The sequence below is a fragment of the Astatotilapia calliptera genome, chromosome 4, assembly GCF_964374335.1.
Source record: "Astatotilapia calliptera chromosome 4, fAstCal68.1, whole genome shotgun sequence".
Classification (NCBI taxonomy): domain Eukaryota; kingdom Metazoa; phylum Chordata; class Actinopteri; order Cichliformes; family Cichlidae; genus Astatotilapia; species Astatotilapia calliptera.
The window spans coordinates 10977316-11085000 of NC_137425.1; the positions used below are offsets into that span (position 1 = coordinate 10977316).

At 39.8% G+C, this 107685-nt stretch overlaps 7 protein-coding genes across 9 annotated transcripts; 4 read left to right on the plus strand and 3 right to left on the minus strand.

Annotated features, from left to right (window-relative positions):
• The first annotated feature begins 9692 nt into the window (after positions 1-9692).
• notch3 (notch receptor 3) lies at positions 9693-37257 on the plus strand. The gene is made up of 33 exons (XM_026164627.2): positions 9693-9950; positions 10910-10982; positions 20393-20535; positions 20632-20967; positions 21554-21676; positions 21766-21999; positions 22080-22235; positions 22375-22560; positions 23678-23791; positions 25267-25380; positions 26321-26554; positions 26822-26932; positions 27022-27214; positions 27400-27545; positions 27771-28004; positions 28099-28251; positions 28379-28607; positions 28736-28937; positions 29045-29201; positions 29296-29480; positions 29586-29718; positions 30230-30487; positions 30595-30707; positions 30816-31342; positions 31437-31751; positions 31842-31981; positions 32066-32288; positions 32435-32525; positions 32665-32833; positions 32968-33272; positions 33394-33541; positions 33646-33743; positions 33846-37257. Exons 1-33 carry the CDS (start codon positions 9890-9892, stop codon positions 35334-35336), a joined length of 7395 nt encoding a protein of 2464 aa, XP_026020412.1. The 5' UTR covers positions 9693-9889; the 3' UTR covers positions 35337-37257.
• Positions 37258-37520: 263 nt separating this feature from the next.
• Positions 37521-41431, minus strand: LOC113020591 (retinol dehydrogenase 8). The gene is made up of 7 exons (XM_026164680.2): positions 41291-41431; positions 40252-40387; positions 39997-40158; positions 39718-39897; positions 39532-39625; positions 39183-39366; positions 37521-38215 (listed from the first exon to the last, which is right to left on the minus strand). Exons 2-7 carry the CDS (start codon positions 40346-40348, stop codon positions 38006-38008), a joined length of 927 nt encoding a protein of 308 aa, XP_026020465.1. The 5' UTR covers positions 40349-40387; positions 41291-41431; the 3' UTR covers positions 37521-38005.
• A 2407-nt stretch (positions 41432-43838) lies between these two features.
• Positions 43839-45615, plus strand: soul5 (heme-binding protein soul5). Its single transcript, XM_026164682.2, has 7 exons — positions 43839-43937; positions 44044-44103; positions 44227-44308; positions 44388-44508; positions 44864-45000; positions 45084-45247; positions 45404-45615. Coding segments are annotated over exons 1-7 (660 nt in total). The 5' UTR covers positions 43839-43935; the 3' UTR covers positions 45498-45615.
• Positions 45616-48383: 2768 nt separating this feature from the next.
• On the plus strand, positions 48384-52154 carry nr5a5 (nuclear receptor subfamily 5, group A, member 5). Its single transcript, XM_026164662.2, has 7 exons — positions 48384-48604; positions 49368-49483; positions 49759-49900; positions 50164-50921; positions 51102-51221; positions 51316-51463; positions 51554-52154. The coding sequence occupies exons 1-7, from the start codon at positions 48505-48507 to the stop codon at positions 51799-51801; spliced, it is 1632 nt and encodes a 543-aa protein (XP_026020447.2). The 5' UTR covers positions 48384-48504; the 3' UTR covers positions 51802-52154.
• A 2170-nt stretch (positions 52155-54324) lies between these two features.
• On the minus strand, positions 54325-77674 carry camsap3 (calmodulin regulated spectrin-associated protein family, member 3). Of its 3 annotated transcripts, none has more exons than XM_026164643.2 (18): positions 77213-77668; positions 69720-69982; positions 63222-63362; positions 62908-62994; positions 61910-61942; positions 60962-61100; positions 60726-60865; positions 60548-60632; positions 60386-60428; positions 60228-60283; positions 59898-59934; positions 57668-59765; positions 57456-57580; positions 56967-57253; positions 56785-56878; positions 55470-55594; positions 55256-55374; positions 54325-54667 (listed from the first exon to the last, which is right to left on the minus strand). In XM_026164643.2, exons 1-18 carry the CDS (start codon positions 77343-77345, stop codon positions 54368-54370), a joined length of 4305 nt encoding a protein of 1434 aa, XP_026020428.2. In that variant the 5' UTR covers positions 77346-77668; the 3' UTR covers positions 54325-54367. The 3 variants fall into 3 exon arrangements, with proteins under 3 accessions (XP_026020428.2, XP_026020426.2, XP_026020427.2); XM_026164641.2 differs by having other exon boundaries at positions 59898-59970; XM_026164642.2 differs by lacking the exon at positions 61910-61942 and having other exon boundaries at positions 59898-59970; positions 77213-77674.
• A 1449-nt stretch (positions 77675-79123) lies between these two features.
• xab2 (XPA binding protein 2) lies at positions 79124-86375 on the minus strand. Its single transcript, XM_026164650.2, has 19 exons — positions 86235-86375; positions 85834-85982; positions 85552-85675; positions 85247-85444; positions 84797-84931; positions 84531-84695; positions 84227-84371; positions 83966-84117; positions 83728-83847; positions 83486-83617; positions 83024-83155; positions 82796-82909; positions 82526-82688; positions 82238-82428; positions 81095-81217; positions 80834-81005; positions 80423-80549; positions 80185-80294; positions 79124-80085 (listed from the first exon to the last, which is right to left on the minus strand). Exons 1-19 carry the CDS (start codon positions 86268-86270, stop codon positions 80024-80026), a joined length of 2550 nt encoding a protein of 849 aa, XP_026020435.1. The 5' UTR covers positions 86271-86375; the 3' UTR covers positions 79124-80023.
• Positions 86376-89060: 2685 nt separating this feature from the next.
• LOC113020602 (myosin heavy chain, fast skeletal muscle-like) lies at positions 89061-100102 on the plus strand. Its single transcript, XM_080300791.1, has 40 exons — positions 89061-89201; positions 89336-89558; positions 89695-89838; positions 89971-90127; positions 90324-90351; positions 90429-90540; positions 90618-90710; positions 90792-90855; positions 90972-91070; positions 91152-91255; positions 91437-91575; positions 91690-91808; positions 91923-92072; positions 92155-92325; positions 92448-92754; positions 92907-92980; positions 93069-93156; positions 93246-93363; positions 93482-93605; positions 93697-93833; positions 93937-94192; positions 94377-94619; positions 94734-94910; positions 95003-95148; positions 95444-95534; positions 95622-96011; positions 96232-96358; positions 96498-96616; positions 96812-97008; positions 97089-97272; positions 97353-97518; positions 97743-97867; positions 97970-98278; positions 98339-98542; positions 98624-98749; positions 98837-99007; positions 99118-99222; positions 99313-99408; positions 99657-99788; positions 99979-100102. The coding sequence occupies exons 2-40, from the start codon at positions 89355-89357 to the stop codon at positions 99994-99996; spliced, it is 5814 nt and encodes a 1937-aa protein (XP_080156917.1). The 5' UTR covers positions 89061-89201; positions 89336-89354; the 3' UTR covers positions 99997-100102.
• Positions 100103-107685: the final 7583 nt, after the last annotated feature.

Consider the following 107685-nt stretch of genomic DNA (forward strand, 5'->3'; position numbering starts at 1 on the left):
AATAAATAAATTATTGTTGTTTCTGGAACAAATATGAAGAGTCGAATAGGTGACTTCTGTTTTCACTGGTGAGGCCTGTAGTTATCACTCTCTGTCCTGTAATCTGCTGTCCACCCTCCCTTCTACAATTGCTTTGATGACAGTCAGAACCACAGCCCAGGAAAGTGTGACAGTCGCCATTAGTTCTCCATATTCACGCTAACTCCCACCTCCCAACCCAGCTTTGGTGGTGGAGGGCTTGCAGAGCCTAACAGCTGCTTCTAAATTAGAGAGTAGAAGAGAACACAACAAGACTCTGGAATGTCTGGATTGTCTAGATTGCCTTTCTCCTCCAAAGAGTCCTGGGAAGATGACTAAAAGTTTGTGCCAGGATGCTGGATAATCCAGCACAAGAAAGTTATGCATAATATCTTCTTGACCTCATAGCATGCCTTTAGAAATGCCAGATGGCTTAGAAAAATTGGGGGGCCGCATACCATAAGCAGGCAATGAATACTGGAAGATAACTAAATGGCATGAACAGAGGAATTGAACATGTCCGTTATTTGTGACAGGCTGATGGTGTCTGCCCCAGGCCCAGTAATCAGGTCAGCCTGAGGTGAAACCTCCTCTGTCATGCATTATCACACTGCCTTCATTTGTTGCTGGGGAGACAGTGACCAGGTCATTGGGGTTAGTGTGGCCAGAAGCATAGTTGTAAAATTGCCAGCCTCAGTAATGATGTAGTTGTGAGTTAGGATAAATTTGCTCTACACAGCCTGGTATCCAACTAGTAACACTAGTAAAGAAAAAAAATGTTTTAGAAGATGGCTCCAGACAGCAAAACATTTGTCATGGAATTGATAGAAAGGCCACAAGAGAGGAAATAGAGTTGGCGGAACGAACTTGACTGAGTGGGTGGAGGATGAGTGGGTTAAAACAAAATGAAGGGAGAGAGTGGGTTGATCAGTAGTGTCTGGACAGCTATTTGAAGAACAGTGGATGGAGTTGAAGAAGATGAGTGGGAAGGAAGAAAAGAGGGATCACAGCACTGAGAGCAAAAAGATGAAACATTCATAAAAGCTTACGAGCACAAGCTTCTAGATAGCGAGACGGATGTTTGATCCAGCTGTCATGCTTATTTTCTCCTCCCCCTGCCACAGACTGGCATGCTGTTTTTCTTCAATATGTTTTTCTTCAATATGTTTTAATAAAAGTGGAATTACTGCAAGCCCTCTTTCCTCTTTCCTCTGGCCCTACATGTTGTGGTGTGGAATGTCTACTGCCATCACCACTCCTTTCACTGAACCACAACCAAGCTTTTCTGAAATGGCCTACTTGTTCTTTCAAACTTGAAAGCAAAAGAATAAAGGTAACATGATACCAATAACTTGAATTGAAATCCCAATATTATTAAAAAGATAACATGGTTTTAATTCACAGGTATATTTCAGGAGTCTATCTCAATAACCCACACTTAAAGAGGCTGTGACAACAATGGTTTTAACAGATTATTATGATGATTCTATCTCAGCAATTATTTATGGTGTGTTTGAAAGAAACCAGAGAGTACACAACAGTTCTCTGCAAGTTATCTTCCTATAGCGGGATAGCTATCCTTCACCCTCACAGCACTTAAGCTGTATTGACCCCAGACACTTCACTGCCCTGTCTTATTTTTGTACTACCTTTCTTATCATTCAAGTGTGTCCCTAAACCAGACACAGAGTGCGAAAGGAATGTCCATGCACCTTTAAATCCATTTCCAGACTTCATCCCCTATCTTGACTCGATGCTTGCTTTCTACTCCCTATGAATACCCAAGAGCTTAGGCAGCCACTTTTAATAAAGTTCAGCAGCTGTTGCAGCGTGCAAGTGTGAAATCTTTCATTTGGTCTAGTTTTGCTCCCCAGTCAACACAATGTGACAAAGATGAAGATGATGGGAGTTATGATCTCATATGTAATCTCACACCACTTCAGTAGACTTGGACAAAAGGGCCAGGGGCTTCCATCATGGTCTGGCGATCAGAGACTGCTTGGCCAACAAAGCAAATAGCCCTGTTGATATTGGCAGCAAGTCAGTTGCTGGTGCATCAGCATCATGCTGTAGAAGCAACCATGATAAACTAGGTCTCATAAAACTCATAAAACCAAAACTGTAAAGTTCAGTTTCAAGACCTTGGACAACAACATAGGAATGGAAGTAATGCCAGTAGGTTTTCTGATTAAGACTGTTGGATTCTGATTTGGGGGGTTTTAGCAAAAACTACTTGTTTAAGGCTATATTGTGCATTTGTGTCTGCAGCATGTGATAGATGATATATGGGGTTGGGGGGAACAGGGGGCAGGAGGGTAAGAAGCTACAGGCTAATTATCTCATTCTAGTTCTATCTGGTTGTAATTATACGTTAGTGGCAAACTAGAAATGTTACTCACTGGCTGCTGTTTTCATTGCGCACTAGGCAGGTTTAGTGTTTTCTCCCTGTTCTTTTCTTAAGGAAGATCCTGGCTCAGGAAGGCTCTGCTGGAACATGAAAAGGCACAGGTAGGGCTGTGGGTGCAGCCTCTTTCACCTCAGTGTGTAAGTGTGGGAACCACTCGGCTGCCAGTAGTGCATGAGTAACAAGCATCCTGAGGGAGTGTGGCGTAATCTCTTCTAACGCTCTAGTCTCTTCTCTTTCTCTCACTCCTGGAACACACACGTTAATTCAGAAGACTGAATGCACTCACCCATTTAGCGCAATCAGCACACATTTGCAAACAGCAATCTTCAAATGAAAGCTCTTTCCGAAATCACATATACAGAGACATATTTGTAGTATAAACAAAGTCTCAACCTGGTAAATATTACCTTGTAGTGATTCCATTGTTGGAAAAAAGGATTGAGCTTTGATGATGAAGCCTGCATGATGAACTGGCTGGACAAATATGTTTAATAAATTTGGTGCTTGGCTTGGTTTTAGTATCTTCAAAGGAGAAAATTATACCACACAGAATTTAAGTGCATTCTATCAAGAAGCAGTTGATAATACAGCACACGTCAGTAATATCGCTGCCTACTGCCAGCTTGGGCAGGCTCCAGCTCCAAACACCAGTGTCCCATATCCCTGCAAATGACAAAAATGCATCAAAAATGGATGGAATCAAACATATGCATGATAAATGTATAATAAATAGGCAATTGACCACAAAATGTTCTGATATTAACTGTTGCATTCCCCATTCTCTTTAAATTTCCAAAGGGCAGAAATGTTTGCACTACTAATGAATATGTTTCCTTAAACGAATAGAATTAGCAAAATCATGTACCCAGGAAAATTACCAACATTTTGTTTTTTCTTTTTTTTTCTGAAATTGATCAAGTTATATTGATTATGACATATGGCGTCACCATTTTGTGAAAGGATGCAAAGGCATGAATATATATTGGTCTTCTAATACAGATTTTATAGAGCTGTGTTGGTAGGGTGATTGGGGGCAGTGGGCTGGCAGCTGTTGCTGCTGTGCGGGGGCCCTCAGGTCTCGGCCTACTCCTAATGGCCAAACCAGCTGTCGGAGTTCTGTCTGTAGGGGCGCAGGGCTTCAGGAGGCGGGGAGGGCATGAGAACTTCCACCCCCCTGTCCTGGGGGGCGGGTCCCCGCCTTGTCTGCCCTCCTCTGAAAGGAGGTGATTGATGGCGCAGGGTTGACACCATGCTTCCCCAACAATTGACTCAGGAGGGATAGAGGATGAACAGAGACCAGGGGACCCCTCCACGTCTTTCTCTTCTGGTTTTCAGAGGCTAATGTGGGATCAGTTGCAGTTATAATTCAGTCATTTTTCTCAATATGTCTTTTATTTGACATATTTGTCGCAGCATATGCCGCACGAAACACTTTTCAAGGCTGTCACCACATCGATTCTGCATAAAAACTCAGGTTATTTTCTGCTTTACTTGTCAGATTACATGGATTTGAACATGGTTTTGTAAAATGGCTGAAATGACCCTCAGCCTTTCGTTAAGATAATCCCACTTGTTGCAGCAGGCCTTCAGTGCCCTCTTCCTTGCACCAGATCAATAAATCCTGACAACAGAGTGAAGATTCATGGTGGACAGTGCTCTGGTCGTGTGTGTCAGGTCATCAGTGGATATCAGCCCAAAGTCTCGACACCAGGGCTCACTAATACAGACCTGACCTTTTGCACTAAACCCCACGATCATCCCTGGAACCCTTTCAGCAAGTCCCCAACACCTCCGTTCTTCTTTAAGATTTACAGCCTCATGGAGGGAGAAAGGATCTGGAAGAGGGGGTTAAGAGAGGGGGGAAGAAGGAAGGGGAAGGGGGACACTGTCCAGCAGCTGCTCACAGTGGTCTTAAGTAGCTATTTCACACGGAAGCGCAGTCATAGTGCTCCGAATTCCTCCAGCTGGTCAGTCTCCAGCTACGTCTGAAACACATTCCTCCACATCAGTATCTATTGCAGACTGCTGTGTGGATGTAAATGCCTACAGAGACAGGAAAGGGACAAAAACTCTCTTATTATGATTAGTGACAAAGAATCCTGATCTTGGAAGATATTATTCAGACAAATCCTATAAGTTCTCTGTGTTTTGTCCTACTGGAGAACAATTTTACAAAGAAACATGTGTTTCAGAGAACAAAAGACTACCATAAGTAAAAATTCTCCTTCGTTCTTTCTGTCTGTCCTGTTCTCTGCAGAAACAAAACATGTGTACACATACGGGATTTAATAGCCGTTTAGAGAGCTTGTGTGAAAGTCAAACACTTTTTCCCACAATCCAGTGAAAGATCCATCATTGACGTATGTTTACTTTAGGCAAAAAGCTCCAACCTTTAAGCCACTCTGTGTGCATATGTCAGAGAGTGGGTGGAAGGAATAAGAAGAATAGAATCAGGGTGAAAGAGGACACAGGGAATAACCTCTTTTTTTATGAGTGGTTGTTGGAAAATTATTAAATCGTGGACTAGAGGCGTGTAATGTAAGCAAGCAAGATGTCTTGTATATGGAGAGAGCCAAAAAACACAACCAAGTGGTTGTAAAAATGTTTGAAATACATTAGATTAAGGGAGGGAGCTAAACATTTTGACATGAGAACACAATGGCAATCAATATAAAAAAGAAGAAAAAATATAAATGACTGTTATTATGTAACTAGATTACAAGTCATATAGAAGTCAGAATAACTCCCGGGATATTAGCACAGAATGGGAGTACTTGGCTGATTTCTTCCTGTGCTAAAAATCTGATACAACAAATTAAAAATGGCAGAGCTATAAAGCAGCGCAGAATCCTGGAAAACTAAAGGAAATCCAGAGTTTTATTACTGTCTTCATAAACACTGCCTGTCTCAAGTGTCTCTTTAATCTTCAGAAGCCAGCTCAAGTTTAAGATGAAGTAACCCTTACAGATAAAGATATCATGCAATTATCAAGCAATAATAAAATCAAGATTCAGATCAAAAGCCTGAATCCTGTACTACAATTGGCCCCGACGTCTGTCTGTAGGGGGTCTCAGCTGCTGATTGGCCGTGACCAGTTTTGTAGAGGGGTTTCTAATCCTCCCCACACTCTTTGTGGGTGCTCTTTGGGCTTTTCCCACATAAATCAGTCTGGTCTGGGTGGTAAAGTCATCACGTCCCCTGTGTCCACACACACTGCCTGTTAGCACTCCTATCACATGGAGTGTGCTTGTCATGAATGGCCACCGAGTATGAAAGGATGATGGTAGCTGACCACGTTAAAAACTGTCGAAAGGCAAAGCAGAAATATAGACAAACATTTGATCATTTAAACCTTCACTGAATACACCCACTGACCAAAAGTGACCCTTGCTTTTGATGACTGATGAAAACTTTTTTGTTTGTTTAGTTGGTGGAGGGGGAAGAGCAAAAGAAGAACTTCATTACCAATTTAATTTAATTTTGTATATATAATGAGTATCTCACATAAAATTCTCCACTTCCTGCCCTCGTGCTTTATCTATCATTACCTGCCCCGCCCCAGTGTGTCACCTATGTCTATTGTAATTGTTTTTATGCCATGTCTCAAACGTTCCTGCATTGCACTTCTTGTGTTACCATCTTCGTGTGTGTGACTTCACCTACCTTTGTCTATCTAATTTTTAGGCTCAATCTTTACTACTGGATTCGATTGCCTAAACTGACTGATCACTCAAATTTGGGGTTGTTTTTTTTTTTGGCTGAAAGTATAGTATGTCTTTTTAACTTTGCTTCTATGTCATGTATTTTTCATCTTTGAGTCACTTGTCAGCTTTTAGCATGTCTTCCTGTTAGTATGCATTTGTCTTTTAATGCCTTATGTAGTGCTAACTGATCTTTTAAAACTGTTCATCCTAACAATGTTGCGGAAGGTTTTTTGGTCAACGCCAGCACAGGAATATTTTTGTTGTCTGTGCAACCATCCACAGAGATGTTAAAGGAGTGTGGCAAATATGCAAAATCATCTGATCGTATCATTTGTAGCTCAGGTTGCTTTCCAACTTTGTGCAGCGCGGTGGTTCTTGAGCGTAAGTCTTCCAAGACCTCTTTTCTTCACTGACTGCTGTTAACTTCTATTGATGTCATTACTGTAGCTGTCCATAGACATTATGTATCAGCTTACATGTCCAAATTAGTTTCTTACTGGAGAACAAAGAAATACAATGAAAGATACTGTTTTGTGTGTTTGCTTTTTTTAAAAAAAAAAAATCATTTCAATAAATATTCATTTTGCACGTCAAACTAATAGATAACGTGAGCATATCTTTTTGCTTTTTGCAAAAAGATATAGTGAAGTGGTCTTCACTTAGCTACATTTGGTCAGCTGACACTGCAAACGAACAGTATTATTCATATGTAATTGTGAATAAAGGCTTCTCTGTTGGCAGTGTGTGTCACAATAGTTCCAGGTATCCAAGGTTCTTAAATGCTCAAAGGGAGGAATTACTCAATACTTTGTACAGCTGAGTATACAAAAGCAGAAATATGCCACTAAAGATTGGTTTTAAAATAAATGTGTATATTAATTTCTCCTAATTAAGTGTATTACTGCTGATTCTTCAGATTTAGCTTTATTAACTATAAGCAGTGCTAACACAGTTCAAAGAGAAATCTCGCTCTTTCGCCAACAGAGAACAAAGTTATAAATCTTGACCTGTCACATCTTTGTTTGTGTGATTGGAGATTCCCCCTGAGTCCTGTGCGAGAACTTTGTCACCAGGGTTTCCACTCTCACAATTTCTACCGAATACAAACAAAAACACTGAGTTGTTTGTTCTGTTTATGAGTGCCTTTGTGCATGTGTGTGCTTGAGTAGAGAGGCGGAGTGTGACACCGACACGACAAGAAAAGGGTCTAGGATGAGCTAGAATTCATTAAAATTGTTGTTCAAATAAAAGTTCCATTTTCTCTTTCATCTTTAAAACAATAAAGGGTCGTTCATATTTCCAGAAGGAAGAACTGGGACATCCATTTCTCCATTAATGGGATCAGTGAGAGAGTGTCTTTGTTTTCGGAACTCAAGTGGTGTTTATTGTAATCTTCTCAAACAAACCATTTTAACACAACTCTCCTTCAAAGTTGGCTAAGGCAGGTCTAAACTCCATATCAATTAATTTTCAATGAAAGACGAAATACTTGAAAATCATTAGAATAATAAAAGCAATTGTTGCACATTTTTCTATTAAATTAAGTGTTTGTGTTGTTAAGAGTTATTATAACTAGTTGTGTGTTCTTCAAGGAAACAAAAAAGATTATGATCTTCAACTTAGATCACGTTAAAATATTTAGTAATTATTCATTGTTTTATTTTATTCAAGTATTATTTTGATAGGTAACCAACTCACCACATTATGTTTTGTAGTGAAAGTATTATTAGGTATTAAGAAGCCAACAGCTAATTTCATGGGAAAGAAGTCCCTCAGTTTTTCAGCATAGTGAAGTACATGAGGCATTTGTAGACTCTGAGTTCACAGATAGCAGCAAACTGTAAATACAACTGCCTGACCCTGAGCACAATGAAAAATCTCTCCCTGGGATTTCTTCCAACTGGAAGCCAGTCAAAATACTGTCAACACCTGGCATAGTAAGTTGGGAGTCTGTCTACTACAACTGTAGAGTTGAAAGAAACATTTCACAGCCAGATGAAAACATAAAAACACAGGTTATTACACCCACTTGAAAAATATATGAACTCCGTTACACTTTCCTCTGTTTTTCTATCTAGTTTGCTCTTGTTGCTGGAGGCTCAGCCAGAAATATAAATTACCAGTTGTAATACTGGATAATTGGGGGAGTTTCAAAAGGGGAATTTCAGCCGGTTAAAACAATGTCTATGTGCTAATTAAGAATATAAGACTAAGCCATTGTGTACAAAACGCTGAATCCAGCTATTGAAAACTTTGAACTGCCAAACTTTCATCCCACGGTCGTTGCCTAATGAAGCAGGTGTCTGTGAGGCTTAACAAGGTCTTTTGACTGACCCCCTATAGATTACGTCACACTGCAGCTCACAAATTTCACTCCAAACCACTATGCTACACTCATGGCTCTACCAATTCCTGTAATTTATTCAAGATCAGAAGCAGGAGTAGGGTGATGACGAGGGGGAGATGGTGGTGTAGGGCAGTGTGCTTGAATATTAGTGTGGTACCCTCCCCTGCAGAGAGAAACTGTGTCATAATGCTGGACTGCTTTTATGATTCAAATCAAGGCTATTGTCTCTGCAAGCAACCAGCTCCACTCTGTGCAAAAGAACAACTGAGGTACTATACACTGGCTGCAGAAAATGAGTGCACTGCCATAGACTGAAGAGATGCTGGCTAAATTGAGAGAGCTGCAATGAGAGTGAGAGCTCAGTTCATTACGCTGGCCAAAGGCATAACAGGAATGCCTACTGTCTATCGGTGTGCTACCATGTAAACACTATTCACTGTCTTATCTACAGTTCATCAACTCTAAACACAAAAACAAACAAGTAAGTTTGCACATGATTAGACACATTATGGTCTGCTGCCATATTACAGAGACTCCATCTTAATGCACGTAATGTGGGAGTTTTACATTTTGTTGTTTACGATTTGGATGTGGAACAAATATTTGATTTGGAGTGCATGCATTTATGCATTTATATATAGTACCAGAGCACTATACTTAATCCCAAAGTGCATCAGCCTGTTTTATGGAATACTATCAGGATGCAAAAAAGGAAAAAAAGAAAGAAAAGAAAAAGAAAACATATAGACTGTGTAAAGTCCACCAGCCTCCTTATGTCTGTAAAAATACAGTCCCGTGTTTGTCTAGGACCTTTAGGAGAAACAAAATCATAGATTAACACTTTTCAGAAGATAGTGTTGATTTCAAAATTGAAGGGGTTATTCGCACAGTTGCAGTTGTGTAAGGTCTGTCAGTACAAAATGTCAAACATGCCAGGAAAGTTCTCTACTGTTTATAGTTTTAGTCCAGACCTCATTGAACTGCTGCAAGAAGTCCTGATCATCGTTGTACTGCCTCCAATAGCTTAGTATGTAAAAAAAAAAAAAAAAAAAAGACAATACTACAGTTGGTGTGTGTGTGTGTGTGCGCGCGCGGGGTGGGGGGGGCTGGGATCGAAAGATAGACAGAAGGGGAGAGAGAGAGAGAGAGCGAGAGCGGAGAGGCGGAGTAATCCCAAACGCTGGGACAGATCGGGAAGCAAAACTTTTTTCAAAAGTTTTAGGAGGTGAGAGGAGAATCACAGCAGCCGTGGCCGAGCTGCGGAGGATATTACGGGATTAGGATCTAACGCTACGTTTTCCGGCTGACTTTATGAAAAAGAACCCATCGATTTTGGAGCTTTTCATGTGAACTTAACAAAGGATGTATTTCTACTAAAAAAATACTTCAAACGCTGGAAACTTTTCCACCGAAATGGAAGGGAATATTCCATGGATTCTTTTGTCATTTTTATTGTTTATGCATGTCTGTGAAGGTAAGTCATCTTGCACTTTTAATACCTGAGTTCACAGTTTAGATTTATACCCACCGGTAGGCTAGACTGGACTTGTCTGGACAGCCGAGCCACCGTCCAGTTCCAAATAATGAGGTTATCCTTGATTATCTAGGCTACCAGTGAGTACTAATATGTACTAATAAGTTTCTCTTTTTATCCTTTTTGTTCGTCTATTTATTTGGTAGTTATTTGGAATTTTAGTTGTTTTCTCGTCTTTCACAAAAAAATGTCGTTGTTTTTACGTGGTATTTATGTCTATTATCGTTGTTTATAAATAGTTGTACTCACTTTGTGTTCTGCATTATAATCAAACAGAAATACACACTACCTCAAAATGATTCAATATTATTCAGGAAAGACGTGTTTGATAGATTATAGGTCAATAAGTCAAGTCAGCGGTTTAAATACCGACAATCACATTTTGGCACGACAGCGGCAACAGGTCGTTGTAGCAGATTCGGGTTAGCGCATCATGTGTAAAATAGCTGGTGTTCGTGTGATTAAACCACTCATTGCTGTATAGATAAACATAGAAATTCGGAACCTGCAGGAAAGTTAGTTTAACTGTGTGGGAAAGGTCTGATGGCAAGGTGACAAAACCCAGAGTGCGCAGAAGGAATTTAGAATATTTGATTAACTTTTTTTGTATGTGTGGTTTAAACTTTAACTGAATACCAAAACATGTTCTCTCCTAAACAAATAATTTTTTAAGCACAAGCAACTCGGTACTTTAGCATGCATATCTATCAAGGAAACGCAGAAATGTATCTTCTTTTAGTGGACATGTGCGGGTGTGTCTACAAGATGTAACAAGTGGCAAAGGACTGTTGTCTAGAAATCACTATCAGCGAGTTTTGATTAGTTATGTAAATTAGGTTATGATGATTTGTAGACAACTACTAAAGTTGTTTTTTAACATCTTTCTTTGATTTCCACAGGAATCCGTTGCGTGGATCAACACAGGCCATGTGAAAATGGAGGGACATGCCTAGATTCACCTTCTCGATGCATGTAAGTGCAACATTTTTTTTTAAAAAACCTACCAGCGCAAAGGGCGATAGCTACCATTTGCCAATGCTCGAAACCAACAGTTTTGTGTATAACCTGGCAGATTTCCGGTGTTTTTTCTCTGTCTTAAACAAGGAGCGAGAAATGCCCCTGTTATTACCTATTGTCTAGATAATAACGCCCACATAACAGTGGTGAAAGATAGAACAAATTGATTAGACCTGCACAGATGAGCATCAACAAGTCTGGAAATGCATGGACGACACACTCATCTCTTGCACCTGTTAAGGAGCTCATTCAGTCATAAATCACAACATCTTGCTGCACATTGCCAAAGGAGCGTTTCTTTGTGTGTTTGGCTCAATTTTTTTTTTATTCAATGTAGCCTCAGCTTTAAAGCAATTTCTATTTATTTAAATTCCTTAAATAGCTTTAGAAAATTTTAAATTGTTTTTTTTTAACTAATTGTCTTAATGTCCTGCCTATTCCTGCAGTTTAGAGGTTTTGCATCTTTTGTCAAAGCTTTTGTTTTTCAAATGAGGAGGCTATTACAATAGTCAAGTTAAATAGTCTACAGTGTCCTGCCCTGGGGTCATTTTAAAGGAAAGAAAAAAACCCTATACTTCAGGAAAAATGCCTGAGGGGGTCAGATGGAGGAGATACTTTTAAAACGAAACTCCTTGTTTGCCAGCTGTATCCTTCCAAAACAGTAAATTTACTCTTTTATGGGAGATGGTAGCACTTTACCGTACTGCATGGACCTAAGTTAATCCAATACCCTGAATAGACTTGTTCAAGGCAAAAGCACATCCCCACACATGTATATACTGTGTGTATGTTTGTGCATTACATTGCACTTGTATAAAGTTCCTGTACTCCCAGTAGAAGTAATTACACATTAGTCAATGTGTAACTTAACTGCAAGTGAAACTAGTAACCACTACCCACATTTTTTCAATCATTAACTATAGCCAGGATTGTTTTTATTGGGTAAATGTATAATTTTATTTGGACCGATTTTTTTAAACTTCATTTCACGATCACATAATTTACTTTGAACTACTATGAGTGAAAATCAACACAACACTCCCAGTGTTTGGTCTAAGTGTATTAATCTCCAGATTAAGTGTAATTACATCACAGGGATTGTGTTTGCCTTTTTTGTTCCTCTGATCCTTTGTGTTGTGTATATGAGTGTGTTCATATGTTAGTGATGTGGGAGCGGTGAATGTGTAATTACTAAGTTGGTAGAGTACCAAAAATCATTAAGAATGACAAGGTTGAGATATTTGTTTTTTGTTTTGTTTTTTCCAATGGAAGGGGACATCAAATGTAGAAAAAGGCCCATAATATGGGAGAGCAGTGGAGTGGAGCATGGCCACATGAGAGTGGTCAGACCAGTCCTATGAGTAGTGGAGCCACCCCACCCCTTCCCCTGGGAGCCTACAGAAACAGGAGATTCAAAATAGGAGAAAAGATCCTTTCTTCCACCAGATACCTGGCTGTAACCTGGCACCAGAACTAGAACAGGGTTTAGGAAGGCAGAGAAGAAAGGCCACAGCAATGTGAGGCCAGTGTAGAATGGAAAGAAACAAAATGCAGAGGCAGATATGTGCTTTGGCATTTGAAAGGAATTTAGAAAAACAGCAGAAAGCACTTTCATAGAAAGCAAAGCTGTTCCATAGAACAGGACACATCACTTCATGTAGAGAAGTTCACTTGCCCTTCCTTGTTGTCCAGCTACTGTGCTATTTGTTGTTCTTACAGGAAAACAGATTCTCAAGTGACTGTATTACAGTGTCTGTGACAGTTGCCATTGTTACTGTTCCAGACACTGTTCCAAAACTAATGTATCCTCTGTCTTGTTTTTCACAGCATAACTTCAAAGTGCATGAAATCTTGTTTGTTTCTTTATATGTCTCTGATTATAGTGGTTTCCTTCTCAGGTAACCAACTTTGTAATGCCAGTTTTAGTTGTTTCTGTCACTCAGTAAAAATCAGTCACTGTTATTAGTTTTAATAGGTTGATTGTCTGTGTGGAGCTCGAGATCTTGGCACCGACTGCCATTTTCCATTATTTCTAACTATTTGATATAATACAGTAAAATTTAATGTTATTAAAAGTTATATTTAAAAGCATATCTACAAATGGTTTAGTACAAATTTTTGGAAGGCTTTTCTCTTTGATACACAATAAATATTCTTCACAATCTTACAATGCCACAGAGTTTTGAACTTGACAATGAAGAGTTCATAGTGTCACTGAAAGTGTAATTTCTAGGTGAGCAGTCAGGAAGTGTAGTTGAACAGCCTTTGGCCCCTCAGCTCCACCCTGCCTGAAGAGTGCTACAGCAGTATGGACAGAGGAAAGATAATTAGGCAGATTGAGGGGGTGTCATTCAGAGGAGATCCAGCTGGGGGAATTGGACTGGGGGTAGGGAATGGGTTGAGAGAAGCTGGCTAGGAGGGAGTGAGGGTGTGGGCGGGGGGTCTGCATATAGGACAGCTGGTGGATGTTGTGATGGTAATCCAGTGAAGTCAGATCTTGACAAAGGGAAAGCATAGGGCCAGGTGCTGCCATTGAGCAGTCAGTCGCCCCCATACTGTGAGAGACAAGCTTGTGGAGGAATGAATCCGGTAGCCCACAGTCCCTCTAGCACATGTTGCCTCTCTCACAGTAACACAGTAACAGCAACTGTGTCTGCTCTTTCTCTCACTGCATGCTGTCCTAGCTCTAGCTACTCATCCTCTGTCTATCAGGGCAGAGGCAGATCACAGATTACAACCAACTCTTTCCCCTCTGATCTGCCAAGCTGAATGAAAATAAATATGGAAGTTCTCTGCTATCTGAGACCCGTGTTATAAATGGATTGCCCTTGGCTTCAGTAGCAGAGTTATCATATAAATTGGGAGTGTTTTGTTATGACCCTGTAGCAACTCCCAGACTCTTAAAGCATGATAAAGAGGGCACCTTTGACTTGCCCTCTTTGTCATGTCAAGATACTGTGGAGTTTGTCTGCCTACATTGTTTCACTTTTGGCAAAATAGAAGGCAAAAATAAGGAAGTTTTTGATTTTCTCTGGATGGGTTAAACATACATAGTACATACAAGCAGATAAGAAATACACTTTCAAAGGAACCCAATTCAATAATAAGTGGTTGCATTCTCTCATGCCAAAGCACATATTAAGTGACAGACCATAGCAAAGAAACAGATTATATTATTGTCTTAGTACACGGCACCTTGGGGCTAGTGTTTTCTTTGGTATCTTTATAGTGGATTAGAAAGGAATGCTTAGCAAGATTCCTCCTCTCCCCCTGGTGCTTTCAGGTTATTGTCTCTACCTCCCATCCATTCATCCTTCTACCCCCTTTTGGAATGCCTTAAACAGTACTGTCTGAGACTGTGCAGAGAGTATTCCAGCAGTCTCATTGAAGAATTCATAGTGATTTGGCTGATTATTAAATTCTTATGGTGCCATTTTGAAGGCAAATACTGTCTTAACTCTCATGCTGTCATGCCAGGCAGATGGAGCCATTGTCTTGCCATTTTACAGACGAATTGAAAGCACAGAAAAGTATAATGACTCAAGAGGATAGTGTTCATATCTATGAGGATATGAGTGCTATCTGACAAAGAGGTTACACCATTAGGGGGAACATATTGGTTTGCTGTCCCTTCTCTTCTGTGGTTCATGACTGGAGACTGGGAGCTGTGGTTCCCAGGCTCCCTCAAAGGAAGTGGTGCCTTCTGACCTCCCAGCTACACACATCCTGTCTTATCAGAGAAGCTTAAGCAGCTTGATTACTTCATAATTCTCCATTTTCTGATCTTTTTCTTTATTGTGTTTAATTCCACCACTTCTCATTACTTGGATACATTGCGCTACATTGCCTTATACTCTGCAACCTGGAACTTTTATCTGAGAATGTGGAAATTAAATTCATATGCACTTTCTTACGCATTGCATATAAGTAATATTTATGTCGGTTTTACCCCTGAAACAACCTGTTGGAATTTGCAAATTATTCTCTTTGATGTCTATGTATGTCTGAACTGCAAGCTTATTTAAGGATAAGCCTGGATGTGAAGTTTCATTGCCTGGTTGTTTGCTCTTATCCAGGAGACAATGACTTCTGAAGAGACACTCAGGCAGGTCTGATTAGAATAACTTAGGTCTGCCAGTGAAAAATTCCCCAGTGTCTCCCTCCCTGTCAGCAGAGGAAGGGATGGGTCCATCATTAAAGGATTCAGGAAAAGGCATTCACTTTTCCACTAAGCATAATTTCCACAAACACTTTGCTTCCAGCAAGGCAGCATTTTACTAAGCCATAACCTTTTCTTAATTAAAAATACTGAGGTGTTGTGGGCTTAAACACTTTGCCACTTCATAAGAGCACTTGATTGCTGCATTTTTTGCCATGTGTTGGTTTTATTGAATATTTTATTACTCTACACTTCTTTAACATCTTTAGTGCTTTTTGGGGCAACATAAACATTTTCCTTGTAAGAACTTTTGACAGTTCCTCACATCAATAAGCACGCGAGAGGTTGTGCTGACCTCAGTCAATCCATTTGATATTTTGTGTGAACAATTTTAAGTGATGCTGGCGTAGTTCTATTTAATCCAAAATTAAAACAAAACACTGGATAAGTCATTGTAGTTTATCTTTGACTTTAACATTGGGATGGGGCCCTTTCAATTTCAAAGTTTTCCAAAAAATCTGGTTCAGTTTAGGTGGTTGGGTGGGGTTTTGTGGTGGAGTTCAATAGAGAATGCTTTGAAAGACCTCAACCCTAGGATTCATGCATTGTGGTTTTGGGCAAATGCATTGCTATTTGAAAAATGTGAGGGTGTATTCTTTCAGACTGACACTAGAAGCTGTTTCGATAGTGTGTGAGGTAGCAAGAATTGCGCGTGAGATCTCCCCCCCCCCACACACACACACACACTTTTTTGGAAAGTGTATTAGTGAGCACTTAGCAACAGGACCTATTTATTCTCTCAGTACAGTGGATATGTGCTTTCCTCGCTGCCAAGGAAATGTCTGGTATTTCCTTGGAATTCTGGATTTATATTAATATTATTATAATACACGATAGTCTCTCACTGATAAAGTATGAACTGTGATAGGACTATCAGAGTTAAGAAGGATTCACTTAGTCCTCCCAGCTTTTTAGTTAGATTAATTAACACTTTTCCTCGAGTAAGTTAAATGTCTTTCTAGTCACATGTTTAATATGCATGTTTGGGGGGGGGGGGGGGGGCTGTGGAAAGCTTCTAGACTGTTCAATGCTTTCATTGTGTCTCTAGGAACAATTGTTGAAACAAACCTTGGCCTTTAGACTGTGAAACAGTCATCCTTTTAGACATGATTGTACTTAATTATGAGTCTGAATTGGTTTAGCACAGCGCTCAGAGCTACCTGCATATGTAGGAGGATCAGTCTTCTGAAGTGCCCCAACTGTCCTTATGAAACCCTGTCTCCCATCACCCCCCTTTTTTCCCACTCTAGCTCTGTCTCACTATGGGTTACTGTTGCCAGGCTACAGCCCAGGCCTGAAAGACTAGCTGTTTGGGTCACTGCCCCCCACTCCCTCCTACCCCTACCATCTTCCCCCACCCCCCAACACTTTCATTCAAAGAAGTTCTGACTACTTTAGCTCTTTTATTTGGACCACAAAACATTCCCCAACCCCCAATCTGGCTCTCTGCTGAAAAGGAGAGCCAAGCTGGAGAGAGCAGAGCAGAGGAGGTTGCTGGAAGGAGGGGGTGTGGAGATGGGCTCCTGTTGGCAGTGTGGTGTCAGTGTGGACTCTTCATAAAAGAGAAGAGCTGGTCCTGCTTGCTTGTGGAAAGAGGGGGAAGGGTATGAGGTAGTTGTATTAGGAAATGTTTTAAGACTTTTCCAATAGATTCATTATATGATGTCATACCAACTTCAAGCGTTAAAAAACGTAAGACTAGCTTTTTTCAGGCAACAGAGAATTTGAAAAGTTGTCCCAAGTCAAAACATGATAGTTCAGTTGTTTCTCTTCCTTTCCATTTGTCTTAGAAAATGCCCCCTAAGATAAGAAGAATCCTTTATAGTTGTTGTTTTGTGGAGCATGACTGTGTGTACGAACCGTGTCAGAGATTACAGCCTCTTTGTTCACAGGTGAGCCGCCCTTTGACCTCTGGCTGAGTTGCCGCTATTGTGTAGAAGAGGATGAGCTCAGGTTACCCTGCTTCAGTGACCCAGAAACCAGGAAAACTGGCATTGTGTTACACAAGTAACAAGTGACAGAACTTACATAAATCCGATGGTTTTAGTCTTGATATCACGTTACTTGATACAGAACAACTCTGCAATCAAAGCACACTGACTGAATCCCATTTTGTTTTTGGATGTTTAATAATCATTTGTATTTGAAGCTCTCAATTAAACCTTTGACAAGGTTGCTATTTCTCTTTTCCTTCTTATATAATTTCCTCAGTGGATCTTCTCTTTTATGCATTCATGATACAACCGCTCCTCAGAGCCTGAGGCTGTTTGTAAGTTGTTTTTTCTTTGTGTTTGGGTGTGTAGTGATTGTTGCATGTGTTTGCTTTGTTGCAGTGGTGCCTCCACATAACAGTGTTTGTTAGGCAGAACTGTTAATGCATGTATTTGTTAAGGTTGAGCATACCTTCTGAGATATTTAAAATGCCTTGTGTTTGTGACTGTGTGTGTGATGGTTACAAAGTTTTTCCCATGGGCAAAGAAGCTCAATGGTTTTGGCTTAAAGTCTGGCACCGGAGCTAAATGCTAGACAACTAGAGGTACTCTGACAGATGTGGACAGATGCATGGTGTCAGTACTGCAGCTGGCAAAAACCTTCATATGTGCTGACAAGGAGAGATTACTCATTCTGCCCGTCTCTCTGTTGCACCCAGAGACCTCTTCCTCATCTGCTGTACGCTCTTCCTCCAAGGTCAGATGTTGACACTCACTAAGTATGACTCAGGGGCCCATTGCACAACAGCAAACTGCACCTGCCTTTCACATCCGCCACAATTAAAGTTGGGCTCACGCAAAGGCACAGATCCTGCCCTTCTGTTCCCATGGGCAGTGAAATCCATAAGGTTATAAAGAGCCTGATAAGCAGACTTTTCACAGTGGTATGAAGTGTGAACCAGGACAAAAGTTGCATGTCTCTCACAGTCTCTACGCTGATAGCATTCTGATTTGTGTGTTATGGGAGTAGCATGTTGGCAAGGAGTCAGGTCTAGACAAAAGAATGTGTGTTTTGGCTGCTTACTTCATTGCACATTTGAAAGGGAGGACAAATAATTTATCAGGCGTTATTACTATCGTCACTTTTATAAGCCCACCCACAGATACACTTGTATACCTGTATGTTAATAGATGAAAACACATTAATTCCAAATAAATATTTTAATCTGTATATCAACATACACTTGGGGACACATTACTTCCTGGAGTGAGTTGTTGATTTCTTTCCACATAGAGTCATGATGGTCTTTGGAGAACAACGCCTGCTAAGTTTCTAGCTTTTTGGTTTTCATCAGCAGTCAAATATGGCTCCAGAAGAATTTGACTGTCAGTCTGCGTTGTATCTTTCAGCTCTTAAAGCAATTTTGTTCATCAGTCCTTTCAAAGACCGCTTTGTTCCACATTTGTGTTTCATTTTTAGTGACACCCTAGATTCCAGACATAGTTAATTTGCCTCTAAATAAACCCAGCCAAGCCATGACAAATAGCCATGGGAACCATGGTTGGGGGGTAGGGGTGATTGGTTGGGTGTCAAGCTTGCTTGTTCATCTGTGAGGTTACTATGGCAACAAGAATAGTGCATTACGAGTGAGTACTGTGTTTTCAGAGCAAAGGACCAGGGATTACAGGAAATATGACATGACATTCTTGATGGACCAGACTACTCTTGTTTCCTTTTGATCTCCCTCTCTACCAATTGCACCTTCAAAAGACAGTCTCTCCTGTGGAGCATCCCCTCCTCACACTCTGTAGCCTGAGTGACATTATCATCACAATCAAACAGGGAACCCTCTAACATCTGACCTCTCAGCCTCATGAGAGGAGGAGGGGTTTAGGAGAAGGAAAAGTAGCTGTAGTAAATGCGCAAAATCTGTCTCTCAACATAGGCATTCAAATGGCTTCAGTTTAACTTTCCAATGAAGTCTCATGTTCTGTTGGAAGATGTCAGTTCCCTATATTCTCTTTCTAACAATTAAATTCAACATAGCACCAAACTATCACTTTAAAAATATATTTTTACACTCTTGTGTACTTTCATGCATAGTTCACAATTTAAATTGCTTTTGAAAGCTGGAGAAAAAAAAATTAAACAAAACCGAGAAACCTTAAGTTTTCTATTGTTCCACCAATCTAGACCAGCCAGAAACAAAGCATCCTTTTTCATAGAAAATCAAGATCTGGATCGGTTTCCCTGCCGCCTAATTTAAAGCAGCCTCAGCCTCCTAGCCAGGAGTGAGAGCATTTTATGCTTTTTTGTCTTTTTTCTTAGAGTGGGACTGCACATACAAAAGTAAGAATGAAAAAATGCATTATCCTGTAAGTGAGAACAGATGAAAACCCATTTTTGATCCTGCCCAGGGTTTCTCTCCATTGAAAGAGATGACAGTGCCCAAGGGTGGGCCAGAACCCAGCTGTCACCTCACAGCCATAAGCATCAGCCTCTTTGAAGAGGGTTCCTGTCCTCAGTCAAGGGCTTCACTGTGGGTGTAGTGTTACCAGCACTCCAAACCTTGCCTGAACTCCCATAGGAGCTTCATAGAGAGCAACTGGAAACCCTGTTTTTATATTTATCTCAGCTTCTTTGTACTGCATGTTTGGGTCAAGCTCAAACAATGTCTACACAGCTTGAATAGAGACAAGGCAATTATAGGTCACCCCTCAGACTCCAGTCTTCAGGGTAGTTGCAGAATGAAAAGTAATGGAACCCAAAAAATAAATGAATGTTTTGAATAAACTGATATCACCACATGTTTTAGAATACAGCCATCAAGAGGACAGTTAGTTGTTTAATTTAAACACCACAGCTGTTTCTCCTATCCTGTTAAAGAGCACTGTGTGCAACCCTTGTTTTTCCTCATGTTAGTATTTGTTGGCAATTGTTAAATTTCCAAACTGTTTCTGGGTGTGTTCTTTTTCATATATGGGAACAGAAATAAGAACTGGGGTGTGGAAAAACTGGAGAATGTTAGCTGACACTGAGAAAATTAGGTTTTCCAACTGAAAATAGTAGTGTGCGACTAATAAAGTCAATAACACACATGGCCTAACTCTGTCTTTTCATTGTATTTCTTTTCTTTTTTGTGGCTCTACTAATATGTGTGCTATATATTATGAGAAAAAATATCCTAAAACAATCCTTATATGTGTGTTTTTAGATGTCGTCCCGGATTCATTGGTCCTCTCTGTCAACACCTGGATCCATGTCTTCGATCACAATGTCAGAATGGAGCAGCATGCAAGAGCGAGGTGCTCAATGGTGTCACACAGTACACTTGTGTGTGCCAGAGAGGGTTCAGAGGTATGTCTAAAAGAATGCATATGTACTGGAAACGTCAGATCTTATCAAGTAAATTCAAAGTATCAAATTGATTTCTGTTCACTATTTGATTCCCAGGCCAAGACTGCTCCCTCATTGATGCTTGTGCGACAAGTCCCTGTGCCAACGGAGCCCGATGTGTCAATTGGAATAACCATTATAACTGTTCCTGTCCGCCTGGCTTCCAAGGAAAGAACTGCCGCAATGACATTGACGAGTGCCGCAAGCCTGGTGTTTGCCTCAATGGTGGAACCTGCATAAACATCCATGGGTCCTTCCGCTGTCAGTGCCAGCCAGGCTACAGCGGGCGCACATGTGAGGTGTCCACCTTGCCCTGTGCACCATCTCAGTGCCTTAATGGGGGCACATGTCGACAGACCAGCGATCATTCCTATGAGTGTGCTTGCCTACCAGGTACAATTTCTCTTTAGCAGAGCAGTAGAACACACACAAACACACGGTCGCTCCACTGCTACGGGCATCAGATTTTCCCAGCCTGATGACGTAGCTGTTAATGCTGCTGCTGGTGTTTTATATCCTCTGTCTTATGTCAGCTTCCTGTCTGCTCTTAATAGCTTCTAAGGGTGGATGGATTGGTGGGAGAGTTGGAGGCAGGCGGCCTGCAACCTTCTCTGCTCTTGTCACAACAGAAGGAATTTATTTTATGGGGCTTCTGGTTTCCCACTGGGAGCTGACAGGAAATGTCTTTTGCCAGAGAGGAAGTCATTGAAACTGTGAGAGATTATAAAACAAGCAAACACAGAGGGGGGTGTTGACCTCTGAAGCAGGCAAGAGTCAGTGCTGTTGCTGACATTATGTGGGAACATGTAAACAATTAAACACCCATTGAACCCTTTTACTGTTCATCTTGCTTCTCACCTTGGGTTGTTATACAAAACATGATTTAAGATTATGAGCAGAAATGTTAGTGTCTGCAAAATGGATGTGTTTGCCACTGTATCTGCGTGCTATAAGGCTTTTGTCTTTAAATTTGTCTCAGGTTTTGAAGGACACAACTGTGAGAACAATGTGGATGACTGCCCAGGTCACAAGTGCATGAATGGAGGAATATGTGTAGATGGAGTTAATACATACAACTGCCAGTGTCCACCAGAATGGACAGGTATAGCTCTTCAAATTAACTTTAAATACAGGTATACATGTCATGTACATAGAAAATATGTTCAAACCCATATTTCACCTACCCACTAGGACAATACTGCGCTGAGGATGTAAATGAGTGTCAAATGCAACCCAATGCATGCCATAATGGGGGTACTTGCTTCAACACCATTGGTGGCCATACTTGTGTCTGCGTCAATGGCTGGACTGGAGATGACTGCAGTGAGAACATTGATGACTGTGCAATAGCTGTTTGCTTCAATGGCGCCACCTGTCATGACCGTGTAGCATCCTTTTTCTGCGAGTGCCCAGTTGGAAAGACAGGTAAGTGGGCTTTTCTATCTGCCTATTTGGCCCTTTTAATCCTGTATGATAAATTGTTGATATATGTGTTTTATCCACAGGTTTGCTATGCCACCTTGATGATGCATGTGTAAGCAACCCTTGCAATGAGGGAGCAGTGTGTGACACCAACCCTCTTAATGGCCGTGCCATTTGTACCTGTCCTGCTGGCTTTGTAGGGGGTGCCTGCAACCAGGACATGGATGAATGCTCAATTGGCAAGTCTGCTTTTTTTTGGCTTGTTTTTTTTCTTGCCAAATCCAGGTCCTGTTGTTATATGCTGTGTATGCTGTGTTGTTGTATCTATTTTTCTTCTGAATGTGTTCCATATTCTAATCCTTTGCCTTCTACCAACAGGTGCAAACCCATGTGAGCATTTTGGAAAATGTGTGAACACAGAGGGGTCTTTCCAGTGTCAATGTGGCCGGGGATATGCCGGCCCACGTTGTGAGATTGACATCAATGAATGCTTGTCCATGCCCTGCCAGAATGATGCCACTTGTCTTGACCGGATTGGAGAGTTCACCTGCATCTGCATGCCAGGTACAAAGACATTTTGTATGGCCACTCCATTATGATAAAGAGAAAAATCACTTCTTTTTTTATTTTTAATAAACTAACTATGCTTACATAAATTATTGTTGCAATTTTACATCCTGCACTCAGGTTTTAGGTGAGCTTAATTTTTTTTAAATATACTTTAAAAACAGCTTTTTAAAACTCAAACTCTGGCACAACACAGATTTATCATCCAAGAGAATCACTTTTGACCAAAAGATACTTTTGAAAACTTGTACTTCGAAAGAAACACAATATATAATGCCACCATACTGCCAGTGTAGAAGGTTATGTAATGTATTTCCCTAAACACTGGCTATATGGAGGCACCTCTCCATCCTCAGTGCACTGTACCACCAGATGGAGTATTGGTTTGGACTGAGTGATAGTTTTGACACTCTGGGACAAAAAACACAGTGAAACTCTCATGCACAGTTCTACATGCATGCTGGGGTTTTGGGAGCTATACAAATTAGAGCCGGGAGTTGGGTCTATAGGACTGGATGTGAGAGAGGGCGAGCAGTTAGGGGGAGGAGTGTGCTGTGAATACTAATGAGTGGTAGAGTGGTGGGAATGGAGTGGAACAATAGGGCCCCTCTGTGCTCCACTTTGCACCCCTCATATACACAGAGAGGGAAAGAGGCTCTTTCCCAGAGCCTGTCCCCCTCCCCCCTCCAGAGACAGGGCCTTCCTCCTCACCCTCCTCATCATCAGTCAGCCTGGCAAAGCTCATGTGGTGCTACTGATTATTTCTGATTCCACGCTAGCCTCACCACAGGAGCAAGACTCTGACTCACATTCTGTTTCACCTCAATGAAGGACCTAAAGTAAAAAGCATAACATGCATCTGCTGAATGGGACACTGAGCCAAGGAGGAGCAAAGCTCTATGGACAGTAGTGCGTGGCGATTTCAGTTCAGTGGAATTGGATGCCGTGGTTTAGCAAAAGCAAGTGTAAAACGATCACAAGTAAAAAAGTTCCTACACAATACACAGAATTATGTACACACCATGTTGGCTTGAACTGACCCGTACTCCAAAGTGAGAAACAGGTTTAAAAGCAATAAAAAAGTTCTAAAAAGAGGAACACTTCTGTCTTCCAGGCTACGTGGGCACATACTGCGAGACTGATGTGGATGACTGCGAGAGTAACCCATGTGTGAATGATGGGATATGTCGGGATATGGTCAATGGCTTCACGTGCACATGCCAGCCAGGTAAAATTGTTTTGAATTGCTTTTTTTCAGACACAATGGCAACTAACAAACTGGAGGACAGATTTGAAAATATTAAATACCTTTAACAAGTAATAATCTTTTACCATGTGATTAATTTTTTTGACCTATTATCATATGCAAAAACAACTCAAGTAGTTAAGCCAAAAAGCATTTGGATACTAAAAAATTAAAAGTCTGATTGCAAACTATTGTATTTTGGGTCAAAGTCCTATGAATTACACCACTGACTCATTTCCAGCTTTCTAATGCTAAAATTGTATTTTTGATATCTATATTTTTTACTTTAATTTACTTCTTATTTGGCAAGCTGATTTTTCTGGAGCACTACCGTGCTTTGCAGAGAACAGTGATAAAGGCTTGGGAGTGAGAATATGTTGGTTAACACCTGCAATACACTGACAGCATTAGTAAAAGCAGAAAGCCAAAGTTTAAATGTCCCCAGGACTAGTGGAGGGAGGGTCAGCCTCACTACTTTTGCCTGCTGGTATTTAGAGCCAGCACTCATATAAAAAGCCAGGCCCAAAAGTCTGCCTATCCCCTTGCCTGAACAAAGGCACCATTGTGACCCTTCCCTCCTCTATGGAATGTAGAAGGGACAGCAGCCTCCCTCATCTTGCCCTCATGGTGGTGGTGGGGGGGCGGGGGACAGCAGTCCCACTAATGAGATTCTTTTCCAGGTTCGCAATTTACATCTGGGACAGACGTCCCCCCTCCGCCCCCCATCTAGCTATTGAGCTGGCGGAGCTGATGCAGGCAGTGAAGGGCGGAGGGGGCTGGGGGGGGGGGCTCCCCTAAAAGAAAAAACAATCCCACCGCCTCCTCCAGCACCCCCTTTACCAGGCTAAGCATCAACACACAGACCGTCCTGACACTGTTAATCAACTGAGCAGTGTGTTACCAATGCACCAATTCACCCCTGTCTGGGCACTGTGCCCAGTGATTTCAAGCTTGCCCAGTTTCTCAGACTATTCAAGCTAGTTGTTGTTATTATTATTATTATTATTATTATTATTGTTGTTCTTGTTGTTTTTGAACCTCTGTCAACTGTTAATATTAATTATATGCGCTGCAGTTCATAATCTTTCAGTGTATATATAAGCATTTTCATGCACAAAATGTGTCAAAATTTAGTTGAGCTGAAGATGGATACGTTGCTTGTCCATGTCCTGATATTCCATACCATTTGATAATAATATATTGATGTATCATTTGATTATGAGTCTCTCCTCTGAAAAATCTTCAAGGTCACAGGCTTTCTATTGCATTCTGTCAGCTCTAACCTGGTCCAAGTGCATAGATAGTTTGTCTTTAACAAGTCGAGGTCTCAGACCCTACCTTAGCCAGTCAAAGACCTCCGCCCTTCTTCGGAGAGAAGATCTGCCCTCTGACCTTAGCATGGACCCTTTCGCTGGACCTTCTCTCTGACCTTTAACCTCTGTGTTTGCATGTCCCAGGGTTTACGGGTACCATGTGTCAAATAGACATAGACGAGTGCGCCAGCACGCCTTGTCAGAATGGAGCAAAATGCTACGATCGGCCCAATGGGTTTGAGTGCCGCTGTGCTGAAGGTAAGCGCTTCATTACTTAACAATTGTTAAGCAGAAGAGCCAAAGACAAAATAGCAGATGAGCCTTAACCAGTTGTTCAGGCCTTTGTTAAGCATTCTGTGTTATGGGGAGTTTCTCTGGGTGTCTGCTGATGAAACAGACTGACTTGAGGCCCCTAATCCCCCTCTTTCCCTCGTCGGCTCTCAGGACCATGGGGTCACTGAGGACCAGCAGTTGCCAAGAAAAGAGGCTTGGTCATTACCCTGACATCTGTTCATCTTTAAACCCCCTTACAACACCTTATGCTGCATTTTTAACTTTAATTCTTTAACATTTAGTTATGTTTGTGTTACAAAAGCATTCAACGTGTAAAGCTTCTCTCAAAGTCTGTATGTAAAGCTTGACTGTAGCTATATGTTGATATTTAATATGTTTGTTTGGACCTGTGCTTACTGAGGAGCACGGTCATTGTTTCAGTGGCCAGCTGCTTGGTGTTCCTTGTGTTTTTGGGCCCCTTCTGTTGAGTGAAGTGGCCCTGTTTGACGTGGTGCAGTCTATTGTTCCCTCCAACTCTGAGAACAATAGCAAGACTGGGAGGCCTGTGTAGGGCCCTTCTTTAGTCCTTTGCCCATCTCAGCATTGCTCTAAACACATACCACACACACCAAGTTTCTTGTCTGTTACACAGACACCGTTGATATGGAAACCACAGTGGTCAAAAGCCCAACTGTAGAAGCTTTTATGAAAAAGCAAGCATACAAAACATGGAAAAAAGAGAGAGAAAGTTAAACAAAAAACTGTTATGCTAAAGAGAAAGAGGAACATTTAACATTCGCACACAGACACACACACACACATATATATGTATATATATATAAAAGCACTTCTTATTCTTAATTCTTAATGTACTTTTTAATTCAGAATATTAATTTATTCTTAATGAATTTTTTCCCCTCTATAGGTTATGAGGGCATACTTTGTGAAAGTAACATCAACAACTGTCAGCCCGACCCATGTCACCATGGTACCTGCATTGATGGCATTGCCAGCTACACCTGTAACTGTGAACCTGGTTACACAGGATATCGCTGTGAGAATCAATTAAATGAGTGCCACAGCAACCCTTGTCAGAATGGGGGCAAGTGTATGGACCAGGTCAACAAGTACATCTGCCAGTGCCAACATGGAACCTCGGGTAAGAGAAAAATCCCACAACGTATCATGTACTTGTACTTTGTTAACTCAAGCCATTGATTTATTCCCTTTATTAATGCCGTTGCTCTTCAACATAACAATAATGCTGTGACAATATATAAAATGCTATAGAATTAGACTCTTTAGTATACTTTATTATAAAGAATGTATATAGAATTTTGTTCTGAAATGTAATGAAAGATTTTCTGCATTGTTAAAATTGTTAAAATGTCTACAGTCTTAATATAAAAGTTCTTTTTGCACCCAGGTACAAACTGCGAGATAAACTTTGATGACTGTGCCAGCAACCCATGTGACTATGGCATCTGCAAAGATGGCATTAATCGCTATGACTGTGTTTGCAAACCTGGCTTCACTGGTAAGGTCTTATGAAAATAACAGTGTGAATAAATCCTCACTGAAAATGTTGACAAAGAACTCTAATTATGTATAACATTTCTCTTGCAGGTCCCAAATGTAATGTGGAAATAGATGAGTGTGCATCTAGCCCCTGCAGGAATGGAGGAAAATGTATAGATGAAGAGAATGGATTTCACTGCCTGTGTCCTGATGGCTTTAAGCCTCCTTACTGCTACTCTCAGGTGGATGAGTGTGGCAGTGGCCCATGCGTCCATGGCTCATGCAGGGACGACATTAATGGGTATATACATTTAACAGCTTTTTTAAACTTTAAAGTGATTCAGATGGGCACATAGGAAACATAATCTTGAAATGGGCTCCATCCAAGACTGTGGTTAATCCTATAACTTATACATCAGGTCAATGTTATTTCATTCTTACAAACTGAACATTTTTGGCTTATTAACTGTTCTCTGGTATTTCCAGTTACCGCTGTGACTGTGAGCCGGGATGGGTGGGAAAGAACTGTGACCTGGACAGGAACGACTGTCTGCCAAGTCCCTGCCAGAATGCTGGCACATGCATTGATCAACTCAATGGTTTCACCTGCAAGTGTCGCCAAGGCTTCAGAGGTAAGAGGGCATCAAAGTAGCCAAACACACCATCAACCTTAAAATGTTCAGTAGAAAGAGCAGAATACACACGTATAGCACATGCAGCAGAGAAGAAATAGCTAAACATATCTGATGTCCTCCATGAATTTTTATCTTAGGCTATGGCAATTGTCTACCTCCCCCTAGTGGTACATAAAAATATGCTAATCCATACATATATTCGTCTCCTTTGTCCTTTGACAGGTAACCTCTGCCAGGTGAACATCAATGAATGTGAGTCCAGTCCCTGTCTGAACAAGGGCACTTGTGTAGATGGCGTGGCAAGTTTCACTTGCCTGTGTGAGCTTCCTTACAGTGGACCCACTTGTGCTGAAGTCCTTACTCCTTGCTCTCCTAATCCCTGTGCCAATCATGCTGCCTGCATCCACACACCAGATTACATGGGTTATCAATGCAAATGCCCACCAGGGTGGCAAGGTTCGCAAATTTTGTATTCAGTCATCTCAGTGCTTAGCATAGATAGTCTAACTGGAAGCTTACAGCTATATCTTGTGAAACGCTTCCTTTACAGGTCAGCTGTGTAACAGAGATGTGAATGAATGTATCTCAAACCCCTGCAAAAACCGTGGGACTTGCGCTAACACGCTCGGAGGGTTTGTGTGCTCTTGCAGAGCAGGATATACTGGGCTAACCTGCGAAACAGACATCAATGACTGTTCACCTAGTGAGTTGCTGTTTACACTTACAGTTATCATATAATTATTAAATGACTGTTACTAATAAATAAAATGCCAAATTCATGTGCAGGTACTGTATTTGCCCAAAGCTGTTTTCTTCTCTTTTGCTTTTAGATCCCTGCCTAAGTGGAGGTTCCTGTACAGATGGTGTGAACTTCTTCCACTGTAGCTGTCTGCCAGGCTTTACAGGGTCTCATTGTTCTGTAGAGATCAATGAATGCCAAAGTTCCCCTTGCAAAAATGGAGGCACTTGCACAGATTATGTTAACTCCTACACCTGTACCTGTATGCCTGGGTTTACTGGCATCCACTGCGAAACAAACATCCCTGATTGTACTGAAAGGTGTGTATCTGGAGCTATATCATGTACTCAAAAAAATAATCTAGCTATACAATACAACATAAAGTGAATATAAAATTAATTTTTAGGTAAAATGAAGTACAAGCTTACATTTTCACACATGTCCACAGCTCTTGCTTCAATGGGGGGACATGCACAGATAAAATCAATGGATATTCCTGTACTTGTCGCTCTGGCTTCACCGGGTCCCACTGCCAGTATGAAGTCAATGAGTGTGACTCCCAGCCCTGCCTCAATGGAGGCATTTGTCAGGATGCCCTGGAGTCATTCCGTTGCTCTTGCCCCAAGGGCTATACTGGCAACCGTTGTCAGGTACAAATATTTAAATGCACCCCTGAAATTTCACGTTTAGGACTTTAATTGTCATACACAAATAAAACAAATAAATTCTAAATTCAGTCGCTCTCTTCCTTACATAGACGCCAGTTGATTGGTGCAGGCGCGCATCTCCATGTCATAATGGAGGACGCTGCCGTCAAAAGGATGCCTCATTCATCTGTGAATGTACTGATGGCTGGTCTGGCCGTTACTGTGACATCCCTAGAGTCTCCTGTGAAGCTGCTGCCCGCCAAAGAGGTATTTTAATGTTGGGTACAATTTGATGTAACCTCTGTCTGCGTTTGTGACTAAGTTACTGATGTAAACTTTGCTCACAAATCTATGTTATTAGGGCTCCAGACGGATGAACTATGCCACCATGGTGGTCACTGTGTTAATACCGGGAATACTCACTATTGCAAATGTCCTAATGACTACACTGGAAGCTATTGCGAAAATCAAGTGGATCATTGTGAAGACAAACCTTGCCGCAATGGCGCCACCTGCAGGGGATATGTGGGAGGATACCAGTGTGATGTAAGTTTCTTTGTTTTAACATGTTCTTTTCCTTTTAATTGTCAGATTTCAAAACAGTCTGGGTTTCTTTTTTGCTTTCAAACATTAATTGTTGTGTCATTACAGTGTATGCCAGGTTATACCGGAAAGGACTGCGAGATAGAAATCAACGAGTGCCAGTCTCATCCCTGCCAGAATGGAGGCACTTGCATTGATTTGGTGGGACACTATATCTGCTCCTGTCCCCCTGGCACCCTGGGTATGTAAGCACATGTAAAACAAAACCCTATGCTTACTAGTGAATACTTTGGTGGCAGATTTCTTTTCTTATGTATGGATCACTTTGGTAATAGCAATATCACTTTCTCACTTAGTTGTATGCATGTAGAATGTTATCACAAGTGGGCCTCATGTTTATTGCACCTTCACAGAGGGCCTATTGTAGAGTAGAAGGCATCCAGGCGCTGCATGTAAAGTCGTAGTTTCCATGTTAGGGGGAAGGTTTTCAAGGATGAGCTGAGCTGAAGGTATAGACTCACATGATGTGTGGAGGAATTTTCTTTGTCTGTGAGTTTGGTCAAGTCATATAAGACATGAGCGAACCACGCCCATCTGCTTAGGTGTTTGACTGGAACGTGTTTCTCCATATTGCAATATGTTATTAAACCCACTTCAAATAATGCTCGCCGGTGTTTGCAGTTTATTTTAAAAACAACAAAATAAATATCTCGTGTATACGAAGAGTTTATAATTACCCTGTCCTTTTAAAGGTGTTCTCTGTGAGATCAACGAAGATGACTGTGCTCCACACCCAAGGCTACGCAATGCGCCTCCTAAGTGCCTAAACAATGGCACCTGTGTGGACAGAGTAGGTGGATATCGCTGCAACTGTCCCCCTGGTTTCACAGGAGAAAGATGTGAAGGAGACATAAATGAGTGTCTCTCTCAGCCCTGCATTCCTTCCAACAGTCTTGATTGCATACAGTTGCCCAATGACTACCAATGTGTCTGCAAGCCCGGCTTCACAGGTTAGACACCTATGAACAATTCCCATTCTCCATGAACCTTCATCGTGCTTTTTTGTTGTTGTTGTTGACCAAATGTATAACTTTACTAACTATACCTTGTTTTTTAGGTCGGAGGTGTCAGAGTAGGTTCAGTGTGTGTGAGTCTCAGCCTTGTCAGAATGGAGGAGTCTGTTCAATAACTAGCAGCTCTTCTCAGGGATACACCTGCACATGCCAACTTGTAAGTGTAAATATGAAAAGCTTGTAATTTGGCCTCCTAGTTTTTAAATTACAGCATTCTTGATTTAAAGGTTCATATATCAACCTCCAAAAATTATGTCTCTCTTAGGGTTATGCAGGGCCTAACTGTGAAAGAAGCATGTCCTGTCGGGAGCTATCCTGCTACAACGGAGGTAGCTGTTCACTTACCCTAAGAGGGGCTCGTTGCACATGTCTACCAGGTTATGGTGGACCCCAGTGTCAGCATCGCAGCAATGATGGGTGCTCAGCCATGCCCTGCCGCAATGGAGGACTATGCACTGAAGAGACCAGCTTCCCATTTTTCAACTGTCAGTGTCTCAGTGGATGGAAGGGCAGACGATGTGAGCACAGCAGAACCACTGTCCCTCCAGTCCCCTCATGCCCTCTGGCAGACTGTGATGCCAAAGCTGCAGATGGTTTTTGTGACAAACAATGTAATTCATTGCCTTGTCACTGGGACGGCGGTGACTGCTCTCTAGCGATGAAGCCCTGGGATAAATGTGGAGACCCACACTGCTGGCGTGTCTTCAACAATAGCCAGTGTGACAAGTCCTGTAACAACGCTGACTGTCTGTATGACAACTTTGACTGCAAAACTAAGGAGAAAGTTTGCAAGTGAGTTTAAATTCTCAGTTTAAAGGATACTCGCCAGTATTTACAGAACTGAGAAAATTTCACGTGCTTAACCTTCTGTTTATATCATCTCCAGTCCAATATATGAAGCCTATTGCATCGACCACTATGCTGATGGAAAATGTGACCAGGGCTGCAACACAGAAGAGTGTGGTTGGGATGGCCTGGACTGTGCAACGAAAGTTGCAGAAAAACTTGCTGAGAACGTCTTGGTTTTGGTTGTTCTAATGCCTCCAGAGGAGCTTCTTCGCACCGGGACAGTTTTTCTGCAGAAATTAAGTGCTATCCTACGCACTTCAGTCCGTTTCAGGCTAGACAGCAATGGAAAAGCTATGATCCAACCCTACACCCGCGAAAGCGCACGCATGAAGCGGGAACTGGAAGTCATTGGGTCAGTCAGGCATACAGTAAAATAAAAGCCTAAGCCTTTCCTGTAGATTGTACATTACACTAAACTCTTGCTTCTCTGCTGTTTCTGTAGCTCGATAGTCTATGTAGAAATAGACAACCGCTTATGCACGGAGGACTGCTTCTTAACAGCTGACAGTGCTGCAGAGTACCTTGGAGCTCTGTCAGCAGTAGAAGGGCTCCAGTTCCCCTACCCCCTCAAAGAAGTCCGTGGTGAGTAGGGATACTTATTATGCACAAATGAACTACAACTAATAAGTTACAAATGTGTAATTATGTCTTTCCTTCTCCCCACAGGTGAAAAAATCAATGGCACCATTGTTGAATTACCCTTCTATCTGATGGTGGTGGGGATAGCTTCTGTTTTTCTTTTAGTCATCCTTATCATAGGCATGCTAATTGCTCGCAGAAAAAGAGAGCACAGCACCCTGTGGTTCCCTGAAGGCTTCTTCCTCAAGAAGGAGCCCAGCAGCAACAAAAACCGCAGAGAACCTGTGGGCCAGGATGCTCTGGGAATGAAGTAAGTTATGATAAGTGCCTTGAGGCAAGTATTGTTGTATTTTGGGAGTATATAATAAAAATTGAATTGAATTGAATTGAAGTGCTTTCATTTTTTAATTAAATATTACCCCTCTTGGATTTACATTGTTATTCATCTGCCAACAGGCACATGCCAAAAACTGTGGAAGAATCTCTCCTCGGAGATCATAGTGACCAGTGGATAGATACAGACTGCCCAGAACCAAAAAGGCTCAAGGTCGGTTTTGCAAGTGTTTTGCAGTTTACATAAACAGAAGCACAAGAGTGTGTATGTGTGTCTGTGTGTGTATGTTTTTAAGCCACTTGCATTTAAAATGTTTTCTGTCTCTTTTTTTAATCTTTTCCTGTAATTTCAGGTTGAGGAGCCAAGTATGCTTTCAGACGCTGAAGATACAGTGGACTGCAGACAGTGGACACAGCATCACCTTGCAGCTGCAGATATCCGTGTGCCTCCCACCATGCCCCTCACTCCACCCCAAGGAGAATTTGAAAGTGACTGCATGGATGTTAATGTCCGAGGCCCAGGTTGGTAGTGATATCAAGTAAAGTTTTCAAATTGAAACTGTCATTTGCAAATAACTTTATACTTTCCTCTTACAGTATAATTCAGCAACCAAATAGACATTAACTCACGCACGCCTGTTTTCATCTCCTAACAGATGGTTTTACACCTCTGATGCTGGCATCATTCTGTGGAGGTGGCTTAGAGTCTGAGGTAGCAGACGAGGAGGAGAATGAAGAGTGTTCTGCCAACATCATCTCTGACCTAATCTACCAGGGTGCATCCCTTGCAGCCCAAACAGACCGCACTGGTGAGACAGCCCTTCACCTGGCTGCTCGCTACGCACGTGCTGATGCTGCCAAGAGGCTGCTGGATGCTGGAGCAGATGCCAATGCTCAGGACAACACGGGACGCACCCCATTACATGCTGCTGTAGCTGCAGATGCACAGGGTGTCTTCCAGGTAATCAACACATACTGGTTATTTGATATGCTACATCGGAATGTGATTGGAATACTGTAGCACATTTCTTGCACATTTCAATTGTTTATAAATTAAAATTTAATCTGTCACACACTTCTAGATTCTGATCAGAAACCGAGCCACGGATCTTGACTCACGTATGTACGACGGATCAACAGCACTAATCTTGGCTGCACGGCTGGCAGTAGAGGGCATGGTAGAGGAGCTCATCACGTGCCATGCAGATGTTAATGCAGTTGATGAGTTGGGTAAGTATGTGCCATTTATCACACATGTCCTAATGCATGCATTCCCAATGCATTCATTATACTGAAATCATTTCTCTTAATTTGAATTGTTTGTTGTGTCTTAGGTAAATCTGCCTTGCACTGGGCTGCTGCCGTCAACAATGTGGATGCCACTATTGCCTTGCTCAAGAATGGTGCAAACAAAGATATGCAAGATCTTAAGGTATGTCATTCTTCTATATTGTTTTTAAGACACTTTTTCACAACTGCACCTTTATACGTGTTTGTATCTAACAATCTCTGTTAATTTTATTTCTTTTTTCAGGAGGAAACCCCACTGTTTCTTGCAGCCCGTGAGGGCAGCTGTCATGCTGTGAAGGTGTTGCTGGCTCACTTTGCAAACAGAGAAATCACAGACCATATGGACAGGCTGCCAAGAGACATTGCTCAAGAGCGTATGCATCATGACATTGTACAGCTTCTTGATGAATATAACACAGTGAGGAGCCCCCAGGGCCATGGCGGAGCAGGTCACCACCTCACTGGGGGACACACCTTGTCTCCTCTTATGTGTCCTCCCAGCGCTTTTCTACCTAATCTGAAGAACACCCCACAGGGTAAGAAAAACCGTCGGCCTGGGGCCAAAGGTTCTAGCCTGGGAGGCCAGCATGCCGCTAGCCTGAAGGAGTCAGTGAAGGCCCGCAATAAGAAGCTAACCCTGGACATGCAGAGTGCCTTACTGGAGAGCTCAGTTACTCTGTCCCCAGTTGACTCACTGGACTCACCTCATGGGGGAGCTAGCAATGCTGGCTACATCACCAACCCCACGTCTCCAGTCGCCATGCAGTCACCAGGGCTTTTCCACCCATCAGTGTCTGTCCCAAACACCCCGATGGTACATGGCAGCATGTTAGAGGGAGGTGGCCCCTTTGCAGTGTCTCTAGCCCAACTCAATGATCTAGGAAGTGGAGGAATGTCCTTGCAGGGACGCGTCTCTATGACATCAGATATCAACCATGGCTATGTGCTGAATTCAAGCCAGATGGGGCTAAATATGGGCATGGTCAGTCCTGTCAGCGTGCCCTTTGATTGGCACAATCGCATGCCCCCTTCATCCCAATGTGGTCAACAGGTAGTGAATATTGTGCAGAGCAGCCAGGCAGGCATGCACCCCCAGAGTCCAGCCATGCAGCAACAGGGCATGCTGATGCACCAACAGCAGATCTACCGTAATCCCATGCTGCAGCCAACACCTGTTACCTCCACACCCACTATAAGCCCCGTAAAGCTGCCTTTGATTGCTGAGCAACAGCAGCAGCAACAGCAGCAACCACAGCAACAGCTCATGAATCACAACATTACCAACCAGCAAAGCATGGCTTCCGCCCCACCAACACCCCAGACATCACAGGCCCCACCAGCCTTCTTCCAGCAGCAGCAGATGCCTCAGCAGTCCTCCCAGCCACAGCCTCCTGCTCAGGTCCCCCAGGCAGCCACATCAGCAGCTCAGCCAGCTCAGGCGCTCCCCTCCCAGCCTAGTGGTAGCATGGCAGGAAAGGAGGATTACCCTACCCCTCCCTCCCAGCACAGCTATTCATCCACAATGGATGCCACACCCAAGCATTACCCTCATTTGCCCAGTGAGCACCCTTACCTGACACCGTCTCCAGAGTCTCCTGAGCACTGGTCCAGTCCTTCTCCTCACTGCGTCTCCGATTGGTCGGATTCCACACCCAGCCCAGCAGTTGCTGTCCCTGCCCAGACCCAAATTACTCAAATTCCAGAGGCCAATGGCAAGATGCAAGTTTTTGCATGAAGATCATATAGCCTCTGCTTGAAAATGGACCAAGGGTGAAAGAATTTGAGGACTGGCTCTTGGGGTCTGTCTGTGTTTTTATGTGTCAGCCTGTTTCCAAGATTTTCATTGGATTTGGATTGACTGCTTATCACGAGGATTGTCTGCTGGTCGATTTTGCAGAGAAAAAAAGTAAAGGGATATGTGTGTTGTCTGAAAAAACAGCAGACAATTTAATGAAGTAATTCTGTCACAGATGGACTTGTTTTTTATTATAAAAAAAAGTATATGAAGAAAACCAAGTCTTTCATTTCAAAGACTTGGGACATTCCTAAAAACTAACAAACATTTAAAAGTAGATAAGAGGAAAAGTGAAATGCTGAAGGGAATTCATTTATTTTTATTTATTGTCTTTATCTATCTAAACTACTTTTTAGTTATTTTTCTCTGTCCTAGCTTCTCATATAAAGTGTCACCCCAAGATTAAAAACAGATTGAAATGAAAAACAAAAACATTTCAAAAATTGCCCTGCAATTGTGATATCTTCAGCTGATTTGTGGTTTTCCATATTAGTATTATGAACAAGAATGTAGATAAGTGTCTCTAAAGCACTTCAAACGACCAGCCCAATAGAGCAAGTGTGGGTCTGGTACAAAATGATTAAAATGGATATTTATAATATATGGGTGGCATTTAATCCATGGTAATTTTCTTTATCGCCTTTCAAAATGAGGTCAACAGAGTAAAGTTTTAGTTAATGCTTCCATTTGTAGCTTCTTACTGACACTGAAGTATATGTACTGCCAACCTTGATAGCTTCAGTTTTAAGGCATGTTTATATTCACGTTAAAAGAAATATGTTTCAAACAGAACTGTTTTGCCTATAAAATCAGCCGCTCACTGCCGTTATGTTTTACTTTGCTTTATATTCTGTATATTTTTTTTAAACACCATTTCAGATATGCTAAGCTTTGCTTGTATCAGCTGCTATTTTCTTTAGTCTTCCCTGCAAAACATTCCTCCATGTTGCTGGTCTTATTGAGTCTGGATTCTGCACCACTCAGTGGGATCCAGCACAGAACAGAACACAGACTAGCAGAATTTGTTAAGCTTGTGATGTCCCTGAGCAGACTAAATGGACTATTTGCAGCAGTTAAGATCTCGGTGGCACTCTCGCCTTGTCTACGGTGATGTAGTGGTCAGCATGAAGGCGTGGCTACTGGGTTGTAACTGCTTATGCCCTGTCACTCCTCAGGGAGGTGTTTTATGGCATGCAGTGGGATAGTGCCCCTGCATCTACAGTAGTATCAGTCCAGGGGCTATGTGGTTGCATCTTAAGATGAATGTTAAAATAGACCCAAGGAAAAAAACACTACCATGTAGTGTTGTTCCCTATAACTTTTTTGCTAAATTCTGAGATGACACTGTCATTTAGCTAACCGAGAGTTGACCAAGTCTTTTATTTCATTGTGACATCCTTAACATTTTGTGGGCATTTCAACATAAAGTCAGATAATAATAGTAGAATTTTACAAAAGTACGTTTCGCATGTTTATTTTGTGACAACATGAACAGAAATAAGTTGGCCACCACTTTAGTGTGTCATAGACTTATTATATCTTTCATTTATTGTTTATTCTGTTCATTATAGAATCAGATACTGTTATGCCAGACCTGAGAAACATGTTCACAGTCCAGTTCACATCTTACTTAAAATGAAAACAGTTTTTTGGCTGTTTATTTGTTTATTTTTATATATAACTTGTTTTACAATTTCTCTACCAGGCCGCACTAAGTGTTTTGTACATTTCAATCTCTCAAGTTCTGTTTGTAAATATGTTTGTTCTGGGTAGATCATTGCTTGAGAAATATTGTTTCTAAAATGATTGTTGTGTACTAAAAGGACAAAAATAAAATGTACTTCATTTAGCATTATTTCAAGCTGAGGCTGTGACTGATTTTTTTTACACGTTAGTTAACAGTTAACATAAATTTAATGTTAATGTACAAATGTCCACTCTTTTTACATCAAAGTTTTGGATACCTCCTGTTCGAGTTGCTATGCTAGACAAACTATGTGATGGCACTGTTACTGAATTATCCAAACATATTTTCCACCTTATGTTTACCTCTAGGATTGCTCAAAATACAATTAGGACTATTCACAGGAACTTATTGCAGTGGAGGTGAGACCCAAACATTAATTTCAAATGTTAAATCATTGCTCTTTTATTATTTGCATTCACAACATTTATTTTAAGATCGACTCAACTCTTGTATTATATCTGCAAAAAGGTTAAATCAAAGGCATGTAATTTATATAATCAAGTACATCGTTTTAATAGTTTTGCGTTTAGATTTTGTTAGCATCATTACAGTGTAGTAGTTCTTGTTTTATCTAAAATTAAGAGTATGACAGAAATCTTAGTAGACAGTTAAGTACATAAATATTACACAAATTAGTAATAAACACAACTTTTTCAGTTACTACTGTACTGATAAAATGATAAACACTTTTGCTCAGAAAGAAACTATATATCACCTTACAGTTGGGTGTTACAAATAAAATAATATAGTATAATATAATAAAATATAATATAATAAAGTCATAGCTATCGCTCTCGAGAATTATCTTCACGTGAATAATACTTCTAATCTGTGCAACAATAGAATCCTCATATTCACAGAATCATTTCTTTCCTGCCCTCCTCTGCAGAAGGCGCAGAACCCCCAGCGTAGCACTAAACACGCGGTCATGTTTAAAGATCATCTTGTAGAATGTGTGCAGAGGCAGTTGGCCAGTTGGATCTGCATGCTTGAGGGCAGTCATGGGCATGTACACTTTGTTGGTCTGGTGACGCAGAGGAGGGTCCTTGGCTGTGATCACGTTAACTGTTTGCTGAAAAATAAAAGCAAAAAAATTAAAACATTCATAAGTTTTCTTTTTTTTTGTTTCCCGTTTGGATCTTTAGCCATCAGAATTGTTGTCTTAAGGCCAAGAAAGATGCCAAGCGGATTTATTTTACCAAGTGGATCATCATGGCCTTGCCATATTGGTCCATTTGATTGACCTTTATTATAATTATGTATTTATTTTACAAACGGGACAGACATAACTGGGGGATAGGACAGGGAGAAAGAATGAAAGAAAGAGAGGGAGAGAAAGAAAACCAGAGGGGAGAAGAGACGGTGAGAAAGGGGGGTAGAAAGAAAGAAAAACAAACAAAACACCTGGATCACCTGTATGGAGAAAAAAAAACAGAAGAGAAAGCAAACAAAAAAAAGAGCAACATAATAAATACAGCACCATCACCATAAACTAGCTAGCAGTAGATAACAGTAGATACTAAACATTAAACGATATTGTGCAGCACGCAAGATAGACAGCGCACAATGTGCTTTGAGGCAGCAGCCAAGAAAGGTGTAGTCCGCGTCTGTGAACACCCGTGTGTACACCTGTGTGCACACCTGTGTGGATCAGCATGCTTGTATTCCAAAGGTTTCTCCATGTAACGATCTGCTGGGGAGTGTGGGGAGGCACAGCCCCGTCCCCCAGGGCATGAAGCAGGTATGGAGGAGATCCAGGCCCCAGATATCCAGAGGCCCCAGAGTACGAGGACCCGAGGAGGACCACCAAAAGGGGGGAACCGTGCCACCCTCCTGGGAAGAGCTGAGTAGAGCCCCAAACGAGAGGTCACCCTGCAGCTACGGAGCAGAGGCCAGAGGGGGTTGTAGTGGCGTGCCCGCGGGCTCTCCCGGCAGCCTCTCTGTGCCAGAGAGGACCGAGCTTCAGGCCCATTCATAAATTTTCACTAAAAAACATGTTATTTTACCGTACCTTTAAAAACACAATTTTAACCACTTGCCTCAGCCACTTCCTCTGGTGTCTGACTTAAAGAAGTAAAGATTTCTTTAGAGTATGGAAGGTAAAGTTCCCTGAATATCCTGGCAGTCTCTTCATCCGTCCCTGATAGATCCATCTTCTCAGCACTTTCGTACATTTTCCTTTCAAACTCCGTCACCACAGGGCCAGGTTCTACTAGAGTTGTCCTTTGAACAAGGATATAAAAAAAACATAACATTAAGACCACTGTCCCTTTACACTCATTAAGTTTTTAATATTTTGCCAATGTGGGCTTACTGATAACTCAAGTTTTAGTTGTGGGCTGGCTGCATTTTTTTAATGCTGTAGTATGTTTCAGGACATGTAATCACTTGATGTTAAACTTCATTGCTTGCACTGCCAGACTTTCACAAAATCCTTCCACAGCAAATTTGGATGCAGAGTAGACATCGTTGAACAGAAGTCCTGGTTGGAAATATTATGAAAGATGTTAGCTTTTAGTTTTTTCTACATTGTATGCATGTTCTGAAGTTTTTTATCAGCACAAACAAACACACCCTGTAGTCCCATGACACTGCTCATCACCACAATGTGGCCACTCTGTCGCTGCTTCATGTCAGGCAACACCTCTTTCACCAGACGCACCAGGCCAAAGAAATTTGTGTCAAACAGCTCCTTCATTGCATCGATACTCTGGCACTCCAGCGGCCCAATCATGCCAACACCAGCATTGTTTACTGTAACAACAGAATACACTATGCTTTCAAACTGTATACTTGTAAAAAGAAATGTTGAATTCAATTAAAGCTTATCTACAAGATGGAGGAAAAACAGACCAAGAACATCCACCCGTCTGTTCGGCAAGCTGTTAATACATTCTTTGATGGAAGTTTCACAGCAGGCATCCAACTCTTTGATTTCGAGGGTTTTGTTTAAGGAATCGCCTGCTGCTTTCTCCAAGGGTCCCCGTTTCCCAAGATCTCTCATGGTGGCAACCACTGCCTCAGATAAAGAGGGAACACACTGACTGTCAGTAATGATGGTTACTTCTACCACCTACCTGTACTATAAGCAAGGACTGATCAGCTGACCTTTAAACCGCCTCAGTTCATCTTTGGCCAGCCGTGCAGCCACAGCCAAGCCAATGCCAGAAGAACACCCAGTCACCAGCACCCTCCGGGTTGCCATGCTCGTTGATCTTTGACCTAAAGGTTCAGGTGGTCTTGACTGGTCAGTCAAACAACGTTGAGAAAAGAGAAATATTATTAAAGATATTATTAAAGGAATATTCTTCAGCCAATGTAAAGTCTTTGTAGTAATCACTCTATTGGCATATACATCTAGCTTAGTTGGAGTTTTGTTTTGTTTTTTACCATGAATTGGATAAAAAGAAGAAATGTTACTGTTAAATACTTCTTTTTAATATGTATGTATGTATATATATATATATAAAACAGCAAAAACTGATCACTCACATAATGCACTGGTTGACAATTTACTAATTAACTTAAAAAAATTTTTAACAAAAGGTCACTTCTTGTGTGTCCATGTGAAGTGATATTAAGACTAGAGTGCCTTTGTTATTTGTTAAAAGATTACATTGGCGCTAATCTGCTTAATGTGTGCTGGAATGTTTGTCTGCCTTACCAAAGCCCAACACCTTTTTATTCAGAATGGAACCAACAGATATTCACATAAGGACATATTATAAAGAGTTATTTTAAAGAAGCGGTATTATGAAGAGAATAGAATAACACGTTTAGAGACCAAGTGTAATAATTCTTAACATTAGGGTTTGTTTGTTTTTTTAAAGATAGTATTGCTTTGTAGTTATATATTAAGTCTCACGGCATCCCAAGAGAAATTTATTAAAATAAAAAATTACAATATTTTTTCCGTAACACATTTAAGTATAATTACACTATAACAGTTCAATGCTAATTAATAAAGTACACTGTGCTAAAGCAAAGTACTTGGTATACAATTTGTAGTGAGTCAACATAAACTATCACTGCAGAATGAATAGCCTGCAGCAGACGCTGTAAATCCCTACAGGACGAGTTAACCACATTCAAGTCGAACCCTAGAGGCATGTAGTTTTCTTTGTAGTTGATATTGTAATATACCAACCTGTGGAGCGAACAGCGCTTTCTTCACAACAGTGGATATGAGAAATAAAGAGACAGTAATAAACTAGTAGCTCACTCAACTTCGTAGCGCAGCATTCGGAGAGCAGAGGCAAGACTGGGACACGGCTACATAAGCCCAGTGATTATCTAAGGTCAGTCAGGCCGACGCAGTACATGGGTGTTGTAGTTTTTTTTCGCCAACAGCAGCTCCGTTGAAAACAGCAGCCACGCCGTGGTTGTTGCTGCTCCTGTAGCAGCCTTATGCCCTTAAAAATGTTAATTAATTATATAAATGTAAATCGAAATGTTCTAAAAAAAACGATGGTTAACAAAGTTTACTGTAAAACGAGATCTAGGTCTCCTGTTGTAGTCCATGGAAAATACCACATTCATACCCTTATTTAAAATGCTGTTGCAGTTCGTCATTGTAACCACTATAGGTCACACTTGTTTTCCTGAACTCAGAGCTGGAGGTTACATCGACAGGCTTCAGAGGTTACCGCTATAATGAAATGGTTACAGTACGCATTACTGAAAATAGTTCAGCAACTGACTCAAAAAGGTGAAGTAATAATGTGTTAGTGTTACAGGATCTATGAAGTTGCACAACATACTTGGTGTTTTTTCCTTAGTTTCAAATCACTCTTTTCAATGAAGCAGTTTTTCTGAATCTCGTCTAATGTCTGTTTATATTTGAGGTGCAAATGCTGAGAATATCCAATGGATGGATATGAGTATTTGCGTAGAAGGGAAGTTTTTACCCACAGACAAAAACACAGTGTCACAGGCAAGGCAAAGAGAAAATTGTATATCTTTCTGAGTATATACATATATACATACAGTCACGTGAAGTAATGTCGCTGTAAGGTTAATCATTTGTGCTATATTCTGATATTCTGCCCTGGCAGGGGAAAACATTGTACCGTTCAGCTGTTGCATAACAATAGGAAATGTGCTCTTAATAAGTATTTAAAGGACATTTTTACAAAGAGAGGTTTTCCAACTCCTGTCAGTTTAGCATACATTTATAAGGCATTATGTCTATAAATTATAAACTTACTTGTCATGAATGACAAACAAGAAAATCATAAATAAGGATTCCTAGAGTTTAGTTTAGTGACTGTTTGTATTTTTCTGTGAAAAGAAAAGGTTATTTGGCGCGAGGTTCACCCTAAAGTTTACATTAGCATTTATAAGAGGTAACTATGACAGACAATAACGTGGAAGTGCATGTTTAGAAGTGGAGACATTTGTTTCAAGTTACATGAATTGGTCCTGAAAAGAATAAAATCATATTATTTTTTTTATAATATTTATAGGGTTCACACTGCTTTGAATGATAGCAATGACTATTTCCTCTTGGGCAAACCAGTCAGCTTGAACGCACATGTAAAAAAAACCAAAAAAAACCTTCATGCTCAAATGCTTTAAATATACTCTACACATCTGCAGAACCAGATGGGTCCTTTCAGACTAGTAAAAGGAAGGAAATACCACACTGCGCACTGTGGGCTCACGGCACTATTAAGATGAAAAAGGGTTCAGTTTAGGATTACTACTTCTTGCATGACAGATGTTTATTTGCTTTACAGTTAGAAAGAACAAGGGTTGGATTAAGTATCCCAGTAGCTACATAACAGTCAACCAGCAAGAACTGCAGACTTACAACAATAAGACCAACAACTAACTCAATACTCAAGTTTAAGGATTTTCTCTTTTTTGTATTCTTTTTCTTAACAAAAGGACAAACATTTAAATCCAAGTTTCTGTTGTATTCAGGTTGCATGACACCGAATGGGAACAAGCAAGAAGAATTTGGTGTTCTGAGGGTACAAAACACATATCACACGATCTGTACCAACAAAAGGTACAATGTGAATTCTCTTGAGACGTGAACACTAATATGGTTCATCATTATGTCTCAGGTACTTCCTTGTCTCTGTTTAAATGTGTATACCAGTGCCAGGGGGTAACCTAAGACATTTTTTCACAATGTGAAAGAAAATAATACTGCATGAGAACTATTCATTTTGAATATTTGAGCTAATGCTTCACATGATGTTCAGTCACAATTTGTACAGACTGTTGTGGCACTCTTGGGATCCGATTTGTTCAAGTTTGAACCTAATATTAATTCCACTTAATACTAATCATTATTGCAAAGGTAATTTTACTTATATCAAAGTTTAGCCACTGGATCTGAAACTTATTTAATTATCCTTATTTTGTTATATTTTATGTTCCTGATGTTCTGTGTTACAAAACTGTTAACACTAGTCTAATTTACCCTCACCTGATGTTGCATAAAATTAGTGAAAAATATTAGCTCCACTCTGAGGGCTTATGTTAAATGCTGTACTGTGTAACTCTCTGGTACAGAATAGTAGAGATAATATTTCATCTCCTAATCATCTGAATTTGATAGATGTTATTGGATGTTATGAAAGAGGTTTCATAACATTTAAGCAGCACATAATTCCTGCCAGATTCTCTTGTTACTGTTTTGTATTCCCTCTGTTACTCCTTTGGATGTTTTGTGTTCTAGCTTTAGGGAGTGGTCAGTTTTCATAACCAGCTCTTTATAAGCAGAGCACTGGACAAGACTTCAGACATTCCATTTTTGAAAGCAGACAACAGTCAGCCAAGATGTAAGTACAATTTTAATTTCCACAAGGTCTTTAAAGCAAATAACCCTATATAATGTAAGAAGTAAATCAAATAGACAAGCAAAGTAACTTTAAATGTGCCTTTCAGGATTTTTGTTTCAGGACTTGTTTGTTTTCTTCTGGTTCTAACAGCTGAAGCTAGAGTTGGGTAAGAGACCTGAATTTGAACTGAAGACAGTGAGCACAGTTTTAGTCAATACCTATCGCAGGTAGTTGTTGCTATGGACTTGTAAAACTTCTTTAAAAAGCATTTTCCTCTGTAACTTCACAGCAACTCCTCTGAGTTAAGCTTCTGCACTGAGACACCAGAGTGCCTGCTGTTCGATTTGATTTGTAAGACCAAGGATTATGAGGTAAAATATTTTTTTCATATTTTAGGTGTAGCAAAGTTATAAAAACACCAGTTAAAATATGTTTGTTCATGTATTTCAGGTGCGTCACTATGACTCTGTGAAATGGGTCTCAACTAATGAGAAATCCTTCTTCATGGAAATGGCAATGCCAGTAGCATTTAATCGACTGTTCAAATACATCAGTGGTGAGAACCAGATGGGTGCGTATGTGTTTATCTAATTGTGTTTCACATTCAATACTCTATTAACCCCGTGTATATGAACACAGATAACAGCTATTTGTAAATGGGGTTTCTTTTCATAAAATACAATCTATATATAGTGAGGGTTTTAAGCCAGTTTTGAACACGTGACACGTCTAAATTTAAAATGGCCTTTGACCAAACATAATTACTGTATTTGGTTATATTCAGGGAGCAGTGGTAGTCTCGTGGTTTTATTGGATATGTTAGTAAGAAAATCTGCGTGTTTTTATATTCTTTTCTTCATTTTGTGTGCTTCTTCGTTGTGATGTTTGTTTCAGTTCCCAAAAAACCTATTTGTGTTTGCATTCAGGAAAGAAAATTCAAATGACCACTCCTGTTGTTGTGAAAATACCAGACAAGAGATTTTGGCAAATGGGCACCTACACAATGAGTTTCCTGCTGCCGACGGAACATCAGGAAAATCCTCCCAAACCTACTAATTCAGACGTATGTTTTTTAAACTAAAAAAATAGTGGCAAATATTTAATAGGAAATTATTTGATGACAGATAGTTTCATCATGATTTGCAGGTGTACATCACTGACACTCCAGATATGAAAGTGTATGCATATAGCTACGGAGGATGGATGACAACCTTTTCTGACAGCAGTAATGCTAATGACCTGAGTAAAACTCTTGATTCAGTTAAAGCAAAATACAAAAAAGGATCCCACTGTGCTGTTGGATACAACAGGTAAAGTAATCTCCATCATTAGAAGAAAAACATGTGAACGAAATCATCAAAAACAGCTTCAGTTTAAACTATTTTCTTGATTATTCTAATGTGAATCTGTGTCTGTGTGCGTCCCTGTGTTCCGTGTTTCTGTGTGGTCTTTCATGTTTCTTGCAGTCCAATGAGGATGTTTAACCGCCACAACGAGGTCTGGTTTGTTGCTGAGGATGAGCCGGTGTGTGAAGAAAAAAGCAGTGAGGAAACAGATTAATTGACTCACTGTGAATTGTAAGACCCATGCAAAAATATAAGCTGAATGCACCGTATACCTGTGGATTAACAGCAGCTTGTATGTGATTTCCTTCTTTTAATAAAACTTTAAGCATTGACTCTTGATTCTTTCTAATCAATCCACCTCTGTTGATCTTACAACAGCTGCAGTGACAATACTGAATGAAAAAAATAACCCACAAGTATCCAATCGCAGTCGTGTTTAGCAGTACTACTCAATGCCACTAGATGACATTATTAGGCTGCACAACTGCATCCAGAATTCCAAACGCTTCCCAGGGCTTCAGTCTTTGCATATTTTAGCTACTTTTGCAGTACTTTGCATTTAAATGAAGGAAGGGGGACACTGAACAAAGGCTGTGAGCTTAACAAGGTAGATTTGGTTTTGGTATTGGTGGGGACGGATGATTCAACCACCGAGCCCTTTTTTTCCTTTTCGTCTTTGCTTCTTGATAAAAAAAAATTTAAAAAAGGGGGGGGGGGGGGGGGATATACTTGCTTACATATGCTATTCTACATGCTTTTAAACCATTTAAAATTACAATTCATAGTTTTATATGTGAATTATATAATGTTAAATTACTATTAAACAAATGACTGACTAAGTATTTTATACTTTAGTTTACTTCAACCATATTCCATATAAATCAGATATCATACAAAAATAAAAATAGCTTAAAATACAGTCATGACAATGAAAGAATATGACTTTAAGGACTTAACAACATTTCTTCAGTTATACTACACCAACATCTCTGATACATTAGCACTAAGGGAACACTGAATGACCTGGTGGTTTTTGCCCATAAAACTACTCATCTAAGATTACCACAAAGTAACAGATCTCTTAGCAAAATTATGCAACATTTTAGGCACACTATTGCCCCTATCAAGTCAGTGAGCTGGGATGTTTTACTCTAAACATGAACTACTGTTACAGCAACAGACATGGACTACTGGTGTCCCACACAACAACTCAGTGTCCACTATGTGAAGGAGCCAAACACAGGCCTTCTCCTCTCATTAACTGAGATAAACTGCTGGCATATTTGTTTTACATCTATACTGTCCAGTCTCTCCTAGTGGACATGGTAACACGTTATTCATGGTTACATACAATTTTAGACTGACGTGGGCCAAAGCCTAAAACGATGTGCCGGGAGTTTGCTCTTCTCCCCGGTTCAGATATTTGAAGTTTGCACAGCTACATTCTCGCCTGAAAAAATTGTAAAAGTTTATTTTGCAACCCAGAAAGAGTAATAAGAGGGGCACTGAAATTCGGGATTGTCCGAGAAAAAACGGGAGAGTTGGCATGTATTGCCTTGCATAACCTGTCACTTTATTATGATGGACAGGTTTTATGAGTGAACTCGACTTTAAGTGACTTACAGGTTTCTTTGAAAAATACTTTCTTATATCCAGGTTCTTTTTGCTGCCATCCTCCTCTCCTCCTTGCAGGTCCTCGCAGCGCAGGATTGCCGCTGCTAAAACTAAACAGAGCTCCCTGAAAGGCACAGCCAATCACATTGGCCATATTTGTCACATGACGTAGGACTCCAGTAGAGAACGTAATTTAACTTTTTCTGCACCGCTGGGTGAATGAGACGTTGACAGATCGCTTTTTTTTCTTTTTTTAATTTGTTTTTCTTTACTCGAAGAGATCAAATTATTGGTGGGGACAATTCAATAATCGCTGGATATTGGTGGGGACATGTTCCATGCCAAATCTACACCCTTGGAGCTTAACATGCCACTTAGAAAAGTAAAGAGACCCCTTTTTTTTTCTTTGGAATGTCATAATTTGTTTACTAGTTAATGGGTGCCATGACCACCTGCCCTTGGCTTTGGAATAAAGGTCACGAAAACATTCTAATGCGTTTTACTGCTTTGTAGCCTCTTATTACCTGTAGCATAGTTTAAAATTTTGGATATTACAATTGCTGTCTGTAGTTTCTCCTTCTCTGAAAGGATTTTCTCATGTTATACTAAGAATATATAATGTTGCTGTTGTTGGAGATACATTGTTTGCTACTTAATTATCCACTGATGCATACTTTAAAGGAAACACTACTTTATACAAATACAAATACCCCACTACATTTCTGGGATGTCATTCTAGATGTCTGTCAGCTAATTACTTTGACATTACACACTAATTAAATGAAACAACTCTGAGATGGGTTTTAAATAAATAACACTACATAAAGAGGTTAAATGGACCAATAATTACATTTTAAAAGAATACAAAGAAATCCTACTATACTAAATTTCTCATTTTCAACACTATGGCTCTTTGAAAGAGATTGATCATTAGGTTGGTAACCAATTCATCAAACTATCCAAAAGTTAAATAATTCTGTTGATACTCTTTTAAATAAATATTGCTCATAAAGGCAATAAAGGCATAAATTCCTCCTTATTCTTTTAATTTAGAATACATCTTTGCATAGAATTATCAATGCATTCTGCTGGTAAAACCTGTGTAATTATATTTCCATGTCACTGCAAATTCATTTTGAGTCTTTTATATAACACTGACCCTAGCATCAGATCTTCATTCACCCAAACCCTACATTATCAGCTCAGAATTACAAGTATAATGGAGGGAATGACAAATAAAATCAGAATGTCTGTAGTTTGAATAAAGTGATTATGTGTACTAAATGATTCTTATCAGGTGAGCTCAGAGTACCTTAATGATACTGACATGATTTCACTACAGGAAGATTCCAGCAGGTGGCTATTTGACTTATCAACCTATGTGTGGTTGATTGGCTTGCTTGCTGACAGACTAGCTGGTAGGAGTGCCAATCAGGAGAGGTTTTATGACACTCACTATAGATCGAAGTCCACATGTAGGCCTTAAACAAGATCAGTCCACAGCCGCTGGTTGGGCCTGCTCACCTGCCACCTGCAGTGTCTGCGGTCTCCTGATCTCTGCTACAATGAAGTTCAAACTGGGCTGAGTCAATGTCCCACTTATTAAAATGGACCTACCAGGTTATCACCTACAGCAGCACCAGCCTCTTGTTCACCACCCTGGTAACTATCAAGAGGATTTGATCAATTTGGAGGGATCATCAACATGTGAGTACTAGATGAAAGTGGCTATGGGTCAATAGTGAACTGGTATGTAGGTGTCAATAGATATATTTTAAAAATGTTGTGTGAAACTACCTGTGTTAAAAAGTTCATACTTTGAAAGTTGAAGCAGGTTTTAACATTGTCTGTGAATGTATATTATGAAAAACAGTAGTCACTTTCATTTGAAAAAACACATTTAGAATAACAAAACAAACAAAAAGGTTTTAAAGTGGTTCCCAGAAGATTCCCTTCTGTCATAGAGGAGATAGAGAGAATAGTTCTGGATATTATGTAAGGGTCATATCTGTGATCATAGTCAAGCAAATCAAGCCCAGTGATAAGGTACTGTCTACAGCAAAGCGATGGTCCTGCCCACTGTTCTTTCAGCAGCTGGGCAATAAACCCTGTTAGATGACACTTTTACACTTCAGCAGCACAGCATTCTAGTCTCTTTAGCCACTCAGGATTTACAAAATTCTAACTCATGTCTGATTGCTAATTATCCTCCTGTTTTAGATGACTTGAAATATTATACTTGGCACGGCACACATGATTCCTTGCAACCTTACCAAATATACTAATTTCCAACATATTATATACATCACATATTTGATATGAAAAGTGTATTCAGTTTAAGCAGTAGCTTTGCATATCATTGAAACAAAACATTGTTTAAAAAAGAAGAAGAAGAAGAAGAAGAACACCCTCAAACGGTGAAGTTTGTGTCATAATGTAAATCTTGTCATTAAATATTACTGGTCCTCAGCTCAGGAGCAAAAGACAGAGGCAGAGAGTAGACTGGACTCAGAGGACAGCTGTCCTGTCTGTGGAGACAAAGTGTCAGGATACCACTATGGACTTCTTACCTGTGAGAGCTGCAAGGTAAAGGATAAGGTTTGGGCAGTGCAAAATATGCATTCTGTTATGCCACCAAAAGTCATCTTAGCTTTGTTAACTGCAAAACCAAAGTGACTTATGAGTCCACAATAAATAACACATTAATGGTTTTGAATTAAACACCAGGTAGCTATAATCTGGTACTACAGATATATTAAGAGATACATGTCCCGTAGTTCTACGACAATAATGATGCACATGTAGATATCTATGGTTTTGTGGTGTGCATAAAGGTTCCCTCTCTCTCATTTTCTTTGCAGGGCTTCTTTAAACGTTCAGTGCAAAACAACAAACATTACACCTGTGCAGAGCAACAGAGGTGCCCCATGAACCTTTCTCAGAGAAAACGTTGCCCATTCTGCCGCTTCCAGAAGTGTTTAGCTGTGGGTATGAAGAAAGAAGGTACACCAAATTGCCACCACTTCATTCACAGCTAATTTGTAGACCATTCAGTTGCAACAGGCTTTCTCTTTCACTGATACGCAAGGTTGTTTTTTTTGCCTCCCTTGAGACTTATCTAAGAACTCATAAAGCAGTGCTGACCCAGATTGTAAATTATGTAAATGATTGCAAACTCTAAATGGAGTGAGATTGTAATTTTTTAAAGATGATCTTTTACATATTTTTGTTTATAATTAAATATTTGTTTGATGTTCTCTCATCAGCGGTCAGAGCAGATCGTATGAGAGGAGGCAGGAACAAATTTGGGCCCCTCTACCGCCGGGACAGACAAATGAAACAGCAAAAGGTGTATCACCAGTCAAACACTGATCCCTACAGGATTAAGGTAGAAACTGGACAAATACATGGTCCCCACGCTCTAAATGACCTCCAGGTGGTAACCAGCTGCATCAGTCATCCATTAACTTCTGAAGCTGTTAATCAACCCCACATGTATACTTCTTGCATGGGGCAGTCAAGTGAACCCATGTCTCTGGACTGCACTGTGAACACAAACAGAGGTCTTACTCCTCCATCCCTGCCTTACCCTGGACTGTACCACTGCACTTTCCCTGGACACCCTGAGGAGAAGTTGGAAGTGCCTTTTGGCTACAGCCCAGTTCCTGTAAACTATACAGTGGATTCAACCCCAAACAGCTCATTCACACCAAGAGGTACACTAGAATCATCGCCCTCTTCAACAAAAAGCTTAACCACTCCTGTATCCCAGGCTCCCACACAAACACCAACCAACCCTCTATCATCAGCGCTTACACCTAACTTCTTAAGCCAACTGCTGGAAGGGGAACAGGATGAGAGCCAGCTGAATGCCAAAGTTCTGGCCAGTCTTCAGAGAGAACAGGCCAACCGAGGCAAGCACGACCGTCTGAATACATTCAGCATTATGTGCAAAATGGCTGACCAGACTCTGTTTTGCCTAGTGGAGTGGGCCAGAAACAGTTCCCTCTTTAAGGAGCTGATGGTGAGGAACCATTAACTCATGGGATACACATGAAATTAATAACACTTTTCTAGCGATACAATGATTAATTAGCTGTTAGAGTAGATCTATCCCATTTGTTCCTTAACATGCATGCGTCCTTAATTGAGGCCATCCAGTATAATCTTTAATTTGCAAATACACACAAAATCTTTCCAATAGGTGGAAGACCAAATGGTGCTGTTGCAGAGCTGTTGGAGTGAGCTGCTGGTACTAGATCACTTATGTAGACAAGTGACGTATGGCAAAGAAGGCTGCATATATCTGGTCACAGGACAACAGGTTTCTACTTTAAAATGCTGCATTCTTACATTTAGAAATGTTTCAAAGAAATGAAAGTAATAATGAGCACATTCTTTGTCTTATTCTGATGCAGATTGAGGTGTCAACCATCATTTCCCAGGCAGGAGTGACACTGAGTAGCCTGGTATCAAGGACCCAAGACCTAGTATCCAAACTTAAGGCACTCCACTTGGACAGACACGAGTTTGTCTGTCTCAAATACCTGGTGCTATTTAACCCCGGTGAGCAATTTTCCTCGAAGACACATATCCAATGTAGCTTTTGTTCAACGTTAATTATGTTTGTGTTGTGTGGGTTTTTTTCTGCTCTAGATGTGAAGTCAGTGCATAACCGCAGGCAGGTAGAGCAAACTCAAGAGCGAGTCAACAGGGCGCTGATGGAGTACACTCAGCAAAATCATCCAGGACATTGTGACAAGTTTGGCCAGTTGCTTCTTCGGCTGCCTGAAGTTCGCAGCATTAGCTTGCAAATTGAGGACTATTTGTACCAGCGCCATCTTCAAGGAGATTTGCCCTGTAACTCTCTACTTACAGAGATGCTGCACACCAAGCACAGCTGAGAAGATGATATCACTTGTGGTACCAGAGTGGCCACAGTATGCTGCTGTAAAGTTGGTACGTTCTTTTCTGCCTTCCACATTCACCTTTCCATTACTTTTTATGATTGTTGAAAGTAAGGGAAAAGCTATCTATCACAGATCATCAGTGCAAAGAAGTATTTGCGTACCCATGCAATGCTTTGGCCAAGTCTATTGCCTGCAGTGTTACCACAGCCAAATAGCTCATCAGTTTCTTTAACAGTATTCTTGAGAAATGTGAGAACCAAGCACTAACGTGTTGTTTTTAGTAATCAGGAAGAGCTTAACTGTCTAAAGAGGAAAGAAAAATGCATCAATAAAGTTTTACATTTTTACACAAGTCTCTGTGTGTACTTAAGAGGAAAATTATGACATATTGGTGCTATTTTCTCACTATTCCGCAAAGAAACTTCTTTCCAGCTGATTTTACCTTTAACAATTTTTTCAATTATTACTGCTCCAAGTACTACAATAAAAACAAATGAATGTGGGAAAGAAACATGAAGATGAAAAACAAGATGTAGATGATTTAAAATGGATTTTATTCATCTGGTTAAGTTGCCAAAGAAGTCAGTTAAGTCCGTTTATGGAATGAACATTTATAGTGTGCTGGCACAGATCCAAAAACAAGGGAAAGAAAACCAATGTTATGACAACTTCTATGAAATGACTACATGACTTATAACCTAAACCAAAAAAAAGAAAGAAAAACTAAAGGAAAAAAAAAGGATAACCTGAAACTAAACATCAAATGCACCGTCTAAATTAAAGCAAATAAATACACTTCTCAATGATAAGGGGATTTCTAGGGGTGAAATTGCACTGAATCAAGAAAAGAAAAAAAAATAAAAGGCTGTTAACTACCAAATACTAGTTTTAACAAACACATAAATACAAAAGTCCACCAATTCCATTTGCACTACTCCTCACACACAAATTTATCATTTATTTCCTAATCACTGTTTAACATTATTTTATATCAGTAATGGAATCTCATTCAAAAACACATTTCTTGCAGGCAGTGGTTTGAAAAGAGAGAGAGAGAGAGAGACAGCTGAACCGCAATAGCTGTTGACGGGACAACTAAAAAAAAAAAGATAGAGGGCTAATTCGCCACAGGTTTTTGTAGTGATATTGACCTCATAACAAGCAATTCCAAGGTCTTAGAAGTGTGGACACAAGCAAAAAAAGAAAAAAAGCAGTTCGGCATTTTACATTCCTCCAGTTGCACATGGAGTCTCTAGAGACTGTGGGGTAGATGAGGGCTGTTACAGTCCGGAATGATCCTTCATCAAGAAAACCTACTGTTTATATGCCAAGACACATAAACAGGGAAATAAAATAATAGGAAACAGACTCATAGTGACCTAAAGGATTTATTCATCCCAAGACAAACTGTTTCAAATTCTATTCATTCTCATTCACTCATTCGCAACTCAAACATACATCTCACTTATACTTTGCAGCAGGCTAGCTTATTCATAGCTTACAAAGGTCAACGTTTTACAAATCATTGTCAAAAAAAAATCAAATTAATTAGCATTCAGTATATATTAAATTATCATTGATTATCATTCTCACAAAGAGCTGTATCCAAGATAAACACGATAAAGCCCTCCTTCATGTTTCCAGGTTTATTTTTCAAGATAAGCTCAAATAACATTTCAATTCATCACGTGTTGAAAATGAAAAAAGCGAGCTACTAGGGAAAAAGTCACATGAATTTCATTTTTCTTTTAGTTCTCAAAGAGTGAATAATTTTGTCCAGCAAAAACATGGCAAATGGTATAAAAAAAAACATCCAGATGTCTACAGCTGAGAGATTGAATGGAGTTCACAAACTATGTGGCACAAGCATTTCCTAGGTCTGGAAGTCCACTGACAATGACAGCAGTCACTACCAGTGCAGAAGGACCATTCACTATAATAGATTCAAACAGTGAAAACACCCCTGAATGGAATGAATGGTTAGTGTGTGCCCTACATTCATTGGGAGCAGTGTTATCTGCTATTAATTTTCAGCTGAAGTCTCCAATCAAAACTGAGACCTTAGACTTGTTTCAGCAGAGTGGAAAGAGTGAGCCCTAGAAGTAGAAAAGGCAAATGCAAGCAGAACTGAGATGGGTGGGAACTACTCGTGCCCTAAGTACTGTTTTGCAGGCAAAGGCAGTGTGGTTGTCCTCTCTTTTTCTTACCTTAGAGTCGCAAAAATGACTCGGGCATGGCAGGGTAAGGCAAGGCATGAGGGGGGTGGGGGGGTGGGTGGGGGGAGTTGTTGTCCTGAATCAGTTGCATTATTTTACAATCTAGGTAGACCAGAGATAAACTATTCTAAGCACACTGGCTGAGTGAGTAGGTGCTTGGCCCATTCTCTTAGCATGTAGTGTTAGCTCCACGTGGATAGCTGTCCAAAGTCACTCAATCTGTTTTCTGTTATTCTAACTGAATAACAATCTCAACTGCCACACTGGCCAAAATCAAGGGAAATGAAAAGTCAAGTTGGGAATGGATTCCCTGAAAAGCACCTCTACCTTTATTGGATAAGTCTTTATTTGAGAGTGCCAAACTTTTTGGGAGTTCCTGGGCGCTTTTGCCAAAAATGGCCAGGGATGGTGAAAGCGTCAACACTCATGGACATGGTTTTGGACGGGATGACGGTGAACTGCTTGCGGTCTGAGCTGTACTTGTAAATGGACTCAACCATATCAAGCGTGATGACTCGCGGGCCAATGCCAGTTAGCCGTGCCATCTCATCGGTTTCAGGGTTCATGGTATAAACCGCTCTGAATTGGCAGCTGGAATCTCTGAAGAGGATAAGAAAGTGATTGGCTGTGCTTTTCTCCATTTCCTGAAAAGAGAGATATAGAGAAAAGAATAAGTATATGGACCTAATCAACTTGGGGAGGACATTAGGTTTGATGCATGCAGGTTGTGTGATGATAATACCAACTTATTTTTACATGCTACATCCTCCTTAGGGCATTCATAACAACAGCTGGTAGTCATATTACACAAAGGTTTTGCCGCCACACTTTTGCCACCACCTCAAACATATTGTTTTGCATGTTTTACCTCCATCTTCAATTTGTTTTGTCTTTTCACAAAATGATCTGTGCATCACTGTATGTTGAATTGTTGACAAATAGGTCGTGGCAGCAGTCACATTGTGAGATGGTCATTTAAAATTTCTGATACTATCAGAATTTTTCCCAGACAGCCTTTTGGTTGGAAGTCTATTACAACAGCCATCTTTTAACACAGTATCACCATTTGGAAGCCACAAGTTAAAAAAAAATCACTATAGTTCTTTCATGTTGAGCAGCTTTTGTCTGGGACAACCCAAACGCAAACATGTATAAACCTGGCTTTAAGTGCGTTACATAACCTAATTAGGGTGTAGCTTTTTGTTGGACTCTGACACAGCGGGATGGTTTACCTCTACAATCTTGTTTTTCTGTGGTTCATTGACCTTCCCAGCCAGGCAGCAACGAGTGATAGCATTATGGATGATGAATTTGTTGGACTTAAAGCTAGGCTCCTTGTACAGCTTTGGTCCTGCAAAACACAACATTTCCAAATGCTATAAAGCAAACAAAACAATGCTTGCAGCATTCATTTTTACAATTTTTTGTGTGGAAATTATGACTGACCTGTATATTCTGGGATAGAAGCAGGGGAGGAAATAGCGGAGCCAGTCTCCCAGTCCTTCTCTCCATTCTGAACACCAATTCGTCCTGGGGACCTTCCCCGTGATCGAGCAGGAGAGTGTGAACGACTAGAGAGATAACAGAGGAAGCATTTTTTACATTTTGAGGCTTTATTTTTCATTTGCACCTGATAACACAGACTAAACTGCATCTATAGTTTGTATCAATGATACAAGAACACCCACTTATTAAATATTTTAAACTTTAACCCTCTGGGGTCCAAGGTTAAATTGGCTGTTTTTCAGTACTTTTGATTTTACCTTAATATTTCAACTTTAAAAACTATTGACCTTACCTTATTTGATATCATTCTTTTCAGCACAACCTCACATGTCTAAATCTACAGTCATTTTTTTTCAATTTTGACTTACTGTATTAACACAAATGATCTAAAAATCACAGAAAAATAATAAAATCAGAGTAGGAAATTTTTTTTTACTGTGAAAGCAAAAAACATGTTTAACAAATCATTTTCATAACTTGAAATGCAAACAGAAATTGTACATTTAAAAAAAATATGTACAAATTTTGCAAACAGCAAAGCTATATGCAACTATTTACCTAAAAATGCATGCAATACCTCAGGTGTCTTTTGTACAACCATTTAAAACTATTTCTAAAAATAAAATTACAGAACAATAAGGTGCCATACAAATTATTTGTGAAATTTAAAAAAAAAAAACCTACAAAAAAGAGGCGCATATCACAGGGATAATAGCTGCAGACCTGTCAACATTCCTCCTGTTTTCCACCTGAAGACAACACTTACATTTCAATCTACCTTTAATGGTTTTTGGCTAGCAAATGTGACATTCAACAGTGCACTCATTATTTTGACACACAAAACAATGACTACACACCAACTACACTCCAAACACGCTAAACATCACAAATTTCTCAACTATCAAAACTCGCTATCAATATCACTCTCTCTCTTGCTCACTCGCTACCATCGCTCCTAAAACTTTCTCCTCTTCCTTAACAACCTAATGTCACGTGCTGCAATATGATTTTTCGATTGCGGTTTTCTTCTCGCACTAAATGTGACGGTAGTATTCAGAAGAAAACAAACAAAACAAAAAACGCTTTTTTTTTTTTACTTGGCCTATCAACACAATTTAAAAACTGGTATATAGTTTGGAGTGGAGACTTTAAACACAGGCTAAATTTCAATGTTTCAGGCTAAATTCTGTGCTTCCCACTTTTTAACCATTTAAAAAAAGAAAATACATCAAGTCATTATCAATTTGCAGGTTACCTGGGTGACTTCCTGACGGTCATACCGCCAGGGTCATTAGCCATGGAGGACAGGTTCATGGATGAATGGGAGTATACCTTGTTGAGCTTAGTGCCTACAAGTAGGAAATATTGTACATGTGAGCATAGGAAGAGAGAATACAAAAGCCGGGAATTTTACTGGTTAAAGTCAGAAGTACTTACCCATGAAACCTTTGACAGGACTCTGAGAGAGCACAGAGTCATCTCTGAACATAGTCTTAGGTCTCTGCTTCTTGACACCACGCACTGTAGTGGGTTTCTGCTTCAGAACCTTGTCCAAGTCTTCCATGATCTTCAATTGCTGTCTCCTCTCATATTCCTGCTTAGTGAAGTCTCCTCTACGTTGAGGAGTGCCTTCTGCTGGTGGGGTTTTGGGAGGAGTGCCTGGGGTCTGTGGTCTGTCCTCATTTTTACTGCCCCAGCCTTCAATGATCATCCACTGGGGCTTGCTAAAAATGAAGTGTAAGACCTTTAATGTGTAACGCCACATTATGAAATGCAACAAGACTGAATTATGGGATTAATGATAGCAACAATTCGAGTCATAAAACACAGAACAATAAATTATTAAATCCAAATTATGTGCACCCTTTGGCTGCTTAAAATAAAAAAAAAAAGATTAAATTAAAGCTATTCAGAAACTGGTCTCACTTTGATTCTTTTTCTTTTTCCTGCTCAAGTTTTCGTCTTTTCATCTCTTCTGTTCTCTTCTGCTGTTTTTCAAGAAAAGCTGCTTTTCGCTGAGCCATTTCATCCTCCGGTCGATCTTTGTCATCCTAATAATAAAAAGGGATGAATGCACACCAATTATAGCACACTTTCTATGCAGATATATACTGTGAAAATATGTGTCAGCCACCAACCTTGAAAAAGAAACCAACTGCTGCTTTATTCTCTGCCTCTGTGAGGTCACTCATTGAGTCAGAGAGAGCATCAGGCACTTGGTCATCCTCCTCATCATCTCCTCCCAAGGCAGACAGTGAGATCTCTATCAGGCTACTGCGTTTGCCATTCAACATCCCTGCAGGTGCATCACTCTCAAAAGAACATTCAGATGGGGCACCAGAGCTGTAGCCCCCTCCTGCAACGCCTTCCTTTCTAGTCAATGGACCATGATTGGACCCGACCTCAAGGTCCATACTAAATATACTTTGTCCATCATTGGAGCCTACTTCTGACAGGCCGTCATCTGCACCAGGACCTGGAGTTGGGGTAGAAGCTGGTATTGGGGTCAGTGTAGTTGTTGGCACAGGAGTTGGTCCTAATGAGCGCAGCTCATCTAGGCTACCGGAGTCACCAATGGAGAATGAGGATGAAGTCTGTACTTGAGATTGCCAGGGATTTACACGACGAAGATGGGGGATGCGGTCTACATTTGTAGGTGGGGTAAGAACCCTCGACAGGGAGGGGACTTTAGTGTCTGATGGACGACTGTGTTTTGGGCTTTTAGGAGGTACAGACTGGGCTCTTCGATGTACATGAGGAGATTTAGGAGAAGTGGTGTGGTTTGTGATTTTGCGTGATGGAGACGGAGAAGAGGAGGCCGAATTTAAATCTCGAGTGGTTTCTCGTGACAGGCGTGCAGGAGGAGGGGCTGAGGTGGAGGTTTTAGGGCTGGTTGGAATAACCCAAGACTTGTTATTGGAAGGTGACGGTTTTTTCTTCATTAGCTGATTTTGCTGCTCAGTCAGTCGTTGCATGTCACTTTGCAGGGAGCTAAGAGCTGCAGTTAGCTTGGACACTGCGTTGTTATAGTCCCCTAAAGGAGCAACCACTTTGTCAGTAGGTGTCGCATGGTGCTTCTCTCCTGGTGTACCTGCCTTCTCTTTGACCTGCTTGTTGAGCGCAAGTCCTCTTTTAACATTACCCTCATCTTCCACTGTGGGGTGCTCTTCATCTTGTTCCTGTTGATCTTCCAATTCGATTCGTGCTAGCCGCTCTTCAAGTGTCAAGCGAGAGAGGTCTTCTTCTGTGAATGAGGTACTGACCTGGCCATCTTCTCCTTTCCCCTCACGGTGCTCTTTCTTTAATTGCAGAAAGGCACTCTTTCCTAGTCTCTGCCTATGCTTTGCAAAAATGGCCTCAATGCGTTTCTTCTGAGCTTCGATGGCTTTGCGCTTTTCTTCAAGCCGAACCCCCAACTCCGACATCTCATTATTCAGCTGTGGGCTCTTGCTGGGGCTTTCTTCAGACTTCTGTGCCCATGATGTCATCTGAGGAGAATCACTAGATTTTGGAGAATCAGTAATCTGTTTCTTTTTCCGTTCTACAAAACTGGTCATCTTCACACCACTGTCAGGAACCTCCTTACCAGCTCTAATAGCAGCACCACCTGCAGCACCGGGTGTTGATGGAGTGGACTGAGCTTTAGGCATGTCTTCTGATGCATCTGAATCCACACTACCGTCTCTCAAAACTGAGTCATCATCTCGTGAACATTCAGAAGTGTTTCTAGTGCGAGTGGATTCACTGGACTCTCCTGTTGGCCGATACATCATTCCTGAGCGGGTTGGTGCAGAGGAGCTGATTGGTGGTAAATTGCCATTATAGCGAGAACTAGCAGGATCATCAGGAGAGTGGAGGTAGAAGCCGTCAGGAGCACCATCAGGGTGTAAACGAGGCTCCATTTTGCTTTCATTGTGAATAATCTGAAGAGCCTCTTCAATTGTAGGCAGCTCTCCTGTTTCACTTGTCCCGAGGTCATTCTCCTCTGCCAACTTAGGAACAGTGGGAGTCTGGGTGGCCCAGGATGCTCTCTGTGGACCATTAGGTCCTGAAGGTTTGCTAAGCAAATGACTGAGGTCTTCGGGAGGGGTGTAGGGCACCCTTGCCATATTTTGACCAGCTGGGTTCAGCTGATCTGAGCTCACAGAGCGGGTTATTACAGGGTTGCCCATCACAATGTCTACGTCGCTGTCTAGCCCAAAAGGAATGCTGAAGGATACTGCTGACAATGGCCGGCTTAAAAAAAAACCAAAAAAAAAAAAACCCCAACAACAAACAAAACAAAAAAGAAAACACAAGCATGAGCACATTAAAAAAATAAATAAATAAATAAAATGCTTAAATCAGTCCAGAATATGCTAGTCCTACCTCAGAGGTTTCTTGCTCCATGTCTTTCCAGCTCCTTCTATATGAGACATTGAGGTAGACTGAGTCAAAGATCCTGAGTACAATGGGACATACACAGACATGTAAAGGCATGCAAACAACACCGGGATGCAAAAAAAAATGGAACACAGAAATTAAAGGGAAAACATTTACAAAAGGTTTCGAATGTCTATCCAAATAAGAAAACAAGACTATCAAACAGCACAAGACACAACTAAAAGACAAACATGGATTGAAGGAAATAAGTGAACCACACTGTAAAATGCTTATGTAGCTAAATGTAATGATGGCTGACCATAGTCTTCATCTTACCTGATGCAGAAGAGGAAATTGGGAGGAAAGGCTTCTTGAATATAGAGGGGGAGGTACTGCAAAGCACAAATACTTCACTTAAATGACGGTATTGTCTAAATAATACGTTGCCCTTAGTCTACTACAACAGCAAAATCACACCCAGAAAGCTTCTGTACCTGTTATCACTCAAGCTGCTTGGTGTTACTGGTGTAGATTCGCCTGACAAAAGAAAAGCCACAAACAGACTTTTTAAAATATATCAATTATATATGATATATATGAAATATATGTTCGTGTTAAACAATATTTAGAAAGGACCGCAAATCAGTGAGACTTACTTAACATATCTATTGGCTGCACAAATTCTGGTCTTTGTACTTCAAACCAGCTAAGCAGTTCTGCCAGGAAGCTCAGCAAGTTCATCTAAATCCCAGAAAATAAATCAAGCACTCAAAAGATAACACAGTATTTGTGTGAATATATTTTTTGTTCATCAGTGATCCAGACTGAAAGTACCTGAAGTTCCTGTGGTGTATATAACATGTCCTCCAGTGCCAAGTGACAGCAGCTCTTTAGGCAGCTGTCACAAAATTCACGGATGAATTGCAGGTTGTACAAGCTATCTGCTACAGACATGGAATCCTTCATACAAACATCTAACAGAGAGATGAGAAAAAAAATTTAATTTTCACAAATGTCTCAGGTTCTAAAGGTCATTTTTTGCAGCATTCTGTTAGAATGTTTGTTGGTACCTTCAAGTCTCAGAAGGCCGGGGCAATAGTAATGTATGACGGCAGCAACAGCACATCCACTGGACAGGTCTTTAACTTCATTCACTACTGGAAAAACTGGCTTTAGTTTGGACTGAATTTTATCCTTCCTATAGCGGAGCTAAAAAAAAAAAAAAGAGAGAAAGAAAAAAGACAAATCACACACAATGTTGAATGTAATTTTATAAATTTCACATATTAGTTCATGCCATCAACCATCAAGTTTATCAAACATAGGTAAATGCTCCTAAGCAGACACACAGTGATACACAATAATAAAAAGTGATTACAAAATTAAAAGCAACAAATGAAATAAAGAAAGGTCATGCTAAACCGATGTGAAAAGGAGAGCGCAAATGTGAACAAACTGAAGATGCAGAGAGAGTGACTGAACTGGAGCAGAAAGAAAGGGGTTTTTTCTTCAGAAAAAGTGGGTCAAGTGAAGGTCTCAGGAGACAGAATGAAAGAAAGAGATTAGATCTCAGAAAGAGAGAAAATGTTTCAGGTACAGCTATAGTATACAGACAAAACAGCCCACTGTGGCAGTGAACCAGTGGATTAGAAGCCTTTCTGTTACTCTCATAAACACATACAGACATCTTTGCCCCACATTTGAGAAAAACTTGAACATGGCAGTTTCAGATGATCAGTTAAAAAAAGAAAAAAGAAAAAAAAAAAGACTGCTATTCATGCACCACACGTCTCCACAAACAATGTCTTTAGAGCTATTGTCACAGCCCAAATCTATCACACTTATGCTGTTAAGTGCAATTTAATGCTTACTAGGATGTGATGCACAATGCATTCCCACATCACATTTGGGGAAGAAACAAACAAACCTGACCATCAGATATTTCCTGATAAATTTGATGAAGACACTGGAAGGATGGAGGGACAAGGGGAGGAAGCAGAGGAAAGGAGGGAACTTACAGGAACAAGTTTCCAGTACCAGCGAGTAGGACACTGTCAGATTGGGGCGGGGGAGAGACAGGAAATAGAAGGAAATGGAGAACAGGAGTACAGGGAGACATATTAAGCGAAGAGTGGAAGAACTAGAAAAACAAAGGGTTGTGACTACTTTATTTACACGAAATGGCAAGACGGCCATCTTGAAAAAGCAATTCCCACCTTGTCCTTGTTTTAATATATCAACCAAGACTTGTTAGGATTGATAGAGTAAGGAAGTAGAAATAGGAAGCAAAAACAGAAATTAGCTTCTTTTATAATAATTTCATTTGTCTCCAAAACAGGGTGAAAGTTTCTGAATACTAATGTAGCAGCTGGAAGGTTTTGTTCTGACTGGACAAAGCATGATATTTTTCATGTAAACTTTTTTTTATTGAACAAAAAGCTCTTATCAAATATGCAGAAGATGAGGCAAACCACTGAATTTAATCTATCAAAATTCAAATGTATTTTTTATTATGGAACCTACACTGTTTGCACACTGGCAATATATTATTTCTATGATTTTACAACATTTGTCTGTCACAAATAGACATTTTCCTGTGTTGTGCATTTTTTGTGTAAAACAAAAAAGTTTCCTTCCATTTCTTAGATACCCGTTTCACTTTCACCCACTGCAACTTAAAGGTTTGAGCAGAACACACGTAATTGTTCATTATAGAAGCTGAGCCACGCCAACTGATAATTCTGGATTAGTGCCACAAAACCCTGTCTAGAATATTGTGCCAAGCTACACCTGACTCCACCTGATTTGCAACAGCAACTGACGTCATTAAAATTGCAAAAATTGCTGACTACACCCATGTATATACTCATTTATATACACCCTGTTCCCCCAAAAAACCTAAACGAAACAGACCTGCCCTGACTGCATAATCCCATCAAGAATATCACGCATTTCTGGATAGAAATAACAATACAATAACAGTGACAATACACTGAATATTTAATGCAGTACTCACTGATGGTTGAACAGGTTGGGGGTCTGTAATGGTCTCAGACAAGTCATTCTGGGCTCCTTCAGTACGTTCTCTCAGATTCTGGTTCAACTAATAGCATAATAACAAGAGAAAATCATTTCCACATTCTTTTGTGCCGTGTGTTCACAAAGTCAGAAACAAGCATATAAAAACAAAGTTTAGAGAATTACAGTTCATTAGTCACCAGTTAATTTACTAACTTAGTGCTCATACAAATGTTGAACCAAGACCATCTTCTGAAAGAAAATTAGGTGTTTTTCTGAAAAAGACATTGTTTTCTTTGGCCTGTTCCTTACCTCATTAACCCAGTGAAGCAGAGCATCTTCCCAGCTGGCTGCTTTTCCCAGGAGCTCAGCAGAACTACATGTCTTCACCGCAGTCACTGTCTCCATGGCTCCCACAGCCATCAAAGCATCCATCACTGCCAGATGAGCACTCTTCACCAAATCACATGGGAAGGAGAAAAAAAAAAGGAAGTGAAGAGCAATGACCCTGGGCAGCATCAATCAATTACAGTTAAGACAGTAATGTTGGATCCTTTTCTAGCATGGTCCTTACAGCAAAATACAATGCACCACTACCAGTATTTACATGAAACACCCTCCAGAGGTCACTAGAAGCCAGTTATGAGTCAGCAGAAACTAACAACAGCTCTCAACAAGTAAGCACACACACATCAGTAGATGTGGAAGACCTTTGGACTCATGTTTATACCCTCATTAAATCATTAAAGAGGCACTGGACCTGTAGCAGGTGAACACATGGTCTGCAAGATTGCCATTCCTTACCTGCTTTCCCTTTATTTGCCTTCTTTGAGCCATTTCCCTTTCTCTTTTGCACAGTGAAATAGTTCTGTATGACTCATGTGTGAGAGACTGCAGGACAAAATGATGTGTTGTAACTAGATCACCAGGAAGCGTAACAAAGAACACCATTCTCTTTAAGAAACAGGTGCTTGTGACCGAATGTATTTTTGACACAAAAAATGGTTATAAAACCTTGATTTTCCCCACTCAAATACAATCAAGCAAAAAAGAAGAAGAAGAAAGAAAACGTACTTAAATGTATTTAACAATCACAATTTGAAGTTACCTACTTAGACAAGACCATTACAGAGCTCTGGTTAATAGATAAAACACATTAACAACTTTGCCTGTAAGACAGAACTTGCCTGTAAGACAGAACTTACAGGCAAAGCCTGTTAAAATGTTCCAGTAACATTATCAGCTCAGCTAGAGTGAAACCTTTAACTCTATAAACCTGTTAACTTATTAGACGTTGTGCTCTGTTTGTACTGTAGGGTACAAACACAGCAAAGCAAAGAGTACAACACTATCTTATAGTCAACCTTGTTACTGCTGCAAATTATAATAGTTGAACAATTTTTAAATTTATGCAATTCCCACTATATTCATAATTGTTCAGAATATTAGTTCTACTTTGTTTATACAAATTGCTAATAAATTTGTTCAGTTTTAGAATGTGCCACTGTGGCCACCTTTCTCTTGCCCTTTCTCATCATCTGAGTGAGTAATGCCAGCAGCACTCTCTTTCTGCTAGCTTCTCATATACAATAAGCTAAACACTTGTAAACAAATTGAAAACATGTATGAACCTTTTTTTATCTTGTTTATCTAAATCCTTTTAAATTGCCTTTCAACAGTACAGTTGGGTGCCAATCTCTCCATTAATACATTAATAGGTAACTGCAATAACAGGCTTGTTACAATAATTAAGTCAGGCTAGCAGAGAGGCAAAAGGCCGATTAAAACATACTGTGGGGCCATTCCTTCAAAATCTTGTCAACAATTTGGAGCTTAATATGTGCAAATCAGCGCCTGCCGCCTTTCACTACTTACAACTTCAGAGATTCTTTTCCTCTTAAACTCTTGTGTAGCCCCAGATGGGGGGCAGGGGCAGTCCAGCTGTGTGCATATCTGTGTACTGATCCCTGATGTAAAGTGCTGACCTGAACACATACAGTGCCTGGGCAGGCAGGCTGGGTGGGGTATGCCAGCAAAAGCTTGCCAGATAATATTGGTCAAAGCTATCTGGGTGTGCTGTAGTCTGTTTCTGTGAGCAGTGTGGCCCTGAGTGACCTGCTTGCCAACCACTGTTGCCAGCACTAGTGTTACTGCTTCTGTGTGTCCTGCCTAATACAGGGACTGCAGGGCTGAAACATCAAAGCAATAAATGTTCCTACAAAAACCAAAACCAATAGGGATTCAGAATATAATTACTTAGTACTGATCATTCCAACATTGTAAGAATTGGAAATAAATTGATTATATTAACATGGTTTTACAGGATTCTGTAGTTCAAAATACAGATCCTTAGAAAATGTAATTTATTTATTTTTGTATGAATGAGTCAATGTGAGCCAAACATAAAAATGTCCACTGCGTTAAACATCAATTATATTATCATCATCATCATCATCATGTAAGATTACATATTATACATTTTTTAATCATAAAATATTGGAATATTGATAAGCAATGGTTCACTTGTATTTTCCTAACAACCAGTAAATTTTGCCAGTAACTATGCTCTGCCATGAAAGCAAAAAGATATAACATTTTTGCTTTTAGCCGCAAAGTGTGTAATCATAGGTTGGAGCTATTGCCACAGTGTGAAAAGAAGATGACTGAGAGAAAAAGAACAAATGCATGACAGAACTATTGAGAGTGGCTGACTCCGATGTTATACCTACAGTAATTATTCAGAGGGTAAATCATGGAAAAAATGGGAGAATGAAAGGAGATAAAGGAGGGGGTGCTGCTAGTGGATTTCCCATTGCACACCCAGGAGAGCTCACTAAGCTAAATCACAAGTCTCCCTAATGAGAGGAGCAACTCAAACACACAGCACAGAGCCTGCCAGATCACCATAACAACCAACCAGCTGACCCATAATGCATCTCAGTACAAGCCTGACTGCAGCACTGCTCTCTGCTCCTGGCTTAGTCCTAGCTCCTAGCTCTTAAAAAACAAAAAACAAAAAACATCCATGCCCCTTAAACCAATGTGACACACAGACAAAAAATTAATAGGCCACAAATTAACCCAATCAACATGGAATTTTATGGGATTATTTGGAAACTCAGATAAACAAAGAATGCAAAAGGCATCTTGTTAAGCATTATGTGAGATTATGATGAGGGAAAAATCTGATTACGTCTGAAATATGACTTAACCCCATTCCCTACCCTGCTTGGTGCCACCTGATGGGGAGAAAAATAGGGGATCAGGGAGGGCTGGGGCCCAGAAAGGGATTTTAGAAAGGGGTTATAGTATGAACATCCATATGTATATGAACTGTATACCTAAGCAAGTAAAGACAAGTGTAGAAAAGCTGCATAAAAAAGTCATTTTGTATACTGTAAACAAGTTTCATTACAACACATTAGTTATCATTCAACAGAAGCCCAAAGCAGAATAAATGTGCAAGATGATGGTTAGTGTTTCAGATAGTCTGCCACATCTAATTTCAGTTAAGCTCCTGAATGATGCTCACTTGACCAGAAAACCTGCCAGCACAGCACTATGATTTAAGACAAAGTGTCACTGCCATCCAAAACCAACAGGAGACCATGAAGAGGTTTAGCAGCATTATAGCTACATGACTTACTTTAGCGCTGTGGGAATCGACACAGTATCTATAGTAATATTACATATAGATTAGAATTAGAATCTATTGTTACAGAAGCAAATTTAACCAATATGTTTCATATTGTGAGGTAGGTTAGGTGCCTGGTGAGTCAGTGGTCATCTCTGGCATGTCATGCGATAGTGGATGATTGCACTCAGTCTGCATGGCAGATTATCTCTAATCTTCAAAGATCTTTATCCCCAATCTGAGGAGTGATGGGGGCTGGGCAACCATCAGAAGTAGTGGACCAGAAGAACAGTTAGTAGTAGGACATATAATTCATTACACATAGGACACAAGTAATGGGGTGGAGGCGGCTGCAGGATTTGAACCCAATTCCAAGGAATTCTAAGTAGGTTTTTTTGTGTTACGATTCCTCCATCTAACATAGACACATTAATACTATCTCACCACTGGACTCTGGAGCAGTGAAGGGAAATCTAATGCTTCAGTTACCAAAACATGTTGGACAATTTTTCCAACTTCTTGAGAACAGTTTGGGAAAGGCCCCTTTATATTCCAGCATGACTGTTGCCAGTATACAAAGCAAAGTCCATAAAGGCATGGCCAGATGAGTTTGTTGTTGAATAACTTGACTGGGCCGTACAGACCTCAACCTCAAACACCTTTGGGATGAATTAGAACATTGGCCAGACTCCCTCACCCAACAGCAGTGTCTGAGCTCACAAATGCTCCTCTGAATATTCTCACAAACAACTCAAAATCTTGTATAAACCTTTCTAGAATAGTGAAACTTATTATAGCTGCAAATGGTTCCAACTCCATATTAATGTCTATGGATTTAAAATGGGATGAGAGAATAATTGATAACTTACAGTTCTGTATGCATTAGGTTAGCTTTTATCTTTAACCATCTGTTAGCTTTTTTGCCCTACTTTGATTAGGTCAGTGGCATTCTACTCCAGTCCTGATGCATGAACTCCAGCCAGCACCCAATGTGTCCTTACGACTTATGATGAACCTGCAACGCTGGATTTACACGATTAGCAAACACAATGATTAGCTAACAGCAGCAATAATATGAAGTTGTGCGATTTACCAATAACAGTGTAAAAAGTCATTAACAGTTGATGGCTTTGCAGAATAACAGGCACCAGTGTGCAGTCAACTACAAGCATGACTCTACATGCTTTTAAATGCATGTAGCATGTTATCTACCTTGTCTGACTCAAATATGTGAAGCTTTAATATACAGCAGTCCTGCAGCAGATTGCTGCTGCAAAGCCGTTTACTGGCCAAGACCCACAATGATGCCCCATCCTTCTATTGCTGCAGCATGACCCACTTTCATTGCTTGCCACACTGTAGCTGCAGTGCCAGTCAGTGGCGACAAGCCCAAAGAGAAGCCAAACAGCTACTGGAAAGCTCATACACTAAAGGAGCAAAACAGCAAATGCAGCATTAACAGTAACAGCCAAATAACAAATTTAGGATTTACAGTTAAGAGGTACCATTTCCTGACCTGGAAACCTCATTCAGAGCTAAGTTACATGGCAGGCAAGCTGAGACATTTGTATGCTCAGAAACTACAGCAACATGATACATGAAAGAGGCATGTCTCATTAGGCAGTTATTACTGGATTTAATAATCCCAGTAGAAAGCATAACCGTAGCCATTATTACAGTGATTACAAGTGGAAAAAAATTTAATTTTAAGATTTTTGACATTAAATTATCATCATAATCATCAGAATGTGTGATGTCAGATCAGGGTACTGATATTGTTGCAGGTGATGTCAGAAAACCTGCAAAGAGCAAGCATGTTTATAAAAGAAAGTCCTTCACTAATCTGATATAACAACTATGTGATCTCAGAGTCGGTACAAGTGAAGGTGCATGTGACACTATTTATTCTTCCTTTTATTTCGTTAAAGCTTTCACCAGAGCACAAGTAGGAAAAATACTATGTAAAAATAAACTAGCAAAGCCCCTTTAGAGGATGGTTCTGTTTTTACCATTATTCATCTTGCTTTGTATCTTTTATCTTTAAAAAAACACTCTCTCGCTCCAAGTCAAGAAAAAGGCAGCATTCACATTAATTGGGTCAGATTTATAGGTGCATCTGTTCAACAATATGACATCTAAATTTGGATTTTTATCAGGTTCTACTCTTAATGAGGACTCAAATTCTCAGCAGTATTGCTGAGAAAAACAAAACAAAACAATGCATAAGCCCATTTCAAGCAAAAACCTGAGGTTCTCATTACAACTGTGCCATCAGCAGGGAAGTACCTGCTCCTTTGGCCAGCAAACAGGAACAGTGAAGCAACCAGCATTCACCTAACATAACACCATTTTCCTTACTAATCCTTGGAGAGTCCCTGCTTAGCTTTCAAAAACAGCCTGTGTGTACATAAACCAAGATGGCTGGGGAATTTTCATTGTATACCATTCCATGAGAAGGATAGTAATCTGTAAAAAGGGAAGACTACTTTAAATTTGAAAGTTGTTGTGCCAGCTGGGGGCAGAAAAGAAATGCATATTACCTTAAATAAAAAGATTTCCCTTTATTTCAGCCTGTAGTTTAGCAAAAACATATTAGCCAGCTGCAGTTTTTTTTAATCCACATTGAAGAACACATGACTATATTATGTTTGAACAAGAACTAAGCAAGCAGGAAGAAAGAAAGCGAGAAGGAAATCTATTGTCAAGAGCTAAGAGGATAAACCTGTTTCTCTTGATTTGACTCACACAGCCAACCCAGAGAATTCTCTTAACACACAACAGCTAATGTTTCATCAAAATTGTTAAGCTATTATTCTGATCTGAACCATCTATTGTATCTAGATCATCTCTCTCACACACACACCCTTAAAGTAAAGTGGTTATTCCTCATGTGACCATGACTGCTCTTGTCCTAGCAGCTGGATCCACTCATCCTCTGGGATGAGCTTGGGGAGTGGGGGAAGGGCTGAATGAGTAGGGGGTCTTTTTGATGCCCTTTAATCCCTAGAATCAAAGCATAAACATGGCCCTATATCAGAAACCAAGCGAACTTGAACCTATTTGCTTTCCTACAGAGTTCTGCATAGCAGAGAATCTGGTCTAACGAGAAGAATCCCAAGGATAATAGACAAAAGCATTTCACCCTCCCCATCACCCAGACAGTTTCATCATTTTACCATTTTGATGGGTTTATGTCGGAGGTCAGCATCAGTCACTGTTGTGTCCTGGTCTTTGGCAACGACGCCTCTCTGAGTTAGAAGCTGCAGCAGGGTGGCGTTATCTTTTGGCTGAGCCTCAGTTGCAGTACTACCCAGTAATATGTTGTAGGTGCGACAGTAGAGCTCTGATGACTGCAGGAGGTGTGTTACTGGCGGTTTAAGGTGCTCCTGTTCATACTGGTCACAGTAGAAAGGGTCACGCAGCTCTGCAGGGACATTTTCTACAGAGAGAGGAAAAAAAGACACAAATGGTTAATAATAAAAAAAAAAAAAAGTTTCTAGTTGTGGTTCTATTACAGACATGTATGCAACAGTATTGCCAGAGCATACACAACTATACCAGACCAGACATAACAGATCTAACAGTGAAACCAAGGGGCAAAGTGTGCTAGTGACATGTCAGTCACACAGTAAACCATACACTAACATTTAAGCCTATGATCTTATCAGGAATGAGTTTACTGAGGTTTACAAGCAAGGGAGGTAAAGAAGACTATGAGAGACTTCTTTACAAACTGACTTCAATTTGTTACCCCATGAGGAATCAGAATACTTTATTAATCCCCTTTATTGATATACCACCTTAAGGGAGTCCAGCTCCATCCCCACAACGTTACTGGCCATACGTATCAGTTTATTGAGTCTGTTGGAATCTGTGACCCTCAGCTTGCAACGGTGTAGAGGATCGCACTGGCCCCAACAGACTCGTAGAAAATCCTTAGCATTGTCCAGCAGATGTTGAAGGACCTCAGTCACCTCAAAAAATAGAGATGATTTTGGCCCTTCCTGTAAAGTGCTGTGGTGTTTTTAGCCCAGTCCAGTTTATTGTCAATGTGTACTCCAAGGTATTTATAGTCATCCACAATGTCAACATTGACCCCCTAGATTGAAACAGGGGTCAAGTGTTTCCTGGTAATGGTACTATATTAAATAATGCAGGTTTGAGGCATTTCTGCACTGGTTTTACGGTTTTTAAAACTAGAAACTACATCTATTTTTCAGTCTATAAAGTCCAAAGCGAGATGTCCATGTGATTTGCCTTGTACAACTATAAACCAGGAATAAACATGTTTAAAGTATGTGTATAGACAATGTTTATGTTCACAACAAGTGTACGGGGATATTGTTTTGTCTTGTTCAACATTCAGTCACTTCAAAGGAGCTTGCAAAGAAAAGCGTCTGGACTTCTTTAAGTTGCTTGAAGACGTTTCACCTCTCATCCGAGAAGCTTCTTCAGTTCTAAGGTCAAATGGTGGAGAGTCCCAGATTTAAACTCAGTGGGAGTATTCCCCCCAAAGAGGGACAAAAGGACCCCCTGATGATCCTCTAATCGCCTGAGCCAAGGTGTGAAACTGGGTGTGGGTCCCAATCAGCCAGAGTTTTGGGTGAGCTCATTGTGAAGCCTGGCCCCACCTTATCAGCAACAAGCAACTTAAAGAAGTCCAGACACTTTTCTTTGCAAGCTCCTTTGACTACGATGACCTGGATGACTGAGAACCTTCACAGACATTCAGTCGCTTCAACATTTTGTTCTGTTTGTTTTTCACTTACCAAAATTAGCATCAAATTTAATACCACAATGGACCCTGGATGTACCTTGCTCAGCACACAAGATAGCCATCACTAGATAAGAATGTAGTCACATTTATATACTGCTTTTCTACCCTTACTGACCACTCAAAACACTTTAACCACAAGCTACATTTAAGCATGCACTCATAAAGTGTATTATTCTATACACTTTAAGCACTTTATCTCCCTCTTATCCCAGTCCAATTTAGAATAACCAATTAACCCAACATGTACATGTTTGGATTTTGGTAGGAAGCCAGAGTACCCAGAGGAGACCCACGCAGGCACAAGGAGAACAAACATGTAAACTCCCCACAGAAAGGCCCCAACCAGGGTTCAAACCAGGGATCTTTTTTTGCGACAGTGCTAACCACACGACCACTGTGCTGCCCATAAAACCCACCGGCTATACCCTCTCACCCAATGTGAAAATAAAGACTAAATATGATGACAACAGCAAAAAACACAAAAATCTGAGCCTTCAACACTAGTGCACAAATGACTTTGTTATCATGATCTGTCTTTTATAAGTTTACCCTAAAAACACAAACTTGACACACACCCTTTGAAACTGGTTTCTCTGCAGCAAACCTAACAGCCAGTTTCTGTGTGCAACCATAAACAAACATGTGACTTGCCGTTTCAAAGGCCCTTGGACAAAAAAGTTGACTTGCTTAAACGCAAGCAGTATGTCTGCAAAAAGAAAGGAAAAACGTGTGTTTGTGTGTGTGTTTGAGAGCCTTAGACTATATATAACAGAAGAACAAAGGGATTATTACAAGGGAGGTGTCACTAAACTGCTGTATCATTATATAATCATGTAATGGATCCATTGACATCAGCTGTCGAAACAAAAGCCGCCTCCTTTAATCAATGCCCTGTTCCCTTTGTCTCACCCTATGATGACTATAGGTTGCCACACAATATGATCAGTCATGCCACATGGTTCATGCTGTTGTAAATACTCTCAGGTGCCAAAACTGGAGTGCCTACTTTAGTGCTGTAAAAACAAATCATCTTGGGTCACATAGGTGCATTGTATATGTAAAAGAAAAAAAATTCCACTGTAATGTGTAAAAGACAAAAAGGTAAACCAGAAAAAAATTAGCCCAGAAGGCAAAGTAGGATGCAAATGCCACAACTGAGTGAGATTGGAAAGATCGATAAAAGAATGATTTCCCTATGACACAGTCTGTCCATGAATGATCACTTTGTGTGACACATATCAGAAACAAAGTGGCTAGAAAACTGAGGCTTCAAATTGTTATACAGGTCCCCAAAACTATGCACATGCACAGCAAAAATAGCAACAATTATTTAGTAAAGCACACTCCCGATTTAAAAACTAAAAGTAATACAAGGTAACAAAAAGCATGACGAACTGGAATACTTGTAACCAAGCCTTGCATTGTGATGCCGCAATTATATTCATCAATGCCCTGCCAGGGGAATATTTAGATTAAAAGCATGTGCTTGTTTTGTTTGCATAAGCAGGAGCAACTACCTCTGTCACTTTTATAGTTCATGGGGTCAAAGCTTATCTACTGGTTTGAGTAAAAAGGTAAAAGTCAAATGTGCGAAAAGCTTCTAAACACATCATCATAGATGGTAAGCTAGAGGAACGCTTGTTAGGAAGAGCCAGTCAAGCAATTTGTGATTTTGACTGCGATTCTTCAGCGGGTCTGTGCTTTTGTTAACCCAAATGTCTTAGATACCAACCTGGGACTAAAGAATACAATGAAAACAGTGTTACAAACTTAAAGATCAGAGCACTATTTTAGTGACGAGTATTTATTTTTTCTTAAGTAAATCAGACCAAGCTATTAAAACATGCAGTAAGATGTATAGAACTTGCTAATGTGGTTGAAAGTCAGTTCAGCTGTGTTAGATATCTTCTGTACTGACCTGTATCGTTTGATAGCCTGCTGATAACAGGAACCACATGTCCCTCTACCTCACTGACTATTTGAGCTAGCATGCTGGTCATTTCACAGCCATGCTCACTTGTCCTACAGTAATCACACACCGAACAATACAAACTCTCCACCTCACTTGCTAGGTGGAAATCGAAACTGATTTAAACCAAGCGAAGAAATCCACAATCCACCAATTGTCACTTTACACTGGGGTGTAAGCTTTAGCACAATGAATGTCAACCTGCTGGATATGACTATCTAAACGTCCAGGTTTCTCATGGGAGCCTTTCTGGAACTCTAAGAGACATTTATTTTAAAAATTTCTCCATGTAATCTTTAGGCAGTAAATGAAAGCCAATCATAATTACAATTCCTGTATCTTAACTCAGCATTATATGTGTTATAATAATGAAAGCGGTTTTAACTTTTAAATCTTTCATTGAAAATTATACAATAACATCTTCATCATGTGGTGAAGAATCAAACAGGCGATTATATGCTCTCATTTTTAGAACAAAGCAGGTACTGTTTTGCTGCCCCAAAACCAAGCAGTGGTGAGAGGGGCCGTGGTAGCATTCTACCCCACACGTGACCCCTCGTTCTGTGTAAAATGCTAATGCCACTACCTTATCTGAGCTTTATTATTTATTATTGCCATCTACAACAAAGATCTTATCATTAACCCTTTCTTAAATAATACTGTACTATTTGATCACTATTGTAAAAAGGGTACTTTCTGCACTATACATCAAGCACCACATCATCACCAGTAGCTCCCTCTACCAGGCCTGTATATCCTATCACATGGGCAACACCTTGCTATAGCACAAGCTTAAACTGCATTAAATGGCAAGTGTACAGCGAAGTACATTTTAAAGAGAGAAAGTCTTAATAATATTTTGAGGTGTTTTGGCATTTAACAGTATAATGCCATGAAAGGCTAACATATAGTGAACAGGAATCCCAACCGTTTAAGTAAACATTAAAAGCAAGCCAACATCCTCCTCAGGTCCTTCTCCCTTGCTGACTCACCATGGTCACAATGATTGGAAAAGGATGAGTAATCAGTCAAACAGGATTTCAGTATGGGCCAGCAACTTTGTAGCTATGTGAAGGTAATATGCTACTGTAATGGTAAGAGTGGGTCAAAGTGTGAGGTGGTTTGGTTTTATAGCTATGAAAAGAAAACATAGGATGACTCCAACAAGAGATTGTTGGACATAAAAAACAATATTTAAGCAGCGACATAGTCTGTTTCCCTGTTATTCAGATATGGAAAACAAACACAGATAATTCACGTTGGCAATGATTAGAAGGAAACCTGAATAACAGAATGCATAAATGTCATGCCCTTGGACTTGTCACTATAAGATTAAGTATTTCTTAAGCCTCAGCAGGTAAATCAAGTTTCTTGTCCCATTCCAGCTTGAGTCATACTCAGATCTGGAAACTCATTTCTCATGACAGCTTCAAGAACTTCAAGGGTAAATAATTAATTACATTCATGCCTAACTTTTTTTTTTTTTTAAACCCTGCATGGAAAATATTATACATAAATAATAAGTCAATGCATTAAAAAAAAAAAAAAAGATCCCAAGACTTTCATACATTAAACACCCTCGCATGTATATTTAGTATGCAAGCATGTATACATATATACAATATAGATATAGTTAAAGTGTACTATACAGGAAGGAAAACAACATTTTATCTCGTCCATTAACCTCTTAACACCCACAAGAAAACTACTTAGAGAACGGGTTGGATTGCTTTTTAGCCACATTCTAAACATGTTTCAGAAAATACACATTATATTTTAGATATTTACCTTTCAAATCAACACTCACAGGCAATTTTCCCTACAAGTCTTCTATTACAAAATTTCCATTTTGGTATGAAATAGGAGAAAGTTCTATGTAAAGACGTGGCAACCTAATCAAATCACCAGTAATGATGGATATTAAAAAATAAATGCTGATAGCCAAATGTCCCTAGGTAGAGCAGAGCGTATTGAAAAGATACTGTGTAGCTACTGTGAGTTGTCCATTACTAGAATGACGAGTTACAGCCTACAGGCTCCTTCCTTGTTAAAACACAAGGTCCATGTTTCCTTGGTTAAAGGAGACAGCGAAATCATCATGGCAGCCCAATATTTCAACATGTAAAAAAGCATTTTAACTGGGAAGTGAAAAACAGCGCTGACCACTGAGACAATGTGTTGCACATTACAAGACTGAAGTCTTGAAATCTTGACTGAAGACAGTGAACTTAACCGTAGGGGTTTGCTTGTGGCAAAAGTGAAACTATCTTGTAGGAAACTTTATTGTTTAAATTGTGCTGCCATGCTTGAAACATTTGTTATGCAAACACAAATATTTCAGTCCATCCATATCATTGCCGCTGATGCTGATTTTATTCTAGATTTTTTTTTTAATTTTATCTCAATAAGTGGTTATTGGTTTCCTTAATTAGTTAAACATTAGCTTTTTAGCAAATAATCTAACTAAATATGAAATGCACTGTAAACACTACTTTGTTATCCATGTCAAATTCCATTTTTGGAGAGACTGGAATTAAAAATGCCACCCATTGTTATCTATAGACTAACTGACCTAAAAAGGCTCATGACCAGATGACTGTCTGGCTCCTGCTGGGCTCTGTGTTGTCCTAATGAGCTAGGTTTCTAATAAGGGACAAGATGATGTCACCCAGCTTTGCAAAAAAATTACCATCAGCAGGGCTATTGAACTCGATCAAGAGAAAACCTCCACATCATAACAGTGTTTGTCCTTACATTCCTGCAGCTTGGTATGGAGTGACTTTGACCATAGGGTGTGGTTGAGGTGCTTAACAGAGTACACATGAGCTGCAGCCCAGAGTCCTAAACCTGGGACCTGCCTGAAATTATGAAACAAACAACTCATGTTGCTAAAGTTAAATGAAGTTCTCCTCACACCTATTTCAGGATAAAATAAGTAATGCCTGTATTTAAAAAAAAAAAAATACACTGTAACATCAAAAGGTCCAAGAATGTATTAGTATAGTAATATGTTTGTCTTTTGTTTTTTTATAACCACATTACGTCATTATGTGTAGTCTACTTTTGAAAAAATAAAGCAATCAAGGCTTTTTCTTTACAAGGCTCATCGGATGTCTGCTTCATAAGGTCTAATCTTCACCAGTGAGTGCTCAAACAAAGAGCCATGCTATCACCTCAGGGTCAAAGCTGACGAGATGCCTCAAGAAAATGAGACAAAACAAATTCTTATGATAGGCTACATGTTAAGTACAGAAAACATGTTTTGGTTATGTTGTGGGTGTGCGTTTTGCGCTACAAAGCTTCTCCCAGTTGCTTCTTGAAATTTGCTGACTAAGGACATGGAAAGAAACCCCCTGATAATAAGGCACAAGAGCACTGGTAGTCTATTCTCTGAGCGCACAATGAGCTACGGTCTGCTTTTGATTCAAATAACATGAAGCAGTAACCAGCGTTTACTGTGGGTACTGCGGGCTGTCACCATCACTAGGAGAAAGAAAGATACTGGAAAAACATACGCCCCGTGTGCCCTGTCTGTGTAACCGGATTAAAAACATCCCCAGCAGCTAGCCTGCAATTTCTGACTGAAGCCTGGTGGCTGGAAACGCGACAGAATGGGCTAGCGTGATAAGGCCTACAGGAGGAGGCCGTTTCTGTGACACACATACCTCCAAATGTGCCCACCCATTGAGTGAGAACAAATGACATGTGTCAGTGTCAAAAACGCATACGATGCATTGCTCCTCTGCTCATATGCGCCTCTTTGTGCTGAAAATCGCTGAACTACACACACTGCAGTTCCCCTACATGCATACCGGTTTTCGCTACACTGTTAGACACAATATAAACACATTGTTGGACAACAAATGGTCTTAACACAACCTTTACGCATAACATTCAGGCCTGCCGTGTGAACTAAAACCTACCTGTGCTGCCGTAGGACTTTGCCAGCAGCCATCCGACACTTGCGCATATTTTTGATTTAGTGCAGTCATACAAATCCAATGATTTTATGTCTGGGACCACAAAAGTCTTCCTCATGGTAGGGGAGTCCACCATAGCGAGTCTGTAAAAATGGGAAGCGGTGATGGGGGGGAAAAAGGATACAGTATAAAAATATTCAAGCGATCATTCTTGGAGCAGACGATTCCATACGACCGGGGCTGGGAATACGGATGTGGTTCAGGGTTTTGCAGGGAAATATCCGCTCCGAAGCTACTTCCAAATCAAACTAAGGTCCTTTTGTCGGAGGTTTCGAAGACGAAGTCCTGGCTTAATTTTTCCTTAACACCAGCTAAAGCCCCGACCGGCTGGGCTACTATAAACCGGACTATTCCCCTCGTTTTTGCCCTTCTTCGTCCGCATTGCCGTGTTGTCAGCTCACTGTACGTACGTACGCTTTCGTCCCACTGATGACTGACTACCAGGTGCTCCACAGTGGAATCGCTCGTCCACTCCACCGTCCAATAGAAAATAAGCTTTAACAATATGGGCGGGACTTCAGTGTTTATGATACAGCAGGTAGAGGTGAGGCGCTTTTGCTACAGGTGAATCTTCTCGCACACAAGTGGGTCGATGAAAGGACACCTTTGAGTGCGAAAGTCAAACAGCCAGTAACCTTCGAAAAAACATGTAGATTAACTATAACTCATTAATTTAAAATATTTACAAATGTGAACATTAGAATCTAAAAGTACTGTCTTAAATTTTGAATTAGTACCATAACTCGACTGGTATCAGGAAAAAAACGTAGCCTACACAAACACACACATATAAAATGTACCTCTCTGATCTATACTCTACCTTCAGTTTCTGTATTGTCATCAATGTCTTGATTGTGACAATTTCTGTAAATATTTGGGGTTTTAACTTGTATGTATTTGACTGTATTAGTCATAAACTACAGCACGTGTATGATCTTGGTCAATATATCCACCACTGCAGTGGGCCAACTCTTGGCCTATTGCAGACAGAAAGCAGAGAACATTATGGACTTTTAGCTGTTAATTAATCAAAATACGTTTTGCTAAATCTGCTCTGAACATACAGATCTACATATTATGCAGACAGATAGAAAACAAATATAGTAAACAATGAATCTAAGGTAGATGAAATTAGTAAAGGTATTTGCATTACTCTTTTACTTGTTCCCCTCAATTGTCCATTAACATGTGAAAGTAACGAAAACAATATTAAACTCAATGAAAAGCTATATTATGATCTCATTAAATAACCGTTGCCTTACAAAGAGCTACAGCAGTAGATACAGTATGGTGATGTTAATCTTATTACCTCTTTAAAACAACTGTCACACAAAGCACAAAGACTGGAACAGAGCAAACATACTGGCAGACTATGTAAGAAGTTTCTAAAATAAAAACAGGCATAATTCATTCTGGAAAAAAAATTTTTTTGTTGGATGTTTATAATGAGACTCGAGGGATTTCTTCCATCTGCTTTTAAACCCGTGTTTTCTGCTGCCATCCACACTGGAAAACAAATCTTAAGAGTGCCTCATCATATGATGTTCGTTCCAAAAGCCCTTCAAGTTCTCGACTGCAGTAACTTTGTAAGAGGATTACCTCTCAGCTATTTTAATCTAATTATAAAAGAAACAATAATTCCCAGTCACAACCTTTTGCCCAACTCAATATGTTTAACCCTTTGGATGGGATGGTGGCAAAGCATAAGGTCTTTTCTATCAAACGCATAAATAATTCTATATATTTAATCACAAAAGTCATTCTTCAAACATCATTGGCTACTTACAGTTCTGCTTCTAGTCATTTCTGAATAAAAGAACAAGAGTTCTAGAGGACTATACAGCAAATGCATCAAGCAGTTCAGTTTCTCTTTTAATTAGATTACTTTGAAAAGAAAACAGCTTTTTAATCAGAAGAATGTTGATGCAGGTTTAAAGGTATTTATCACTTCGATTACAAAGGCAGTTTTAGACATTCAATTTGTCACAGCCAGAGCTGCTTGCACATAACTGAAAAGCACTGCCAAGAATGTGGAAATATGATTCAAAATGCTTCTCAAATACACCCAAAATACCACCATTTTTGTAACATTACTAGCAAAAAACTTTCAAAAATATCAATTAGCCCAGCAATCCTGCACTTATCACTGGGGGGGGAAAATCATTTAAGTGTAGAAACTGTTTAAGTGTACATGTACTACTTCAGCATGAAGACTTGGATAGTGACATTTGTCTACAAGTTAGAAAAGCTTTCCAGAAACTCTTGGCATTACAAGACACCCATCTACTGGTGAGCCTCAAGCCAACAATGTGAGGCTTGAATGCGCAGCTCAAGTTTCAAATGACTGAAGAGACATGCTCCTCCCCCATGTTTTTCTAGGGTAGAACTTCCTGTTTGGGAAAGATCCTGCATTTATTGGATTTAAAAAATGTTTTCACTGTTTCTTTCTTACATTTTATAAAAAAACAAAAAGAACAGACAAACTATATCAGGTTTCAATTACAGTCATTGTGTTACTGCAAATAATAATTCATAACACATACAACTAAAAAGTTATCTTGAGCACCAAGTTTGAGAAATACTGAAACCAAGTGGTCAAAACGAATATATCTTATATTATAAACTACACAAATCCACAAGGAAAACAAACAGAAACACCAGTGCTGCCATAAAACTACACATTTATGAATAGTTCAGTTGAATGACCACAAGAGGACGTAGAACTCAAATGTACAAGTCTGAGAGAATTATTGTCTAGTCATCTTTAAGCCCTCCAAAAACAGCTGTAGGGACGCTCTTCTGTTCAAGCTGCACCTCTGTAAAGCCAAGAGGAAAAAGAGGAATTCATTAAAATACCTCCATCGGAAAATGTTTACAAAAAATATTCTGAAAATTGTACTGTGTCTTTCACGCACCATCCGGTCCTTGGTCTTCATCTTCTTCATCCTCATCATCATCGATGTCTATTTCATCAGGATTGGCTTGTTTGGCAAGTTCTGCCAGCTCACTGCGAGAAGTGTCACTCCTGCATAATTAAAGTGAAAAGGATTCATGTGCCTCAGCTTCCTTTGGAAGATGAAGTTCTGTTATATTAAAAAGAAAAAAAAAGAAATCTACAGATACTTTTAACTTAAAAAATAATGAAGAACAAACCTGACAAAGAGAATCTTCTCTTTGGGTTTAGGCTTGTCCTGTTCAGCCTCTGCAGCAAGCTGTTGTGCTTTCTGTTCCAACATCTTCATATCATCAATTCCCATCTGGCCTGGAGCAAGATCTGACACTGGACACCAGAAACAGATGGTTAGACAAATGCAGAACCACTTGGAAAAAAACAAAAACACACAAATAAATAAATACATAGAAAATGACACCTAAATGACCCTACGTTAATTCTTGAGTAGGTCTAGGAGGTTCCTTCAAGATTTGGAGTAAATACGGAGCATTCAACCATATCATTATAAATTGAAACATATCAAATAGCCAATATCTGATATAACACACAGTGATATTCATGTAACTACATCTAAATGGAGCACACTTTTAGGTTAATCCAACTTCTCCTACCAGTGCCTGTGGAGCTTGTTGTGGCCTTCAGCATCTGAGAGGACATAAAGTTGACCTGTGTGTTGTATGTAGCCTGGACACTTCGTTTGATCCTCAACATCTCTCTAATCGTGTCCTCATTTCCATGGCGGATCTCAAAATCTTTCCAGGTTTGCCAGAAATTAGCCGTCACCTGAAACGTCAAGTAAAAATTTGAAGAAATATAACCAAAGATTTTGAAGCAAATGTAGACAAATGACTAGAAGGGGTGAATTCACATACCCTTGGGTCACAGATCTGGGAGCAGTAGGAGTAGATTGCTCTACCACGATCAATCTCACCAAGTTTACTCTCCATGTCAGCAAACCGTAGACACATGTCTCTTGCATGCTCATCAGGAAGGACCTGGATAAACACAAACTGTATGAACACTGCACAGAACCATTTACCAAAACAAGGGATGCAACATGGTGTATTTTGTGAGTAACAGATCATGAGCAGAGGGGTGATGGGAAGTTTAATTTTGTAATGCAACTTTGTTCAGTAATTTAAGGTAACGAGTATTTTGTCCATCAGAATGTCAAGTTATTCTTTTTACATTAAGTATATGACTTCTGATCTTTGCATATAATAAAAATGCCATGAGTATGAACAACTTTACACAAAACAATGTAATAGGTTTTTTTAAGAGGCTGACTATTGTCTAGATTTATTATATCTGCAAAATGATAATGTGGTCAGTCATAAAATCAATTTTGCTCTTTAACTAATACGGATTATCTTACCAATTGTGGCTAAAATAAACATGATCACTGATTATAGTTTTCATCAATTTAATGAAATTCCATATCTAGCGATCTATAAATGTAATATGACCTTTGGGGCGACTGTGGCTCAGGGGGTTGGGAAGCGTATCTGTAACCGGAAGGTCACCGGTTCGATCCCCGGGCTCTCTGTCCTAGTCGTTGTGTCCTTGGGCAAGACACTTTACCTTACCACCTACTGGTGTTGGCCAGAGGGGCCGATGGCGCGATATGGCAGCCTTGCCTCTGTCAGTCTGCCCCTGGGCAGCTGTGGCTACAACCGTAGCTTGCCTCCACCAGTGTGTGAATGCGAGAGTGAATGAATAGTGGCATTGTAAAGCGCTTTGGGTGCCTTGAAAAGCGCTATATAAATCCAATCCATATATTATATATTTACAATATTCCAACAGTGGCATAAAAGTGAATTAATTTGGGAAAAATCTCATTTCTGGCCAGAAAAGTCCTGTGATGAATAATGACATTCTGGAAAATGAACAATAAAAAGCTTTATAGCATCACATCAGGGCGGATCTTGTAATTATGAGTTTCGAATTAAAAAAAAAAAAAAAGATTAAAAAGGATAATGCAGCTGTATGCAAGAGATAGGACAATGTTACTGTACCTCAATAGCCTTCTGGTAGATTGCTCTGGTATATGTAACTCCATAAATTTCAGCTGCTCTCTTGATGTAGATGTTAAACATGAGATGTCTCTCCTCAGTTTCTACTGCCTGTGTTGCTCTTTCATATACAGCCATAGCGTGTCGCGCCAATCCATACTCCTCCTCCAACTTGGCATACAGTAGATAAATAGCTGAAAAGAAAGCCATTGTGGTTAAGTACATTTTATAACGGAGGGGGGCACTTCAATGTACTAAATTTGTCAGTGTAATTCAACCAAAGATATTCACTCTTAGCAAATTTGGCTGGGCAGCCATCCAATGCCTGTTCAAATAAATCTCTGGCTCTTTCCAACTTCTTGCCCCCATATCGATCAATAAACTTGGTGAGGTAAGTGTTCCAGATGTCGTAAACATTTGGCCACTTGAAAAGAGCGATACCACGTTCATATGCCTGAAAGAAATATTAATAACACCATTAAAAAGAGTGCTACAGTCGACAAGGACAAATTGTATTTTGAAAATAAGTAGTGGTCTAGTGGATTAGCTACACATTATTACTTTAAAGCTTTCCTCAAAGTAGTTGTGCTCTTCAAGGAACATGGCGTAATTGATGATGATCTGTGGAGTGGCAATCCGGAGATCAATAATCCGGTCATAAACTGCTTTCGTAGACTGTCGAGAAAAAGAGAAAAGCTTAGACTTAACACATAAATGATTCTTAGACCAATATCAAATACTACTGGTATATAGGTCCCAAACCACATCACAGAAAATTACTGAACATACCTGGAAAGTGCCAAGACTTTCCTCCAAGTCTGCCAGCATTGACCAGACCTTCAAAGACTTGTAGACTCTGTTTTGGACAGGCTCAGAAGCATCAAAGTACTCTGCTTTCTTGGATGGGATAGCTGTTGCTTTCTAAATAAAATAAATACAAATATGTAAATGGTTTCATAAGTTTTTAAGGTGATGCAACTACTGATATTACACCCTTTGCTTAAAACTGCCTTCGTAAACAACTGCAAATATTTTTACTCAGTGCCAGTGAAACTACAGCCTATAACTTCAGTTACCAGGTATTAATTTTAAAATATACTTTCAAAAGACATTTAAATAACAAGTCTAACAAATGTCTTCTTTATTTCACAAACTGGTCATTCCCAAACAATATATGATGCCCACAAGATGTTCCTAAATATGGCTCCAAAAAGGATCATGTGCATGATGTATATGATGCAGATCAGTTACCCTCAGAATTCGTAGTGCCTGTTCGTAATTCTCATGACGAAGTTCCATCTCTCCATATTCACACCACACTGCAGCGAGGTCATCCACCTGTTTGTAGTTCACCTTGGTAGCCTTCTCAAAGATCGTCCTCGCCTGAGTTGAGTTAGTAAATAAAGTTAGTAAACACAGGGAACTAATAATAATAATAATAATGATAAGAAATAATCTGAAACAGGTAAATTGAAGTTTAAATAATGACTTACATCATCCAGCTGCTCATTTTCCTCATAGAATTTAGCAAAGAAAACCCAGAGCGAGTGAGGTTTCCCTGTGGCCTTCATTGGATCAATAGTCTGGACTGCCTCAGTGTATGTGTTGATGATCTGAAGAAAATAGGGCTATTTATTAGTAATTCTTTACATGAAGGTAGTTTTTTGTGTGAAATGTATATATTGTGACTTGTGCACTGTCCCAGCCATTCTCAAAATATTTAAAACCCACCTGTCGTGGATTTCCGTCATACAGTTTTACCCGCTTGTGCCACTCATGAACATTATGGGGGTTCTGTCTCAGGAGTACACTGTTCAACAAGAGGGGTCGCCGGGCAATGAGCTGCTCAAAGCGGGCAAGTCTTAGCTCCAGGTCTATGTCATCTGAGTGGAGAAAAAACAAAGAGTAACGTACACATGAACAAAAAAAAAAAACAAAAGAAAAATAAAAACAAAGACAGTTATCAAGTTTAACTGATGCACACATACTCACCATCCTCATCCTGCCCCATCTCAGCTGTAGTTTCCATCTTAGCAGCGATCATGCTCTCCTCAAATTGAGCATAACTGTCAAATACTTGTGTGAAATCCCTTACAGTGACTACTGTAAGGATGGCCTCTTCATAGACATCACGTGCCTGAGGAAAAAAAAATGTTTGGCTACAGTTGGACAAATTCACAGATAAAAAATTATTTTAATGCAAATGACTCAACCTAAAAAAACGTAAAGTAGAGATGTGTTTTAGTTAGTTAATTATATTAGGGGTGAAAATTAATGCTATTCAGAGGAAACACACTTTCTCAAAGTGGCCACTCCTGATGTAATAGTCAGCTAAGGAGCACCAAAGTTTTCCAAGTTGATCTGTGAAGCGAGTGAGGCCTCCTCGAATGATGGCTCCTACATTCAGAGAGGTCACCTTGTCAGGATTCTGGGAGATCAGGTCACATAGTTCATGCCACAGCTGTCCAAAAAAAAAAGAAGAAAAACATTTTTTTTAGATTTCTTTTCATTTAGCTTAAAAGGCGGGAATGTTGAAAAGTGTCTGGAAGAATCCCGTCTTACTTGATAGTTAGACTTTCCCTCTTTGGACACAAAGTTTTCATCATTGACAACAGCTGCTAGCCGCACAGCTGCTTCATCGAGGCGGCCAACAGACCGCAAGTAGTCTATGTATTCCTCTGCATTTTCTGGAGAAAGCTACAAGGTATCAAGAGAAGACAGTAAGACATTAAACATTCAGAAAGAAATATTTTCGCAGGTATTCTGTCTGAACAGATTAGGGAACTTGTCTATCTTTTAAAACTTTCTTAATCAGCCATAAAGCTTGTTATTGAATGCTTGTAAGGTCTTTTGGATAACAGCTAAGAATCTTCAGATGCTACAGACAACATTTATGCCACAGAATACACTTTGAAAGATGACACCTGTAAAACAAAAATAAAATCAGAAATCACCTTAACATTTTAAATGACAGCTGCTGTATGGACTTAAGGTTGTGCAGTATGTTCTCACCTTAAGGTACCTGCGGTACACTCGGATGGCTGTCTCAGGCAACGGCAAGTCACGGACAAAGCGGAGATACAGAGGCCAGATGCGTGGGTGCTGAGTTACAGGAAGAGCTCTAAGTGCTCGGTCAAATGTTCTACGACTTCTTGTGATCTTGCATTGAGACACAAGGAACTGACAGTAATCCATCCATATTCTAGGCATCTAGTTTAAGCAAAGACAAATAGTTAGTTTTATGTAAAGCTCTTGCAGACCAAATATTACTTTTATGAGTAAAGTGGCTAAGCATCAAGTTCTATAGGAGGTATTACCTTGTGCATGAACACTAGTGCCCTTTCATGACAGTTATTGACTTCTTCATAGCCTGGTTCTGTGATACATTTCCCTTTGACTTGTTTTCGCCTCTCTCTCAGATAATTGTACCACAACTTATAGCTGCAAAAATGAGTGGGAAGGGTGGTTAGACACTCGGGAAATACTTGCTGCACAGAATCTTGTAAAATAATGTATAGTCTATGGGTTTTGAGTTATCCGTTGCTATTGGCTTCTCAGCACAATGTCCACAATTTTGTTGTAACGGTCTTGTTAGTTACCTGCCAGGGAGTTCTTTTAGAGCCCGCTCATATATCATATTGAGGGTAGATTTTGGTCCATTCTGTTTGAATTCGATGTAACGCATCCAGCACTTGACTGAATATGGATTCCTGATGATCTCCTCTTCATAAGGTAGATCGTCGTCCTCCTAGTATCCAAAAATCAAACAGCGGTGTTACTATTGTAGCGATTTTTCATAGTTAATAAATCATAAAAAGATAATTTCTTTGTTTCAAATGTGTAAACACAGTCGATTTGGTAAAACGTATCTCTGATTTCAAGTTTGATCAAACTTCCACATTAGCTAGAATAAAGTTAAAGTTCATGCTTGCTACCCAAAACCTCTAATCAACAAACACTAACAAATGTTCTGTGAAATATACGGTGCAGTGTAACTTACAAATATGACATCGGTTTTTCCGTTTAATGTTTTCATTTCTTCACAGAAAAGGCGGCTGTTCCGGATAAAAGCTATGCTAACTTTAGCAAGCTAATACTAGCTTGTAAGCGTGTAACCCTCACAGGAACTTCCGGTGCCAGAGTGCACGAGCCCGAGTCACAAAAAACTACAAACGGCGCGATGTTTGTAGTTCAGAAGAGCTCTCGCGTACATTAGCCCAGAAAAATATGTTTACTGTTTATTGTGTCTAAAAAAAAATCTACATTTAATATCAAACGTCTTCTTTCGAGTAATTTATCTGACATTTACAGCAACAGTGTCTCTTTTTGGCACAGGAAAATATAACTTTATTAACTGAAGGAAATTAAATCCAATATAAAAATGCAATGACAGGTACATTTAAAATCTAGCAGATAAGCATTGTTTTAACTATCTGAGAAAGTGGTTAGCCATATGCTTGAATTTCAGTCTTGAAACATTTTCTGTTACTGTTTTCTTTAAATCATGGTAAGTGAAGCTCTGCTGGTAAAATGTTTTCTGTCAGGACAAGGCAAATAATAGTCCTAAAATATGTACAGTGCTTAAGCAGGTCATTAGGCCATACTGTGTAGGCTATCTTATATCAACATGTAAATCACTGTAGTAAAATGATTACGGACTTGGGTCTCTAAGGACCCCAGGAATAAACTACTGTAAGAAAACACCATCTTGCAAAATGTTCTCATGATCTCAATCTGACCTTTTGTTAAAATCAAGGGATAAATGTACTGAATAAATACATTTGGTTCAAATATAGTTTTTTTCTGGTTGCACATGAAGCATCTAATATGTTTACAAGGAGCTATAAAATTGCACAGTGTGACGAAACCTGCCTGCACCTATGATTATCGACTTAAAAGTTACAGAAAGGTATACCTTTGGGATCTGTGAATACACAAGTTAATAGAAATCCAGTTAATGAAAACAGAGAGCAAAATCTATTTATTTTTGCGGGACTTTTTTGTTTGTTTGTTTTTTACAAAAGCAAACATGCCATAATGTTTTATAGCTTTTAATAAACAACACCAGTTTCCCCTTTTTGACTGATATAATTATCTACACCATCATAACATCATCCCAGTCCTTAAGTTATTATGAACCCAGTTAGATTTATATAGTTCTATGTCAAGTTAAAGACAAAAAAACCTGTGATTCTCCATTTTGTTTGTTAATTCCTCTGAGTGGCATTCAGGCGGCTGTCAACCATTTGGGAGATTATATAAATTATTCTACTTTTGGGACTATGCTACTAATGTTTTAAAATGAAAGTCACACAGTTGATCAAGGGCACCATATTTCAAAAAGAAAAACAACATCAAATGTAGCTTGAGGATAAAGATCTTTGACCAAGGTTGTCTCTACTTACCCACACTATTAAACATGTTCATAGCCAGGGAATGGGAATTCATTTTGGAGGAGCACCTAAGAGGTCCTGGTGTACAGTTGCAGAACATTGGCACATCTCATATTCCTCTAATAAAACTGAATGTAAGGCCTTTTCCGTAAAGTTCAAGTGGTATTACGCATTGCCTTATAAGCACTAGAAGAACATTTGCCAACCAGGCTGAGATAAGACCTATAATAAGTCCCACTCAGATAGATATGCCAATGCACTGCAACTGTATACCAGCAACACATGGAGGCTTCTCCAAAATTAATTTGCATTCGTACTAAGAACATGTTTAATGGTGTGGCTAAGTAGTGACAAACTCTCACTATAAAATAAAATAAATATTTCCCAAGATTCAAACTTTACCTGAGTTAATGATTTATTGGTTAAAATCCATGCTTAAAAATATGTTCATTGAGTAGCATCTATTTTAGTGCATACTTTAGACATTACACTTTTTATGAGCTAAAATAAAGCTATTGACAGTGCTTATTTAGAACATATTGCACAATATTACCAACATAAAATTGCATTATCTTTAAAATTGACATATTTTCTATGAGGGGTTTACTTTTCTTGTTTTTGAGTCATGTAAATGATACTACATTTTACAGTATTATAAATATCTGAAATGTGGACAAGCTATGACACTCAATACCAATGACATTTCAGTACATCTTTCCAAATGGAAAGAGGTAATGGGTTTAAAAAGGGAAGTCAAAGCAACAACTCCTGTAATAGATTATTTACGTTTTCAAAATGGCTTTAATTTGATCGTTTTGTATCATTCAACAAGGATGACATAGAACATACAATGTCCCATGCAATAAAGGAACTTGAAGCTGCTTTATTTGCCTATTTATTTATTTATTTATTTGTATTTTCAATCTTACTATACTTCTATAAAATTATTTTCCGGCTTGACTGATTAATTTATATTTAGTTTTCCTTTTCCTGTATTGGAACTATTTTCTCATTTAAGCAAGATAAAATCTGGTACACAAAAAGCTGAGTAAACATAATATGTCACAAGAGGGGTCTTAAATGACAAGGATGCTTGACCAAATCGAGAGGCAGACTGCCGCTGACCAAGCTGTTTAAGCCTGTATAAAAGCAACTACTTCAGTCTCGTCGGAGAACTGAAAGGCATCCTCAACAGGTCAGTGCTTGTTTGTTTATTAAACTGAATTAACTTTTACTCAAATTTATCGTACCCTTTCTTCCATTTTTTCAGTTTAGCACTGGTAAAGGAAAGGAAATATCAAATGCTACTGATTTACTGATCAAATAGATTAAATCTTTGATCAAGAGTTGAAATGAAACAGTTGAAATGTTGTGTATGGATTACTGAATGTTTGAAAACCGTAAAAAATTATGCAACCAAGCAAGACTGCTTAACTAAAATTCTGTGTGATGTGACTGCTGTAGGTGATAGCAGCACAAATATGTTGACTTTGTGTTTTCTTCCATCTATATTTTCCTTTAAATGCATCTTCAGATAACAACAGATCAGAGCCACTCAGTCGGGATAAAGTGAGGTGAGATGTGTGTTAAATAACACAACTCCCAAATGGTTATAATAATGTTCATTAAAAAATATTTCCAAATTATGTAAAACTATATCACAATTAAACATGTCCCAACTCATTCATATTCCTTCTCCTTTTGTCAGTTACCACTAAAGTGCCACCATGAGCACAGACGCAGAGATGGAGCAGTATGGCCATGCGGCCATTTATCTCCGCAAGCCAGAAAGGGAGAGGATTGAGGCCCAGACTGCTCCATTTGATGCCAAGTCGGCTTACTTTGTGACTGATCCTGAGGAGATGTATGTCAAGGGCAAACTTGTCAAGAAGGAGGGTGGTAAAGCCACTGTTGAGACACTTAAAGGAAAGGTAAGTGAATATTCATAAAAGATTCTAACTTCAACAATTATAACCCTTCAACTTTCTCAGGAAAACAGATAAGATTAACGTTATATATTAAATAATGTACTTATCAATTTTTTTATTGTTTTTTTTTTTTATGTAGACAGTCACTGTAAAAGAGGATGACATCCACCCCATGAATCCCCCAAAGTTTGATAAAATTGAGGACATGGCCATGATGACCCACCTCAATGAGCCTGCCGTGCTGTTTAACCTCAAAGAGCGTTTTGCATCATGGATGATCTATGTAAGTGTTTAACAAACATTTAATAATGGTGTTTTCTGATCTCTACTTTTCAGTACTGGAGAGAACTCATTACAATGATAAAGATGTTCAGTGTGGACACAATGACATTTGTGAACTTACTCTGCTTTCCAGACTTATTCCGGCCTCTTCTGTGTCGTCGTGAATCCCTACAAGTGGCTTCCTGTGTATGATGCTCAGGTTGTCGTGGCATACAGGGGCAAAAAGAGGATTGAGGCTCCACCCCACATCTTTTCCATCTCTGATAATGCCTATCAGTTCATGCTCACTGGTATGTCTTATTTTAGGGGATATACTAAGTGTATATATGTGTATATATACATATATATATATATATATATATATATATATATATATATATATATATATATATATATATATATATATATATATATATATATATATATATGTATTTGATCATTTGTGGTTTTAAATTAACAATTAATTTAAGTATTTGTTGTTTTCAGATCGTGAGAACCAGTCTATCCTCATCACGTAAGTAATATACCAATAAATGAGTGTCACATATGAAAAAACACAATAAAACTCAATTCAACTCTTTCTTTAACCAGCGGAGAATCTGGTGCAGGAAAGACTGTCAACACTAAGCGTGTCATCCAGTACTTCGCAATAATTGCAATGACTGGATCCAAGAAGGCAGAGCCTACACCTGGCAAGATGCAGGTATAACTGCTTTTATTTGGAAAAAGTAAGTAAAGTTTTTACAATATACCAACAAAGGTGTAACATAATTTTTCTAGGGTTCCCTGGAAGATCAAATCATTGCAGCTAACCCACTGCTGGAGGCATATGGTAATGCCAAGACTGTGAGGAATGACAACTCCTCTCGCTTTGTAAGTGTTGGAACAGAAAAAAATAACAGGTTTTAAAGCAAACTGTCAAAATAACTGTTAATTTAAATCTGATATGTTTAGGGTAAATTTATCAGAATTCATTTTGCAACCACTGGCAAGCTGGCTTCAGCTGATATTGAAACATGTAAGTTATTTTTATTTTTTTTATTTATTTATTTATTTTTTACATTTTATTCACTGTTGCTGTCTGATGTTATGAAATCTGCATGCTTTTGTCTGACACTGAATTTTTGGTCTTAGATCTGCTGGAGAAGTCCCGTGTCACCTTCCAGTTGTCTGCTGAGAGGAGCTACCATATCTTCTATCAGCTGATGACAGGCCACAAGCCTGAGCTCCTGGGTAGGTACTGACAGCTATTTGTACCATGAAGCTGAATTTAGTTTCATAACATTTATTTATGCATTTCTTCTGGTCTTTCAGAGGCTCTTCTGATCACCACAAATCCCTTTGACTATCCAATGATCAGTCAGGGTGAAGTGACTGTCAAAAGCATTAATGATGTGGAGGAGTTCATTGCAACAGATGTAAAGACTCAGTTCACTGCAAATATATATATATATATATATATATATATATATATATATATATATATATATATATATATATATATATATATATAGAGAGAGAGAGAGAGAGAGAGAGAGAGAGAGAGAGAGAGGACAAAAATATCACAATGTTAATTAATACCTTTTATGTGCAATTCAGACTGCAATTGACATCTTGGGCTTCACTGCTGAGGAAAAGGTGGGAATCTACAAGCTGACTGGTGCTGTGATGCATCATGGCAACATGAAATTCAAGCAGAAGCAGCGTGAGGAGCAGGCTGAACCTGATGGCACTGAGGGTAAATGAGAAAAATCTACTAAATCTGTTGATTCACAGAAGATTAGAGTCTAACTTGGGCTAACTAAATATTTTCCAGTTGACCAAAAGCATTAAATTTCTATTTATCAATCAGTGGCTGATAAAATCGCCTACCTCATGGGTCTGAACTCAGCTGACATGCTGAAGGCGCTGTGCTACCCAAGAGTTAAAGTTGGCAATGAGATGGTGACTAAAGGTCAGACCGTCCAACAGGTAAGTGAGTAAAAGTTTTAAAATATTTGCATTTTGACATATGAACATATACTATTATCTATCTATTCATTTATTTATTTTTGAGAAAAACAAATTAAAATTCTCTTCTTCCAGGTCAACAATGCTGTCTCGGCTCTGTGCAAATCCGTATATGAGAAAATGTTCTTGTGGATGGTTATCCGTATCAATGAGATGCTGGACACAAAGCAGCCCAGACAGTTCTTCATTGGAGTGCTGGATATCGCTGGGTTTGAGATCTTTGATGTAAGCGCCTAAGGAATATTTGAGTATTTTTGAAGAAAAACACTCTTTTGCTATGAAATTAAATACCTTTGTACTATTACAGTTCAACAGCTTGGAGCAACTCTGCATCAACTTCACCAATGAGAAACTGCAACAGTTTTTCAACCATCACATGTTTGTCCTGGAACAAGAGGAGTACAAGAAAGAAGGCATTGAATGGGAGTTCATTGACTTTGGTATGGACTTGGCTGCCTGCATTGAGCTTATTGAGAAGGTAAACAGCTGCTCAGGAAGAAATGTACATGCTACCTCCATAAAATATTAATATATTATGTAACATATGTTGCATATGTTATCTCTGTTGAAATTTTAATATGACATGTGCCATTTTCTCAGCCAATGGGCATCTTCTCCATCCTTGAAGAGGAGTGCATGTTTCCCAAGGCCTCTGACACAACGTTCAAGAACAAGCTGCACGATCAGCATCTTGGCAAGACCAAATGTTTTGAGAAGCCAAAGCCTGCAAAGGGCAAGGCTGAGGCACACTTCGCTCTGGTTCACTATGCTGGTACAGTGGACTACAATATCACTGGCTGGCTGGACAAGAACAAGGACCCGCTGAATGACTCAGTTGTGCAGCTCTACCAGAAGTCTTCAAACAAACTGTTGGCCCTCCTATATGCAGCCCATGCTGGAGCTGATGGTAAGAAACAAAAGTGCTCACAAACTCCTGTGTCCAGTACAGATAGTATGTATCTGTCTAATAACTATAATGTGCATACTGTAGACTAATATGTATACTGTGAAAAATATTCATTAAATTCCAATAATGAAATTTACTATTTATGAAAACAGAGGCTGCTGGGGGTGGCAAAAAAGGTGGTAAGAAGAAGGGTGGTTCCTTTCAGACTGTGTCTGCTCTTTTCAGAGTATGTATAGATTTGTATTGCAGGAAAAATAATTTTTTACTCATATTTAAATATTATTAACCTATTATCTAATGATGTTGATCTACAGGAGAATCTGGCCAAGCTGATGACCAACTTAAGAAGCACTCATCCTCACTTTGTCCGTTGCCTGATTCCCAATGAGTCAAAGACCCCAGGTAAAACCCCCACAGTCCTACTGACTGCTCAACACATTACACAGTGACATAAATAAAGTTTTGAAACATTATCAATTTCTGACTCTCAGGTCTTATGGAGAACGCCCTGGTCATCCACCAGCTGAGGTGTAACGGTGTACTGGAGGGCATCAGAATCTGCAGAAAGGGTTTCCCCAGCAGAATCCTCTATGGTGACTTCAAGCAGAGGTGTCAATTTGAGTTTAAGAGTGGCAAATTAATTTTATCTTATTGAAAACACTTTTGTGAAGAACATCATACCAAAAGATGAAATGCCTATGAGTAAAATGATGATTCTCTCTTGAAGATACAAAGTGTTGAATGCCAGCGTCATCCCTGAGGGACAGTTCATTGACAACAAGAAAGCTTCAGAGAAGCTGCTTGGCTCCATTAATGTGGATCACACACAGTACAAGTTTGGGCACACAAAGGTACACCTCATTATTTTAATGAGCGTAAATAGAGTGTCCATTTGCACAGCACTTATTGTTATTATTTTATTATTTTTCCATAACAAAATAGGTGTTCTTCAAAGCTGGTCTGCTGGGCACTCTTGAGGAGATGAGAGATGAGAAACTGGCTGAGCTGGTGACCATGACTCAGGCTCTCTGCAGAGGATACGTCATGAGGAAAGAGTTTGTGAAGATGATGGAGAGGAGGTAACATTGTCATACTAAATTCTATTGTATTCTCTTTTGTATTGCTTTCCTCATATTAAGATCCTACGACACTAACAGTAACACTCTCATGTTTGGTTTTTAGAGAATCTATCTACACCATCCAGTACAACATCCGTTCTTTCATGAATGTCAAGAACTGGCCATGGCTGAAAGTATACTTCAAGATCAAGCCTCTTCTGAAGAGTGCTGAGACTGAGAAGGAGTTGCAGAACATGAAGGAGAACTATGATAAGATGAAGACAGACCTGGCTGCTGCTCTCGCTAAGAAGAAGGAACTGGAAGAGAAGATGGTCGGCCTGCTGCAGGAGAAGAATGACCTGCAACTTCAAGTGTCTGCAGTAAGTAATAAACAAAAGAACAAATATATAATGCCTATAATCTCTTGTATGCATGTTAGCTGATTCTGACCGTGTATGTGGCACAACAGAGTGTAGATTTTTTTAAATGAATAATGAGCAACTGCCAAGACACACGACATGACAACACTAAATTATACATTGTTTTCTGTTCCATGTATTATAGGAAGTTGACAATCTCTCTGATGCTGAAGAAAGGTGTGAGGGGCTCATTAAGAGCAAGATCCAGCTTGAGGCCAAACTCAAAGAGACAAGTGAGAGACTGGAGGATGAAGAGGAAATCAATGCTGAGCTGACTGCCAAGAAGAGGAAGCTGGAGGATGAATGCTCTGAGCTGAAGAAGGACATTGATGACTTGGAGCTCACCTTGGCCAAAGTGGAGAAGGAGAAACATGCCACAGAAAACAAGGTTCAATTTATCTATATCTGAGAGGAAAAATGACTCTAAATGAAAATATATTAATTCTTTCCTGAGATATAGTTGTTAAGTTATATTTAAATACATCCTTTGTACAATTCTTAGGTGAAAAACCTGACAGAGGAGATGGCATCTCAGGATGAGGCCATTGCCAAGTTAACAAAGGAGAAGAAAGCCTTACAAGAGGCCCATCAGCAAACACTGGATGATCTCCAGGCAGAGGAGGACAAAGTCAACACTCTGACCAAGGCCAAGACAAAGCTGGAACAGCAAGTTGATGATGTAAGAAAATTATAATCATATAGCTTTTTAATGGAAAGAGTATTGAATCATTGTCTTTCCAACCACTTGAATCAACTGACATGACTTTATAGCTTGAGGGTTCACTGGAGCAAGAGAAGAAGCTCCGCATGGACCTTGAGAGAGCCAAGAGGAAGCTGGAGGGAGATCTGAAACTGGCCCAGGAATCCATAATGGATCTGGAGAATGACAAGCAGCAGTCTGATGAGAAAATCAAGAAGTAGGGCATTTTTCCGTTATTACTAGCAAAGTTTGTTTGTTAGATCGTCCACTCCATAAATGTAGACTACAAAAAGTCACCTGCAGCTAAATGTAGTGCTGTAAGATCTGACATGTTTATGCCCTACTTTGTCCACAAATCTCTAATGCCGAACAATAATGTCATCACTCAATGACTTCATTTCTTAACTATGTTTCTGTGAGTAGCAGCGAAATGGTAAGCTTTCTTTACTTCAAAGCTTTCTTTACATGTTCAAATCTATAATACTGAATTTGTTCTTCTTGTCCTGTTACAGGAAGGACTTTGAAATCAGCCAGCTTCTCAGCAAAATTGAGGATGAACAAACCCTTGGTGCTCAACTCCAGAAGAAGATCAAAGAACTGCAGGTAACACTGTTATAACTCAATAATATATTCACTGAATTTAAAGCATGTTCAATGGGTAATGTCCTTTTCATATTGTCATTGCACTAGGCTCGTATTGAGGAGCTGGAAGAGGAGATTGAGGCTGAGAGGGCAGCTCGGGCTAAGGTAGAGAAGCAGAGAGCAGACCTCTCCAGGGAGCTTGAAGAGATCAGTGAGAGGCTCGAGGAAGCTGGTGGAGCAACAGCTGCTCAGATTGAGATGAACAAGAAGCGAGAGGCTGAGTTCCAGAAACTGCGTCGTGATCTTGAGGAATCAACTCTGCAGCATGAAGCTACTGCAGCAGCTCTCCGTAAGAAGCAGGCTGACACTGTAGCAGAGCTCGGAGAGCAGATCGACAACCTCCAGCGTGTCAAACAGAAGCTGGAGAAAGAGAAGAGCGAGTACAAGATGGAGATTGATGATCTCTCCAGCAACATGGAGGCTGTTGCGAAAGCAAAGGTGTGGGGTTTTTGTAGAGTACAAATTTTGTTTGAGCATTTAAAAGCAGGTATTCATGAACTGTTAACATGAATAAACCAAAATTATTTTAGTTACAGTTACTTATTCTAAATTTAAAGTAATTTTCAAATTATTGTCAACAGTTATATATTTATGTGTTTATATATGTAATTAATTGCAGTACATCTCTTTTATAAATAACATATGCTAATCTTCACAGGGCAACTTGGAGAAAATGTGCAGGACTCTTGAGGATCAACTAAGTGAACTCAAAGCCAAAAATGATGAGAATGTTCGTCAGCTGAATGACATTAATGCCCAGAAGGCGAGACTTCAAACAGAGAATGGTAAGTGATGTATAACAAAGAAACAGTCTTTTGGTGGCGTTATCAGTTTTGCACATTCACACATAGGTGACCAAAAGCAACAAACAATCAGTGGGGGAAATTAAATAACCTGAGCTTAGTACATGTGTGTTAATTACAGGTGAGTATTCTAGGCAGCTTGAGGAGAAAGAAGCTCTTGTTTCTCAGCTCACAAGGGGCAAGCAGGCCTTCACTCAGCAGATTGAGGAACTGAAGAGACACGTTGAGGAGGAAGTGAAGGTCTGAACTATTTCCTGTCTTCTTTTTTGTCATAGCACTTACTAATTTAAACACATACGTTTTAAATCAGCTGGGCTGTCCTCTAATTTGGTTCCTAGTTGTTACCATTTAAATATCTCATCCTCTCAGCATTAGACTTTAAGATTGACTTAAACATTAAAGTTGTCCATCTGACATTGATTGTGTATTCAACAGGCCAAGAATGCTCTTGCTCATGCTGTTCAGTCAGCACGTCATGACTGTGATCTGCTCAGAGAGCAGTTTGAGGAGGAGCAGGAGGCCAAGGCTGAGCTGCAGCGAGGAATGTCCAAGGCCAACAGTGAGGTGGCTCAGTGGCGATCCAAATATGAGACTGATGCTATCCAGCGCACTGAGGAGCTGGAGGAGGCCAAGTAAGTCATGATACTTTCATTGTCCTAATTGGGTTTCACAGTTTTTTCATTAAACAACTACAAAATTATTTAAACGATAGGAAAAAGCTTGCCCAGCGCCTGCAGGAGGCTGAGGAATCCATTGAGGCTGTGAACTCCAAGTGTGCCTCACTGGAAAAGACCAAGCAGAGGCTGCAGGGTGAGGTGGAGGACCTCATGATTGATGTGGAGAGAGCTAATGCTCTGGCTGCCAACCTTGACAAGAAGCAGAGGAACTTTGATAAAGTAAAGTTTAAACATAACATATCATCAAAATAAACATACAGGTATAATAACAACCAACTAATTAACCTATATTAACATAGGTCCTGGCAGAATGGAAGCAGAAGTATGAGGAGAACCAGGCAGAGCTGGAAGGAGCCCAAAAGGAGGCTCGTTCTCTCAGCACTGAGTTGTTCAAGATGAAGAACTCATATGAAGAGGCTCTGGATCATCTTGAGACCATGAAGAGAGAGAACAAGAACCTGCAGCGTATGTCAATAAATAAAATTATATCTTATGAGGGTTATCCTCTGACCTTTATAAATGTACTTTATAGAACCCATGTAAATGTTATCTGTTTGAAAACTGTATTTCGGAAGATTCTGTGAGATTTTGAATCTAACTCTAATTGCTGTGTGGTCTGAAATTTAAGAACAAATATTACTTTCAAAGTGCTGTTTTATTCTTATTCATTTTTTATTCTTATGCTGTAGAGGAGATCTCAGATCTGACTGAGCAGATTGGTGAAACAGGAAAGACCATCCATGAGCTGGAAAAGGCCAAGAAGACTGTTGAGACTGAGAAGTCTGAAATTCAGACAGCTCTGGAGGAAGCTGAGGTATTTTATAGAAATTGACTTTGAAAGAAAGCAAAGGAAAACATGTTTTATCAACTTTATGTTGAAATGATTTTTTAACATAGCTGTTTAAATCATTTAAAGGGAACTCTGGAGCACGAGGAGGCCAAGATCCTTCGTATTCAGCTTGAGCTAAACCAGGTGAAAGGTGAGATTGACAGGAAGCTGGCAGAGAAGGACGAGGAGATGGAGCAGATCAAGAGGAACAGCCAGAGGGTGATTGACTCCATGCAGAGCACTCTTGATGCTGAGGTCAGGAGCAGGAATGATGCCCTGAGAGTCAAGAAGAAGATGGAGGGAGACCTGAATGAGATGGAGATTCAGCTGAGCCATGCCAACAGACAGGCTGCTGAGGCCCAGAAACAACTGAGGAATGTCCAAGGACAGCTCAAGGTGAGTTGGTAGATGATTTGTTAAAAAATAAAATGGTTATTTATTTATTTATTTAATCAGGATGCCCAACTGCACCTGGATGATGCTCTCAGAGGACAGGAAGACATGAAGGAGCAGGTCGCCATGGTGGAGCGCAGAAATGGTCTGATGATGGCTGAGATTGAGGAGCTGAGAGCCGCTCTGGAGCAGACAGAGAGAGGACGCAAAGTAGCTGAGCAGGAGTTGGTTGATGCTAGTGAGCGTGTTGGACTGCTTCACTCTCAGGTTGGTATTCATTACTTTACAAGAACTTTGAGATATAAGAGAGTGAGAATCACATCATTAAAACTGTTCTCTTTCATTCAGAACACCAGTCTTTTGAACACCAAGAAAAAGCTGGAGGCTGACTTTGTCCAGGTTCAGGGTGAGGTGGATGATGCAGTTCAGGAAGCAAGAAATGCTGAGGAGAAGGCCAAAAAGGCTATCACTGATGTAAGTTAGTACTTTACAAGCCTTCTTTTCTTTTCAAAATTCTTGTTCATGCTTGATCAATAATGCCAACACCACCCATACTTTCAGGCTGCCATGATGGCTGAGGAGCTGAAGAAGGAGCAGGACACCAGTGCTCACCTGGAGAGGATGAAGAAGAACCTGGAGGTCACAGTCAAGGACCTGCAGCACCGTCTGGATGAGGCAGAGAACCTCGCCATGAAGGGTGGCAAGAAGCAGCTCCAGAAACTGGAGTCCAGGGTATGTACTCTATATAAAGTCCAGCTATTATTAAGTGTAACACTTTGATTCTCTCATAAGAACTCATTTTTCTCTCTACTCTAACATTTATTTTTAACATGGCATTTAAGGTCCGTGAATTGGAAGCTGAAGTTGAAGCTGAGCAGAGACGTGGAGCTGATGCTGTTAAAGGAGTCCGCAAATATGAGAGGAGAGTGAAGGAGCTCACTTACCAGGTGATTACACATTTATATAAATATTCACCTTATTCAAGTCCCTAAACTCTTTCTTCTCTTGCCAGCAGTAACAGTTTTTTATCTATACAGACTGAGGAGGACAAGAAGAATGTGGTGAGACTTCAGGATCTGGTGGACAAACTGCAGCTCAAAGTCAAGGCTTACAAGAGACAGGCTGAGGACGCTGTGAGTAAAATAGTTTTTGATTTTACATATGGGAAGCACAACTTCATGAGAAATGACACAGGCAGAAATTATCAAACACATAAAGAAAGAGAGATGCAAAAGGGACCAACATCTCATGAGAATTTCATGTCAATAGCACTTTTAGAAATATATTTACTTTGAAAATGGGTGACAAGTTCAAAGCTTATTTTACCTGCTGTATGATCAGATATTTTTTAAACAATGCAACATACTGTAACACTGAACAGGAGGAACAGGCCAACACCCACATGTCCAGACTGCGAAAGGTCCAGCATGAGATGGAGGAAGCTCAGGAGCGTGCTGACATTGCTGAATCTCAGGTCAACAAACTGAGAGCCAAGAGCCGTGATGCTGGAAAGGTAATTCATTTAATTTGATTTTACACAAAATGTACCTTTGTTTACTGGTTTTGTTCTTTATAGTATCCCAAAGTATTAATTTACTAGTATATAGACCTTTAATTTAAGGTGTAGACAATAGTGCAACACCACATGGGACCAGAGTTTTTAATATGTGTTGAATAATTATGTTTTCCATCATTTTTTCCAGGGTGAAAAGGCTGAATAAGAGACATCTTTTGGAATCTTTTGACAGTGTTCATAAAATATGAACTACCTGTTGAACTGACAGCTGATAATGTATTAATTCAATAAAATCTTAAATTATGATTTAATGATATTTATTCAGCATCATTTACTGTCTATTCTATGAAAGTCACATTTCGATACGCAATGTCTGACACAGTAGCTTCCTCAGAATAATTATGAATTAGGACATTGTCCTGGTTAATTAGGACAGCCCTTTTGCTGAGTGTTTCCAAAAGCTTTTTGCATTAGAGATAGCTGGGTTAACATTTGTCAACATTTACTTCCATAGCCATTAAAAAGGCTTTCGGTGTTATACATAGTATGAATTAAATATTTTATTTGTATGTGATGAATGCTCATAGTAAATATATACACAGACATTATCATATAATGACCATGGTGTAGTATGAATGGTAATAAAGGAGGTCCTCCTTAGGAATATTGTAAAACTTATAAAATAGAGTTAAAAGTCCAAACTTTATGCTGTCCTTCGTTTTTTCCAGACCCGTCCCATCGGCCGTATTAGAGTAATTGTCGGGCCAATTATGGCTCCTAGGCCTGACCCTCAAGTCTTTAGTTAGTTCTTATTGTAGACTCTATAGTATTCACACTCAAATTAAGCTGATGATGCCTTATTTTGGCTTCTTACTTCCACACTATTTTCAGTTATAAAAATATTTCTTCATACAGACTAGTGTGTGTTGATAATAAGATGTCCAAATGCGTCTTGTAACCAAACTTTAATGGGTACATTTAACAACAAATGCCAAAAAGCCATCATATGTTTTCGTCTGGATAGTTTTTCCCACACTTGCATTGCTCTGGGATGGTATCCAGCTCAGTTAAAAAAGGCAAGGCAATAAAAAAAATACAAATGGAAATCTACAGTACACTTACTAAAAGTTCAATTTCAAGGAACTGCAAGTGAACATAAAGCTGTATCTTTGATGTAATACTGTTATAACCGAAAGTATTTAACTTCTTATACATTTAATTCTCTCTAAATCACTAAGGCTAAGACTAATCACTAAGGCTCTGACTGTGGAAAGTTAAGCATGCCATACTGTCTACTATCTCCATTGAAGCAAAGCATTTTGGAGCTGCTGGCAAACATGAGCAGTACATAAATAAAATTGTCTTTTTACTGTAGCAAGGAAACACAGCTAAAACATGCATGCCAAAACATTTCCCAAAGGTTTCTTCAAACACTTACAGTATGAGTAATGCATTCTAAATTAATTTGTTACACGAATCACTGTGTCTGTCACAAAGTAAACCTGGGCATGTGAATGTGGTTATAACACAAGCCACACATTACTGATTAAATAAGCCAATCACACAGGGCCATGGACCACCTTATATGTACTCCAGAAGCCTCCGTCATCTGTTTATGCTTACTGACACATAAGGCCTCCCAGGCCTTTCTATTTTTAATCATGCTGTGCAGCTTACCTCGACTAAAAATTTGACAAGTCATCAAATAAGTCATACTGGATCCAAATAAAATCTGATATCTCCCCCACAGCACATCTCATGACCATATTAAACATGCAGTAATTTAAGGTTGATGATGTTGTATTTCTATAAAAGCAAACCGGTAATTAAAGCCAGTAAACCAATATGTATGCATGAGTTCTTTCACTCGACCCAACTAACTCCACCATAATCCTCTTGGAATCCCCTTAATGTGGATGCCTAAGAAAATACATTTAGTGTATAATTTAGTGTGTATTTAGTATATACATGTGTATACACACACACACACACACACACACACACACACACACACACACACACACACACACACACACACATATATATATATATGTATATATATATATATATATATATATTAGAGATGATACGATACCACTTATTTATGTCCAATACCGATACAGATATCATAAATTTGGATATCTGCCAATATGAATCCTATATAGTCTATTTTATAATCAGTAAAACTGTTTTTTTAATCTCTTGCTGCATATTGTATAACTTCATACAAAAGAAAAATAAAAACACTAAAGCTATTCTATTATACTGCACCCAAAATATTTTGCAGTTCAGCAATACTAATCTTTTTATTTAAACTTTTAGCAGAACTTTAAAACTGAGTATTTAAAGTAATCAAAAAGTAATTTAGAATGCAATTTTATGCAGATTTCAAAAACTCTTTGGGTCTGAAATATCAGCACAAAATAATGTTTCTATTCAACAAGTATGGGAAAAAAGTGTTTTCATATTTTTTTAAACCATGAAAGTGTTTGGCCATGTTTTTCACAAAACTAAAACATCACTACTTTTATGTCTAATTCTCTGTAATGAAGGCGGAGTAAACTGGATCTGCACTCTGTGCCCAGTGAATGCTCACAAGGCAGAGAGAACAAATTTACCTACCTTGGCACCACAACTGGTTTCGCAGTATGTAGCAAGGTTCCAGATGCTTTGTTCCAGATGGTTCGATATTTTTTCGATACAAAAAAATGTTCATGCCTTTTTAATTTGTCATTTATTAAAATTATAAATATATATTTAACTCAAAAGTAGTTTTTAAATTTAATGTTGCTGAAACAACAAAATAATAAAAAAAATAAATCTATCTGATCCAGGAATCACACTTTGACAGTTTATTACAGAGAAATGGCTCTTTCCAAAATAAAAGCTATACTATACGTTTTTTCTGGGCTATATTCTCAGCAGCATAATAAACATATCAGGTCCCCATAAGGAGAAACATGTGCTAACGGCTGTCTAAATCAGCGGTCCCCAACCTTTTTTGTGCCACGGACCGGTTTATGCCCGACAATATTTTCACGGACCGGCCTTTAAGGTGTCGCGGATAAGTACAACAAAATAAAACTAGTACCGGTACCGAAAAAAAGAAGATTTATTCATAACACACGTGAAAAGACCCAGGAAAACCGAGTTAACGATAAAAACGATAACAAACTAATGCTGAAAACCAATAAAAACCCTGAAAACCATACATTTCACACCTGAGCCTCAACTCTCGCTGCCTGGTACCAAACAACTCACGGACCGGTACCGGTCCGAGGCCCGGGGGTTGGGGACCGCTGGTCTAAATGACTCGGGTAAAGTTTGTAGCATGTGTGCTTGTTGTTTTTGTCTGCTTCCACTTGTCTTTGCACTAGGATGATGTCGGAGTAAACGTGCAGTCATATTCGTTGTGTTCCCACTAGTGCTGTCAGCGTTAATCTCATTAAAATAACATTAACGCCATAATGAGGCAAATCTCCGTTAACGAGTTACCGCGGATCGCCCCATGCGTGGGGCTGGACGGCGTCAACAAGCTAACGCACTAGTTCCCACCAATTGAGCATTGCGTGGCACATCCGACATACTGTTTTACTTTCGTCCATGACACGCTTACCATAAGGGTCATGCTTCACATGAAAACCAAGATACTTCCAAACACCAGCTCTGAATGAGGGTGGGGGAGGTTCAATTTCGGGCAGCGTTGAGGCAGTTGCCATGTTGCAACGAGCTTAGAATCTGTCTTGCTAGCTTGCGCTGCGCTCAGTGGATCTGCACTCGACAGTGCAGCCTAGGCGGAGTAGTCGAACGCAGATCCACTGAGCGCCCAACACAGACAGCATTGTCAGAAGAAAAGTTGATAAAGTAAATCTCAAATTTTGTATTGTTCGATACACATGCGTACCGAACCGAAAGCACTGTATCGAATGGTTCAATATCGATACGAGTATTGTTGCACCCCTATTATATATATATATATATATATATATATATATATATATATATATATATATATATATATATATATATATATATATATATATATATACTTCAAGCTTGGGTCCTCTACCAGAGGCCTGGGAGTTTGAGGGTTCTGTGCAGTATCGTAGTTCCTAGGACTCCGCTACTCTAGACAGAGATCTCGGATGCTGTTCCTGGGATCTGCTGGAGGCACTCGTCTAGCTTATGAGTCACTGCACCTAGTGCTCCTATTACCACTGGGAGCATTGTTACATTTGCCCTCCACAGCTTCTCAAGCTCTTCTCTATGCCCTTGGTATTTCTCAAGTTTCACATGTTCCTTCTTCCTTATGTTGCTGTCATTCGGAATTGCTACATCTATCAGTACGGCCATCTTCTTCTGTTTGTCTACCACCACGGACATAGTCCCACAGGATCTTAGCTCGGTCATTCTCTGCCACCCTTGGGGGCCTCTCCCATTTTGACCTCAGGACTTCCATGCCATACTCGGCACAGATGTTTCTGTATGCTATGTGGTACTGTGGTACTGACACTCACCAGTCCCCGGCCTCCTTCCTTCCGCTTAGCCTACAGCCTCAGGATACTGGAGCTCCCTGGTCTTGATGTCAGTGGCTTCTATCTCCTCATTTGACCAGCTTATTATCCTGGCATGGTATCTGATCACAGGCAGGGCGTAGGTGTTGATAGCCCAGATCTTGTTCTTACTGTTCAGCTGACTCCTCAGGATTTGCCTCACCCTCTGCAGGTACTTGGTGGTTGCAGCTTTCCTATTCATGGTTCCCATTTGCTTGTGGGATCCCCAGGTACTTGTAACTGTCCTCTATCTCTGCAATGTTGCCTTCTGGTAGTTCAATCCCCTCAGTTCTACCTTCCTTCTTTATCATCCGACTACACTTCTCCAGTTTGAATGACATTCCGATGTCATTGCTGTATATCCTGGTGGTGTGCATAAGTGAATCGATGTCTTGTTCATTCTTGGCATACAGCTTGATGTCATCCATGTGGAGGAGGTGGCTGACAACTGCTCCATTCTGTAGTCAGTAGCCAGTCTTGTTAATGATCACACTGAGGGGGTTCAGGCTTAAGCAGAACAGCAGTGGGGACAGAGCATCTCCTTGGTAGATCCAGCACTTGATGCTGACTTGTGCCATGGGCTTGAAGTTGGCCACATGTACACCACATCCCCATCGAGTTCCTGATGAAGGCTCTTAGGGGCCTGTTGATCTTGTATGGTTCTAGGTATTCCAGGATCCAGGTGTGTGGCATAGAGTCATAGGCCTTCTTGTAATCAATCCAGGCAGTGCACAGGTTGGTCAGCATAGATGGACCGCAGACATGAGCGAGACAGATAAATATGAAGGCATGCCTTGGACGTCGGCCGGATCAACAAGGGAATGTCATTCGGACTGGAGAAGTATAGTCAGATGGTAACAAAGAGAGGGAAGGTAGTCAGACCTGAGGGGATCGAACTACCAGAAGGTAACATTGCAGACATAGAGCACAGTTCCAAGTACCTGGAGATCCCACAGGCAAATAGGAATCATGAAGAGGTCACTAGAAAAGTTGCAACCACCAAGTACATGCAGATTCTGTTGATTCTGAAGCTGCAGGTTTTATCTCTCTCCAAACAATATTGACTGAACAAGCAGCAAAAGAAGATCCAAACTACGCTTCACATAAACATCGTCATGAATTCCCTCTTACCTTTGCTGTTTTGCTTCTACCACGATAAAATCACACTTCATGCAGAGCTCTCTCTCTCTCTCTCTCTCTCTCTCTCTCTCTCTCTCTCTCTCTCTCTCTCTCCCTCGCAGTATACTTCAAATCTGTTTTCTGCATTATTTGCTTGCTTATTACGCACAAGTCTACCGTTGTTTACAGCGCTGTCAGCCGCTGTTTTTTTCCTTTTACTTACTTCCGAAAAGAAAGCCTCATTTCTACCGTTCAATAGGCTACTGAACAAATGTAAACTTTTTAAAATTATGCAAAATTGCAAAACGCTTGGCTGTGTCTCTAATAAAACCTCTGCAACTTTTCTCTGCTTCACTTCAGCAGCATCAGCTAATGTTCATATGTTGATTAATAGTTTTCTTTCGTTTTTGATCTACTGCAGAATATTTCTACTGCAGAATATATATTCAGTGACGATACCCAGCCCTTGATCAAACCCTGTACCCGTACCCTTAGGCCTCCTCCTCGATTCAGAGATGGTCTTTCCCTTTTCACGTTAATGGCCTCCTTGACACTGCGCTCAAAGCAGCGTTCCTCCCTGTCCAGGATGTGTATATCCTCATCATTGAAAGAGTGTCCACTGGCCTGTAGGTGTGACTAGACTGCAGAGTCGTGGCCTGGCGAGGTGGTTCTTCTGTGTTGTGCCATCCGCTTCACCAGAGGTTGTTTGGTTTCCCCAATGTATAAATCCTGGCAATCCTCATGGCACTTAACAGCGTACACTATATTTCTCTGTTTGCGTCAGGGGCCCGATCTTTGGGGTGGACCAATTTTTGGCACAACTTGTTTTGGGGTTTAAAATCCACCAGTATTTACAAAAAATGCGTCACTGTTTCGATACTCCTGACACATACAGGATTACTAAGGGTTTTTGCATAGGCAGCGGGCTGTCCTTCTCTCCTGGAATGGCTAGAGCTTTCTTTAGGCTCTTTCTCAGCTTTGACAAATGTCCAGCTGGGATAATCACATTTACTCAGGGCCTTCGTGATGTGATGTTTTCTGCTTCCCTGGTCGCTGGGTCAGTGGGGATGGTGTTTGCTCTATGATGTAGTGTCCTGATGACACCCAGTTTATGCTCCAGTGGATGATGAGAGTCATCCACTGAAGAAGTCACTTGGATTAGTGACAAAACATTTCTTCCACTGAAAATGCTATGTCCAGATGAACAGAATCAACTTTTGGGGATGCATAAACTAATAACAGTAAAGTTTACTGTGACTAACAGCTTGTGAGTTACTATGATAAACTGTGAACTAGAACCACACTATGATGAACCATGAACTAGAACAATACTATGATTAACTAGAATAAGGCTATGATAGTTACCATGAATACACACACAAAACCATGAATGATGAATATTAAGTGCAATAATCTTTTCTGGCATCGTTGTATTTTTACTCAGTTGTATATAGCATTCGTATTCTATTTTTATCTTATTGTATATTTTTATTCTATTTTATTCTGCTGTATATAGTATATTATTTTATTCTATTCTGTACAGCTGTGTACTGTATTTATTCTTATTGTATTCAAATTTTTGCGTCATAACTTTTGCACTGTCCACTTCCTGCTGTGACAAAACAAATTTCCCACGTGTGGGACTAATAAAGGTTATCTTATCTTATCTTATCTTACACACTAGAGGAACTATGAAAGAGTCCAGAAATCATGCGCACAGGCTGGCCGGAGAACCCGATACTCAGTAACTGCTAGTACAGGAACCTCATGGCATGAGATTAAGGTGAAGGCTAGACTGGGGAAAGGGGCTGGGGTGCTCAGAGTCACTGTTACAGAAGAAACAGGTGTCAAGGGGTGTTCCACACGCTGATCCAGGGTGAAACAGACAAATTGTGAACAGTCTCACTTTTTGCAGGTGGCAGCAAAGCCTAGAAGGGTAAGTGGTCCGGGTGAGCTGTGAGTGAGTCCAGAATGGAGATACGAACTGTTCCAGTTCCAGTTCCAGCAGGGAGGCAGGCAGGGGTATAAGCAGTGAAGCTGCCGAGCAGAACAGCGACTGAACAGAGATTTGATTATTGCAGGTTAGAAAATGGCGTCCGGCGAACTTCTGTGAGTAGAAAGGAAAAAACTAGTAAGTATGAGCAACACTATGAAACTCAGACATGAACTGCGACGGCCTACAATAACGGTGGTTAGCAGACCATCTGACGGAGAGTAATTGT

What these genes read in the sequence shown, in the direction of transcription:
- notch3 (XM_026164627.2), top strand. Translation starts at nt 9,890, where the DNA reads ATGGAAGGGAATATTCCATGGATTCTTTTGTCATTTTTATTGTTTATG. An exon ending in CATGGATGAATGCTCAATTG is followed by an intron (nt 22,236 to 22,374) that starts GCAAGTCTGCTT and finishes TTCTACCAACAG; the next exon opens with GTGCAAACCCATGTGAGCAT. An exon ending in TGAGTGCCGCTGTGCTGAAG is followed by an intron (nt 25,381 to 26,320) that starts GTAAGCGCTTCA and finishes TCCCCTCTATAG; the next exon opens with GTTATGAGGGCATACTTTGT.
- LOC113020591 (XM_026164680.2), bottom strand. Translation starts at nt 40,348, where the DNA reads ATGGCAACCCGGAGGGTGCTGGTGACTGGGTGTTCTTCTGGCATTGGC. An exon ending in TGAACTGAGGCGGTTTAAAG is followed by an intron (nt 40,159 to 40,251) that starts GTCAGCTGATCA and finishes TATCTGAGGCAG; the next exon opens with TGGTTGCCACCATGAGAGAT. An exon ending in CAGACGGGTGGATGTTCTTG is followed by an intron (nt 39,898 to 39,996) that starts GTCTGTTTTTCC and finishes CTGTTGTTACAG; the next exon opens with TAAACAATGCTGGTGTTGGC.
- soul5 (XM_026164682.2), top strand. An exon ending in ACAGCTGAAGCTAGAGTTGG is followed by an intron (nt 44,104 to 44,226) that starts GTAAGAGACCTG and finishes GTAACTTCACAG; the next exon opens with CAACTCCTCTGAGTTAAGCT. An exon ending in CAGTGGTGAGAACCAGATGG is followed by an intron (nt 44,509 to 44,863) that starts GTGCGTATGTGT and finishes GTTTGCATTCAG; the next exon opens with GAAAGAAAATTCAAATGACC.
- nr5a5 (XM_026164662.2), top strand. Translation starts at nt 48,505, where the DNA reads ATGGACCTACCAGGTTATCACCTACAGCAGCACCAGCCTCTTGTTCAC. An exon ending in TGTGGGTATGAAGAAAGAAG is followed by an intron (nt 49,901 to 50,163) that starts GTACACCAAATT and finishes TTCTCTCATCAG; the next exon opens with CGGTCAGAGCAGATCGTATG. An exon ending in ATCTGGTCACAGGACAACAG is followed by an intron (nt 51,222 to 51,315) that starts GTTTCTACTTTA and finishes ATTCTGATGCAG; the next exon opens with ATTGAGGTGTCAACCATCAT.
- camsap3 (XM_026164641.2), bottom strand. Translation starts at nt 77,345, where the DNA reads ATGGTGGACTCCCCTACCATGAGGAAGACTTTTGTGGTCCCAGACATA. An exon ending in TGGAGCAAGAAACCTCTGAG is followed by an intron (nt 59,766 to 59,897) that starts GTAGGACTAGCA and finishes TTTTTTTTTAAG; the next exon opens with CCGGCCATTGTCAGCAGTAT. An exon ending in TCCTGTCAAAGGTTTCATGG is followed by an intron (nt 56,879 to 56,966) that starts GTAAGTACTTCT and finishes TCCTACTTGTAG; the next exon opens with GCACTAAGCTCAACAAGGTA.
- xab2 (XM_026164650.2), bottom strand. Translation starts at nt 86,270, where the DNA reads ATGAAAACATTAAACGGAAAAACCGATGTCATATTT. An exon ending in CCCAGCCAAATTTGCTAAGA is followed by an intron (nt 82,429 to 82,525) that starts GTGAATATCTTT and finishes CTTTCTTTTCAG; the next exon opens with CTATTTATCTACTGTATGCC. An exon ending in TCTACCAGAAGGCTATTGAG is followed by an intron (nt 81,218 to 82,237) that starts GTACAGTAACAT and finishes GTGTTTATCCAG; the next exon opens with GTCCTTCCTGATGAGCATGC.
- LOC113020602 (XM_080300791.1), top strand. Translation starts at nt 89,355, where the DNA reads ATGAGCACAGACGCAGAGATGGAGCAGTATGGCCATGCGGCCATTTAT. An exon ending in TTCAGCTGATATTGAAACAT is followed by an intron (nt 90,856 to 90,971) that starts GTAAGTTATTTT and finishes TTTTGGTCTTAG; the next exon opens with ATCTGCTGGAGAAGTCCCGT. An exon ending in TTGGACTGCTTCACTCTCAG is followed by an intron (nt 98,543 to 98,623) that starts GTTGGTATTCAT and finishes TCTTTCATTCAG; the next exon opens with AACACCAGTCTTTTGAACAC.